This window comes from Schistocerca nitens, chromosome 3 (genome assembly GCF_023898315.1).
Source record: "Schistocerca nitens isolate TAMUIC-IGC-003100 chromosome 3, iqSchNite1.1, whole genome shotgun sequence".
NCBI lineage: Eukaryota > Metazoa > Arthropoda > Insecta > Orthoptera > Acrididae > Schistocerca > Schistocerca nitens.
The window spans coordinates 423,435,470-423,579,648 of record NC_064616.1 but is presented as its reverse complement, the minus strand read 5'-3'; the positions used below and the strand labels follow the sequence as shown (position 1 = coordinate 423,579,648).

The window sequence follows — 144,179 nt, the reverse complement described above, 5'->3', positions numbered from 1 at the left end:
CATTTTCATTTATTATCATTCATTATCATTTATTATCAATCATAATCATACATTATTATTATTATTATTATTATTATTATAGGACTACCTTCACTAGAAAATTGCACCAAATTCAAATTCCAACACGATAATGTCTCAAAAACTGTACTTCTATTTATTATTAGCATTTATTATTTATTCAAGATGTCCGATTTTCTCGGCAAGAAAGGCATTTTCCTTACATCCATAACAAAAATCTATCACAACTTCAAATCCCGACACCATAATTGATCACATGTACGAGCTTTCTCCGTCACTTATCTTTTTTCACTGGTAGCCTATCATAATCGCGTCAAATAATAAACTGCACTTATAGTAACGTAAGTCACGTCCTTTGATTTTGCAGGGGGAAGGGACTGAAAACTTTATTTCAAGCAGTACGCTCATCACTTGTTCTCCAACACAGTCAGCACACACATCTTTGATATCGCAGTGCAGTCACGACGACATCCGCGCTCCAACTGAATTAGTTCAAATCCTCGCCACCTCCTGGGCAGCGCGCGGAGACACAGTCGACACCTGTCACGTGACGCGGCCGACCACGCTGGGGGCGAGCCCAGCGATTGCTCCCACGTTGTAAATATGTTTTCGCTGGACACGCTGGAACTTGTCGAGTTTGACGTCACAGCACGTTTGGTCCACACTAGAACGCTCGCTAATTGACTCGTCCTCGCACGCGCGTAATAACTGTACAATCGCTGTACCGACGCCCCGCTTACATCACACACCCTCCATACAGGCGACAGACATAGTCTTCTGTAAACACCTGGAAAATTACTCTTTATTTCAGACATTACAGTCATGCAGGTGTGTCCCAACTGACTTCTCCATACTCACACAGCGAAACCCCAGAGCGCAGCTGACGTACGCGGGGCCGGCTGAGCCCGCTCCATCGGCAGGTCCCTGGCCGGCTTACGTCAAGAGGGCAGCGGTGCCCGCGGCCACCGCGCCGGGTAGGCGGCGAGCGGTGCCTCAGGGTCCATCCACAAATGGTCAACCGCGCTCGCCTCAGAGTCCGCTACGTAAACATCTTTCTGTGTCCGCCAGCACTTAATGCTGGACAGGATGGAAACTGTCGACCGCGTGCCGGACAAAGGATACGTTTGGCGCCAGAGTTTGACCGACAGTGGAATCCAACATGACCGTATAACAGCGCGTTTGCTCGTCGCGAGAATGCTTGCTAATTCACTCTCACCACCCCGCTATACTAAATAATTGAATTTACCATTTCATATACGTATGCAAACGTGTTCAACTCCCTAATTTCAACTACTTTTCGAGGACCACACCGCCACCTCATCCACCTAGGAACCAGCGCCAAGTTTGAAATCTGCCAGTAAACAAAGCTCACTTGCACTTCCGCCACCAACCTAAGAAAATTGTTTCAAACTAAGCCACCAGCACTCAACCTCTTCCTACACATTTCTGGTAAACGGACTCACCCTGCACTAGGTCCATGGATGGAGGCACGAATTTACTTTATTTAGGAATGGAGTATATGTATCACACCGACATGTCCCACTTCATACTGGCCTGCAAAACACTCTTACATAACTCATTTATAATGTTCTAGACACACGCTTGCTAGTTGTAAACAGTTAAAAATAACTCATAGAACAGGCTACAGGCATGCGAACTGCTCATAAATAATACAAAACATTTACCTCCAAATAGCCAAATAACTGCTAATTTTCGCAAATAATTTCAGTGCATAGGCTGATGGAAGGAGGAACGAGTGTACTTTATTTATTTGCGACATATCTTTTTGAAACTTTTACTTCTCATAGGTTTCGATATGTAAGTCTGACATAAGGCAGTTTCGGAACTCCAGTAGTGCTCTACACCTGGCAACACCAGCTGCCAAACCGACCAAAAGTCTCTGCTCGGCCTCCCCCAAACATGACCTCAACACAGTCGCATTTGCACCTATCACCGGAGAAATTGATATCGCCTATGCCCCTTAGATTACGCTCCAAGGCAGGCTGCGCACGCATGCGGTTGGCGGGGAAGGGGGTTCCAGAGTCTCCAGCCAAGTTCAGCTTCCGAGCGCTCGTGACAGCCGACACATGTGAAAGCGTCATTGTTCTTCTCATGTATACCGCCGGCGTCTCAGGTCTGGACCTGCCTCCACGTCTATTGTCAGAATAGGACATAGCTAGTTGACACACACGATTAATGCGGCCGGGAAAACATTTACTACTCGCATGCAACCGAGATGGTGATGGAAAACCAATCACTCTGACGTGCGCTGCAGGCACGTGTAATCATTGAGAACGCCCTATTAATTTTTTTCGAACAACTTATTTAACCATACAGTATATCTATCATGCTATCACAAAACACCAATCCCAGATGTGCCCTGGGCTATGTTGCACATCCCACAGACACACACCCAATCATAATTTCATTACACACTATAGCAAATTGCTACTAAAAAATACATCACACAGATGTGTAGATACGCTCAGTACTCGTAAACTATCCTAATAACGCGTAGCAGAGCCTGCAGATCCGCTCGTAAAATAACTCAGCAGACGTGCGCAGGAACCCCCACTCTGCACCCTGCCCACAGGATCGTGAAGTCTCCCATCTGTCTGATTTCAGACCTCGCACAGCCCCTGCTCGGCTTCCGCAAGCGTGAGTTGGCGCGGTCAACATGCTTGTAAGCGGTCAAAGCACACACATACATCCGCCCAGGACCGCGGTCCTAAGCTGTGACCACCGAACGTGGGTGAAAGTCAACTTTATATCAACGTAGCATAATTCGAAAGCGCAGCCTCCATATGCTAGACACATCATATCAGCACATGTCTTTACCTCCTATTACACTGTAGGTCACTGCGCATTGCTCCTCACACGACATTACACGGCCCTTTAACTAAACATAACTACATATCCCTGCTCTCGCCTTGTCGCGTGACCAGCCATCTAGAAACCTTCTCAATATTATTCTTACTTTACAACATTTTTAAAAAAAAAAAAAAGATATAATTTACACCTCCCACCACACCTAACCTCACCCCTGTCCCACCATCACCATACGCAAACGTCCTCAACCCTATCTTGACACTCATATATCACCCCACAAACCATGCCCATCAATTAATTTACGATTCTCATCCCCTATTTTCGAATTACAAACGTAGCCTCTATCTAAACACCAATCAACTCTTCTCTCTCGCACTTTCAACGGTAAAATTAATTTTACACACTCCCAGAAATACCAAACGCAATTAAAGAGTCAAACTTTTATACAGAGCATCAAGCACATACGACATTCATACCAATATTCAAAGCCTGGTCCATATTTACCATCTCCACCTTCAATTAAATATTATTACCATTGCCGCAACATTCTGCCAGCGCTCGATTTGTACCTATTTTTCCGCTCTTAGCTGTTGTTACTAGGGGTCGAATATCACTAGCTATAGACTGCATAAATTTCCACATAAAAAAAACTCGCCCCACCGTTTAGGGACTCCTATATCCGAACACATAGCATCATACAGCTATCACTTGCTTTTATCTAATAACTCATCCATCAGGTCTGCGGGCAAGGTCATCCCTTTCTTTCTTTCTTTCTTTCTTTCTTTCAGCAGCAGACAGCTATTTTTTTACAGTGGTAGCTAAACTGCACCATCAACTTAACATCACCATTCGCGAAACATATCTTCAAATACATAAACACACTTACTCAATTACACAGCGGTCCCGCTGAGGACATGACCTTCAATATTACAGTTCTTAATCCAATAACCACCGAAACAAGTACTAAATGCTCAAACTAATCCCATAGCGCCTTACAAAGCGAGTGTCCGAGCGCCGCCGGTGGCATGTAAACGCCACATAGCTGTCCATGTAAACAGCCGTCCACTCAGTCCCAGGACCAGAATGCTGAAGTGGGCTCTCCCTATATCTGCTCTCCAGCTTTTGTCTAACGAGATACAGTGCACAAATGGATTCCTGAATAGCGCAGATCTCTACCTCTCCCTTGCGTCTCCAACAGGACATGTAAACAGTGTTTCCCCCAGCCAGCGAACCCGACATCATTCACCCTTCACTGACAATTTCCACTCGCAAATATAAAACCATATTCACTCCTGCCAAAACTCACTTAATAATAAAAAAGTATTCTCCCTTTCTAAGCATAGATGAGTATGCATTTGTCTTCACCCATCTGATCTCTGCAATTTAAGTTGTAGAAAGACATATCTATTACCTTCTACAACCTGTCTATAAACAGAACGATCTCAGTTACTACAACAGGACCTTGTTTTGACCATTCGCCGGAAATGCGCGCAATGTTGTACGCCTCAAACTAGGTACAAGTACACCAATCCTCAACACCCTATCATCTATATCCTCTACCATGAAACAGTGAAAAAGTCACGAAGGCACCAATGCGATCCACCTCCAGCACGGACAAACGGAATTCACACTACTCCCCCCGAATAACTCAGAGTGCAACCATCCAAGAATTCCTAACAGCTCGCCAAATCCAACACCTCAAACTACAGATGCCTATATGAACAAGATCATATTAAATATACACACACACTGCAGAGACCCCTTTAAAGTTTGATCACCCATACTCTAAGTGAATGAGAAGCTGCCTCTGGCCCTTGTTCAAACAGTGTTTTCTAACACGCTTTTGCACACTGCCGAGCATTTCGTCTTTCTGCCGCGACTTCGAAGTCATTGTCTGATTCTAAACAGACATTAACATGGACTGATGCACGGTCTCTCACAGGAAACTGTACCTTGCACCTTATAAATCATATTCTTACAGTCGATAGCATAACATTGAATGATTTTAAATAAAGGACAGCCACAACACAAGGAAAATAAAAGAGCCTGCTGGCGTTGTAGCGACTTCCCTCGAAAGTGATTGACCTCCTCTACATTTAAACTCATACGTCGCAGTCACCGAATAGTTTATAACTCTGCATTCTATTTCTAGTGATTGGTTATTTTTGCACACAAGTACAGGATCACCGTTTTCGGTGCTAGCAACCCTGGAAGTTGCGGTCCATCAACCAAAATTTCTCCCCCCAACTCAAGCAAGCATTGTCAGTCAATCATTATGTCGTACTCAGTGCACAGATGCGATGGATAAGACACCACCGATCTACTGTAATATTATCCATCACAGCTGATATCGCGAAAAATTTTATAGGAAGTCCAACACTGGCCAATCATGTGACAGCTTGTTTTCTTAATTTCAGAATCATAGCTAAACCATACATCCTCTACTTTGCAAATATCATTGCGACCATTCATAGATGACTGCTCAGCACGTCCATTCACACTTAATTCTCGAACACATAAAGACGATCAAATTACACCAGACAACGCTATACATATTTCTAAGACCTCGCGCATAGTACTCGATCAATCTCTCTGCCTATGGCGGTCACAGAGCTATCTAGTCCTCTTACGTTAAAAGACCATCCTCACCTCGGCATTGATCTACCTACCCCGCAACATCGCTACCCAATTATTCCTCAACCGAGCAGACGAATACAGCTACACTCCACCTCTCTTGACTGAATAGAGCTTTCCTAGTCCTAATCCATCCAAGTGCACCACATTTCTAGAAATGCAACCAAGTCTTGGAGCTTAGCACACCATATCGATCTATAGTAACAGATCTCAAAGTGCCTTAATTTAATAGCACACAGTTAAGAAGAACAAGAACGGAACGATATTCATACACAACGTAGTTCGATAGATTTTTAAGCAAATCATCCAATCTATCATGTGTAAAGTTGAGAGGTGGCATGAGCCCCCTCTCATATTTCTATCTTACGATTCTCCCCTCTAGTTGCATGCGGTGGAAGGTTTGCTTTTCCTTAACACGCGGACTTCCCACGCAGCGTCTCTCGTCACCCGGGTGGTCCGGTGACAGGCGGGCTCTGTGGAACTGGAGAGAGTTAAGCCGACGTGTGTGAGGCAGTCGAGTGAATGCTTTGCAGACGCCGACATTGTCAAGAGACACGCCCGCTGGGGTGTGAAGTAGCGGCTGGGCTAGAGGTTCCGTTACTTCGGAGAAACTTTGCGAAAACACTTTCTGGCGGGCTACCAGCGAGGCGTGGGAATGACTTGTGTACCCACGCAGTTGTGGCGGGAAAATTCCCGCACTTTCTGCAAAATCAGCACAGAAATTGGCGCCAAGAATCTCCATTGGTGGAATGGTAGTGCTCCGGCAATGGAGTGGAATTTCCGCCGGTTTTCGAGTTGCTGATTGGAACGTAACCACGGCCACTGTCGTGGGGGCGGGAATGTTCGGTGTTCGGCCTGTACGGGTGCTCTGGGTGGTCGGCAGTCGCCTTTCGGTGGAGGACGTCGAAGCAACCAGCCCTCGCCTGCGGTACGCCAGATCGTGTTCTGGGAGATAAGAAGACCGTTTGGTAATGTACGTCCGCAGCACCGGCAGATAGGGATTTTCCTAGGTGATAATCAGAGCTCAGCAGAGCGCGCCTGTTCATCCTTTTCTAACTTTGTTCTGTCTTGAGTAGCAGCAATTACTGTGGGGTTAGCTGTGTGTCTCTCTCGAGATTTGAGTGGAAAGGAATTGGCTCCACATACCACTTCGTCTTAAACCTCACGATCTAAGTTAGGGACAACTTCACCTTTATAGCGTTTGTTTGTGTTTCCAATTCGAGCCAATTTAATGTATTGTAAACGTGTCATGTGTTTTGGTTTAGTATTTTGTGTTTAGTCGTAATAAATCATATTGTTATTTTGCACAGAACTTTCATTCTGTTAATCGGTGGAGTAAACCTATCATTCCTCACTAGGTTAATGAAACTTTCCTTTATTTAACTTATTTATCAAATTAAATGGGGCCAAACTCTTTTTCTACTCCACTTGCAGGGCTGCTTACAGTCAGTGCGCGTACATTTTTTTTCATCCTTGTGCAACAGCAAAAGTCGGAGTTAGAATAGGGGGGGGGGGGGGGGCTTAGAGCATCATTTACAGATGTAGATTCAAGAATTTAGTGTTAAATACACTGCTAGCCCCGGCACCTCGCATAATATGGCGACCCTTAGCCTCGGATCTTTCCTGAGAATCACTGATTAACAAACAGTATTCTTAGTACGAACATTCAAATTTTTTTCTCTAATTTTTTTTATTGATTAATACCCAAGTTTTCTTCTGGTAGTTCCGCGTTTAGTTTTAAGTAGCGGCGCATGATTACAGTTTTTGTTTTCAGTGTATATATATATTTTTTTGTTCATTGTTTTTTGTGTTTCGTTGATGTGGTGTCCGTACCACATCGCACTTTGTCGGATTTGTGTGCGGTTTTCTGTACCACATCAAATTGTGTTTGTGATTACAGCGTTGGAACAGCGTTGTTGAAATTTTATGTCTATGTGTAAAAATATATGGAGTAGATTAATTTAATTGTGCATTCTAGATAAATTTGTTTTTCATGAATGATAACGAGAAGTAAGGCACGACTATTATCGATCGAAGCTAAAACAAAAGAGGATAGAATAATGGATAAGGGGCGGTTTATTGACGGGAATAGGTTCGGAGATGAGATGGGCACATTTTTAGCAGGACAGGACGCCAGGGTCATTGATGAGGAAGGTGATTTGGACGCGATCTTAGAGCAACGTCGCCGCCGTGATTATGAGAGTGAGGTAGAGGATGAAACAGAGACAGGCACACAGGTCGAGACGGTAGTAGAGGTTTATAATCAAACGAACGAGAGCAGACAGGGGCCAGCTCGGCCACGTCAGAGCTCTAGCGCCCAGGTGTCCAGAGTTACATCACCCATGTGTGACGAGGATCAAGATGATGACATTAACCCAATACTGAGCTTCCTACGATCAATGAAAGAAGAAGCTGACGAACAACGTAAGAAGGAGAAGGAAGAAGCTGACGAACAACGTAAGAAGGAGAAGGAAGAAGCTGACGAACAGCGTAAGAAGGACACTCAGGCAATAATTTCGCATATAGGGAAAATTCGTGGGGAATTACTAACAATAAAGAAAGAATGTGGAGAAGCAAAACAGATGTCACTGGTAGCACAAAAAGTAGCAGGCCTAGCCAAAACGGCAGCAATGGGGGCAATGAAAGTTGCAAAAGTAACTTCTCAACTCGCAGGTCGCTTGCGACGTGCGACACAAGCCCACTCAAAATCCCTAGCGTTCTTAAAAACCCAAGGTAATATTGCGGTTACGAACATCACGAAACAAATGAAAGAAGTAGAGAGTCGGATAGCAAAACTAGAGCGAAACGGGCACACGAGCACTGCGCGTTCGGATACCAATGATGGAGTACACAGAATTGTGTCTCCGAGGAAAAGCCCGCCGTGCTCCAGCCCAGTGACAGAGTGCGGAACTAACAATGCACACGCAGAAACACCTAGTAATAGTTCAAATAATGGTAGTCCACTTAGGAGAGGGAATTCGGAGTGCCACTTCCACTGTGATACAGAGGTAGCACATCACAGTTATCAGAAAGATAGATCAGGACACTCAACAGACGTGCAAGTATCGGAAACGAGTGACAACACCAGTGCGAGGATCGGACAGGATTTTGATCACAATCACTTCCTGTCGATACTAAAATTCCAAAAGTTCAGAGATAATGGAGGGTCGATGCATCCGAAGAGCTGGGTGACGCAGTTTACTAATTCATTACCGTCATCATGGCCAACCCACGCAAAATTAGAATTCATGTGTGGACACATCGAAGGCCAAGCCGCGGAAAAGATGCGGGGTGTGGCAGCGACGTGTCGGACCTATCAGGAATTTGTTGGTGCATTCCTGCATACCTACTGGTCAAAGGAAATGCAAGACAGGATTAAAGAGGAAATAATATTTTGTCCTGAACTGGAAGTGTCCGGGCATAAGAGCGCAACCAAATTTTTTGATGATTTACTCAAGAAGAATCAGTTTTTAGATAGTCCATATAGCAAGGGAGAAATCATCAAATTTTGTTTTTCCAAATTGCCTGTTAGGTATCAACAGACACTTGTCGGCAAGTGTGGATCTGACATCGAAGCATTCAAGAGTCTATTGCGCGAACTCGAAGTAGTCTTCGATAAACAAGACGCAAAGGACAGGAAGAAGGCGCAAAATAACAAATACCACGGGCCAGCAAGGGCAGACGACAACAGATCGCATAATCGCGCTCGTCAGTTAGGAAACCAGGGTTACGGAAATCAAGGTTACGCAATTCAAGATTATGGAAACCAGAGACACGGAAACCAGAACGTCAGGGAACAGGGTCAATCTAGACAAGGAATCTGGGACAGGAGGAATAACGAACGGCGAAGCGACCGTAACTGGAGAGAGCGAAATCAAGGACCACAGGAGAACCAGGAGATTGAAATTAGACCTGCAAATCCTAATGCACGTCAGAGGAGGGGGAGTCTGACAAGGGATTGGCGCTAGCCCATAGGACTCCACCACATCTCTCACACAAAGAAGTTCGTGGAATAATAGTAGTTTAAGTGGTGTACATAGTAGAATAGGCAAATATATGAACCTTTCTTCGGGGAACAATAATCGTTGCATTAATAGATTAAGATTGTTAAAGTATTAACACGCTGCGTTTTCTCGCATAAGAATTTTCTGCTGTTAACTTTTTTTTGTCTATGTTCGGGATCTCCTCTGTCGTTGCGATATGAGACACTACCTTTCCATGAGCAATGTTTTTGTCCTTTCCTATCTGGTGTCCATGTTAAGGGACAAAGATGAGTGACGAGATGTCGCACAAACGGGCGCATACAAGAACGTGCTCTTAGAAGCGTTCTGAGAAGTCGTGATACGCTCCATAGCGGCCACAACCAGTTCGTGAGACGTTCATACCAATGCTTGCAGGCACGCGTCAGTGCACTGCAAGATTGTGGTATATGTGGTATATTGCGTGATTTCGAGGATGAACATGGGCAGTACAGTTTTTACAGTGATGCGCCAGCATCGTTGTCTTGCAAGTCGGGGTGAACCTGTGAGCGTTTGACGCCAATGGTGCCCTAGACGATAGAAATGCGGGCATAAAGCCTACCATGCCAATGTGCAGGTTGGCGATTTAGCGTGCTGCTCGTGACTGTCACAGATGAATAACCAAGGAATTATACTTGGAGATTCGTGACATACTCTGTAGCTGGCGTGTGTTGGGCGACTGAATCCGCAACAGGAACCAGTCCTGGCTTGGTCATATTACATTGCCTCTGGAAAGGTGTGCTTTGATCCCGAAAACCGCATCAGATAGAGAAGGAAGTTGCAACTATAAATTTATTGTCGTGTATAGCCATGGCTAACCCAGTCTCTGGAGTTTCACTGAGGCGTAATGGAAACTCGGAGGTCATGTCGTACGGCGCGCACATCACTGTCGGCAATAGCGGCGAGCAGCGAGACATCTCAACGTAACAGGAATTATGTAAGAGTATTGTATAAGGTAAAAAAAAAAAAAAAAAAAAAAAAAAAAGGGTACGATATACTAGGATAAGTTAAACTGTAGGATTTAACAATAACTAGATTAATATTGTGGGGATTTTCTACCACAAGTGTTGTGTTTGGCGCGCGCCTGTTGGGATGTTATTTTTCAGATCATGAAACCACAGACCCGAGATGGAGGGACGACCGGCGAGCGAACGTACAATAGTTGCATGTTCGAACGTACAATAGTTGCATGTTCTTTATAGCTCAGTAAAACTTCAGCCTGCATAATAATATAATTTATTTAGAAGACATAGAATGTAGATCGTTGGCATATGGTAGTTAATTCTTGAGCATGTCTACTGTCGATCTATATAATTAATAGTAATATTAGTGCGGGCCCGCACATTTAGTTGTTCATCCATTACAAAGCATCAGTTATCACACACCATGTACAATACTGAGATCGGTCTCTACACATATATCAAAATAAATTATTTCCATGTCTAGATTAGATGTTATAATGATTGCCATAGATTAATAACTATAAAAGTAAAATAAGAGTGTCTGAAATGACAGACCATCAATGTTTCATTATGTAAATTTATTATAACATAGAAGGTCATGGGAAAAAGTTAGGCATAAGATTTTTGTAAGAATTGTGCAGATGACGAGGATCGTGGCAATGCGGAGGCCGGCCGGAGCCGGAACAAGAGGTCCACGGCTACCTGCAAGAAAAGAGCGTCAGCACCCCACCTGACGTGAAGGGCGAGAACATCCGGTCCACAGGCTGACAGTCACCCGGCCGCATACCTGAGGGATTACGCGGGACCCTCGCCAGGCCACAAGCGAAAGTGAGGCTGGCCGTTGACACTGACACGCGACCCACACGCGACCCACACGCGACAGCCTGCTAGCTCTCCAGACGCGGCAGCCGTTTGGAGGGATTCCCTGCGGCAGACCGCGTTGTCGTGAGTACACGAAGAAGATCACATATCGTGTCAGAACCTGCGCCTCATGTGCCTCAGGACAGAAAGGGACGCTCTATACTCACCTGTTTGGGTTTTTACAACTCACTAGCATTGGCCGATCTGCATACACAAAGCAGTATCGTGCCACACTAACAAATGTATGGTCTCATTACTTACTTCTCCTCTCTATTAGAGAGCAGTTTTAACAATAGTCGCTCCTAGTTCGATCCTGTATGGATGACCTCACACACTTGTGGAGTCACTCCATGTGCCATCATCCCTCGTCGAACTGCAATATTGGGAAACGTAAAGTTCCGTCCAGCGAGAGAAGAGACCTAGACTAGTGATGTATCCCAACAAGTAGATCTCAGAGACAATTAATCGACGTGAGGAGAGCCTATCACTGTGTCTTCCTACCGTACTACCGTGATCATATGCGTGGGTCTTGGTGCAATCTCAACAGAGTACTGCAGAAGCTCCAGCACACCCTATTGCCATTGCAACAACGTAGCAACAACACCCGACGTTTAGCCTTATGTGATGTCAGTACTGTGGAATTTGTGAAGTGCTACGGATATTTCAAACAATGTGATTTAGTGCCTCATTCTCAGCACAGTCGTGAACTTTGTGCAATGTGCACGCACAATTTGATGCCCCATGAACCTTGTTTTTTTTCTTAAATTTCTTTCTCTTATGTTGTTTTTGTAATGTATGTTATACCTTGTATGCGTTTGTGTTTTACACTGTAATTCTTATTACAGATTACTGTATTGTTCTCCACACCATGTTTTTTTTGTATTTTGTGTTTATTGTTGTGTGTATGCAAACAGTGTGCCTGAAGTCCCCATAAACTGAAGCAGATACCACCACTGTCATTGTGAATGGACCATCAGTTCAGGGAACATTTTGTAAAGGTTATTCTTGCTGCAGGGAGACAGAATGAATCGGAGGTTGTAATTAGATTCTGAAAGCTCACAAAGAGATTGTTAACTTATATAGTATCATGTGTGAGTGAGTTCAGGTTAGTTTAATGATTAAAATTGTTGTAACATCTTGGGCATTTAATTGCGGAGCACTCCAACTCTGATTGTAAAGAATAAACTGCTCCATATTTGGCTCAGATGCCCGGGCCATATTTAGAGAGTGAATGTCTGCATGAATCGGTGTTTGGGAAGGGGCTCCCTGGGTATGGATGTGTGATGTGAGTGTTAGTGTTCCATATTAAGAAGGTGAAGTTGGCTACATCATAAATAATCCTCCCTCTATGAGTTGCAATTTTCAGTTGCAATGATCTTTTTTTATAGAGTGCGGTATGTGGAGTCACTTTGTAAGATTGTTCTTGGGCGATTGACTCACTACCTTGCTCCTAAGTGAGCCAACCGCTCACCAATTACAATCTAAAATGGCGTAGGGGCAATGAGAGGTGGCATGAGCCCCCTCTCATATTTCTATCTTACGATTCTCCCCTCTAGTTGCATGCGGTGGAAGGTTTGCTTTTCCTTAACACGCGGACTTCCCACGCAGCGTCTCTCGTCACCCGGGTGGTCTGGTGACAGGCGGGCTCTGTGGAACTGGAGAGAGTTAAGCCGACGTGTGTGAGGCAGTCGAGTGAATGCTTTGCAGACGCCGACATTGTCAAGAGACACGCCCGCTGGGGTGTGAAGTAGCGGCTGGGCTAGAGGTTCCGTTACTTCGGAGAAACTTTGCGAAAACACTTTCTGGCGGGCTACCAGCGAGGCGTGGGAATGACTTGTGTACCCACGCAGTTGTGGCGGGAAAATTCCCGCACTTTCTGCAAAATGGCTCTGAGCACTATGGGACGTAACATCTATGGTCATCAGTCCCCTAGAACTTAGAATTACTTAAACCTAACTAACCTAAGGACATCACACAACACCCAGCCATCACGAGGCAGAGAAAATCCCTGACCCCGCCGGGAATCGAACCCGGGAACCCGGGCGTGGGAAGCGAGAACGCTACCGCACGACCACGAGCTGCGGGCACTTTCTGCAAAATCAGCACAGAAATTGGCGCCAAGAATCTCCATTGGTGGAATGGTAGTGCTCCGGCAATGGAGTGGAATTTCCGCCGGTTTTCGAGTTGCTGATTGGAACGTAACCACGGCCACTGTCGTGGGGGCGGGAATGTTCGGTGTTCGGCCTGTACGGGTGCTCTGGGTGGTCGGCAGTCGCCTTTCGGTGGAGGACGTCGAAGCAACCAGCCCTCGCCTGCGGTACGCCAGATCGTGTTCTGGGAGATAAGAAGACCGTTTGGTAATGTACGTCCGCAGCACCGGCAGATAGGGATTTTCCTAGGTGATAATCAGAGCTCAGCAGAGCGCGCCTGTTCATCCTTTTCTAACTTTGTTCTGTCTTGAGTAGCAGCAATTACTGTGGGGTTAGCTGTGTGTCTCTCTCGAGATTTGAGTGGAAAGGAATTGGCTCCACATACCACTTCGTCTTAAACCTCACGATCTAAGTTAGGGACAACTTCACCTTTATAGCGTTTGTTTGTGTTTCCAATTCGAGCCAATTTAATGTATTGTAAACGTGTCATGTGTTTTGGTTTAGTATTTTGTGTTTAGTCGTAATAAATCATATTGTTATTTTGCACAGAACTTTCATTCTGTTAATCGGTGGAGTAAACCTATCATTCCTCACTAGGTTAATGAAACTTTCCTTTATTTAACTTATTTATCAAATTAAATGGGGCCAAACTCTTTTTCTACTCCACTTGCAGGGCTGCTTACAGTCAGTGCGCGTACATTTTTTTTCATCCTTGTGCAACAGCAAAAGTCGGAGTTAGAATAGGGGGGGGGGGGGCTTAGAGCATCATTTACAGATGTAGATTCAAGAATTTAGTGTTAAATACACTGCTAGCCCCGGCACCTCGCAAAGTATTGTTCTAGAGTCCATGATCGGTGCATCGAAGGTTCCAGTAGGAGAGAGAGAGAGAGAGAGAGAGAGAGAGAGAGAGAGAGAGAACATAAACACACACACACACACACACACACACTCCTAACACTAGAACGTTCAGCACTTAAATACGGGCAATAACCTTAGATCGCTTACTTTTCCGTCCTGTTAGACATACATCCTTCTGCCCGGTCACCCTTCGCTGAGCTATCTCTACCCCAATCGTAAAACTTTTCCTTTCTATGATACGAGCCCAATATAGCCCTGCGGACACGTCTAGTGCCCAATGATCACACCAGATCACGAGTCAGAAATAATACTATTACTCCATCAGGTCTATATAAAAAATGATAGTTATTAGCACCCGGTAAATCCTGCAAGCAAACAGATTCGTATAACAGCAGCGTCCAACATGTGAAAATTAAAAGTCATCCCGTCACCGACTCTGTAAACACCCGTCTGTCGGGTAAGTGTGTACACAATGATTACAGCTGCTCACAAATACCCACAGCTAACTTAGTTATGACGCTGAAGTCGCGATTTTACACCAAGCATGCGACAGGGTGGGGATCGTGCAAATCAAAGTGCGTTTAGAGGAATGTGTCAACTTTCATCACACATGAGATGGAAGTCCTCTGATGACCGACGGCTTCACCGTTAACGATCGCAAGTAGACAGCGCTTTAAACCACATACCGAACGCGTAGCCGCATACGACTAAAACGCTGGCTATATCACGTGACTAAAGCATCTAAATAGAATACTGGAAAAAATCTACCTTCAGCAACTTGTCCTTCTCTAGAATAAATGAGTCAACGTTTGAGGCCGGCCGAAGTGGCCGTGCGGTTAAAGGCGCTGCAGTCTGGAACCGCAAGACCGCTACGGTCGCAGGTTCGAATCCTGCCTCGGGCATGGATGTTTGTGATGTCCTTAGGTTAGTTAGGTTTAACTAGTTCTAAGTTCTAGGGGACTAATGACCTCAGCAGTTGAGTCCCATAGTGCTCAGAGCCATTTGAACCAACCATTTTTCAACGTTTGAATCGTACCTAGTGGCAGCTCTCTCTCAATCGATCACCCCGTACACCCTCTGTTATCATTTAACACAGATGTGAGTAAGTTTAGATGTGAATGATTATCTTTCCTCATGAAAAGCATCAAATACAGTATTCAACTCGCGTGTATCACTGATACCTCAGTAGACATACACTATAATACGAACTCAACGAGAAAAAATTAACTGACTTCCTTATTTGGCTCGCTTCGACGTCATCGTTCTCCTGCATTCCTCTTGTTGCCGCATACTTGACTCCATGTACAAATCCCCCCCTGCGAACCAGAAGATAAGCAAGTACGTTCTCATTTTCACCGCATTTCGGTATATATTAGGTTAGTTTATATCTATGCGCTAATCAGTTTTCTCATTTCTTTCGATTTTATGTCAGATCCATCCATGCGACCGCGACATAAGTTATCGTTCTGTGTTCTAAAATTGTCTCTAAATGTAACCAAGGCGTATCCAGTCACCTCCACATTCGGAGAGCGCTTGCTCTGTTTTCTGTACCTCTTTGTACATGCACGCACTGATGTGTATTTATGTTTAGTTAAAGGGCCGTGTAATGTCGTGTGAGGAGCAATGCGCAGTGACCTACAGTGTCATAGGAGGTAAAGACATGTGCTGCTATGATGTGTCTAGCGTATGGAGGCTGCGCTTTCGAATTATGCTCCATTGATATAAAGTTGACTTTCACCCGCGTTCGGTGGTCGCGGCTCGGGATCGCGGTCCTGGACGGACGTATGTGTGTGCTTTGACCGCTGACGAGCGCGTTGAACGCGCCAACTCACGCTTGCGGAAGCCGAGCAGGGGCTGTGCGAGGTCTGAAATCAGACGGATGGGAGACTTCACGATCCTGTGGGCAGGGTGCAGAGTGGGGGTACCTGCGCACGTCTGCTGAGTTATTTTACGAGCGGATCTGCAGGCTCTGCTATGCGTTATTAGGATAGTTTACGAGTACTGAGCGTATCTAAACATCTGTGTGATGTATTTTTTAGTAGCAGTTTGCTATAGTGTGTTCCCGAAATTATGATTGGGTGCGTGTCTGTGGGCTGTGCAACATGGCCCAGGGCACATCTGGGATTGGTGTTCTACATCTACATCTACATCCATACTCCGCAAGCGACCTGACGGTGTGTGGCGGAGGGTAACCTGAGTACCTCTATCAGTTCTCCCTTCTATTCCAGTATCGTATTGTTCGTGGAAAGAAGGATTGTCGGTATGCTTCTGTGTGGGCTCTAATCTCACTGGTTTTATCCTCATGGTCTCTTCGCGAGATATACGTAGGAGGGAGCAATATACTGCTTGACTCTTCGGTGAATGTATGTTCTCGAAACTTTAACAAAAGCCCGTACCGAGCTACTGAGCGTCTCTCCTGCAGAGTCTTCCACTGGAGTTTATCTATCATCTCCGTAACGCTTTCGCGATTACTAAATGATCCTGTAACGAAGCGCGCTGCTCTCCGTTGGATCTTCGCTATCTCTTCTATCAACCCTATCTGGTACGGATCCCACACTGCTGAGCAGTATTCAAGCAGTGGGCGAACAAGCGTACTGTAACCTACTTCCTTTGTTTTCGGATTGCATTTCCTTAGGATTCTTCCAATGAATCTCAGTCTGGCATCTGCTTTACCGACGATCAACTTTATATGATCATTCCATTTTAAATCACTCCTAATGCGTACTCCCAGGTAATTTATGGAATTAACTGCTTCCAGTTGCTGACCTGCTATTTTGTAGCTAAATGATAAAGGATCTATCTTTGTGTGTATTCGCAGCACATTACACTTGTCTACATTGAGATTCAATTGCCATTTCCTGCACCATGCGTCAATTCGCTGCAGATCCTCCTGCATTTCAGTACAATTTTCCATTGTTACAACATCATCCGCAAAAGCCTCGGTGAACTTCCGATGTCATCCACAAGGTCATTTATGTATATTGTGAATAGCAACGGTCCTATGACACTCCCCTGTGGCACACCTGAAATCACTCTTACTTCGGAAGACTTCTCTCCATTAAGAATGACATGCTGCGTTCTGTTGTCTAGGAACTCTTCAATCCAATCACACACTTGGTCTGATAGTCCATATGCTCTTACTTTGTTCATTAAACGACTGTGGGGAACTGTATCGAACGCCTTTCGGAAGTCAAGAAACACGGCATCTACCTGTGAACCCGTGTCTATGGCCCTCTGAGTCTCGTGGACGAATAGCGCGAGCTGGGTTTCACACGACCGTCTTTTTCGAAACCCATGCTCATTCCTACAGAGTAGATTTCTAGTCCCCAGAAAAGTCATTATACTCGAACATAATACGTGTTCCAAAATTCTACAACTGATCGACGTTAGAGATACAGGTCTATAGTTCTGCACATCTGTTCGACGTCCCTTCTTGAAAACGGGGATGACCTGTGCCCTTTTCCAATCCTTTGGAACGCTACGCTCTTCTAGAGACCTACGGTACACCTCTGCAAGAAGGGGGGCAAGTTCCTTCGCGTACTCTGTGTAAAATCGAACTGGTATCCCATCAGGTCCAGCGGCCTTTCCTCTTTTGAGCGATTTTAATTGTTTCTCTATCCCTCTGTCGTCTATTTCGATATCTACCATTTTGTCATCTGTGCGACAATCTAGAGAAGGAACTACAGTGCAGTCTTCCTCTGTGAAACAGCTTTGGAAAAAGACATTTAGTATTTCGGCCTTTAGTCTGTCATCCTCTGTTTCAGTACCATTTTGGTCACAGAGTGTCTGGAAATTTTGTTTTGATCCACCTACCACTTTGACATAAGACCAAAATTTCTTACGATTTTCTGCCAAGTCAGTACATAGAACTTTACTTTCGAATTCATTGAACGCCTCTCGCATAGCCCTCCTCGCACTACATTTCGCTTCGCGTAATTTTTGTTTGTCTGCAAGGCTTTGGCTATGTTTATGTTTGCTGTGAAGTTCCCTTTGCTTCCGCAGCAGTTTCCTAACTCGGTTGGCCGAATTGGCCGCGCGGTTCTGGCGATGCAGTCTGGAACCGCGAGACCGCTACGGTCGCAGGTTCGAATCCTGCCTCGGGCATGGATGTGTGTGATGTCCTTAGGTTAGTTAGGTTTAACTAGTTCTAAGTTATAGGGGACTAATGACCTCAGCAGTTGAGTCCCATAGTGCTCAGAGCCATTTGAACCTAACTCGGTTGTTGTACCACGGTGGATCTTTTCCATCTCTTACGATCTTGCTTGGCACATACTCATCTAACGCATATTGTACGATGGTTTTGAACTTTGTCCACCGATCCTCAACACTATCTGTACTTGAGACAAAACTTTTGTGTTGAGCCGTCAGGTACTCTGTAATCTGCTTTTTGTCACTTTTGCTAAACAGAAAAATCTTCCTACCTTTTTTAATATTTCTATTTACGGCTGAAATCATCGATGCAGTAACCGCTTTATGCGTTAACTGTTTCAAATAGTTCGGGTCTGTTTGTCACCAGACGGTCTAATATGTTATCGCCACGAGTCGGTTCTCTGTTTAACTGCTCAAGGTAGTTTTCAGATAAAGCACTTAAAAAAATTTCACTGGATTCTTTGTCCCTGCCACCCGTTATGAACGTTTGAGTTTTAGTCTATATCAGGCAAATTAAACTCTCCACCCAGAACTATAACATGGTGGGGAAATCTACTCGAAATATTTTCCAAATTACCCTTCAGGCGCTCAGCCACAACAACTGCTGAGCTATGGGTCCTATAGAGACATCCAATTACCATGTCTGAGTCTGCTTTAACCGTGACCTTCACCCAAATTATTTCACATTTCGGTTCTCCGTCAATTTCCTTCGATACTATTGCACTTCTTATCGCTATAAACACGCCTCCCCCTTCACTGTCTAGCCTGTCTCTGCTGTATACATTCCAAACTGAGTTTAGGATTTCATTACTGTTTACGTCTGGTTTCAGCCAACTTTCTGTCCCTAGTACTATAAGGGCGTTGTGACCGTTTATTAATGAGAGCAGTTCTGGGACCTTTCTATAGACGCTCCTGCAATTTACTATTAGCACATTAATATTGTTATTCCCTGTTGCATTTTGTCTACTCCTACCTTGCCGCGTCTCAGGAGGCGTCTTGTCGGGCCTAGGGAGGGAATTCTCTAACCTAAAAATCCCACATGTGCACTCCACACGTACTCCGCTACCCTTGTAGCCGCTTCCGGTGTGTAGTGCACGCCTGACCTATTCAGGGGGACCCTACATTTCTCCACCCGATAGCGGAGGTCGAGAAATTTGCACCCCAGATCTCCGCAGAATCGTCTGAGCCTCTGGTTTAAGCCTTCCACTCGGCTCCAAACCAGAGGACCGCGATCGGTTCTGGGAAAGATAGTACAAATAGTTAGCTCTGATTCCACCCCGCGAGCGAGGCTTTCCGCCTTCACTAATTCCGCCAACCGCCTGTACGAACTGAGGATGACCTCTGAACCCAGACGGTAGGAGTCATTGGTGCCGACATGAGCAACAAATTGAAGTCGGGTGCACCCAGTGCTCTCTATCGCCGCCGGCAGGGCCTCCTCCACATCTCGGATGAGACCCCCCGGCAAGCAGACAGAGTGAACACTGGCCTTCTTCCCTGACCTTTCCGCTATTTCCCTAAGGGGCTCCATCACCCGCCTAACGTTGAAGCTGCCAATCACTAATAAACCCCTCCCCCCGTGTGCCTGCTCGGACCTTGCTGAAGGAGCGGCCACACGTCCACTCACAGGCAGAGCGGGCGATGCCACACGGCCAGCCTCCACATTGACCCTCCGCCTCGTGCGCCGCGAACGCCGCTGAACCCGCCACTCCCCGTGGGGAGAGGGCTGCCCAACCGCGCCCGGTACCCGCGAAGATGTCTCGACAGCAGGGACAGTGGGTGAAGCATGTAAACCCTGGGGTGTACCATGCGACGCATCAGACTCCCCACTGCCGCTACGCTCCAAGGCAGTAGCCTGAAGACGGCTGACCGCACACATCAGCACGTTCAGCTGTTCGCTAACAGTGGCCAGCTCCTCCTGCGTCCGTACACAGCAGTCACACATCCTATCCATCCTAAGAAATCAATTTACTGTAGAGAGTTAATCAACTTTTAACTAGACTGCTAATTCACTAAAGGCGGCTGGTATTTGACTAAACTGTGGTTGCTAGCCACTTCTTGTAGAAAACAATGACAATAGCTCTACCTGTCTCTGGACTGTATTGAAAACAAACACTAGCGCTATTGGCACTATGGTTGACTAAAGGGACTCTCTCTGACTGTATTCAAAACAAACACGAAATCTATGGAATACTATTACTAGCAATCGACAATTAAAGCTTCCTAAAAGCAAAAACACACGGAAGAAGAAGTGACAAGTAAGAAAAATACAGTTAATACTTAAATTAAGGAAGCTCGCTGCACAGCAGACGTGAAGCAGACGGCAGTTACGACGATAGCGTGATAGATGTACTGTATGGTTAAATAAGTTGTTCGAAAAAAAATAAATAGGGTGTTCTCAATGATTACACGCGCCTGCAGCGCAGATCAGAGTGATTGGTTTTCCGTCACCATCTCGGTGGCATGCGAGTAGTAAATGTTTTCCCAGCCGCGTTAATCGTGTGCGTCAACGAGTTATGAGCTATTCTGACAATAGACGTGAAGGCAGGTCCAGACCTGAGACGCCGGCGGTATACATGAGAAGAACAATGCAGCTTTCACATGTGTCGGCTGTCACGAGCGCTCCGAAGCTGAACTTGGCCAGAGATTCTGGAATCCCCTTCCCCGCCGACCACACGAGCGCGCGGCCTGCCTTGGAGCGTAATCTAAGGGGCATAGGCGATATCAATTTCTCCAGTGATAGGTGCGAATGCGACTGTGTTGAGGTCATGTTTGGGGGAGGCCGAGCAGAGACTTTTGGTCGGTTTGGCAGCTGGTGGTGATTGGGCGTGTCTGTTGCACTATTTTGCGAGCATGTCTGTGCACTGTGCGGTGATTTATTTGGAGAGTTTAAGAGTACAGAGCTCGTCTGCTGATATTGTGTACTGCATTATTTAAGAGCTGATTGCTATTGTGTGGTGAAATTAGGAGTTGTTTACGTGTTTGTGGCCTGTGTCAGATGACCACAGTCAGATCAGTGCGGGTGTTTTGTGACAAATATATCCACGACTAAATAAAAGGGCTTCAAATAAATAGAGTGCAGCCCTTCCTAACTTCCCCGAGCAGCACAGCGCAGTCTGAGCTGTTTTTGCGCAATAACGGCAATCTGGTCAGAATGTGAGTGAGTAGACAAATAACTGGACAAATTTATCTGTAGAGGAGTTAGAGGTCTGGATTGGAATGAATATCTTGATGGGTGTTGTTGTGTTGCCAAGTGTAGAGCACTACTGGAGTTCCGAAACTGCCTTATGTCAGCCTTACATATTGAAACCTATGAGAAGTAAAAGTTTCAAAAAGATATGTCGCAAATAAATAAAGTACACTCGTTCCTCCTTCCATCAGCCTATGCACTGAAGTTTTTGGGAAAATTAGCAGTTGTTTGGCTATTTGGAGGTAAATGTTTTGTATTATTTATGAGCAGTTCGCATGTCTGTAGACTGTGCTATGAGTTATTTTGAACTGTTTACAACTAGCAAGCGTGTGTCTAGAACATTGTAAATGAGTTATGTAGGAGTGTTTTGCAGGTCTGTATGAAGTGGGACATGTCGGTGTGATACATATACTCCATTCCTAAATAAAGTAAATTCGTGCCTCCATCCATGGACCTAGTGCAGGGTGAGTCCGTTTACCAGAAATGTGTAGGAAGAGGTTGAGTGCTGGTGGCTTAGTTTGAAACAATGTTCTTAGGTTGGTGGCGGAAGTGCAAGTGAGCTTTGTTTACTGGCAGATTTCAAACTTGGCGCTGGTTCCTAGGTGGATGAGATGGCGGTGTGGTCCTCGAAAAGTAGTTGAAATTAGGGAGTTGAACACGTTTGCATACATATATGAAATGGTAAATTCAATTATTTAATATAGCGGGGTGGTGAGAGTGAATTAGCAAGCATTCTCGCGACGAGCAAACGCGCTGTTATACGGTCATGTTGGATTCCACTGTCGGTCAAACTCTGGCGCCAAACGTATCCTTTGTCCGGCACGCGGTCGACACATTCCATCCTGTCCAGCATTAAGTGCTGGCGGGCACAGAAAGATGTTTACGTAGTGGACTCTGAGACGAGCGCGGCTGACCATTTGTGGATGGACCCTGAGGCGCCGCTCGCCGCCTACCTGGCGCACTGGCCATGGGGGCTGTGCGGGCACCGCTGCCCGATTGACGTAAGCCGGCCAGGGAGCTGCCGATGGAGCGGGCTCAGCCGGCCGCGCGTACGTCAGCTGCACTCTGGAGTTTCGCTGTGTGAGCATGGAGAAGTCAGTTGGGACACACCTGCATGACTGTAATGTCTGAAATAAAGAGTAATTTTCCAGGTATTTACAGAAGACTATGTCTGTCGCGTGTATGGAGGGCGTGTGACGTAAGCAGGGTGGCGGTGCAGCGATTGTACAGTTGTTACGCGCGTGTGAGAGCGAGTCAATTAGCGAGCGTTCTAGTGCGGACCAAACGTGCTGTTATATAGTCATGGCGGATGCCACTGTTGAGTGAACTTTGCCACCAAAAGTGTAGCACTGCGTTCTTGATCTCACAAGGACACGTGGTGGAGGGTGAGCGTTGAATGTGCCCAGGAAAACAACTTTGGCGCCAATAGTTTAGCAGGGAACAGCCAACCATTGTGTGATTCAGCTCTGAGGTAAACAATTTTGGCGGGAAACGTGCGGAGGCGACGAATACACGTGGTGAGCGGCCAAGGGACTGCTGTTACGTCAAACTCGACAAGTTCCAGCGTGTCCAGCGAAAAAATGTTCACGAGGTGGGAGCGATCGCTGGGCTCGGCCCCAGCGCGGGCGGCCGCCTCACGTAACAGGTGTCGGCAGTGTCTCCGTGCACTGGGCAGGAGGTGGCGAGGATTTGAACTAATTCAGTTGGAGCGCGGATGTCGTCGTGACTGCACTGCGATATCAAAGATGTGTGTGCTGACTGTGTTGGAGAACAAGTGATGACCGTACTGTTTGAAATAAAGTTTTCAGTCCCTTCCCCCTGCAAAATCAAAGGACGTGACTTACGTTACTATAAGTGCAGTTTATGATTTGACGCGATTATGATAGGCTACCAGTGAAAAAATATAAGTGACGGAGAAAGCTCGTACATGTGATCAGTTATGGTGTTGGGATTTGAAGTTGTGATAGATTTTTGTTATGGATGTAAGGAAAATGGCTTTCTTGCCGAGAAAATCGGACATCTTGAATAAATAATAAATGATAATAATAATTAGAAGTACAGTTTTTGAGACATTATCGTGGTGGAATTTGAATTTGGTGCAATTTTCTAGCGAAGGTAGTCCTATAATAATAATAATAATAATATATGATAATGACTGATAATAAATTTTAATGAATGATAATAAATTTTAATGAATGATAATAAATGAAAATAAATGATAATGAATGATGATAAATGATAATGAATAATAATAAACAAAGGTAAGGTTTTGCAGCCATTATCGTGTTGGAATTTGAATTTGGAGGGAATTTTCTAGTGGAGGCAGGTCAGTAATAATAAATAATAATAAATGACAATAAATAATAATAAATGATAATAAATAATAATAAATGATAATGAATGTTAATAAATGATAATAATAATAAAGAAAAGTACGGTCTTTGCATGCATTATCCTGTTGGAATTCAAACTTCCCGCCATTTTTTCTTCTGGCGGCTTAGGTTAGTGGATGTAGCACAATTGGCCTATTTTCCCGCCAAAATTGAAACTTCTCGCCATTTTTTCTTGACGTTAGGTTAGTGGACATAGCACAATTGGACTATTCTCCCACAAAAATCCGCCATCTTGGATGACTTCATGCGATGTTGCCAAGTCTACATGCCGCCATCTTGGATGACGTCATCGCCGCCATCTTGAATAAATTTGGCAACAATGCAGTGTGTCTTGACGCGAAACTTGTCCCTCTGCTAGTATGATGATTCCACCTGCTATGCTGCCATTCATGAGCAGCATTCCATGGGGTTCTTTCCATAAAAATGAAGCTTTCCCACGTGCCGCTTGCCAGCAAGCTCTACAGGCTGTCGGTGTGTTGCCTTGGCCTGTTTGATCACCAGATCTGTCTCCAGTCGAGCATGTGTGTGACATCATTGGACGACAACTGCAGTGTCATCCACAAACAGCATTAACGGTCCGTGTATTAAGCCGTTGTTGGCACGCCACTTGCGGTTTTTACTGCTTCCTCCTGCGACTCATGGAACATTGCTGGCGAGCAAGGTGTTTAGTTAGCAAGCGCGAAGCCGGAAGTAAGTGTTCCGGCGTAACGACAAGCAACCGCACGAAGATGAAGAACGCAAGAACAGAGAAGGCTGTGAGACAAAGTCAGCCAACAGGGGACAGTAGAAGACACACACTAGTAGACCCGGACCAGAAGAGCTGTCATCCTAACTGTTAGACTGAGACATGTGCTTTATATTAATTGCTTGTGTGGACATTGTCTATAGCGAAGGACATTGATTATTTGTATGTCGCCCATCGCTTGCGATAACTCGTTGGAAACCAAAGTTAAGTATTGTCAATGTACTTTATTGTAATAAAAGCCATTAATGCTTGAACTGTTGTATAGCTATCCAAGAAAGCAGCATCGTTTAGGCACCCCATAAGAGACGAGTTAGCAGGAGCCCACAGTAAGGACTGACAGTTAGGGAGCGGAGCCAGCGCAAATGTTGTGGCTATAGCATCTGTGTGTGAGTCGCACCCGATCAAATGCATGGGTTTGGATCCCCAGCTGCCTTGTTATATGCTAAGGCGACCACAATTTCAGCAGGTTTCCTGCCGGAAGATTGTTCTATGGATATACTATGGAAGTGGCTGTAAGGCAAGATCTAATTGCATTAGTTGATTGCTGAGCTATCCATTGTTTCCTGCTTGCTATCTCTGAAGACAAATTTACGGGATCGTGCTAAAGTAAACCTCAGCTGGGGATTAGACAAAATATTTTCTTTCATTTAAGGGATCATTCTCATTTGAAATGTATGTGCTCACATGGAGAACTGAATAGAGTATGATTTACTTTGCTTTGACGATGTAATGCCATACTCGTGTGCAGTCATAGAGAATTGTAATGGCCATCTCTTATGGCTTGAAAGCCATATGAATGTTGACTATACATTCAGAGTTTACATCCAGTTATGATTCTGGAATAAGTGTATCAGTATTTCTTTTACTGGCTAAACCTGAATTTTTTATATTTATCTCTTTACAATAAATATGGTGTGTTTAAATTGGCACCAAAGCTCAATCAATCCCTCCACCCTGTCCTAAGTTCCAACTTCCTGCTATACAATGATAGCAGAGCGACCTCGATTGATTGAGTGGGGGTTGGGGTGTTAATATGTGCTACTGGCATTTCTACCTCGATTTGCATTTTTCAGAACGTCTGGCGTTGTAAAGGATACAGCATGCCTGAGGTGTGGTGAACATGTGTATGAGTTACAATGATGTGGATTAGCAGCCATGGGTATGGTACAAGAATTGATAGACCGAATATGTCAGCACAGTCACTTGCCAGTAACACACAAAATTACTGACCCTAATGAAGTAAGTTTGGCAGCAGCTGCTATTTGTGATGCATTGGTAGAGATGATTGATATTACTCAGAATGCAAGCAGTTTAACACCTAGTCAGATTTGTAGGTTACATGTGCGATTTGATCACTATCATGATAAAATGAGTGACATGGTTGATGTGGAGAACGAATAGGTTAGGGGTTATTAGGTTATGTTAATATCACATTAGAATGGCTTTGGGCCAGTGGAAGTCCGGTAGCTGATACCATGACAGAAGGGACAGTAGGGTATCTTAGTAATGAGAGAGGGCACACAGTTATCGAAACTATGTTCGCTATGTTACAAAATCCATTACAGAACATGTTAAATCAGTGTCAATATGGCAGCCGATTCAGTCGATTTGGTAGTTGTATTCTTGTATTTTATGTTAGAGTATCAACACAGGGCGTATGGTATGAACTTAGCAGGTTTCGATGCCTTGAAGTTAATAGTGGTAATGGCAAAGAATAAGCTCTGTGACGAAATGCTGCAGGCCATTCAACAACAGGAAACTTTGGAATTATTTAGAAGTCCAATATTTAGGTAATTCCAGCTTGAGCTGGAAAAGAGGTTTCACTTTAAGGTTCGTGTGTGTATGTGTGTTTGATCAGTGAATGTGTGTGTGTGTGTGTGTGTGTGTGTGTGTGTGTGTGTGTGTGCGTGTGTGTGTGTGTGCAAGAGAGAGAGAGAGAGAGAGAGAGAGAGAGAGAGAGAGACTGCATTTTAAGTACAATGATTGACTTAAAACATTCTATAGTAAAGTGCAACACATTCTTTGCGAATGTCTGTGAGTGTGAAAGAAATGTAATGGCGAGACTGAGCGACACTACTTGATAAACAAAATGCATAGTGAAGTATAAAACAATTATGTTTGAGTATCGTTTTGATTGAGTGTTACGCCTTTTCTTTTTATAAAAAGTCGAAACGGTACAGTGTGATGTTAAACTATATTAATCAAACTCTTTTGAGGACCAAGGTTTGAAGTAATTTAAAGATCACAGAACTACTGAGAGTAGTATTCTTTTAGTATCAAGAGTAAATAATAATCAACAACCCGCCAGGTTAGCCGAGAGCGCTAATGCGCTGCTTCCTGGACTCGGGTAGGCGCGCCGGCCCCTTATCGAATCCGCCTGGCGGCTTAACGACGGAGGCTGGTGTGCCGGCCAGTCTGGATGTGGTTTTTAGGCGGTTTTCCACATCCCACTAGGTGAATACCGGGCTAGTCCCCACGTCCCGCCTCAGTTACACGACTTGCAGACATCTAAACACATTCGCACTATTCCATGGATTCCACTAGACACAGACAGTTGGGCTACACTAATTCTGTCCTGGGGGGGTACGGGTTGGCGGCAGGAAGGGCATCCACCCACGCCTTAAATTAACCTTTCCAAATCCGATTAACCATGCCACCATGCGTCATTGCGGGAAAAGGCGCAAGCAAAAGAAAGAAAGTAAATAATAATCAACAAACAGTAACACCACTTGTAATTTTGTGAAACAGAAACGGCAAATACCTGAGAGTCAGTGCACACAGAGCTGGGTCACTAGAGAGCTGTGTTTCGGCCATAGTACTACAAAGCTGACATCATCAAAGCGCGTTCGGGCCCATAACCATGGAATACAGGAAGCGAGAAGCAGGAGGCGAAAACACTACACGTGCGTCATTAAAGTAAGCAAATTCACAAATCTCTACTTTGAAATAAATAGAATGCAGTTGCTTATTATTTGTTCTTCATGCTGGTCGATTTTTAATACTATGAGTAAAAGCAGAAATCATTGTGCTATTGCTGAATGCAAAAATGCTTCGTATAAAACTGTTGATGTCGTTTACCATCGATTTTCAAAAGATAAGAGAACTATACCGCAAATGGACGTCACGCTGTAACAGAATTGAACCTGTTAATGTGAATAATGCAAAGGTTTGTTGAGATCATTTCCTTTCCGAAAATTATTAACGGGCATTAAAATGAGCTTTTGGAGTTTTCTTTGAATAGATGATCAAAGGGTGACTTTTTGCCATCACAAAAAATTCCAAATTGGCGTGGAGATGCATCCAAGGTTATCAGAAGCACCAGCAAGGACAACGTACATGTAATTGCCAGATATTCATCCTCTTTAGAAACGCGTTTCTATGTATTGTCAGCTTTGGAATTATTCGCCCATTGTTTTTTAATAGAGATCTGCGATGTGTAAAGAGAAGAGTGCGCTGTCTGCTTTAGAAGGATTATCTCCGGAGAAAATTGTATTAGATCTGTCGACCAGCGCAGGGGTAGTTCTTGACCCAGATTTTACTGCTAAACACGAAACAGACAGATTAAAAACTAAGATGCAACTGCTAAGGAGAGAAAACTACTCTTTCAAAAGAAGTAACGGGGCCTGCAAGCCAAGTATTCGAAATACGTTGTGGAAGTAAATAGATGTGCTTCTTCTACAACCACACGACTATTCTGTAGTTCGCAATTAAGTGCCCGGAAGACGGTTCATCGAACCACCTTCAAACTGTTTCTCTACCTATACACTCTCAAACGCGGGAATAACGAGCATTTAAAGCTTTCCGTACGAGCTCTGATTTTTCTTATTTTATTACGATGATCATTCTCCCTATCCAGGTGGGTGCCAATAAAATATTTTCGCATTCGGAGAAAGATGGTGATTGAAATTTCATGAGAAGATCCTACCGCAACGAAAAATGCCTTTGTTTTAATCATTGTGACAGTAATTTGCATATCATATTTGTGGCACTCTCTCCCTGTTTCGCGATGGTACAAAACGAGCTGCCCTTCTTTGAACTTTTTCGATGACCCCCGCCAATCTTATCTGATGCGGATCCCACATTACACAGTAGTGCTCCAGAAGAGGACGGACAAGCAGCTTGTATGCAGTCTCTTTAGTAGATCGGTTGCATTTTGTAAGTGTTCTACCAATAAATCACAGTCTATGGTTTGTTTTCCCCACAACATTATTATGTGATCGTTGCAACTGAAGTTATTCACAACTGTAATCCCTATGTACTTAATGAATTTAAGCCGACCTGTGTGGCCGAGCGGTTCTAGGCGCTTCAGTCTGGAGCCGCGCGACCGCTACGGTCGCAGGTTCGAATCCTGCCTCGGGCATGAATGTGTGTGATGTTCTTAGGTTAGTTTGGTTTAAGTAGTTCTAAGTTCTAGGGGACTGATGACCTCAGATTTTAAGTCCCATAGTGCTCAGAGCCATTTGAACCATTTTTTAGTTGAATTTAAAGCCTTTAGATTTGTGTGATTAATCGTGTAACCGAAATTTAGCGGATTCATTTTAATATTCACGTGGATGACTTGACAATTTCATTATTTTGAGACAATTGCTAGTTTTCTTTTGCAATAAAACAAGACATTAGTCAATGTTTCACACCAAGCCACATTCGATCTTGCATCGACAGTACTGTGGGTTCAGTCTCAGAGAAGCTTCTGGACTCAGATTTCTTTACCGGTAATGACTGGATCTCCGTAGTCTCCAGAGGGGGCTCGTTTCTCTGTCAATTGACTGGTTCATCAAAATAAACGAGTTTGAAGGAACATTTTGCAGTTTTCATGAGCGACATTTTGCTAAGTGCAACAGAATGATGCAAAAGATAATTTCTACAAAAATGTCAAACTTTCCCGAAATGCGTCACAAAGTGGTTTCTTTCTACATAAGGCCAAGAACCTTCATTAGAATAAGGCATCTGAACATACAAGCTAAAACAGGAAACATACAAATAACTTTCTGCGAAGAAAAATCTCCTGTGGGTTGCTTCGTGATCTTTCTGAGCTACCGTGAGCATTTATGAACGTAGTAAGGTGCTACAGCTCTCAATATTAAGTTTTTAAAGGCGGCTATTATTATAACATACAAGTGTTTATTTAATAATTTTAGATTTAAGAGATGCTTAATAATGTGCACCCGCACTAAGGAGAGAAAACTACGCTTTGAAAAGAAGTAACGGGGCCTACAAGCCAAGTGTTCGAAATATTTTTGTGGAAGTAAAGGCTGGTGTTAAAACTGTTGCGGACCGCGGTAAAAAGAATTCCGAGGCCCACGAGCGGAAGTCCGAACAATATTCCCGCTGACGTCGTACCCGTTAGCCAATAGCAGCGAGACACCCCTGAATGGCCTACAGGATTGTTTCTAGTTGCCTTGACGTACCAATACAGTGCGCCGTAGCCATTGTGGATCTATTGTTGATACGTGTACGATGTTGTTCGTTGCAATTCACAGTGTTATTTACAACAGTTTAAAAAAATGAGCGACGAGCCTGAACCTGGACCTCCAGGTCCACATACTCCAAGTACTCAGACGTGAAAAAGGAGGACTGTTATTCAAAGTAGTGTGAGAAAAGTGATGCTATATGTCATTCAGTGCTGCGATAGAGAAACGAGACGGAAAATGCTGTTACACCCGCTTAATTAACTCTCTTAAAAGAGCAACGACGTATGCAGTAAAAGCGAGCGCAGCATGAAAATGCCGAGGAGTTTTATGAGGACTTGTCCTGGCGAATCACGTGCTATCGCTGACAAGAAATGGTAACTTCCAAGTCTTTTTATTTCTTTGCTGCGTAGTGTGTGTAAGATTGTGTGCTGTGTAATGTGTGGAAAGCACAAAAATAATTTACTGGGATAACCATTTTTCCATCTTCGGACAAACACTATAAATCGAATTACTAAGCCAATATAATCCATTAATCAAATTAATACTTCTGCTTGCCTGTTACAGTTATACCAGTTTTACCTATTACCATGCTGTTAAGCTGAGCTTCATTCCAATATCTTTTTGTTGCTGTCAGAGGTGCATAAAGGCGTAAAGCAGTTAGGACTTAACACATCTTACGTAGCAAATACAGATTTACACTAGTGGCCATTAAAATTGGTACACCAAGAAGAAATGCAGATGATAAACGGGTATTCATAGGACAAATATATAATATTAGAACTGACTTGTGATTACATTTTCACGCAATTTGGGTGCATAGATCCTGAGAAATCAGTACCCAGAACAACCACCTCTGGCCGTAATAACGGCTTTGATGCGTCTGGGCATTGAGTCAAACAGAGCTTGGATGGCGTGTACTGGTACAGCTGCCCATGCAGCTTCAACACGATACCACAGTTCATCAACAGTAGTGACTGGCGTATTGTGACGAGCCAGTTGCTCGGCCACCATTGACCAGACGTTTTCAGTTTGTGAGAGATCTGGAGAATGTGCTGGCCAGGGCAGCAGTCGAACATTTTCTATATCCAGAAAGGCCCGTAAAGGACCTGCAATATGCGGTCGTGCATTATCCTGCTGAAATGTAGAGTTTCGCAGAGATCGAATGAAGGGTAGAGCCATGGGTCGTAACACATCTGAAATGTAGCGTCCACTGTTCAAAGTGCCGTCAATGCGAACAAGAGGTGACCGAGACGTGTAACCAATGGCACCCCATACCATCACGCCGGGTAATACGCCAGTATGGCGATGACGAATACACGCTTCCAGTGTGCGTTCACCGCGATGTCCCCAAACACGGATGCGACCATCATGATGCTGTAAACAGAACCTGGATCCATCCCAAAAATGACGTTTTGCCATTCGTGCACCCAGGTTCGTCGTTGAGTACACCACCGCAGGCGCTCCCGTCTGTGATGCAGCGTCAAGGGTAACCGCAGCCATGGTCTCCGAGCTGATAGTCCATGCTGCTGCAAACGTCGTCGAACTGTTCGTGCAGATGGTTGTTGTCTTGCAAACGTCCCCATCTGTTGGCTCAGGGATCGAGACGTGGCTGCACGATCCGTTACAGCCATGCGGATAAGATGCCTGTCATCTCGACTGCTAGTGATACGAGGCCGTTGGGATCCAGCACGGCGTTCCGTATTACCCTCCTGAACCCACCGATTCCATATTGTGCTAACAGTCATTGGATCTCGACCAACGCGAACAGCAATGTCGCGATACGATTAACCGCAATCGTGATAGGCTACAATCCGACCTTTATCAAAGTCGCAAACGTGATGGTACGCATTTCTCCTCCTTACAAGAGGCATCACAACAACATTTCACCAGGCAACGTCGGTCAACTGCTGTTTGTGTATGAGAAATCGATTGGAAACTTTCTTCATGTCAGCACGTTGTATGTGTCGCCACCGGCGCCAACCTTGTGTGAATGCTCTGAAAAGCTAATCATTTGCATATCACAGCATCTTCTTCCTGTCGGTTAAATTTCGCGTCTGTAGCACGTCATCTTCGTGGTGTAGCCATTTTAATGGGCAGTAGTGTATTACGCCAGACAGTTCTTCAAAATATCTCAAGCATCTCTTAGCATTACCGTACCTGGACATTTCGTGCGTCGACCTCTGGGTGTGAATGAAGGCATTGCCGAACCTATCTCATCGCTCCCTCCACTTTCAACATTCTGCGCGATATAGCAAAACTACAGTGGGCGCATTGTAGCTGTGAAATACTCTGACAGATGTTTGTTATTAATTTCAAACCATTTTTAACAGAAGCAAAACTGTAAATTGTTTGTGACGAGAAATGTAGTTTCACTTCATTTCCATGTATCTGGTGCAGAATAGACGAAGAATTACGAAATTCAGGCTTCTGTCAATGTTTTTAGTAAATGGGTAATTAAAGAAACAACTGAAGAATTTTTTACCCGTAAGAAGATTGTACCAACCATAAGTAAATAGTTACCTAATAAAAAAAGGCTGCAACTGGAGTGCTACCTCCTTCAGGAAATTAATAAAGCCATTAATAAAGATCCAAAATAAGAGACATTTACTAATCGAACGCCCAAACATTGTTCTGGCAGTCTCCCTTCGTAGCTAAAATAAGAAATATCAGAGAAGCTGGGACCGAAATTTTCTACCTTGACGAGACATGGGTAGACAATAACACAACCTTTGGAAAATGCTGGCAGAGCCAAGGGAAGTAGTGGGACAAAGTTCATATGGCCCCACACTGCATTGTTGCCAAATTTATTCAAGATGGCGGATCCGAGATAGTGGCAATAGGTGCGGCAATGTCACAGTGACGTCATGGTGTGTAGTTAAAATTTTGTCGGAAAAATAGGTCAACTGGGCTACCTCCACTAACCTAACCCCCTCCCCTCCCACCTCCCTTCCCCCCCACCCCATCTGGAAATTGGTGGGAAAAGGACTCAGTGTATACTGGACTGCCAGATATGACAGATGTAAGCCTTTATTTTGTATGCATTGCTCCCCTCCCCTCGCCCATCAGGAAATTGGCGGGTAAAGGACTCAGTCTGTGCTGGGCTGCCAGATAGAATGGACATAATTATGCATTGTTTAGTTAAATTATTTTAGTTATCATAGGCAGTAACTCACCATGAGGTTCGGAGTCCAGCTGACCTAGTTCACAACACTATCACCAGAGAGCGCTATCGTCTCTCCCCTATCCCCTCCTGGGACGTAGTCCAAGATTGTGGTAGGGGAAAATGGCGGGAAAAGGACTCTGTCTTTGTCTGGCTGCTGGACTGGGAGGACAGATGTAATTGTTTACTGTGTTCAATGGACGTGATGTCTGTGCTGGAGTAGGAGTATATTACCATTTGAGGACTGCGTCAATAACAATGATATTTTGTGAAGATGAATAAGCTTCAAGAAATAATGAAGTTGGGACAAAGTTACGCTTCGAAACTCCCACTGATAAATGCATCTGCTGTAACCATAGATCATTTGATAAAAGTCCAGGCAGTCAGTCTTCCGAAGCGCAAGAGGCAAGACCTGCATCCGAGAGTCTCAGCGAAAAGAGAGAGAGAGAGAGAGAGAGAGAACTTTGCAGATGACACGAGAATATTTAAGCAATAACACGTTTTATTCTGAGCAATACCAACACCTTCACACTTGAACACGGACTCTAGAAGAAAAAGATTGCGACATCGTCGTGAAGCTGTCCCAGAGACACTTTGCACGCTTTTGTGTGAAGTACTCTTGGCTTCAAGCACAAGCTACTTCAGGAGTTACTAAATCCAATAGTATATGTCTGTAAATACACTTTCAAAAAGATCGCTGCACAGTAGTTTGCTTCAATTTTGCGTTGTATACCGCCACACTCGAAGACATACCCTAAAAAATGATCCCTGCACACTTGTCAAACCGCCCAGAGGCATCTCACACGCTTTTGTGGGAAACAGCTCCAATATTTATTTTACAAGAGAAAACGATGAAAGTTGGAAGTCGAAATAAATACCTCTGTAACTCTAAACAGGACGCTCACCGCTTCTTGAGTTTTAGTTTTAGCTGCCTGTTTGAAGGCACTGCAAGAGAGAGAGAGAGAGAGAGAGAGAGAGAATTCTGAGTCATACAGCTACTGTGGTGTTCATCACTTTTCTGAAACCGTGAGTGGGCTTAGTTTTATATTTGCTGCTGCTGGAAACAACGACGTTATTTTTTCCTCACTTCTCGAATCACACACTGATGAGAAAATCAGAACAATTACGCAAACAGAAATCGAAGCACTGTCCTACAGACGAGAAAAATGGCTGGAATTTTCGGTGTCCGTTAGCTACTGGTCTGGAGGTGTTCTAAAGCCAGAGTGGTGGGTGAGGGACAGAATCCCGCCAGACGTGGATGGTCTACTTGGATTCGTCTCTGAACACTCGAACAAAGAAAACATCAAGTTACTCTCAGAACTTTCCTGAGATACCTTGCGCCCCTCCCCCCCCCCCCTCCCCATCTCTTTTGAACCAGTCTGTAGAGGCTTCTATGCACCACACAAAGGATGTCTTGTGAATGGAGCACTCTGATTGGTGCTTACTAAATTTACCCATCAAACTGCTGCTGCTGCTGCTGCCGTTGTGGGAGCACTGTCTGTCATTTCCTGCAGACGAGACTCTCAGTGGCAAAACTATTTTGTGCAGATCAGGAAAAGAAACATAGAGCAGTCATGTTATGCTCTTCTCGAGTATGCTTCCGGATATGGTCGTCTTCACTACATGACATTTCGGCGATCCATCTGTCTCCAATCTTCAGGTGCGATCGCTGAGTACTCACTCACCCCGGAACATCAGAAACTTCGGCTACTTTATACCCCGTGCACAGGCCACTGCACTTGCACGAGAAGCGGAAGAGCTGCTCTTTGCGAAGCGAAGAATTGCATCGCCGCCAGCGGTAGAAACTGGCGAAAGTGTTAAATCCCAAATTAAGATGTAAAGGGTCGAAAACCAGACAGTTGTTGTTTTATATTAGATAAAATAGAATTTCATATCTTGCTTAAAGGAAAACCTTTATCTCCATTAATAATGTCACCAGATAATCGTATTTCGATGGATTTCTCAAGCACACAGTGCCAGTAACGAGAAGCCGGAGCAATAATTTGCGTCACTTTAAACGACGTGTTATGCCCTTCATTGAGACAATGTTCGGCGACGGCAGTTTTTCCAGGCTGGAGCAAATGTATGTGACGCTGATGTTCCATACATCGGTCATGAAGAGTGCGAATAGTCTGTCCTATATAGGCCTTTCCACAATGACAGGGAATTTTATAAATTCCAGTCTTTCTCAATCCCAAATCATCAGGGCTCTAGTCCTGGCCAAACGCAAAAGAACACTTTTAGTATCATTGTTCCTGAGAACAGCCTTAAGATGAGCAAGTTCCTGTGTCAAATTTTCGGAATCAGAAATGGCATAGGCTCTCCCGACTAATGTACATAGAACTCCCATGTGCTGATGTGGTGGATGACAACTCGTAGAATGAAGATAGCGGTCTGTATTTGTGGATTTATGGCATACGCCATGGCCCAAGGTACCATTTTCTTTTTTGTGTACTAGAACACCCATCTTTTTCAGTTTCAGTGGAAAATTTGATGCGTGGATGAAGACAGTTAAAATGATCTAAAAACCGATTAAGTGCTTCCGTTCCATGAGGCCAAACAATGAAAATATTACCCACGAATCTCCAGAAAGATGTAGGTTGAAGAGAAGAAGTCCTGAGCGCGGTATCTTCAAAATCTTCCATAAAAGGATTGGCGACAATAGGGGGAAAAGGACACCCCGTAGCTACACCGTCAGTTTGCTCAAGAAATACGTCATTAAATAAAAAAATATGTCGATATCAAGGATGCTTAAGGACTCCATCGAAATACGATTATCGGATGACACTATTAATAGAGATAAAGGTTTACCTTTAAGCAAGATATGGAATTCTGTTTTGTCTGATATAAAACAACAACTCTCTGGTTTTCGACCCGCTGCATCTTAATTTACAATTTATCACTTTTGCCAGTTTCTACCGCCGGCGGCGCTGCAATTCTTTGCTTCGCAGTGGGCAGCTCTTCTGCTTCTCGCGCAGGTGCAGTGGCCTGGACCCGGGGTATAAAGGAGCCCCCGTTTTTGATGTTCGTTGTGCGCCGTGTCAACGTGTTTTCAGTGTCGTTATCGTCGAGTGTGAACGGCTCCGTGTTTTTTGTGTATCTGTGACCACTCTTTTTTGCTCTTCACTTTGTTCATACTGATTCTCCATTCTGTGTTCTGTTATTGTCAACACTATGGCTGAAGAGCGGCGTAGCATGCCGCTGCCAGCCTACCTGTTGTTTAGGTATTAAAATAACAATAAAGAAAAAAAATGATGTTCGTTCAGTTCCGGCGTGATTGTGTACTCAGAGATCGAAACTGAAGATAGCGACCAGATGGATCACCGAAATATCGTGTAATAAAGACGATCATATCCGGCAGCATACCTGAGAAGAGCATAAACATGTACGACGCCGGGAAAATCTATGGAATCATATTACAGCATTCGTATTCCACTGACTGTTAAACCCTGCAAAAGTGGTCTACACATCACGAAACATAGACGTTATCGCCAAAGGCACTTCCTCAATTACACTGCCCTGCTATTGTCGAGCAAAGCTAGAATTTTTCGATACGAAACCCGCCAAGCTGCTGGTGCTGTCGGAGTGGGATCACTGTCTGCCATTTTTTTCTGCAGATGGAATAACCAATTCGTATCCTGCACCTTACTAAATCATCACTTCTGCAGCCTATATATAGCTGTAGACCACCAGACTCTCGTACATATACCGCAAAGACACATATATCTCAAAAAAATTAAAAAAAAACATAAGCACGTGCACTGTATATAGTCCTCGCAGCACTAGTTACAAGTCAACTGCCCTCGCGCACACACTGGCCCAACGCGGGACCAGAGCGCCCTCAACAGACTGCGTTCAGTCTCTGAACTGTTGCCCGCATTTCGTGGTCGTGCGGTAGCGTTCTCGCTTCCCACGCCCGGGTTCCCGGGTTCGATTCCCGGCGGGGTCAGGGATTTTCTCTGCCTCGTGATGGCTGGGTGTTGTGTGCTGTCCTTAGGTTAGTTAGGTTTAAGTAGTTCTAAGTTCTAGGGGACTGATGACCATAGATGTTAAGTCCCATAGTGCTCAGAGCCATTTGAACTGTTGTACAAAGGCTGGGCTGGTTTCAATGGGCACAAAGGCGTTACTGTTTCTGCCCCCAACCTGTTTGCTTTCTTACTTACTGTCATGCCATCACCATACTCTGGATTACAGGAACACATGAATTTCCACATGGTTTGCCAGAAAATCATACCATTTACGCAATAAATCACATAGCAATATGACTTACATATCAGTATCGCTTGCACAGTATAATTCTGAAGATAAAGAGTGGAAATTATTTCTTTAGAAACCCGGACCTTTAGCGAGTTGCAGCGAGGTGGAATGTGCTGTAAACCACTGAGTAACTATAAACTTATCCCGTTGCAAAGATCTATATTTGAGAATTCGATAAAATAAAGGAAACTGGTAGTTCCACTCGAAAATTTCGATATCAGTGATATAGCAGATTCAAAATCATCCTTCTACTTTACAAAGTCAACAAAGGTGTTTCTCATATCTAGAGAACCAGCAAACGTTTCTTCCAGCTGTCTCCCACCATTTAGATGCACACAACACACACTACAATCGATGTTCTCTCAACCAAATAATGACGGGAATTGTGAAGAAACGGACAACTGGACAATTTACATGGAAAGTAATAACTGTCCAGCGCAAACACACGCCCACATTGAATCTTCTCTTATTTCCATCGAGAACACATGCGACCACGGAGGCTGCTCAACACATACTATTATTTCACTGTTTACCCGCCTAGAGGACGAAAGGGTTAGGTCAACTACATTCCTGTGCCCAGCCGGCTTTTCCAGTCCAGACGGCTCCCACCGTAAGCCGGAAACGTCAATCGTTTCGACAGGCCACCGCTGAAACGTGCACCTCGCACGCCAGGCAGAATCGTCACAGGAAACCAGCCACATATATTTTATCGCTGTACCTACAATTAAATATTATGATTGTAGTCTCAATCTAACGACATTCAACAATAAGCGAAATATTGGAAATATCCCCTCCTGACTACTGTGGCTCTGGAAATATAAATATCTATAGCATTCTTATGACTGGGCATAATTTTTAACATAAAAAAATCTCTCCTTGCTCGTTATGGCTACTGCAGTTTTCCACATCAAATCCACACCTTCCCCACCACAGTACGTAGTCATTTTCTTTGAACATCTCGGAACACACAAGAATTGGGGCAACCTGTGATCTACCCTAAAGTACCATTATCCAATACGGTGGCAATGACATCATCCAAGATGGCGGTGATTACGTCATCCAAGATGTTGGACTTTGGCGGAAGTTTGAATTTTGGCAGGAAGATATGTCAATTGGGCTACCTTCACTAACCTAAGTCATCCGACCACCACCTCATCCTATGAACTGGCGCCAAGTTTGAATTTTGGTGGGAAAATAGGTCAATTGGGGTATCTCTACTAACCTAAGAAAATGGCGGGAAAGAAAGGGCAGTTGAGCTACCTCCACTAACCCAAGTCACCTGACCGCCACCTAATTCTAGGGCCTGGTGGAGGAGGACTAAACCTGTGCTGGTTTTACTGGACACACTTAAGTTCTTTCTTTCAGAAGTCTGCATTCGAAGAGATAATAGTATTCTATCTCTTCATCTACATCCATCGAGTAGAAATGTTTCTACACTATATAGGGGTGGCTGTACAATCTCTGGATAAATCCAGGGATAGCTAACCAAGGAATAGGCTTACAACAGGTTAACTGGCGTTGTATGATGCCAGTTTATTCCCCTGTTAGTTATATCTGGAATAGCAGTCCCATCCATTTAAGTTGGCAACAACTGAAGACCACTCTGGGTATTTTTGCGTACGTCATTGCATAATGGGATGGGCTAAACTGCGATTTTCCGATATCAGTGATTTCTGTGAATGCTACTTTTTGGTAACTACGTTTCTTAATGACAATTTGTCGCGGTTAACAATCGTAGTTAATAACAAATTCACAACTTATATCCCTCCGCTATTTCTGCAACGTTTTTCTGCGATTTTTGTTACTTCTGTGCTTTACGCGATTTATCACTGCATACACTACACTGTCATTGGTCGCAAGTAGGAAGTGAACTGTGTCGATGCAACCGAGAAATACGTTCTCGCCCGTATAGGCGATTATTTGTCAACGTTAACATTACAGTTACCCACCTAACAAAAAGTTACGTGAAATGGTATTATTAATATTTCCAATGATTCTTCCTCAGTTATTACATGAAACACGAAAGATGTGCTTACCCACAGACAAATTTCATCTCAACAAAATAGTCAGTACTAAGTATGTTTTACCTAAGTTCTGTCTTTGGCTTTAGTTTTATGTTAATGGGACAAGTGTGAAAGTATTGATAGTGCGATGTTGACAATCATAACACAAATTACCATACAATTCCATAAGAGTTCATGTTTAGATTATGAATTCTAAGCGCTGTGTTATGTTCACAAGCATCTGAACAACATTGTCAGTCACTCGATAAAGCGATAATTCAAAATATCAGTCACTCGAGAAGGCTATAATTCAAAATATCAGTGAAAGTAGAACTGGAAAATTTGCAACTGTGTCTCTACACTGTCTTCGTCCGAAGTCGATAATTCAAAATATCAGTGAAAGCATAACTGAAAAATTTGCCACTGCTTCTTTACACCATCCTCATCAGAAGTAAGATTAGTTTCTTAAGTTGTGAATGAATGCAGGGGCATCGTTTATTCAAAGTGTGAAACCTCACGCCACTCAACTGCTTCACTATCCGAAATATTTGCAGTTGTATAATGTGAATTATATTGCTAATAATTAGTAGCACTATAAAAGTTTAATAATCCTCTTGATTTTTGAGATGCAGTTCCCATTTCGATTACTGGCTGCTCTATGTACCCATCCACATCTAGAAGAGATAATCGTGAAGATTCAAAACAACTCTTGAAGAACTGACAGCATGAATTAGCCATAATTGATAACTTAAGTGTGCAAAATGAGTATTGGTACAGTGTGTCATTGAAGTCACTATTTGATATGAAAGTGATGATAAATAAATGTGAATTACACTGTGAGTGAATGATAAAAATTCTACTCTCAGCTTGTTTAAGCCATCCCATAACCCAAAATGTTCTGCCATGTATTTAGTCACAAAGTCTCGCTGGAGTGTGGTATTGATCCCTCCACCCGTTTCATCTTGAATGCTGGTTGTGATGACAGACTGAACTGTAGCATAGCCCAGGATCTAGCTTAGGTCAGAACGTCGAGTGTTTCAAGATTGATGATGTGCAAGTGAAAACAGTGGAAAGTACTGATCTTACATTTAAAATTTGACATTGGGAATACAATTAATACAGCCAAAAGCTTAACTGCGTATTGTACTGTAGGAAAAAAATATCCGTGTTGTGAATGCAGTTGTTAAACATTTGGTAAAAATTACATAGTTGATACCAGATTACAGTTTTAGTAGTTTATGTACGATATACATATGTGTAATACGCATCAAAATACTCATCGGAGCCTTATCCATTATCTGTTTTCTGAAATTACACTGCAGTTTTAGCCTCTATGATGAAAAGTGTTTAAATATGTCACGAAAATTCCAGGCTACGCTAGAGGTCCAACTATTGGGACAACCTCTACTTGGTCTTCACATTCCTCGGTTGAACCAATTCTCAACCGAGTATAAAGTTTTTCTAAGAGCAAATTAGCTCCCTGGTTCATTTCTTTGACCATAAGTAATGTGTGTAATAAATCCATATCGTGAGACACGATGTTCTTAGAACGAATCAGGACGTAGGTCAACAGATGGTATACGTCATCCAACGTTAACGGCGCTCTTTAGTTGCTATCTGCGACTTTTAGTCACGACTAGTCGCGGAAATCACAGTTAGACTAAATAGCGTGTCACAAAGAAAAAACATTAGTACCAACACGGGTCAGATGGCGCATGGCTTTGAATGTTAACGGCCGGCCGGTGTGACCGTGTGGTTCTAGGCGCTTCAGACTGGAACCACGTGACCGCTACGGTCGCAGGTTCGAATCCTGCCTCGGGCATGGATGTGTGTGATGTCCTTAGGTTAGTTAGGTTTAAGTAGTTCTAAGTTCTAGGGGACTGATGACCACAGAAGTTAAGTCCCATAGTGATCAGAGCCATTTGAACCATTTTTTTTAATGTCAACGGCCTTTTTTAGTTGCGTCTTGTCACTGAAATCGCACTAAACAAAAGATTCACGGGAGGAGGTACCAAATTCGGCTAACAGATGGAACACGTCGTTGAATGTTAAATGCTACTTGCGACTCCTAGTTGTGACTGAAATCGCAGCCAGATTGTGTAACGTTGCTATTGTGATATTTATAACTTTTCAATCACTGTGATTTACAACAAATATGCGATTTCTTTCATATTTACTTAGTCTGTAGAAATAGCGTGGCAAACATGACTGACAATGTTACAGATCGCAAAACCGTCCGCTGGAGAGTATTTTGAGGCTGGCAAATACTGTAAATGACTTCAAGAATGTATTAGAAGACACGAAAACTGCTGCAGTCTAATTCAATGAAAATATTAGTGCAAAATATTTAACTAAATTGGTAGGGTACTTATATCTCTAACTGTATAATCATCTATCTTGAAATTGGTTAAATTGTTGTTTGACCAGTAAAAGATGTTTCTAGATTTCCGAATAAAGAATGGGAAAATATGTAACAGTTGCCAATTACAAGCAACTTGACACAGATCGACAGAGCAGCTACAACAGAAGTACGAAAGAAACGCGTAAATATTATGCCCAGAAATGGCAGCAGAGGCTACAGATTGGTGACGCCCCATAGTGGAATGTAAGTTTGAAAATTGTGTACAATGAAATGCACGATTTGATACAGTTGTCAACAGAAGGACGTCTCCGTCAGTTCGATGCAGATGCAACATTTTCTACACATGATAGCATTCCATCAAGTGTAACTGTATGGTAGATGGTGAATTGTATGCAGGCACTTAATATAGAAACAACTGTGAAATGCTGTCTGCTTTGTGAAACAGTTGGTCTTCCCAACAAACTGTGATGACACAGACATCATGGAGATTGATTTGACTGAAAATTCTGAGAGGTGTTACCGGCTAGCTTGCTGTTGTATTTACATCTTAGAATGATTATTCGTTACAGGAGCAATTTGTGTTCTACAGAAAATACCTTTGATGAATTATTGAACACTATTTGTGCATCCACATTTACAGCTCTTGGGCATACGTAAATCCCGTTTCTATGACCAGGTATCATTAATTATAATGAGGGTATATATGAAGAATAAGATGCCAACATTTACAATAAACAACCATTATTTCATAATCCTGGGGTACAAATGTACCTATGGCACACAAACTGGTTGGTTGGTTGTTTTGGGGAAGGAGACCAGACAGCGAGGTCATCGGTCTCATCGGATTAGGGAAGGATGGGGAAGGAAGTCGGCTGTGCCCTTTGAAAGGAACCATCCCGGCATTTGCCTGGAGCGATTTAGGGAAATCACGGAAAACCTAAATCAGCATGACCGGACGCGGGATTGAACCGTCGTCCTCCCGAATGCGAGTCACACAAACTATACACTATTGTTATGGTATCTCACCCTAAATGTTTGAGGAACAGAAACTATTTCATATATAATTTTGGCTTGTGCAGTCATCTCTAGCAGATATATGTAATCTGGGAGGGAAGAAGAAGTAACTGGAGGTATGACACCTTCACTGTCTCCTTCTTTCTTTTCTACAGTCATCTTAGTTTAGAACTGTCATTTTTGTTTTCGGAATAAAAATACCTGTACTCAAATGTGAAACACTTAGCAGAGTTGCAAATGGGGCTGCTTAAAACATAGCTAGACAAGAACCAGAGAAGAGAGGAAAAACTGTATTCATTAAAAAAATCATAAAGCTCAAAATTAGGGTTAGAAAATAAAAATTAAAACAAATAATTTCAGAATAAAAATATATTACTCTATATATATTTATTTATTTTCATTTAATTAACTCATAGAACTGAAATAATGTTAAAAAACTAGTTTGTACATGTTATCCAGTGTCATGCACATCCTTTTAGTAATCCCGCTGGCTGTACCCTTGCCAATACCAGTGAGGTCTCCAATGAACAGAAGGAAGTCACTAGAGGCGAAATATTTGAGAGTCTGGAGTAGCTGGTTCATTGGTGGAACAGACTCATTTCTGAAACAAAAAAGAGAATGATGTGAGACAATTGAAGAAAAATTTAAAAAACATAACTTGCCGGCCACTCCATGCGCTTTTGTGATTATGTAGCATCAATAAGTAAAGATTCCTGTAAGATGAATGTCAAGTACCTGATTGCTTATAACAAAAAGCTAACAATTACTTTATAATAAATATAGATGTGGTTATGTGTATAATACTAACAACTGAGAAATACAGCAGCTATCTGCTATAATTTTCTTTTTTAAAAAAACTGATATTCCTGTTAATTTTACTGTGTTAAACTTACCTTGAGAAAGCACAAATAATTTACATGTTTATGGTAATAATGCTAGGTGGTGGAAAACTTTGTTGCTATGAAGCATTTCTCCTATGAAAGAGTCACACACCTGATTCCACCCATAGCATGGAATGTACCTTTGCTTGTCATTGTTGCAATATTGAAGTCAACATGATCGAAAACGAACTGTGAGAACGAATCATTTGAAATATTTGGTTTCCAGAACTGAACAGCAGAAGCCTCAAATAAAAGTCACAGTGCTATATGAAAAGCAGAAACCCATATTCGAGACAATTTCAACACTGTTTTTTGATCCCACTTTACGAGACAAGTACACTACAAGACCAAGTTGCAGTAGGGAGATAAGTGAACGAGGCCTGGTAGCTGACACAATCACATGGGATATTGCTGTACATTTTCTAAAGGCGACTGTTCACTACCTTTCTTTTTTGACAAAACAACGCCCTTCACAAATTCATGTGAAGTGTCAGGAACCAAGACATCAGCATTCTCTGTCAAGTCATTGATATCTGGATAATCGGCAATAATGTAAGGAGTCATTCTTATATCTTCACGGATGATAGCTGCTGCTGCTTTTACTATTATCTTTCTCTCATCTTTTTCATTAACATCTCGTTCATTCTACTATTGATTCAAAAGTTTGTGGCCACTGCCACGAAAACATACACCTGGTGGGTTTTTTGGCATTCTGGCAGACAAGACCCCCTCACTGAAGTGTTCAGTCAGTTTGTTTTTCAGAGTTTTTATAGTCATTGCCTCTCTTTCTGGGAGACATTCTTAAACTTTCTGCAACAAATCGAGAGGTGAAAATTGACATTCCTCTGAACTATGTATAAATTTGCACAATTTTTGAAAAGCAGCATCAATGTTGATATCTTGAGAGCGGCCTCTTTTTAGAACAGAGGAGGGGTTCGACACTAATTTAGCATAGCAATATTGATGATAATATTTCTGCAGCTACTAAACACAAAACGCTATTGAAGCGTTTGGCAACCTTTCTACCGAAATCATCATCTCATTTCTCTGTTTTCTCAAGCAGCGTATGTTTCACAGTTAAACAACGAACTTCAAACACTCCACAGCGTTTGTGGAGTTTTTTTTTTAATTAGTGGATAAGAGGAAGAGGCTCTCATACTTTTATCATCTGCTTGTGTAACATTCTGATTAATTAGTTTCCTTATATTACGATCCTTAATATAATCATGACAACATACCTTATGCACTTCAATCAGTCCAGCGTTCTGTAGAAGATTATGAGCCCCATCCCTCTGTTCCTTGCCGGTATGTATCAGAGTTTCCAAGCCCTTCGTCGCTACTGATGTCTCTCCTTCCGAAACAGATTTACCACAAATAGAACAGGTAGTAGGGTCCAAAATTATTGTTTTCTCAGTCCAGACAAAAGAAATGAGAGTAAGATGAAGCACTTCATAACACCACAAACTGATGAATACTGTCACAAAAACAGAACTCTCTTCACTACTTTGACAGTTCACAACATTAAGACAACTGAACTGGACACTGGGTAGGAAGAAACGGCAGCAGCAGTAGTGTAGGGGAGTACTGAGTGAATGGGAAGGGGAACTTGACGTTTTCATTGTATTCCAAATTTCAACAATACTGATCGCAAAAGAAATATCATTAAGTAGAATATATAGACACTTAATTATGCTTTTCATTTGAATACTTTGCTAAGCAACAAATCTGCAAACTATTGTGTTAACAGAATTCTGCTTCAATTCTTATACCTCAAATACAATTCGTATAAATGAAAAGATGTGCAAAATCTTTTTCATGTACAGTTTTGCGTGGAATATATTTGCAAATAAGAGCTCTGTTCGAAAAATGAGCCTTTTTGCTTATAAATTTAAGATATGGTAGAAATTGACTTTTGGAGGGGATAAAAGGGGGACGCCCCCACCCCCTATGAAGGGGGAACTTTTCTGTTTCTTATTGCTACACCCCATATGAGTATTTTCCTGAAGTTTCAAAACTTTATAATTTTTCCCCAATTTTCTGATTTTCTTACTAATTTTCCAAGGGTATTTCTTGTATTTAACTCTTGTCACAACTCTAAAAGACAATACTGCACTATAACATTCATTTCCACTCATATGATTTCAATTGGTGCCATATTGAAAGCTGTGCAACAACGTAGAATTTGTGGCTCCCTGTGTGAATGGTAGCTCATGATGCCACTACAGAAAGCCACAAGCCGTGGTGCCACATTATATGTGTGTGGGAACCCAGCTTTAGCCTGAGTAAGCATAAATAGTTCACAGGCTTCAGTGAATAATGGGAGGTGGGAGACAATGTTGTTGCTCTGAAGCATTGATGAGACTGTGATCCTAGCATTATCACTAAAAGGCGGAAGTTGTCCTGACACTGTTGCGGTGTTCACAAGAAAGGGCATTCCCAAAAGAAAACAGAATGGAACAATATTTTCTGCTTCTGACGTAATCTGGCTCAGAGAAAACAGGAGATGGCCATTTTATCAAAACGTTTTGCAACATGAGAAATAGATGTCTTATCTAAAACAGAAAAAGCCGTGAATATAAATAGTACACATAACTGGTTTGGTTTTCGATTTGGTTACGTATGTTGTGGCACTTCTGCTAAATGAGACGAAATAGTCCTTCCCACTACTGCAGCAATATTAACACACACCAGATAAACAAGACTATTTTTGCACGAATCGTCATTTTAATGTGCCTGATTTACTTAAATAACACAATGGAATTTACGAAGTACTGAAATCAAATGCATATTACTCCAAGCAAACAGTATTATTTATGATACAGGATACAGTTTCTTACGCACAAGACTGAAAAGACGAAGTACGGCTTCCTTTGATAAGCAAAATCTGGATATAAATTCGGGATCGGCGTCGTCTTAATTTATCCTCCTTCCTCATTCTTATGAACAGTTCAGCCAACATCTCGTCATCGCTGTCTGTATCTGTCAGGGGGGGGGGGGCGATTCTAGAAGTCGGTCAAAGCGGGGCTAATGGGGTGGGGGAGGGGGTTTGGAAGAATGGAATATCGGTTAACAAAAGGAGAATTGGGGTCCTCCACCGACAAATTCGTAAAATTTGGTGTTGCTTAAAGTAGTTTTTGGTAACTGTTTTTGAGTTCAGGGTGAAAAATGTGTATTAATAAATAATACGACGGCCATTTTAAGTTAAATGATATTTATTGGTTTTATCTAGTATAATATTATACTCCATTGGGAGGGGGTCCTGTGATGCTCCCATAGCACCCCCCCCCCTTGTCACCACCCCTATCTGGCACTATTCCTGCCTTCTTCAAAACTCATTCCGTGCAATCCCCCGTTAAGTTCACTGACAGACCAGTAATCGCCGATTAAGTTTTCTCAAGTTTATTCTCCGGTTAGGCGTTATTCCAGCTTCGTGCAACGTCTTTCTAGAGCTATTCCATCTAATAGAGCTTAACCAGCTGCTAAACAGAGATGTATAACCGGCCCTATGTCTACATCTAGCACCCCATTTACATGGGTTCCCAAAACCGGCGCCCGGGTTCCCGGGTTCGATTCCCGGCGGGGTCAGGGATTTTCTCTGCCTCGAGATGGCTGGGTGTTGTGTGCTGTCCTTAGGTTAGTTAGGTTTAAGTAGTTCTAAGTTCTAGGGGACTTATGACCACAGCAGTTGAGTCCCATAGTGCTCAGAGCCATTTTTTTTAACCCAAAACCGGATTTTGTAAAAATTGAAAACACTTCAAAATCGATTCTGGAAATCTGCTTCGAGTCGGCCTACCAATTCCGCAATCGATTTTAAATCCCATGTAAACGCAACCAGTTTTGAAACGTGCTTTTGCTGTCAGGTTTCGTCTTGTTTTTAAAAACTTTCGGTTAATATGGATGGAGTGGCTTTTTTTACTTCTCGTCTAACAAGAGAAATAGCGATTGAATAGTGAATAGTGATTAGTGTTTTATTCGTCTCATAACATACAATTTCTAATCATATGATTAGTGTACAGGAGACACGTCAAAAAAATGGATAACACAACTTAGGCCTAATTGGTACAAAGAATTTTAACATTAATATAAACTTTTATTTTTCTTTCCTCCCTTTTGTGAAGCACAGCTACATACACACACAAGACTATGTGTAAATTTATCCTGCTCAAATGTTCTGTTCATCCTTCATGAACTCCTCAACAGTGTAGTAGCAGCGTTTGACAAGTATATCATATAGCTTTGTTGTCAGTGTCTCTAGGTTCATACTCAGAACATTCTTTCCTTTTAGCTTGTTATGAATTTTCATTGCCATATACTGAGGAGACTGCGCATATAGGTTTAAGCGATGAGTGGGAAGCATAAAATTGTCTTTGTTCGCCGTGTTATATGTGTGACTGAAATAGTTTTTCTCGAATAACTCTAAATTGCTGTGTAGGAACATGATAATACCATAGATGTTTAAGGAGGAAACTGTTAATAGTTGTTGTTTTTCAAATAATGGGCGACTTGATGTCTTTGGATGGGCAGTACACGTGTTCCTTATTATACTTTTCTGTAACTTTAGTATGCGCAATATATTGCTTGAATTTCCCCAAAAAATAATACCGTACCTTACAACTGATTGAAAGTCTCTGTGGTATGTAATTTTCCTTGTATTCATGTTTGTTGCACCAGCTAATATTTGCATAGCAAATGCAAAGCTAAATAATCTGTTTAACAGGTAGTCAACATGTTTATTCCAATTTAAATTTTTATCTAGGTTTAACCCTAAACACTTCACAGAATCAACTTCTTCTATATCCTGATTTTATGAGTTATTTTAATTTCTTGGGGCTTTGACTGTTTTGTTCTGAACTGGACCATGTGGGTTTTGGGGATGTTCAATCTTAATACGTTCAGTTGGAACCATGTTTCTAATTTGTTCATTGTGTTTATTATGTAGAGAGGGATGTTTTCTGGCTCCTGGTTTTCAATTAATACAGATGTGTCATCTGCAAATAAAATCGATGGAGCATTTATATTGTTCAGTAGATCATTAACATAGAACAAAAACTAAATAGGTCCTAGAATCGGGCCTTGAGGGACACCTTGGGCTACTATTTTCCATTTTGAATAGTAATTTGCTGCATTTGATGAGACGATCACTCTTTGTTTCCTATTTGATAAGTATGAAGTAAGCCAACTTAGAACATTACCCTTGATCTCATACTTGTCAAGCTTATAGATGAGCAGTGCATGATTTACAGAGTCAAAGGCTTTTGTGAGATCACAAAAGATTCCTGCAACTTTATTGTGGTTGTGTAATGATGTGCTGATCTTGTCGATAAACTTGTTAATTGCATCAGTGGTACTTTTGCCACGCTGGAAGTCAAATTGATTTTCTGTAATAATATCATGTTTCGCCATAAAATTTCGAATCTGCATAGCAGCAGCATTTTCGAAGATTTTTGATACGACTGGAAGGAGGGAGATGGGACGATAATTCCCCATATCCTTTCTTGACCATTTTTTGAGCAACGGTTTTACTTCTGCACACTTCAGCACCTCTGGGAAGCTTCCTTATTCAAAGGATTGGTTTATTATTTTAGATAGTTGGTATCCTATTATTTTACACACAAATTTAAGGACTTTTGCTCTAAATCATAAACTGTAACGGCTGTTTCCCATACGCCATATGTAACTGGACTATCAAATCAAGTTCAGATCTTAACATGTAAACACGACAGCGAAAAACGGTATTCGAAATTCGGTTTTCGTCTTTCGGAAAATGCCCTGGTCGCATGTAAACGTAGTATAGGTACAGTAATAACCTCCATGAGTTTACTGATGCAAGGAGGTGATTGTTATAACTTTGTGATTTGGGGAGATGAAAGTCTTTGTGTATTGTAGGTTGGTTGTACACGCGTGGTAGTTTACGGTAGTGTGATAAGACTAAAAAATGAGGGTTCACATTTGTGTGTTTTTAGTGTGCAGTAGTGTTATTTCTGTAATATCTGCATCGGTTTGTGAGAATTTACAAATAAGGAATGCGGAGAGAGCTATTGACTTAACTTCTCAATTAGTTAAGATTGGACATACAATTACGTTTGAAAACATCGGGAAAGTTACCTGTAACAGTTTTAAGTTTGCCATTGATCCAAAGCTGGCCCCAGGCTTTGCATTTATTTCTGCTCAGGTTCGTATAGTTCATCTGTTTCAGTTTCGTGTAAATACTGTGGAAATGTGTGATGCCGGTTGACAGCGTCCATGCCACGTAATCGCTGTTGCGCTGCTGTATCTTACTTGTTTTATTAAAAGAATGTGATTTGTTTTTCTACGTGGATGTAAATCAAAACCATTCAGTAGTTGTGTTTAGTCCTCTCAGTTTTCGTTTCTTACACGTCACGTCACTGGTAGTCCCGTAAACGTAGAACCATGTGACATTAGTACTTCTGATATTGTTTACGTTGTAATGCGTGTAAATTATTTTTAAGTAGTCACAGAAAAATGCATTTCCACATATATCATTTGATACAGCATTTATTTTTCATTGTGCAGCATTGTATAAACTGTGGTTGTATATTTATGTACCGGTATGTTATGCCACAGGGCTTTGAATTTACCACATGTGTATCATGCTTGTATATTTACCTCACTGAATGTGTGTTTACAACTGCACCGTGTAATCAAAGTAAACACAAGCTTCCTTTAACTTCGCACTGCGTGTTGTATTTACCAAATTATTACATTTCCATTTCGTGTTCTCACTAAATAAATAGTGTTTCTAAATATTATTTTCTTTTCACATGTCATTACACTAATGCAAATTGTCTGTTATTGAGGCTAATGCAACCTTCGCTGGCTGAAGCGTAGGAAGAAACAAACACACAATATGATTGCTGTTAGTTTTATTAGGGTTGGCATGGCGGCTCCATTTGAATCTTTTGTAGTTCATGTGTGATAATACATACATAAAAAGCAAAATACTTATCAGAGATTTTTCTACTATAAAAGAGAGCATTTCTGAGTTTACAGTGCACTCATAGTTATTTATAAGGAAAACTGCTAAATATGAATTGCAGATGTTGGCTGTGGTGATTTTCATAGTGGAAGTAGAAATGACTAATTACTTGTCAGGGTTAATATGTCATACTGGTAATGACTTGTATCAAAATGGAGCAAATGCTGCTAGTGATGAATGTAGACCCCCAAGCTTTGTTACAAATCATTCTTTTGCCACAGCTTTCATTCCATTTTCATATTCATTGGCTTCACAAACTCTGACCATTATTTTTACCCTCCAGCCTAACTTAGACCTTGGGCTACACTAAGTAAATTTCAGTTTGGTGATGCAGTATCACAATCAATCTGTTAGTGCCAATGTGTGTTAATCCTTGATTGATACAAAACTATGGCTGGTTTGGCTTAGCCAAACCTTTAACCTAACAGTTTTGCCTGTGCCTAGATTTTTATTTGAGAGTGCAATATGGAGGATTGAGACATATAGTGATACATCCAGGTTATATTCGTGTGCAGGTGAGAATTATGTAGACGGTGACTACTTTAAATAGGACGGCATATCTTGTATTTACCTATAACAGACAGGATCTGTCAGTTGCGTCTCATCCTTCGTACATCTTGTGTTTATGCAGGAAACATTTAATGGTTCCAAATTAAATCACATTTCTCAGTTCAGCATGTACGGTAATAGAAATTTGATGCTCTGTTCCAGTGTTATGCTAGCTGTTATTTCATCATAACTGCCTTGCAGAGAAGGCAAGACATAACTTTGCAAGAAATCTCTCTTGGACAGGTGGAGTAATGCTTGATTAGTGCTCAACTGCAAGGTTCAGTGAAATGGTTATAATATCCACTTGGAGATCTCATGTCCATCTAGGAGCACACTTATGTGACATCAAGCATATTATAGGATTGCTTAATTTTACTGTATAATGTTCACATCACTATTTATGGTAATCAAATGCTGTTAGGTCTCTGTATATGTAAACACTGCAAATTACTGCAGATTTGTTATGTGCAGATAGTGTGAGATGTTGAGTGCACAGAACTCTTTGATTACTGAGCGAGACTTGGTTTTCCTAGCGGCTGTGTGTGTGTGTGTGTGTGTGTGTGTGTGTGTGTGTTCTTTTTTTCACTTCTTTAGGTATCGATATGTTGTGCGATGCTACTGGTTTGTGCTGACTCGTTACCTTTGTACAGTCCAGTGTTTCTAAACTGTAAACAGTGTTTAATTCTATCAGAAGTGAAAAACCAAGTGTGGTGGCTGGGTACTCAAGATTCTGGACTCATATTTGAGACAAGTGGGATTCAGGTCCCCACATGGCCATCTTGTCTTGAGTTTGAGTTATTTCTATGAATCCCTTTAACTGAAAGCAGATTGTGTCTACTTTCTTCCTCCACAATACTGCAACAGTACTAGTGTGTCTTCTGTCTCTAATGAACTTACTGGCAATGAGCTGAACACCTCTTAATAAGAGAAACAAAGAAACATACAGAATTAGAGATGATCACATTACTGTGCTCTCCCAATGACATAAACTACAACAACATTGCTGGGGCTTATGGTGTCATACAGTATCAAATGAGGGTAGTGTGCACCATACATTTTCAGTTGAACTAAGTATTTCTTAAGACAGTAAAAATTCAAGGCTTAATTGCATCATGTCCTGTCTTTAGTTTTTTTTTTTTTTGTATATGTTGGTTTTTTTTTCTCCATCCTCCTCTGTCAAGTCAGACAAAAATAGTAGGATATTGCTTTTGATTAAGCCTCAGCTGGTTCCAGCCTATGTTCCGGCTCAGTTGGCCCAATACTCCTCTTTTAATGGCATTCCTGTTGAAAAGAGAGGTTTTTGTCATTGTCATGGGCAAATTTTGTATTAAAATGTTGAGCAATTTTACTGTTAATACCTTTGCCAAAATACTTGAAATGAGTATTGTTAGATCAAATTGTGTTGTGATATTTACTACTGAATGTATTAATCTCTTTCACAATCATGCAAATGACAGTAAAAATCAACTTTGCAGACACACAGTCAGTCACAGTTGACATGCAGATCATGTACAAAAATAAAAGAGCCATGGGCAGGAAATATTGTTATACCTCTCACCTACAGTCTAGTTGTTTACTAAAATGGAGGAATACAGTAGGGTGATGCTAACAGATTCCCTAGGTGTACTAAAGAGCCTTAGAAAACCAAACTGGAACAAAATTGTGTTGCCTATTAATTGCCGACATTATTAAAGACGTCATTACAAATAAGCAAGCAAGAACATTGACAAATTTCTTGTGGATTACAGGGCACAGGGGCATTTTTTATAATGAAATAATAGACAATGTAGCAAAGTGAGCAATGAACTTGCATGCAATTGTAAATAAAAGAGTTCCTTATCAAGCAATAGTGAACGTAATCAATGAAAAAGTGAGAACCGACTGGCAAACACAATTGAACTCAACCAAGATCTCAAAAGGGGTAGTATATAGCCAGCTGGAGCCTAAAATAGCATTATCCCTTTGGGGTACTGATTGGAATAGGAGCATGTTATTCATAACAACAAACACACGCTTAAATCGTGGAAAATACCCAAACCACCTGTTCTGCATAGGAGTGAAGGAATCTCTGGTATGTGATTTATGCAATGGAGGGGGAGACATGAACCATCTACTGTACTCGTGTACCAGATACAATTGACGACAAAAATCCTTTACCAGCACATTGGTTAACACAGAGATTCCTCTTCCAACATCGGCTGCAGTGTTGTTGTCAACACAAGAGTCCACTAGTTTTAATTGTGATGTTTAGCCACTTAAATATTTGTGACCTATGTCAACACCCTGTGTACATAATGTGTGAGTTTTTTATGGTATGTTTTCTTTTATTATTATTATTAGTAGTAGTAGTAGTAGTAATAGTAGTGTGGTATAATCACTTGTAATTTTATAGCGGTGAATGCATCAGTCATTTATTCATACTCTAAATATTTTTTAAAATAGCAATTCTCAAAGTGTATAATAAAGTAACCATTAAGAAAGACACTTTTTTAAATGTGATGGATGGCTGTATGGCAGTGGCCACAAGCCAATATTAATTACAGAGGAGAACAAGCACATACGTGTAATTTCAAGACTACATTTTTGTTTAGGAATTTGATACACTTATTTAACATGTAGTCTACATCTACACGATTTCTCTGCAATCAACAATTAAGTGCCTGGCGGCAGAAGATTCATCAAACCACCTTCAAGCTATTTCTCTCCAGTTCCATTCTTGAACAGTGTGTGGGGTAAAACACTTTCCGTGCAAGCTCTGGTATATCTATTTTATTATGCTGTTCATTTCTCCCTATGTAGGTGGGCACCAAAAAAAAATTTCAAGATCCTGTTGCAATATATATTTAAAAAAAAAAAAAACCTTCTGTTTCAATGATTGCGACCCCAATTTGCATGTCATATCCATGGCACACACCCAATTTTGTGATAACACGAAATGAGCTGCCTTTCTTTGAGCTTTATTGATTTCCTACATCAATTCTGTGTTTGATGAAAATCCCACACCTACAGCAATACCCCAGAAGAGGATGTACAAACATAGTGTTGTCAGCCTCTTTAGTAGACCTGTTGCGTTTTCTAAGTGGTCTTCCAATAAATTGCAGTATTTGGTTCTCTTTCCCTACAACATTATATATGTGATTGTTTCAATTTAAGTCAACCATAATTGTAATCCCTAAGTAATTCGCTGAATTCACAGCTACACTATGCAGGTGGGAATTGTCTCTCCAGCAAATCCTGCGCACTCGCAATCCCCCTAGCCGAAACCTCCTCTAACCTGTTCCCATTGTCTCACCTTGCCTTCTCGCTTCTCACCTCTGTCTGTACCACACCCTTCTCTGTCGAGATCCTGTTCTGCTGTCTCCCACTACTCCCCCCTCCATGTGGGCATCCCCCCCTCCCTCCCCATTCTCTCTCTCTTTCTCTTTTTCTTTTTCAAACCCTCTTCCTTATATTTCCCCTACCTCTCTATCTTCACCTGTGTCTCCTTTTTTCACCCCTATCTCTTTTTGTTGTATTTTTTCGTCTTGTTGGGTGGCTGCAAAATCATCTGTACATAGACTTGCCTCTTTCCTGCTATCCCCTTCTTGTGTCCTTCCCTACCACATCCCCACATCCATCAAGTCAGGCGATTGCTTTCAGTAATGAAGTATCAAAATTAGTAATGTTTCCACAAGGTGAGGTTAACAGTTGAAAAGTATGTTATAAAATGCATTTTAATGCTCAGTTGTTTATTTGTCCAAAATGTTCAAATGTGTGTGAATTCCTAAGGGACCAAACTGCTGAGGTCATCGGTCCCTAGAATTCCACACTAACTAAATTATGCTAAGAACAACACACACACCCATGCCAAAGGGAGGACTCGAACCTCCAGCGGGAGGGGCTTTATTTGTCCCATTAGTCATCAGCAGTTTCAGGTATTAACATCATCCGGGATGTTGGGTACAACAGATTAGTTAAAAGCATCCCGTATTCCTTTGAAGCTAACCAATATTGAAATTATCCAATGCAGTTGTACAAACAGTTTGTCTTAGAATACTGATAGTCATATCTTATGTCAAACAGGCAGGCATCACAGGAGAAATAAGGTCATGTTTCTCCTTTGATGTCTGCCTGTTTGACATGAGATATGACTATCAGTATTATAAGACAAATTGTTTGAACGGTTGCACTGGATAATTTCGATATTGTTCAGCTTCAAAGGTATATGGGATGCTTTTTAACTAATCTGTTGTACCCTACATCCTGGATGATGGTTAATAACAAAATCAAGTAGATGACTAATGGGTCAAATAAAAAGCTGATGCTGAAAATTCATTTTAAAAAATCAACAATTAGTCTTGCCGTGGCCATGGGAGTGCGCACTTGCGTATCTGGTTGTGTGTGTGAATGTGTGTACTATTGCTGGAAAAAGAGCTAGTGTAAATGCTGTTTTCTTTTGTGTGACTGTGTTCCACACCTTGATCCTCAGTGAATAGTTGCCTTTTCCTTATTTTACATATTGCTCCAGCCTTTACAATTGGTGTGCTTCAACATGTAACCGAAATTTGGTGTATTCCTTTTAGTAGTTAAGTGGGTGACACCACACTTCACATTACTTAGAGTCTATTGCCACTTTTTGAACCGTATATACATCTTGGCTAAATCATGTTCCAATTGGTTTTGATCATCTGATGACATTACAAAACAGTAAATGACAGCATCATCTGCAGGCAATGTAATAAGGCTGCTCAGATTGTCGTCTAAATTGTTCATACACATCAGGAACAGCAGAGAGCATAAACACTACTTTAGGGATCTCCAGATATTACTTTAGTTTTACTCGATGACTTTCCATAAGTTACTACAAACTGTGATCTTCCTGATAGGAAATCACAAATGCAGTTGCAAAACTGAGATGACACTCCGTAGGTAAGCAATTTGATTAGAATAAAGGGCCAGTTATGTTTCACATGGGCCCTATCCTTTGCAGCACTACTTTCCTTTCTGTGCTGCATGTCTATCCTATTCTTTTTCCCTGCCTTGGAGACTGAGTCATATGCCTTCTTTGGCATAGCAGAGTTCTTAGTGAAACTGTGTATGGATTTGTCCTGTCCACCCATCTTTCTTCCTCTGCCCTTCCATTTCTTACCCTTCCTCTGCTTTGGCGTTTGAGGTCCAGCCTTTCCTTTTCTTCTTCTACCTCCTTGTGCATTCCTGAAGGCCAGCTCATGCCTTTGACGCGTAAAAGGTGACTGGGTAATGCATAATTCCCAGCCCTGGAAATTACACATGTGAATTTTGGGAAAATGTAGGCCAAACGCATAACCTGTGGCAGGGATGCTCCTGAGGGTGAGTGTCCACCTCTTCCCCTCACACTTATCAACTGCAAGTGTGATCATGCTGCTTCTTCTTGTGACTGTCCAATCTACCTCGGAGAGAGCCATTTGGGAGATCCAGCTGAAGGAAAAGCTTCCCACTCTCATTGCTCGGAAAATGTTGGCTAGCTGCAAACCTTGTACACCATTCTCTGGCAATTATAGTATAATTCTTGCTGCATCCCGACCTATGAAAGACATGGCTACGCAGACTTGGGAGTTCAAGTTTAGTGACATGGTTGTGAAATCATCCAGCTCCAAGATCACACCCTCATCTTCACCTGCTATGTGTGCACACCAGACCAACAAACCTTTGCCTGCCCCAGTGAAATCGCATGCTCACAAACAGAAGCACGGAAATCCAAAAAGGAGTACTCCTGCGATGGCTTTCTGTTTACATCTAGCCAGCCAATGTCTGGATCTGCACCTGATGAACACCAAGGTTCTAAGCAGTAAAACAAAGGCAAATGATCCTCCTCTTCTCCACCTTGATGTTCTTCAATGGTGCCACCACGTGATGCCTTCACCCAGCCGGCCACTGTTTAACGGGGACGCACTGCCAATAACCAGTCCACAAGCCAACTGAAGGCGAATACCGACACCTCTGTCACACTAATGAACCAGGATCCTCCAGCCTCTGAATCTGGTTGTTGAGCACATTTGAATTCGGGCACTCAGCAGCTCCTCTTGTGATTATACTGTCCAGTTGTTATTTGCCTCCAAGAAACAAAATTACGGCATCACAATCACTTTCACCTCCCACATTTCACTTCAGTCCTTTTAGACCTTCCACCTGAGGCGGGGACTGTGGCTCATGGGGGAGTCATGTTGCTCTTTTGAGACAGTGTTTGTAATCACAGCATTTCCTTGCACCCTCAGCTGCAAGCTGTTGCTGTATGTCTTTCCCTTTCAGGTTTTACCATCCCTCTTTGCAACATCTACTCACCCTCATCTTGTGCTGTCTCGAGGGCAGAAATTTATTCCACACACTACTTTTCCCACTTGGACATTTCCATCTGTATTGCTCGGCTTAGCCCTCAGGGACTCAGCATTGTTTGCTGATTACGGGCTTGGCGACCTTGGGGTTCCTGGGCTGGGGACTGCTAAGCGCCACCAGTCTCCTGCTACCGTAAGCTCTGGGCATGCTTCAATGACCACTGTATAATGCGGCACTGGAACGTTGTGTGTTGCAGGGAATGGGGATCTTTGTTTGACCATTTGGATCACGAGGATGGTAATAACCTCTATAAAAAAAACCTCAATCTCAAGGTGCGCTGCATGCTGATGAGACGCATGGCTGTTGAGATGGAACAGTCATTAGCGGGCAGCCACTGTGGAACCTACTGCACCTCAGTTGTATAAGGCTTACTCAGGCAAGCGGGGCTCTGTCTGAGTGGACCCTTGTTTCCCTAGCTGCTTGTGGGACTGAGATGGAAGCTTTGAAATCATCGTCTTCTCCTCCCAGTGGGAACGGTGTACCGCCTGGGATTATTCACACCCAAGCCTCCAAATGAGTGAGGGAGGCTAGCCCTTGTCGTAACCTGCATCAGTTGAATTATAGTAACAGGGCTCAAGGAGTCATAAATCAAAAGGTGTTTTTGGTCATTTAGAGGAAGGAGGGGATGTTTGAAAAAGTCTCCCCTTTGTGTATCAGTAAAGGCTTGGAAGGACTTGCGGCAAATCTGAAGTCCATTAAGCGGCTGCAGAATAGTTCCCTATTGGTCAAGACTAACAGGGCAAAGCAGGTGGAACTACTTACAAAGACCAAAAAATTGGGTGAATATGATGTAACTGTTTAACTGCATAACTCCCTTAACTCTGGCAAGGGTATGGCCTCATTCTGTGACATGATGGATATCAACATAGCTGAACTTAAACAGGAATGGCCATTACAGGGGATAGAGGATGTAGAGCAAAGAATGTGTAGGAATAATGGAGAAATTGAGAAGACCGCCACCTTCATTGCGACCTTTAATTCTCCAATGTTGTCTGACCACATCATGGCAGGTTTCTTCCGACTTAGGGTTAGGCCTTATGTACCTAACCCTGTGCGGTGCTACAAATGCCAGCATTTTGATCTCACAACTCACAACGCCGAGTTGCAGGGGTGAAGTGACCTGTGGGAAATGTGGAAAGGCAGCCCATGAAGCTGGGATTGACTGTCCATCTCCAGCAGTTTGTTTTAACTGCTCTGGGAGCCACCCAGTCTGGAGCCGAGACTGCCCTGTTTTTGCAGAGGAACGAAAAATTCAGGAACTAAAAGTCACATGACTGAAGCCAAAAAGGAATATAAGGCGACAAAACCTCACGTCTTTACCACTTCTTATGCTTCCGTGGTGCTGAAACCTTTTCCTAAGGTCAACGCCTTGATGCAGATGTCATCCAGTGTACAACCACCCACCACCAGCACCTGTATTTACATGTGTACATGCCCAGGCAAAACGAGTAAGGAAGGAGCAATTGAAGCAGCCACCACATAAGAGAACAGCAACAGTTTGGTAGTGAGTGTGAAGAAGGCACACAACAAGCAGAGTGCCTCTCAACACCCCCTTTCCCATTCATCCTTGAATGGACAAGGTGCAGGGAAAGGCTCACAACATTCGGGTCAAAAGCTGTCCCGAGCACCATCAGACATCATTCTGTCACGTCTGACTGGTGAGAAGGGCATCATGGAGTTAGATGCCTTGGATCCAGTCAGCCCATCCACTTTCCCTTGTTCTGCAAATGCTTCACCACTGCGGTGCACAGATAGGGTTAAATTAAAGCAACATAAATGAAATGGCTCCCATCCTGCAGTGGAACTTGTGGGGATTCAGGACACATTTGGAGGAACTCCGTGTCATATCTCAGGGTAGACCACTGTGTCTGTGTCTCCAGGAGACTCATTTCCATCAATCATACACCCCTGTGACTTGAGTGGAGAGAGAGTTAGAGGAGGTGTAGGTATTTTCATTAGTACCGACTACCACTCCTTGCCTCTCTCTCTCTAACACAACTTTACAAGCGGTTGCTGTATCAGTGCACTTGCATCGTACGATGACAATATGTTCCCTTTACTTACCCCCAGATGACGCACTTGATGAAGATTCCCCTAACCAACCTTATTACACAGCCCCCCTCCCTTCATCCTCTGTGGTGATTTTCATACACACAATGTGCTTTGGGGCTCTGCATCTACCTGCCCCAGGGGTAGAGCAATTGAGAGGCATCTCGTGTCATCGTACACAGACTTGCTAAATGCGGGACAGAGAACTCACTTCTGCACAGCAATTGGGTCATTCTGTGCCATTGATCTCTCACTTTGCTCTCCAGCTCTTGCTCACACTGCTCAATGGGAAGTGGTTGATGACTTGCACGGAAGTGATCACTTCCCGATCTGGATTCACCTGTCAGATGGGGTGGAACCCAAAAGGAAACCGCTGCGATGCATGCTTGGTAGAGCCAACTGGACACTTTATAGCCAGTTCCAACATTGTGCGAATGTCAAGGCATGGGTGGATCATATTACCAAAATGATCCACCACACTGCTGCAGTATCCATTCCACAGTCAATGGGACAACAGAAGAGGCAACCTATGTCTTGATGGAGTGCCGAATGCCATTCTGCTATCAGGACCAGGTGTGCGGCTCTGCGTAGGCTCAAGTGTTGGCCAGCTGCAGAGAATCTTGCAGCCTTTCAGGTGGCAAGGGCAAAGGGTCGCTGAATTATTCGAGAGACCAAGAAGAGGTCATGGCAAGAGTTTCTGAACACCATTAATTGTTCCACCAAAAGTTCTGTTGTGTGGGAGACCATCAGGAGAATTTCTGGGAGAGGAGGGAGGTCTCTCTGGGCTGCTGTAATGGGGAATGGCACATTCCAAACCAATCCACGAGTCATTGCCCAGACTATAGCAGCATTTTTTGCCACAGTTACTGCAACAGCCAGTCAGGATCCACATTTTCAGTGCCATAGAGCAGTTGCTGAGAGCTGTAGTTTGGATCTGATGAAGATTACAACTGCCCATTTTCCATTGGGAGCTGGATTCTGCATTGTCTGTCCCTTGTGACAATGTCCTCCGGTCACAACAGGATCCATTACAGTATGCTGTGACACCTCACAAGGCGAAACAAAGATGTTCTCTGTGCACTTTTTAATGCCCTTTGGGAGTAGTCACTTTCCCGACACATGGCGTGAGGCAATTTTAATTCCTCTTTTAAAACCTAAGAAAGAGTGTACATGCCCAAGTAGTTACCATAGTGTTGCCCTCACTAGTTGCATGGGGAAGACCGTGGAGTGGATGGTCAACCACCGTCTAGTCTCGATCTTAGAATCCAGGCAACTCCTTAGTCGCTTTCAGTGTCGGTTCAGGAGGTATCGCTCCACTTTTGATAACGTTGCCCTCCTCAAGACAGCTATACAATAGGCTTTCCTACAATAGGCTTTGCAACAACATGTCAGTTGGACGTTTGGATGAATGGGCACAGAAGAATGGTTTTAAGTTTTCCACAGAGAAGTCTGTGTGTGTTCTTTTTAACCATTCTTGTTCCATTTTCAACTTTCTTGAGTTGAGGATGAGGGACACTGTCCTTACTTTCAAAGGCACAGTGAGGTTTCTGAGCCTCATATTTGATGCTTAGCTTATATGGTTACCACATCTTGAGGACCTGAAGAAACGGTCACTTAAGGCTTTGAGTATGTTAAAATGTCTTAGCCACAGTACATGGGGAGCAGAGAGGACTTGTCTGCTCTAGTTTGACAGGGCATTTGTGTGATCTCAGCTCAATTATGAGTGCACGGTGTATGGGTCTGCGAGACCCTCGTATTTAAAGATGTTGAGCATGGTGCTCCATGAAGGGATTCGGTTGGCCTCTTGGGCATTCAGAACAAGTCCCATACCAAGCCTCTGTGCAGAGGCTGGTGAACTGCCACTTTATATCAGGCGATGGCTACTTACGGTGTGCCAGGCGTATAAAACTGTCCACACCATACCCGCCCACCTATCATACTGTTGCTCAGCCTCGACTGGAGAGGCTTTTTCATAACCGGCAACAGGCAATGAGACGCGTGGGATTTGTGCACAGCATTGCCATCTAGAGATGGGTGTGGCCGGTCTTCATGTTTTACATCATGGTGGAAGCAGATTTCCACCTTGGCTTCTCCGGAGGCTCAGACTTATTTTAGACTTGATGAATTCTAAGGAAGATCGTACATCAGATTTTACATTTCAGTCTCTGTTTTTTAATATTTTAGATATGCGTGAGGGTTTCACAATAGTGTATGCTGATGGCTCCAAGCAAGGGGGTTCCCTTGGCTGCTCTGTCGTGTTCCCTAACCATGTCACCAGGATTTGCCTTCCTGACGAGTATACCATTTTCTCAGCAGAGTTCCACCTAACCTCGAAGGCACTGGTGCAGATGCTTCGTATTCAGCACAAACAGTTTCTCATTTACTCCAATTCCTGTAGGGCCTTACAATCGTTACAGAACCTGTACCCAGTTAAGGAGTTGGTCTGAATGACCAACTGTATTTGCTCCAATGGCAGGGGAAGCAGGTGTCATTCTGCTAGGTGCTGGGTCATGTAGGCATATGGGGAAATGAACAGGCGGATCGGGCTACCAAGGAGGCCTAGAGAGGACGGGATGTGGTACACTGTCCTATTTTCTTGCAGTCTGTCATTTCTGTGCTACACAAGAAATTCATGCAGTTGTGGGATGAGGAATGGCTGATGGTGACGGTCAGCAAGCTGCGGTTGGTGAAGTCAAAAACCCAGTCATGGTTTTCCTCCTGCCAGTTGCTCAGGCAGGATGAAGTGACCCTCACGTGTCTCAGAATTGGGCACTAGCCTCTCACACATAGCTTTTTACTGTGGTGAGAGAGTCCCCCGTTTTGTGATGCTTGTGGCATGCACATCTCCATCCACCATATTTTAATGGAGTGCATTTTATATTTTGATGCCAGGGCAGAAGCAAATATTGGTGGGGATCTGCCCTCTATTTTCGCTGATGATGAGATGAGTGTGACTAAGGTTTTAAAGTTTTGTGATGTGTCTGGACTCAGGGTTAAACTTTTAGGCTGGAGGTTTTAGTGTGTGTGTGTGTGTGTGTTTTTTTTTATGTGGTCAGCCAGTCACATCCATTACTACTGATGCAATACTTTGTTCCGTGGTTCTGTGTGGGTACACACATAGTTTTCCTACTTTTGTTACCTGTGTTTTACATGTTGTTTTATCTTCTCGTTTTGTGTATTTTACTGACACTTGTCTGAATCTGTTTTCGCGCACGCGCTAAAGACCTTGCTGTCATGCACCCATACAAACATGTTTATGTCCGTGTCCAATGCTCAGCTTGCTCATCGTCTCAAGTGGTCCATTCTCTCCAACAAACACTCAAGTGACTGTTTCCCCTCTGTCATTCGTTTGCTAACGCCTATCCCATTTGTTCGTCCAACTGGCAGCTTTCCGAAACTGACTGACAGCTCTACTCCTCACTGGCCGCTTTTGATAACACAATTTCTCCTGCATTGATGACCAGGTAGAATACCTTACAAAAGCTATCCTTACTGCCACGGAATGTTCCGTATGTCACACCTTTTTCTCGCCACGATGTGCCTCCGTTCCCTGGTAGACTGAGGTATGTCATGTCACAATTCACACGTGGAGATGAGCTCTCTGCATTTTTAAACGCTGTCCCACGATGACGAACTGTATCCATTTCAAACAGCTACACGCTCAGTGTTGCTGCGTTTTTAGGGATAGCATAAAAGCTAGTTGGCTTTCTTTTCAAAGCTCTTTTAATAGTTTTACTCCATCTTCTGTTTTGTGGGGTAATCTCTGGTGGCTTTCAGGAACCACAGTTCATTCCCTGGTTCCTCATCTGACCATACCAAACAATGTCATTGTAGACCCTCTTGATATCTCCCAACACCTTGCGATGATATTTTGCAGACATATTGAGTTCCATCCACCATCATCCTGCCTTTCTCCCTCTGAAACGGGTAGCGGAGGCAGTGATGATACCTTTCTCCTCCTAGAATTGTGAATGTTACAATACTGCTTTTGCTATGAGGGAGCTTAAACGTGCACTGTCTTCATACCGATCATCTGCTCCAGGACCAGATGACACTCACATTCCAATGGTGCACCATCTATCTCTTGAGGGTCTAAGCTTTCTCCTCCATACATATAACTGCATTTGGACAGGTGGCATATTTTCCAGTCACTGGCATGAGGCCATTGTCATTCCCATACCTAAGCCTGGTCTTTCTTTTAGCTTCTGTGCAATCTCACTCACCAGTAGCATCTGCAAGGTGATGGAGTCTATGGAAGGTTGGCTGGTGTGGTGTCTTGAGTCTCGGAATCTCCTCACTAACAACCTCTGTGGATTCCGTAGGCATCGCTCTGCAGTTGGTCATCTAATCACCTTGTCAACTCACATTATGAACAATTTTTTGCAGAAGTGCCAAACTGTGGCCATGTTTTTCCATTTGGAGAAGACATATGAGACGAGCTGGAGAATTGGCATCCTCCGTAATATGTACAAGTCAGGCTTCCTGGGTCGCTTGCCCCTTTTTAGCTAGGAATTTTTAAAATACAGTGTTTTTAAAGTACATGTGGGCTTGGCTGTGCCGGAGACTTTTATTCAAGGGTCTTTATGCTGGGGCTGTTGACTGACCTTTGTCCTGGTGGCAAGATATTCTCCTCTTTTGTTATGTGAGCCATCTGTCTTCTACGCGTCGTCACTCATCCTGTGCTCCCCTTTTTGACGATTCCCTTGACTGCCAGTATGGACTGCGCCCATCTTCTCTGTTGCCTCCCGGAGTTCTCTTTCGTTTGGTGCTTCAATAGCTTTGGTTTACACTTCCTGCCACATGCCTCATGGGTGTGAGCTCCTCACTGCCCTGGCTTCATGCCAAGGTACATGTTCATTTTGGTCTCCATTCACTTCCTAAGGACAGTACTCCAGGTCTGGTGTATCGTAGCAGAGTTTCTTGCACTCTGCTTGCAGCTTGAGGACAATGTCTCCATCTACACCAATGTTTCCAAGACTGATCGTGGTGTCTGGTGTGACTTTGTACTTGATGATAAACCTTTTCAGTATTGGCTTCTTGACCAGCGCTCAATTTTTACTGTGGAGCTCTACGTATTTTATCAGGCCACTTGATACATTCAGCAACACAGGCTTCCATTTGTCGTATCTGCTCAGATTCTCTCAGTACTATTCAGAGCCTTCGTGCATTGTACTTTAGTACAACAGATCCAAGAAAGTCTCCACTCACTCACTGTGGCGGGGGGAGGGGGGGGGGGGCGGCACATGTTGGGGTGCTTGGTCACGTCTGCATGCCAGGGAATGAGGCTGCTGATGCTGCTGCTTAGGCTGCAGCTCTCCTTTCTCGGTCTGCTAGTCATTCTCTGATGATCATGTTGCCGTCTGTCGGCATGTAGTATCACTTTGGAGTGCACAGTGGTCTTCCCTCCAGGGGAACAAACACCGTGATATTAAACATCTCCCAGTAGCATGGTCAACTTCCTCTTGGCCCTCATGTTGTGAGGAGGTCATTCTAGACCAGCTGCATATAGGACACTTGTTTTAGCCACCACCATTTATTAAATGGCGAACCTGCCTCACTCTGTGCCTACTGCTCTCAGCCCTTGACAATGTGCCACTTTGTGATCCGGTACATGTTTTTTTAACTGTTTACATTTACATCTACGTTTGCCGTCTACTTTGTCAAATGTTTCAACCGGTGACACATGTTCTGTCGATCGTGTCTTAACTTTTTATTCACCGCAGCGGCATAGTGAAGCAAATTTGATCCCCCCATGGGACCCCCACTGTATCAACAATGTTTTGAGACATTTCCCCTAGGGACATCCTTGTCCTTAGAGGCTTCTCATTTAAAGTTGCTTGATTAGGTTTTTGCCTTTTTCGCCTCAGCTCTTTATTTAGTACTTGTTTTTTCTTATGTTATGATATGGGAGCTTATGCCCTTTGCAGTTTTCTGCCCTAAAGCAAAAAGAAAAAAATTATATAGTTTTCTGAGACCCTTTAACCTAAAAAACTACCCAGTCCCCACCTCACAGCTCCCACTTTCTGTCTGTAGTGGACTTCTGTCCTATTAAGTGGAACCCGAAAACCCACCTTTCTGTCGCAAGTCAAGGAATCTGCAGCGTGCACAATCACAAAACCATCTGAGCCTCTGATTCAGACCCTTTATTCAGAACCATGCACACAGGTGGACTGTTTCGAACATACAAAACATTTTATTAGCAGTGTCTCATCCTTAGCCACATAAATTTTTGTTCAATCCATTTGGGTGGCCAAAAGAAGTTGGTCAGTCACTTCTGTCAACTTACCCCAGTGATTCATGACCCTTGTCTGTAGTGTCAACGAAACAGTGTACAAAGGGCTACCACAGTTAGCTCCATGTGCACTCTAGAAGCCTCGTGGTGACAATAGAAGTTCATTTAGGTGACTTTTACATCAGCCCAGGCACCAGGAGAGAGACTACCTTCTCATCCCACCCTTGAAAAACAGAAAGGATAATGTGAATATTTATGACTGGTCTACTGAAACAATTGTATTGTAGCCTGAAGGGCTGCATTGCTCCTGTGAGCTACATTTGTCAACTTCTTTGTCTGGTGTTGCACTGTCTATGATCTTCAGATTCGACAGGAATCCTGTAGACAATGTAGGCATAATGTAACAAAGGCCAAATAACTATATTGTGAAATTTTTGCCAGAAAATATCATTCCATGCTTCATATCCTAATATTCCAGACTTCTGAGTATTCATAACTTCAGGACCCTTTTCATAAAGCCCTGCATTTGTATGCATGTGTATATACATTAGCATTTCATTTCTGGACATACAGGATATTCAGTAACCAGCATTTGTGTTACATTGCTGTTCTGAAGATTGTTTAGAATATTTCCCAAAACAGTAATAATTGTCATTATTTTTTATTGCGTGCCCAGAATTGAGGCTTTGAGACAGAGTTTTGGTAAAAGATTAGCTCAGTTGGGAAAGCACGAAGGAAGAAATCGCCCATGGCCTTGCTGTAAGAAACCATAACAGCATTTATAAAAAAGTGATTTAGGGAAATAATAATGTACAGAAAGTTCTGGTTGAGAATAACAAATTATTTAGGAATAAAGGAGACGACTCACCTAAAGACAGAAGCGCTGCCTCGTTGACAGATACCCACACAAAAGGTACAGAGCTTTACTTTGCTAGCTTTCGGGATGGAATTCCTTTCTCAAGGTGTAGGAGAAATGTGCGCGCGGATGCACACACACACATGCACACACCTGTCTCCCTACATAGTGTGCTGAAGCCATCACATAAGCATCTTTTGTGTGATGTGCAAATGTATACTATGTTTTAAATCCTTTATTTGCAACAAAATTCTTAGCAGTCCTTGCTTAGGAAATAACAGTTTTGCCATTTTGATTAGTTTTGTGTACTTTTGGACTGAAATTCACTCAACAGTACTTTTTCATTTTGAAAAGAATAGTATAGTTACAGTAGGGGTAAAATGCTACTGTGTTGACAGCTTCTACTAACTGTAGAGCATAGTCTCCAAATGACAGACACGAAACAAATGTAGAACCCATTCAAAGCAACAAATATTATAATGATCTCATATCACTAATAATCCTCAAAGCAGTTTTTATAACAAAGGTGCAACTCATGGTGCCAATACAAATTTCTTTTCCTCCCCCCTCCTCCTGTATAGAACATACATTTTCAATGTCCAGGGGGAACGATTTTTCAATAGAAAGCAGGCTGACATCACAGTCAGATGGCTAGGAGCCCAGGTAATAGTCTGCACATTTCAGCAAATTCTGTAGATGAAGAGCTGACATTCCACTTCATCAATTTACATCACTCTAATCTGGTTGCTATGCATTCATCTATTATGTTATGTACCAGTACACTTTTTATTGCTGTTTTGCAGTCACACTTACGCCCCTTCACTAATGTTGGATGTTCATTAGCTGGGACATTGAACTGACGCACACACATTATGATTGAATGGTGTGAATGAGTTTCAGCCATGCAGGACTGAATTTTTATATAGCAGTTAGTTTTTTAATAGCAAGGCTTTGTATCAGTGACCTCGAATGTGCTATGTACTTGCTATTGTAATATTTTGCTATTTTCCTGTGTAGCTGAACTAGCTACCCAAGTATCATGTAATTCTTTACAGAGTGGGGATTCATCCAAAACTAGTCTGGGAGCTGTAGAGAATGCTGCAAAAGGCACATGGAACATAGCACTGAAGGAACCATTAAGTTCTGGGAAAACAGTGACTGTAAGTATGTTGTTATATTTTTTTTAAAAATTGCAGCATTATTGTATGCATTTTCTGTATGTTAGTGCAATTAAATTATCGGATCTGTCAGAGCTAATGTGATTTTCAGTGATGGAATGTGATTTACTTATAAAACATTCTGTCATGGTAAGTTATCCTGTCTAATGGGAAGTATAAGCATTTTGGCTTTGTTATTTGGACATAAGATTGTTATTCTGCCCGTGAAATTTTGTTTGGTGTTCTTAACATAGTCTAACCAGTTACTGTACTTGATTACTGAATAAATGTTGTGACTGATTCTGTTTTAAAATATTAGGAAATCATATTGTAATTCTCCATGTGTATACCTCGAAGTGGATATGGTGAAGTGGAAAGAGAAAAAGGAAACATGGTCAGAACCGTCTTGCCAGTGGCATAATTTCTCTGCTCTCATGAAATGTTTAAAGTTGCATACTAAGTGATTTCATTTGCAAGCTGAACAATCTGCTTTTTTTTTCTCTCTCTTTCTTGGGTTTATGAAATTATTGGTATTGATAAACAGTTGGTGGTTGTAAAATTAAAGTAGTGGTTGGATTAATTAGCAGCTGATATTACTGTTGTAATTTCAAGCAGAATTCAATTCAATACTGTAATGGTTCATGTATGAATTAAATTATTGGCATACCATATGAAAATATTCTGTTATTTTTTGTTCATCAGCAGTATGTGCACAGTTGTGATTGTGTCATGATGGACTCGTCAGTTACGTCTTTTGGCAGTACTCTGTGTGCTCTTTGCGAAGAGAAGATGAATTCAGTGTCGTCTCAGCATGTAGTTGCATGCTCCAGAACTAAGCTGGGGCTTTTTTTAAAGAGCTTGTTGTTCTGTACATGCAAAATGTGTGTGCGCATGCATGTGCACGCTTGCGATCACATGCTACCCAAGGGTCTCCCAAGTACGCAACTGGAGTTTCCTACGTGTGTTTGTAAAAACACGTTCACTGATCAAGAAACCCAACACAATCCTTGCAGCTTTTTATTTGGACATTTACGATTCCTTTAGTCAATACAACCTTACACAGACACCAGGCAGATTAGCAGCACTCGAGGTAGGATTATGGGAGTGCATGGTCAACTTTTTCCTTGAGAGAGAAGCTTCGCTTTCCCTGAGCCTATGTAGTTAATCAGTCTGAGTCTGCATTTTCTTCAGTATGCATGCCTATTTATAGTTGGTACCCCACCTTTATGTTCCCGGAATTAAAATTTTCCTGGCGTTTATGGCTTTTTTTTTATCCCATCAAATTTCCTATGTTCACAATGTTAATTCGCACATGATTTTTCATAACATATTCACAATTTTCCCATGATTTTCACTTTCTGTATTGCATACGCACAGCTTTGTGATCATTGTGATCGTCATGACTCCTTCGCAAACACACATTTTTATTGTTTGGCCACTTGTAGCAGCACTGGTTGACAGCTTTGCTCTCTCTGTGATGCTCTGTTTCTGTTTTAAATAATGAAGCACTGCACCAATTACATATTTTTTTCATGCTTAGCTAGATACATTTTGAGAATTTATTCTCGTTGTCATGTGCAAATATTTGCATAAGTCTTTTTTGTGGTGTTGCACAAACAAACAGTGTGAGTGGTTGTTTGAATGTCTGTGGTTTTCTGTATAATTGAGGAGTACAATACCTTATAACCTCAAAAAGACAACTTCAGTGCAAGAGACATGGAACAAAATACCTGTGTAAATATTTGCACATGACAATGAAAATAAATTCTTGAAATTCATCATGCTAAGCATGAAAAAATATGCAATTGGTGCAGTGTTTCATTATGCAAATGGGGAATGACACAGTTCAGGCTTTCTAAAAACATTGATCTGATAAATGAAATTAAGTCAAATGTTTTTACTTCCCAGACAGCTACCAGTTCCAGTTAATTCAGTGGCTAAATGTAGTAAAAAATTCATATAACCTGTATTAGATATTAAACAAGTCCCTGACAAGTATTTTGATACCTGTTATATATCATATATCAACTATGATAATGCAAAACCTATACGTAACTTTTTACTGCTTAAAATGTTATTTCCCACGTTTCGCATTTTCGTGCATTTTACACAATTTTTTTTAAAGTCCCTTGAAAATTGTAAAAACATTGTTTCACTGTACATTGAGAAAGTGCCTGTCAGTTTCGTCTGAGTGTACAAATTTCTTTATGTTTGTTGGTGTTTAAAGAGAGCTACTAGTCACCGCAAATACACCATGGGCACTCACAAATCCTCAGGATTGTGTCACACTGGACCATGTGGTATTTAATAGGAGTGGGTTTCAAACCCCATCCATCCATCCATCCATCCATCCATCCATCCATCCAGTCTGAGATGTTGTGAGGTGTCCCTTTACCATTGTTGACGTGCTCTTCAGTCCAAAGACTGGTTGCTACAGTTTTATGTGCTGGTCTGTCCCCTGCAAGCCTCATCATCTGTGCATAACTGCTGCCAGCCTATGTCCATTTGAATCTGGTTACTGTATTCAAGCCTTGTTCTCTGTCTACATCCCCCCCCCCACTCCACCCCCCCCCCCCCGCCCCACTAACACATCTATTGCCAAATTGAAAATTCCTTTATACCTGAGTATGTGTCCTGTCAACTGATTCATTCTTTTAGTCATGTTGAATCACAAATTTCTTTTTTCCCAAATTTGGTTCACTGCCACCTCATTTGTGTTTCAATCTACTCATATCTAATGTTCAACATTATTTCCACATTTCGATAGATTTTATTCTCCTCTTGACTGAACTACTTGCTGTTCACATTCACTTCCATACAAGGCTACATTCTAGACAGATACCTTCAGAAAACACATCCTATCACCTAAATTAATATTACATGTTAAGAAACTGCTCTTCAGAAATGTTTTTCTTTCTGTTGTCAGTCTGCATTTTATAGCCTCTCTACTTTGACCATCATCAATTATTTTGTCACCTGAATAGCAAAACTCATCCAATTCTTTTAAGTGTCTCATTCCCTCAGCATTGCCTGGTTTAATTCTACTACATTCCATTACCCTTCTTTTAACTTTGTTGTGGTTCACCTTATCATCTCTTTTTGAGACACTGTCCCTTCTGTTCAACTGCACTTCAAAATCCTTACCCATCTAGCAGAATTACAAGGTCATCGGCAAACCTGAACATTTTTATTTCTTGTGCCTAAACTTCCTCCTTGGTTTTCTTCGAAGCTTACTCATTGTACATACAAATTGAATAAAATCGGGGTTAGGTTACAAACCTGTCTCACTCCCTTCTCAACTAAGGCTTCCTTTTCATATCCATCAACTATTACAACTGTAGTCTGGATTCTGTGTAAATGTAAATAACCTTTCACTCCATGTATTTCGTCCCAGCTGACCGATGACCAAGCAGTTTGCCCCCCACATCCCCTCTCTTAAACAAACTAACCAACCATCCCAGCTACCTTCCAAATTTCAAAGACTGTAGTCCAATCTACACTGTTGAAAACTTTCTCCAAATCTGCAAATACTATAGGCATAGGTTCGCTTTTTTTCAACCTATCTTCTAGGATAAGTCATAGGATCAGTAGTTCCTTGTTTGTTCCTATATTTCTTCAGAACCCAAGCTAATCTTCAGTAAGGCTGGCTTCTACCAGCTTTTCCATTCGCCTGTAAATAAGTCATGCCAGTATTTGCAACCATGATTTATTAAGATGTTTAAGGGTATTTTCCCTGTGTCATATATCTTACACACCATATGGGAAAGTTTTCTCGTAGCTGGCTCTCCCAAAGATTTCCATAATTCTGAAATAATGTTGTCTATTCCAGTAGCCTTTTTTCCAGGTCTTTCAGTGCTCTGTCAAATTATTCCCACAGCATTGTATCTCCCATCTCATCATTCTCTTTTGTCCAACAAAAACAATCAATTATTGATAAAATTATTTAATTGTATAGATAAAAAAATCTACTCACCAAGCGGCGGCAGAAGACACACACAAGACTATTGTGATTGGCAAGCTTTTGGAGCATTCTGCCTGAAGAAGGAGCCACTGGCTCCGAAAGCTTCCCAATCACAACAGTCTCTTATGTTTTTGTCCTGCCGCCACTTAGTGAGTAGATTTTTTTAACACACACACTACGCCTTTTTTTTACGTATATGAACATCTGCCGCCTTTCTTGTTTCATCTCTTAAAACTACCCATTTGTCATCTGTTGTATTCCTTTTGCCTGTTTCAGTCCGGCATTGCCTAATGATCTCTCTGAAACTTTCGGCACACTATGGTTCCTTCAGTTTACTCACCTCCCATATCTTTAATTTCCCACCTTTCTGTGATTTCTTCAGTTGTAATCTCCAGACCACAACCAATCAGTTATGGGCAGCATCAACATGTCTCTCTTGGAAATGTCTTAAAAGTTTAAAATGTGTCTTCAAAAACTCTGTCATACCATTATATGCAATGGTCATCCAGAAAGTAAAGCCGAACGATTGCACACCACTCCTGGCACTGATCCCATTTCAGCGTGAGCCGAGTTTTGTTGCTGAGCAAGAATGGAGGTGCCCATTGAAAGTCCTGCCAAATGCAAAAAATGTGGTGTCATTCATTCAATCTGTGGGGAGTGCATACCAAGATGAGAAACAATAAGTTCAGAGGCATATTGTGAAACTCTTCATTGACTTCAGCGCACCATACATAATGAAACCTGGAATGTTGTCAGCAAAGGTGCATTTGATTCATGAAATTGGGTGGCCATGTGCATCAGCATGAACATAACAACTATTTCAGCACCTTAAGTGGTAATTTTTGAACATCTTCCTTTACAGCTTTGACTTGGCAGAAAGTGATTTTGCTTATTCCTGAAACTAAAGAAATTTTTGTGTGTAAAACAGATCTCAAACAAGCAGTGACATCCTGGCTCAAATCATTGGTGGTAGAGGAGTACGACATGGGAACTGAAAAACTGGCCCAGTGGTACAATAAGTGCCTTGACAGCTATGGCGACTACATTGAAAAGTAGAGTAAGGCACTGTAACTCTAAAGTTTTGTGTTGCTATCTTTCATTTTTGTTTAGTTATGCCAAAATGTTGTTTACTTTCTGGACAACCCTTGTAAGCAGTCTGAAATCCTCTAGTGTCCCCAGGTCTCTTCCACATATACAAGCTTCTTTCACAATTTTTAACCCCAGGATTGTCAATGATTAAATTGTGGTGTGTACAAAATTCTACTGAGCAGCTTCCTCTTACTATTTTTTCTTCTTCTTTTTCCTAGTACCAAATTACAGTCACCCATCACAATTAAATGTTCATATTCTTTAACTATCTGAGTAATTTACTTTATCTCATCATACATTCTTTCAGTAGCCTCATGTGTGGAGCTAGTTGTCTTATAAACTTGTTCTATTATAGTGTGTGTTTGCTTATATCTTGGCTACGGTAATGCGTCTACCATTATGTTCATAATAGCTTACGTCATTTAGGTTATCTTATTCATTATTACTCCTACATTACCATTATTTGGTTTTGTGTTGATAAATCTATACTGACCTGACCAGAATTCTTGTTCTCACTGGCACCTCACTTAACTTGTTCTCACAGTATCTAACTTTAGCCTCTGTGTCATTCCATGTCAAATATCCTAATTTTGGAATGTTTTCCTTCTTGACTATTTCATAATTCTATAAAATTTTATGTGAAGATTCCTACATGTCCCTAATGAACGTTGGTGAAGTTTAACATTGATTGAAGCAATACTGGCTGAGATAAAGTCACTTGTTTGCCTCCATGTGGAACTTCATGAAGATTGAGCATAAATTTCTGACGACTGTGAGCTGTTATACCAGGCATTATTTTACTGAAAGATATGAAATGTGACAATCTTACACAACTTTGTTTTCTCTTAAGATAAATAAGGTCCAGAATTTTACAAGCCATATTCAACCAGAAAATTTTGCGCAAAATTGCCCGAAAATGTCGACAAAAAAAAAAAAAAAAAAAAATCAACGTTTGGCTGTTTATGTCACAGGGATTAAAGGTATGGCAGTATGAAACTTGGCATATAGTAACCTAACAATACAATTTTCTTGAATTTGTAGTCTCATTTATGTACCATTTTCCAATAGTGAATAAAATAAGTGCAGAGTTGTAGATTTTGTAAGAAGATCAAAAATGATGTATTTTCAACCATATTTTGTAAAACACTGCATCCTATAAAACTTTCGAGACTGGCCTCATTAGAGAGACCAAGGTTGTAACCACAAAAAGTGTATTTGATTATCCAATGTGAACTAACTATGCTAGAAATTTGAAACAAAGTTCAGTACAAAGTTTGTGGTATGAAAAAAATTGTAAACTTCAGATGCTTGTATCGGGTAGAGTAAACACATGGTAAACATGAAACTTTATGTGCACTAGCTCGGTAGTACAGGCTTCGAAACCACTCTCATTCGAAACAACCCCCCACCCCCACCCCGAGAACAGTGGTTTTAATTTCCAACATGGGCTAACAGTTCTACATAATTTATAATTTGAGGTAAAATAGCCAGAAAAAATCAAGCTGCGAATAAAGTGTTAACATTGGCTTTTTATATGTCATTGGTTAAGGGCATGGTAAACGTAGAACTTTGGACACAACTACTTAGCAACAAAAGGTTTTCCAAATATAAAATATCATTCAAATACTGCTTCCCAAGGTTGTACAATGACAGTTCAAACTTGATTTTTGTAAAAATTGCAAAAATAGTTCACATTGGGTGTACTTTTAGGAAATCTGTTTCCTGTAATTGATTTCAAAATAATTCCAACATGCACTAACAATACTTAAAACTGATGGACAAATTTGAGTAACTGTACGATGGCAAATTTCAAAAAATGGGAACTGCAATGTTGAGAAGTTTAAAATTAAAATTAATATAACTTTTTGCTTGCTGCCTATGGGAGATACTCGTGCAGATTTGAGAATTGGAGATAAGGTACTTAGCAAATGGCTTTGTGAGCAGACGAAGCCTTGCAACCCAATTGAAGAAATGGGATTACACACCTGGGAACATGGATGAAGAGCTGACCTGTGGCTGGTATTGCACAACCATCAAGCATGAACCCAGGGACTGGGTGTTTGTGTTGTCATCATCATCATCATCAGCAGCAGCAGCAGCAGCAGCAGCAGCATTTGTGGCAGTGGCTAGATTGTACTGTGTAAAAATTAGGACTTTGTACGGGTGCTGATGACTGAGCATTTGAGTGCCCCACAAACCAATCATCATCATCATCATCATCATCATCATAAGGCATGATGCCTATGAGCAATAGGGTTGCTGGTTAATGTTCTTGAACCAGTAGTGTCAATGTCACCCTAGACCAATGCATTATAGTGAGATATTACTTGTCATTTTAGAGATAGAAACAACATGCAATGAAACGTGGACAATCCTCCATCATTTTCAGATATTTTTAGTGCACTGCATGCACGTTGAAAAATCGAATGTGATTATCTGACTGCTTGAAAACGTTGTCTTTCCAACTGCGATTCCTTTGAAATCTATTACAGAAAAGAGATTTACTAAAAGCAGACTAAATGTGAACTATTTTGGCAATATTTATGAAAATCATGTTTGTACTGACTTTGCAGAAATTTGGAAAGCAGTAAATGAATATACAAAATTGTTAAAGCTTTTGTGGCTACTTGTTGACAAATTGCCTATTGGCTTCTTTCTCGGGTTCTTCGGCTGATGTTAGTTTGATGATTTTACTGATGTTTTGCCAGCACAAGTAGCTGGCATTGTCAAAGCTTCGTTCTCCATTACTGGTGGTAGACTGGAGTTGAGCTCATTGCTGCAGATTATGTGAACCTGGCATGTCAACGTCCAAGGGCTTTTCCGTGGTCAATTCCGGTGCAGTTCTTCCCTTGCTACCTGCAACAGTCATTCGCTGCAGCACTGGAATCCAGGATCCTCTCTTGTTGAAACTATTGTCATGTTTATGTACTTTTATAGTTTCTCTGAGCAAGCAGGTATGATTGCACTTCTTTACAGCAAGAATTTCCATGTCGGTGAATTTACTATGTTGTTGCTCTCACACAGCGCATGCGTCACCATGGATGATTTCTCCACCTACCCCAGCCTACAATGCCACTTCTGTTGGTTGATTCAAAATGGTTCAAATGGCTTTAAGCACTATGGGACTTAGCATCTGAGGTCATCAGTCCCCTAGACTTAGAACTACTTAACCGTAACCAACCTAAGGACATCACACACATCCATGCCTGAGGCAGGATTCGAACCTGCAACCATAGTAGCAGCACAGTTCTGGACTGAAGTGCCTAAAACCGCTCGGTCACAGCGACCGGCTGTGTTGGTTGGTCATCCAGACATTCCAACATAGACTGTTCTGCATGTACGTGGTATGCGGTATATTTCCCTTATTGCAAGTGGGTGCCTTTTCTTCTTTCCCAATCGGAGACACTCATTGATCATCTTTGTTAGTTAATAAATAGTCTTTATGCCTTGTTTGCTCAATATACAGGTGATTCTGTCCATCACTCTGGGAATGTATGACAGAAAGGGCGTACCTGACCTTTCTTTTCTGATATGTCACTTCAATGAGTGTTTGATTCTGTGACACACCTTATTTAACTGGTGGAGTACCCATTGCCACTCTGAATATTTTTCAGGTGTTGCATGCCATGTCCAAGGTTCTGCGGCTCACATGGGCACGTTAATCACGCGTCTCTTCTGGCTTGAGTGATGATTTGATGGTTTGTGCAGGTATTGGTCTGTGTATGTTGGTTTTTGATACATGCTATGTGCTATCCCTCATGACCAGCACATCTAGAAAGGGCAGCTGTTTGTCCTTTTCTATCTCCATGGTAAATTTTATGTTGGGATAGAGACTGTTTGAGTGTCTTAGGAAGTCATTGAGCTTTTTCCCACCACAGCTCCACACTATGAAAGTATCATCGACATATGTGTACCACATCTTAGGTTGACAAGGTGCCAATTCTATTCCTGCACTTAGAAATGTTCCGTGAAGAAGTTGGCCACCACTGGACTAAGTGGACTATCCATGGAGACTCTCTCTAGCTTAGAAGTTGCCATTCCACATGAAATAGCTCGTGGTGAGACATGCATGAAAGAGCTTGGTGATGTCTTGTGGGGAAAATGGAACCAATGTGCTCCAGAGTGGCAGTGAGTGGCATCTTGCTTAACAAGGAAACATCCTGATAACTAGAGGAGAAAGAAAGGTCAGGTACAGCCTTTCTGCCATACATTCCCAGAGTGGCTGACAGAATCAGCCATATATTGCGCAAACACGGCATAGAGACTACTTATAAACTGACAAAGAAAATCAAAGAAAGTCTCAGATTAGCAAAGGAGGAAAAGAACCCATTTGCAGGGAAATATATTGCACACCATGTATCAGTCAACACCAGGATCATCAAGCATAAGTGGCATTGTAGGTTGGGGCTGGTGGAGAAATTGGCTATGGCGGAGCATGCATTACATGAGAGCAGCCACATAGTAAAATTCATGCTGGTGAAATGTTAGTAAAATCATCAATCGTCAAGCTGAAGGACCCAAGACAGATGCCAACAGGCAGTTAAGTACATGAATGATACTTTGTATTGGGAAACCTTATGTTGCTAAGTAGTTGCCATCCAAAGTTTCATGCATACCATACCTGTAATGAACAAGATATAAGAAGCCAAAGTTATACTTTATTCGCAGCATAGTGTTTTATGTAGTGTTGTTAGCCCATGTTGGAAATTACGTTCACTATTTGGGGGGGGGGGACTGGTTTTGAAGCTTTGATCTGTGGGAAAATAGTAGGTGAATGAAATTTTGTGTTTCACATCCTTGTGCTATTGAGCTAATGCATATTAAGTTTCATGTTCAGCATGTGTTTAGTCTAAGAGTCTGCAATTTACATTTTATCGTGCCACGATCTTTGTGCCCAACTTTGTTCCAAATTATCTAGCATTGTTAGCTCCCATTTGATAATGAAATACAGTTTTTGTTGTGGAAACCTTGGTCTTTCTAATGAGCTCTGTTTGGAGACTTTTATGGGATGCAGTCTTTTATAAAATCTGGTTGAAAATACCATGTTTTTTTATCTTTTTTGCAAAATCTTCAATTTTGCACTTAATTTATTCAGTATTGGAAAGTGGTACATGAATGAGACTATATATTCAACAACTTTGTGTTGTTAGGTTAGTACATGCAAAGTTTCATGTCTGTCATACCTTTAGTCCCTGTGATATAAGAAGACAAACTTTGAAATTTTTTTGAGCGCTGATGTTTTAGAGTGATTTTGCGTAAAATTTTCTGACCGAATACGCCTTGTAAAATTCTTTTCGTTATTTTTCTTGAGAACACATTAAGTTGTGCAAGGTGGGCAAATTTCATGTCTTTCAACAAAATATTGCCCACTATATAACAGCTCACAGTCACCAGAAATTCTCTCTCTCTCTCTCTCTCTCTCTCTCTCTCTCTCTCTCTCTCTCTCTCTCTCTCTCTCTCTCTCTCTGCCCAAAATCATGCTTGGAGTCAAAGAAGTGACTATATATCTCGGTCAGTATTTTTCTGATGAATGTTAAACTTTACTAGTGTTCATCAAAAACATGTACAAATGTTCACATAAAATTTCAACAAGATCTGTGATAGTTGAGCAGAGAGGCCTTGGTCAGTTGACATGGAATGACCCCTATCCATTTCCCTATGTAAGTTCTCTAGCCTGCCTACACGACTAAACAATCTAACATTCCGTGCTCTGACTCATAAAATGTCAGATTTATTTATTTATTTATCTTTTTTTAATGACATTGTCCTGAGTAGTCCCTGCCTGGAAATCCAAATGGGAGACTATCTTACCTCCAAAATATTTTATGAAAGAGGATACTGTCACCATTTAACCATACAGTAGGCTTCACATCTTCAGGATAAAAGTAACGGTTATAGTTTACTATTGCTTTAAATCATTCACAGTACCCACACAACAAGGCCAAGATGGCAAGTGTTATAAGGCCACATTAGTAAATCATCCAGATTGTAAAGAGTTGTACAGGTTGTGTTGGCTTTTTTTGCCAGCAGGAATGTATTTAGAGACACAGCAAACTCCAAACGAATATGTGGGAGACCATTGCGCAAAATGTGAATGACTGACCTTACAGCTTCAGGACTCTCTCTTCACAGCAGCATCTAACAATGTAATAATTCTCTGGTCACACACTTTAGTGTTGCCCACCAGAAAAAGGTGGCCCTCATTTCACATTTCATGCTGTACACCTAAAACACACATGCGTAGCCAATGTGTGCTTAAATTTTTAGTTTAAACCAAGAACATAACGGATTACAAATTGAAAGCTGCATGTTTTGATATATACTGGTAGAATTTATGGGTTTTTACATCAGCACAAAATTTGAAGTAGAATTCAGTGGTGATATTGTAGTTGTTTCAGTGGAAAAACATTGTTTGAATGTGAATGTTGGCTATATTTCTGCTGATACACTATTTAGTCAGATTCTTTTGACGTAATCTGAATGAGCTCTACAGAACAAGAGGCAAAGAAAAATCATGTGGATGTTTTGTTCTCTTTGTGTGTGTGTGTGTGTGTGTGTGTGTGAGAGAGAGAGAGAGAGAGAGAGTAATGTGGTTGCTTTCCATGTGATGACAGTTTTATGTGTTATAACTCAGTGATAATGTACATTTCAGGTGGAAGTTGAGACAGTGTTCACACATCAATTGAAACCTCACCCAGCTTCAATATCGCAGAAGGAGAAGCAACTTGTACTGTATCATGGGAGCACTGTTCTTTATTCACCATATACTGCAATCAAGCAGACAACAACTGTTACCTTGGCATCGAAAAACATAGAAAGTTACACAAAGCATAAACCGGTAGCAGTTTCTGACAATGTAATAACTTATGGTCCATATGAAAAAGTCCAGCCTTTTTCACAGGTGTGTACACACAAACTGATATGAATTACTTTTTGGGAGAATGTTGGAAACTTATTATATTTTGTATAATGTTTGTTCTGAGTGAACTCAAATGAAAGTAATATTAAAGTGGGAAAAAAATGCAGTTCAACCATCACATATTGTGCAAATTGGATACAAATGTTGACTGTTAAGGGTCTGAAAGTTATTGTTGATTATAACACACCAAAATAGCAAACTCATTCTTACTTTACTAACATGAAATACAATATGTGCACATATGTGTAATATTAAGTACAGGTATAATTTTTATATAAGGTATTTATACACACATTTAACAAGCAAACAACAAGTCCTACTGAGATATAAAAAGTGCTATGAAGGTCGTATACATGGAAGAATCCTGGAGATACTAGAATGCATCAGACAAATTATATAATAGTAAGACAGAGATTTAGGAATCAGGTTTTAAATTGTAAGACATTTACAGGGACAGATGTGGACTCTGACCACAATCTATTGGTTATCAACTGTAGATTAAAACTGAAGAAACTACAAAAAGGTGGGAATTTAAGGAGATGGGACATGTATAAACTGACTAAACCAGAGGTTGTACAGAGTTTCATGGAGAGCATAAGGGAACAATTGTCACGAATGGGGGAAAGAAATACATTAGAAGAAGAATGGGTAGCTTTGAGGGATGAAGTAGTGAAGGCAGCAGATGATCAAGTAGGTAAAAAGACGAGGGCTAGTAGAAATCCTTGGGTAACAAAAGAAATATTGAATTTAATTGATGAAAGGAGAAAATATAAAAATGCAGTAAATGAAACAGGCAAAAAGGAATACAAACGTCTCAAAAATGAGAGCGACAGGAAGTGCAAAATGGCTAAGCAGGGATGGCTAGAGGACAAATGTAAGGATGTAGAGGCTTATCTCACTAGGGGTAAGATAGATACTGCCTACAGGAAAATTAAAGAGACCTTTGGAGAAAAGAACCACTTGTATGAATATCAAGAGCTCAGATGGAAACCCAGTTCTAAGCAAAGAAGGGAAAGCAGAAAGGTGGAAGGAGTATATAGAGGATCTATACAAGGGCGATGTACTTGAGGACAATATTATGAAAATGGAAGAGGATGTAGACGAAGATGAAATGGGAGATATGATACTGCATGAAGAGTTTGACAGAGCAATGAAAGACCGGAGTTGAAACAAGGTCCTGGGAGCAGACAAAATTCCATTAGAACTACTGACAGCCTTGGGAGAGCCAGTCCAGACAAAACTCTACCATCTGGTGAGCAAGATGTGTGAGACAGGCGAAATACCCTCAGACTTCAAGAAGAATATAATAATTCCAATCCCAAATAAAGCAGGTGTTGACAGATGTGAGAATTACCGAACTGTCAGTTTAATAAGTCACAGCTGCAAAATACTAACGCAAATTCTTTACAGACGAATGGAAAAACTGGTAGAAGCTGACCTTGGGGAAGATCAGTTTGGATTCCGTAGAAATATTGGAACACGTGAGGCAATACTGACGCTACGACTTATCTTAGAAGATAGATTAAGGAAGGCAAACCTATGTTTCTAGCATTTGTAGACTTAGAGAAAGCTTTTGACAATGTTGACTGGAATACTCTCTTTCAAATTCTAAAGGTGGCAGGGGTAAAACTCAGGGAGCAAAAGGCTATTTACAATTGTACAGAAACCAGATGACAGTTCTAAGAGTCGAAGGGCATGAAAGGGAAGCAGTGGTTGGGAAGGGAGTGAGACAGGGTTGTAGCCTCTCCCCGATGCTGTTCAATCTGTATATTGAGCAAGCAGTAAAGGAAACAAAAGAAAAATTCGGAGTAGGTATTAAAATCCATGGAGAAGAAATAAAAACTTTGAGGTTCGCCGATCACATTGCAATTCTGTCAGAGACAGCAAAGGACTTGGAAGAGCAGTTGAACGAAGTGGACAGTGTCTTGAAAGGAGGATATACGATGAACATCAACAAAAGCAAAACGAGGATAATGGAATGTGGTCTAATGAAATCGGGTGATGATGAGGGAATTAGATTAGGAAATGAGACACTTACAGTAGTAGATGAGTTTTGCTATTTGGGGAGCAAAATAACTGATGATGGTCGAAGTAGAGAGGATATAAAATGTAGACTGGCAATGGCAAGGAAAGCGTTTCTGAAGAAGAGAAATTTGTTAACATCGAGTATAGATTTAAGTGTCAGGAAGTCGTTTCTGAAAGTATTTGTATGGAGTGTAGCCATGTATGGAAGTGAAACATGGACGGTAAATAGTTTAGACAAGAAGAGAATAGAAGCTTTTGAAATGTGGTGCTACAGAAGAATGCTGAAGATTAGATGGGTAGATCACGTAACTAATGAGGACGTATTGAATAGAATTGGGGAGAAGAGGAGTTTGTGGCACAACTTGACAAGAAGAAGGGACCGGTTGGTAGGACATGTTCTGAGGCATCAAGGAATCACAAATTTAGTATTGGAGGGCAGCGCAGAGGGTAAAAATTGTAGTGGGAGACCAAGAGATGAGTACACTAAGCAGATTCAGAAGGATGTAAGTTGCAGTAAGCACTGTGAGATGAAGAAGCTTGCACAGGATAGAGTGGCATGGAGAGCTGCATCAAACCAGTCTCAGGACTGAAGACCACAACAACATGATTATTTTACAACTGTTGTGACTGAGACCCATGGTAAGTCCTGTAGCTGACATTGGAGCCAAGTACTGTTTAATGGTTCAGTAGTAAAATTTTTATGAGGTTAAAAAAACCGTGGGTAGCTATAAATAAAAGATAAGTATTTATATAAAAAAATATCGTATTAGTAAAAGTTACGTACACGTATGGTTATTTTTTGGCATAAATCAACAAAATAATTGAGGCATTTGATATTTCTGTGAACAAGCTTTTCAATTCCCTCTTCATAAAAATGTTACAGCCAATGAATTGAAATGAGTTGTGATGTTATCTTGATGCTCCTCATTAGTTTGAAAGTGCTACCCTCCTAGCCACATCTTCAATTCAGAGGAAAGATTGAATTCACTCAGCACTAGGTTGGGAATGTATGGTGGGTAGTCGAAAATGTTCCAATGAATTTGCTCAAGAACCCATTGGGTTGCACTAGCACTGTGAGAATGAGCGTTGTCATGGATCAGAACAATTCGAGAAGCCCGCATGCCTCTTATTTTGTTTCGAATGGCTTTCTGCTCATTCTTTGCTGAATTTCTGCTGCATTATTCCCTTCTGCTTCCAAGAAACAAACAACAGATCGTATCTCCAGTCTGAATTCATTGGTGGCAATATTTTTATGAAGGGGGTATTGGAAAGCTTGTCCACAGGTACAACAATTGTCTGAGTCATTGTGTGGTTACGTTGAAGAGTAACTATAAGTGTACATAACTTTTAGTAATAAAATATTTTTTATATACACTTGTCTTATATTTATGCCTTGCCAAAGGTTAAAACAAATGTCATAGAAAAAATAAGAGGAGTGTAGATAATACTAAATACAAATAATTGTGTGTACTGTGTCATAAGATGATGTAAATTTCATGTTTAACTTGTGTTTCCCAAATATTTGTGTATGTTGTATTTTTACTTTACAGGATAAAATGATAATTCACTTTGAGAACAATGCCCCCTTCTTGACAGTCACAAACTTGTTAAGAACGATTGAAGTTTCACATTGGGGCAACATAGCAGTTGAGGAGACAATAGACCTGCTTCATACTGGTGCTACTCTGAAGGGACCGTTCTCTCGTTATGAGTACCAGAGAGAGGCTCAGAGTGGGTTGTCGAGTGTAAAGTCATTCAAGGTATGAAGTGTTCATGGTTTTCTATGATGTAAGAGTAAATGCTTAAAAGCCACTGTATGTCTCCAACTATCACAACTCCACGAAAAGGTAACATGAAATGTCATATATCTTTAACAGTTTGTCAAGTATTTCATTTATCTAGTTTTATTCTGTGACACTGAATTATGCCCTGATGTATATTATTCATTATTACTAGAATTTATAAGGGAGAATTATATTTATTTTACTGTATAGCTATATATGCTAGCTCTCTAAACCATGCCTGGCTTACATACATTGGTTTTCCACCTGCTGATGATAGTATACAAGCTTATAGAAAGATTTTTCATTAATGTACATTGTGGTATCCCATGTTTGTAAGGCATCAGAGCAACTACCAGTTTCTCGTTATATTGTAATCTGGACAATGAGGTTTGGCACACTCATTTTAGCTATGGGTACGTGGATGTTGTCACATGGCACTGTCAGTTTTTAGGGCAGATTGTATGGTTGGATGAAACATGAATTAATGCCTATCATTCTGTCAGAAAATACAGTGAATCCAATAATCTCTGTGAACAGGTAGTGTGTGTAGGAATTTAGTACAGAACTACACACCTGTTGCTGCCACAGGTATACTGCACGTGCAGGTAACACTGAACTGACATCGTTTCCTCCCCCGCTTTCCCCACTACAATTTTTTTTTTTTGCCTCATGCTCTGCACTGTCATTTTGGTATTTGTATTTAGGTATCCAGTATTACCATCATCATCATCATCATCATCATCATCATCATCATCATCTGTCTTTGCACATGGAAACTATTAAAAATGAATGTGAGTTGCATCATTTTTATTGTTCCACTATCACTCAGCATAAGGATAGGATGGTGACAGCACTTCACCTGATGTGTTGCCTAAAAAAATGCCAAGATGTATTTAATCATTCCACTTATTTTCAAATTGGATGTCATGATTTAGCTCTCCCCCTCCCTCTCCCCCCTCCCTCTCCCCCCTCCCTCTCCCCCCTCCCTCTCCCCCCTCCCCCTCCCTCTCCCCCCCTCCCCCCTCCCCCCCTCTAGGTGGGTAACAATGCTAATGGCAATTTGCATTAATTCTCCAAACTGTCATGATGTGTTGGAATCAGTTTTGCCTTTAGTTCTGTTGCATTTTCCTGTAGTGTTGATCATTTTCATACTTGCTGATTACTTTAAACCTAAAGCTGCTACTTTATAATATTCGTTACTCACACTGTTACAGACCTATGGGAGCAATTATTCATGTTTAAGAAGTACTGTTTATTCTTCAGACAGCACCTAACATTTTTCATGTACATGTGCTCTGATGTACCCCCATCATGCTTTTGTCTCTCTGTCATAGTTACTACGGCTTTGAGACATCTGGTTAGAAATGACATTCAGTGGTAACATAAAAATGTTACACTCTCGGATTTTTAGACAGAGCAAACAACATGACAACAGCTGTGGATAAGATGGAAAAGATTCAGAAATACGCATTGTCAAGAAGAAGTTAGATACACTAAATAGGAGATCCAACAAACAGTGGCACCTTTCATCACAGGGATGCCTCACAAATTCCAATGAGAGATACTACAAGAGAAATGTCATGCATCTTGGAAAAGTTTGCTGTTTAAATTCCTGGAGCATACATTCTGGGAAGAGTTGGACAACAAATTACTTTCTCCCACATACATCTTGAAAAATGACGACAAGAAAATTGGAGAAATTGGAGGTAATACGTAGGTGTACCATCAAAAATTTGTGGCTGGAACAGGGAACACTAGAAAAAATAGTAGTATGACACAACATTGTAAGCCATCCCACGAAGAAGATGTGCGTTGTTGTGCTCTGCATGTAAACACATTTTGTGGGATACACTTATGCTACAGTGTTCATCTTTGGCATGCTAAAGTAAAAGGAAACACAAAACCAGGTACATGCAAAATTCTTGCCCTTCCTGACATCGAAAACCTGGGTCCAAAGTTTGACATAAAACTTAAATGACTTTTTCATGTTATCTGTGTCAAAACTTGTGTGTATATTGATATATATTGTGTAGTACTATATCATCAATTGTAAAATAAAATTGTGCTTTTAGAAACTTTTGACCACCGTATTCTCGTTCAAATCCAATAGTTCTCTAATTTCATTATAAATTTATTTGAAAAAAGGTAAATTTATTTGAAAAAAGGTATGTTTTTGAGAATTTTCGGATGCTAGCAAACACATATTTTCATAAGTTACTAGTGTTGTATTTAGTTTGTTTCATAGTAAATCAGCATTAGCGATTTACAGTTATTGTAAATAACTAATATGTTGTGTCATATTAGTCATCTCCTTTAACAGGAGTGTGTATTGTCTTTACTTATCACACTGCTGCAGAATTTGTTAGCGACTGCAACCTGAAAATTGTTTCGGAGAAGCAGTAGATTTTTGGACCAAATTTTTCTGTTGTAGTAATAGATATTTTGTTTTGGCTGAATATCGCTTCAGTTCCAAAAAGCAACTGTCAATATTTGCAGCATATCAACCCATAAATTAAAGGAGAATCAACAAGCTTAATTTAAAATTGTTTATTATTATTCTCAAAATATTGCACCAGGCACAATGCAACCCCATTGTGTTTGCTGTTCTCGGGCACAGGATGAGTAAGTTGCTCTTCATGAGCAGCTGGAAATTGCCTCGACTGCTGTCAAGCGATTGGATGCTGCTACGAATGGATGTGTTTGGAAGGTTACCGAGAGTCAGGTACCAGATATACAAAAGGTACCTCAGGTGCTATCCTCTCCTGTAGATACTGTCTCTTCTGCATGAAATGTACCTCAGGTACTATCCTATCCTGTAGATACTGTCTCGTCTGCAGGAAATACAGGATCTACCACTACTTAGCCACTGTATTGTGAGTGGCATTGTCAATGGTAGGTATAGGCATCCTGTACAGAGGAGACAAGAGACCAGGGAGAAGTCAAGATGTTACATCTATCCCCCTAAACAAGTTTGAGGTGCTGTCTTCCACAGAAACCGACAGTGAGCCATTGTGACACATGCTGTGTCCCTTGTCAAGGATGCGAGTGCATTAATCATCTGCAGTTCAGACATTCAGCTAGTAAAGTAACACCTTAGGGAAATAGCAGCAAGGGGCAGGAAGGTGCACCATGTGCACTCAGTCTATATGCCCAGGGACCTCATTCAAGATGTTGAAGAGGTTGTTCTAGCAGCCATTGAGGAAACAGGGTGAGACCATCTGCAGATTGTGGCAGATGTTGGGAGGAACAGTGCCTGTTGTTTAGGCTCCGGGGTCATACTTGGATCATTTCGACTGACAGAAGGTTGAGAATACCAGCCTTGATTGTAGAGTTTCAACAAAGCTCACAATCTGCAACATTATCCCCAGTACAGATTGAGGCCCACTGGCTCAGAGTTGAGTGGTTTTGTGACAAGTTAGGCTGTGATGTCCTAGACATGACTTGAGCTGTAGGGATAAAAGTTGTATGGTCCTCCTGAATGGGTCAGGTGTGAACTGCACATCACAGGATACTATCTAAGTAGCTAACTTTGCACTAAGATGGCTTTCTATCAAGTCCAGATAATGATAGCTGTAGGAGACACCCAAATGTATCAGTGTGAGATCCAAAGAATTGTCCTCTCACAGGCAAGAGTATTAAAATCATAAATTGAAGCTGCATGCAGATTGTTTGTACGAGACTCAGTATTAGGATTGTGTGTAAAATTGTAATTGGATTCTTGTAACTACCACCAGCCTCTCCTCCTGATATACCCAAAACTTTAGAGAAACCTTCAGTTTGCTTGTACCTAAGTTCCCCAATTGTTCTGTAATCATTGGATGAGACTTCAATCATCCATTTGTCAATTGGGATAATTACAGTTGAGTTAGTGTTGGGCATTAGAAAATATTTTGTCAAACATTACTAAATTCCTTCTGTGAAAACTGCCTAGAAAAGATAGTTTGGAACCTTACTCCTATTGGAAATATATTAGATCTAATGGCTCCAAATAGATATAATGTCTTTGACGATGTCCACTTTGAAACTGGCATTAGTGACCAAGAGGCAATTGTAGCAATAATGATTACCGTAATACAGAGGGCAACGAAATCAAGTAGAAAAATACGTATGTTCAGTAAAATAAGTTAAGAAGTTATAGTAAGGTATCTCAGTGAGGAATTCGAAACTTTTAGCCCAGGACAGGAGCATGTAAAGGAACTATGGTTTTTTTTTTAATGAATAGTAGATTATGCACTGGATAGATATGTGCCTAGTAGAACAGTTCATGATGGGAGGGACCCTCCATGTTATACAGTCACTATAAAGAAACTTCTAAAGGAACAGAGGCTACTGCATCATAGTTGTAAAAGAAAGCGTGGGGCATAGGCAGATGTTGAATGAAACACGTTTGGCTGTCAAGAGAGCAATGCGTGAAGTCTTGAATGACTACCATAGCAGAATATTGTTGGAAGATCCCTCCCAAAACCTAAAGAAATTCTGGTCGTATGTAAAGGCTGTTAGTGGCAGCAAAGTTAGTGTCCAGTCACTCACGGATGAGACAGGAACTGAAATTGAGGGTAGAAAAGCAAAAGCAGAAATGCTTAACTCTGTTCTCAAATATTCCTGTACACAAAGGAAAACCCAGGATCATTGCCATGCCACTGAAAAGATGAATGAAGTAGGTAGTAGTGTTGGTGGCATTGAGAAACAGCTGAAATAATTGAAACTGAACAAAGCGTCAGGACTTGATGGAATCCCTATCAGGTTCTGCAATGTATCTGCTACTGAGTTAGCCCCTCTTTTAACTATAATCTAACATATGATCAGTTGAACAAAAAACCATGCCCAGTAGTTGCAATCAAGTACAGGTTGTACATGTCTACAAAAAGGATAACAGAAGTGATCCACAAAACTAGCGCCCAGTATGCTTGGCATACATTTGTTGTAGAATCTTAGAGAACATATTCTGAGTTCAACTATAATGAGGTATCTTGATTAGAATAACCTCCATGCCAACAAGCATGGATACTGAAAACAACATTCTTGTGAAATCCAACTCTCACTTTTCTTGCATGATGTACTGACAAGGGAACCTCCCCATCGCACCCCCCTCAGATTTAGTTATAAGTTGGCACAGTGGATAGGCCTTGAAAAACTGAACGCAGATCACTCGAGAAAACAGGAAGAAGTTGTGTGGAACTATGAAAAAACAAACAAAATATACAAACCGAGTAGTCCATGGGCAACATAGGCAATATCAAGGATGATGTGAGCACAGGAGCGCCGTGGTCGCGTGGTTAGCGTGAGCAGCTGCGGAGTGAGAGGTCCTTGGTTCAAGTCTTCACACTAGTGAAGAGTTTAAACTTTTATTTTCAGACAATTATCAGAGTTCAGGCACTCACACATAATCAACTTCGCTCTCCAAAATTCCAGGACATGTTCAGATTTGCTTGGACATATGCAGGATTTGACGGTCTACACACGGAAAAATTTGAAAACATTAAAAACATGTTTTGACAGAGCACAGAGAAAACTGTGCGACTGTGAAACTGTTGCATTCATTTGTTGCAGTTTATGTGACACACTCTTATGTTTTCATCACTTTTTTGGGAGTGATTATCACATCCACAAGAAAACCTAAATCGGGCAAGGTAGGAGAATCTTTTCACCCATTCGCCAAGTGTGCAAGTTACATGGGTCGACAACATATTCCTGTCATGTGACGCACATGCCGTCACCAGTGTCGTATAGAATATATCAGACGTGTTCTCCTAGATCAAATGTTTTCGGTTCCCATTGGAGAGGCACGTCCTTTCGTCTACTAATCGCACGGTTTTGCGATGCGGTCGCAAAACGCAGACACTAAACTTATTACAGTGAACAGAGACGTCAATGAACGAACGGACAGATCATAACTTTGCGAAAATAAAAAAGTTAAAATTTTCACTCGAGGGAAGATTTGAACCAAGGACCTTTCGCTCCGCAGCTGCTCACACTAACCACGGGACCACGTCGCTCCTATGCTCATATTATCCTTGTTATTACCTATGTTGCCCATGGACTACTCAGTTTGTATATTTTGCTTATTTTTTCATAGTTTCACACAACTTCTTCCTGTTTTCTCGATTGATCTGTGTTCAGTTTTTCAAGGCCTATCTACAGTGCCAAATTATAACTAAATCTGAGGGGGGTGCGATGGGGAGGTTCCCTTGTGAGAACCATGGAACAAGACAATAAGGTAGATGCAGTATTTCTTGATTTCCAAAAAATGTTTGACTTGGTACCAAGCAAAATTTATAACTGGATTAATGGTTTTTTGATAGGGAGGACACAACTGGATGGAGAGTCATTGACTGATGATGTAGGAGTAACATCGGGAATGCCCCAGGGAAGTGTGTTAGGACCCTGGCTGTTCACGTTGCATATTAATGACCTTGCAGACAACATAAATACTAACCTCAGGTTTTTTTATGTTGTTGATGTTATCTATAATGAATTACCATTTAAAAGAAGCTGCAAAGATATTCAGTCAGGCTTGTATGAAATGCATATTATCATAATGATAGCCCGCATAGTTACTTTTTTTGTTTATTTTTTGATATTGGTTTCGAGCATAGCTCATTTTTGAGCAATGTGCTGTTCTATTGTAAATGCTATTCTTATATTTGAGACACGGGACACTGATTCTACTGCCACTAACAGCCTTTACATACAACTAGAATTTCTTTGAGTTTGTGAGAATCTTTAAACAATATTATGTTACTATGGTGGACTGTCGTGACGCTGGTATACATTTCATACAGTTTATTGAGGCTGCAGAACAACACACAAGAGAAATATTCAAAAAACTGACAGCTTGCTTTAAATATCCAGAAATATAAGTTTCTACACTTTACAAAATGAAGAGAAAAACTTTAGTATCCTACAACTGCAATACCAATAAATCACAGTTGGAATCAGCAAATCGTACAGATTCTTTTGTGTACCACTTTCTACATCTACATAGATACTCTGCAAGCCACCATACAATGCATGGCAGAGGTTACACTGTACACCACTAGTCATTTCCTTTCTTGTTCTACTCGCAAATAGAGTGAGGGAAAAATTACTATCTGTATGCCTCCGTATCAGCCCTAATTTCTTGTGTGTTACCTTCGTGTTAGGGAAAAATTACTATCTATATGCCTCCGTATCAGCCCTAATTTCTTGTGTGTTACCGTCGTGTTATCCTCTTGATCCGTACTCGTAATGTACGTTGGCGGCAGTGGAATTATGTGGCTGTCCGCTTCAAATGGCAGTTCTCTAAATTCTCTCAGTAGTGTTTCTCGAAAAGAACATTGTCTTCCCTCCAGGGATTCCCATTTGAGTTCCCGAAGCATCTCCATAACACTTACATGTTGTTCAAACATAGTGGTAACAAATCTAGCAGCCTACCTCTGAACTGCTTCAATGTCTTCCTTAAATCTGACTTAGTATGGATCCCAAACACTTGAGCAGTACTCAAGAATAGGTAGCACCAGCATCCCATATGCGGTCTACTTTACAGTTAGACCACTCTTTCCTACAATTCTCCCAATAAATCAGAGTCAACCATTTGCTTTTCTTACCACAGTTCTCACATGCTCATTCCATTTTCTATTGCTTTGCAACATTATGTCCAGCTATTTAAATGACTTGACTGTGTCAAGCAGGACACTAGTAATATTGTATCTGAACATCACAGGTTTGTTCTTCATACTCATCTTTACTAACTTACATTTTACCACATTTAGAGCTAGCTGCCATTCATCATACCAATTAGAAGTTTTGTCCAAGTCATCTTGTATTTTCCTACAGTCACTCAACTTCGACACTTTACTGTACACGACAGCATCATCAGTAAACAACCACAGATCGCTGCCCATCCTGTCTGCCAAATCATTTATCTATATAGAGAGCAACAGCGGTCCTATCACTCTTCCACGGGGCACTTCTGACAATACTCTTGCCTCTGATGAACATTCGCCGTCGAGGACTGGGTTCTATTACTTAAAAAGTCTCTGAGCCACTCACATATCTGTGAACTTATTCCATATGCTTGTACCTTTGTTAACAGCCTACAATGGGGCACTGTGTCAAATGCTTTCCAGAAATCTAGAAATATGGAATGTGCCTGTTGCCCCTCAGCCATAGTTCACAGTACATCATGTGAGAAAAGGGTAAGCTGTGTTTCGCACGAGCACTGCTTTCTAAAAGCATGCTGACTTGTGAACATGAGCTTCTCAGTCTCGAGAAAGTTTGATATATTCAAGCTGTGAATATGTTCAAGGATCCTGCAGCAAAACAAAGTTAGGGATATTGGTCTGTAATTTTGTGGGGCCGTTCTTTTACCCTTCTTACATACTGGAGTAACCTGCACTTTTTTCTTCCAGTCACTTGGAACTTTGTGCTGGGTGAGAGATTCACGATAAATGTAAGCCAGGAAAGGGTCAGTGCTGTAGAGTACTCTTTGTAAAATCGAATTGGGATTCCATCTAGACATGGTGATTTGTTTGCTTTCACATCTTTCAGTTGTTTCTCTATGCCAGGGATGCTTATTACCATGTCATCCACATGGGATTCTGTCTGACGCCCAAATGACGGTATGTTTACACGATTCTACTGTGTGAACAATTTGTTGAACATGAAATTTAAAATGTCAGCTTTTGTTTTGCAATCTTCAACTGCCACACCAGACTGCTCAACAAGGGATTGAATGGAAGCCTTAGACCCACGTAGCAATTTTACTTAGGACCAGAATTTTCTTAGGTTCTCTGTCAGATCTTTTGCTGACGTGTGACAATGGTAGTTGTTGTTTGCTTCACACATAGATCTTTTGACAGATGAACGAATCTCTACTAATCTTAGCTTGTCATCATTTGTGTGTTCTCTTTTGAAACGAGAGTGCAACAGCCTTTGCTTCCTCAGCATCTTCCAAATTTCAGTGTTAAACCATGGTTGATCTTTTCCATCCTTTATCCACTTACTAGGCACATAACTCTCCAGACCATAATTTACAATCCACTTAAACTTTGCCCATAATTCCTGTACACCCATCTTACTGTAACTAAGTGATGTCAATTTGCTGTCTAAGTGAGATGCTAACAACTGCTTTATCTGTTTTATCTGCTCTGTCTAGCAGAAACACTCTCCTGGCCTTCCTGACTGATGTATTAACTTTTGTAATCATAGTTGCTATAAAGACATTGTGATTGCTAATCCCCATTTCTATATTGATGTCGATAAGGTCCGGCCTATTTGAACCACAAGGTCTAAGATATTTCCATTGCGTCTGGGCTGCCAAGCTATCTGCTCAAGACAGATTTCAGAAAACATGTTCAAAGTATTTTGCATGACTGTCTGTCTGTAACCCCACAGTGAATCCATAGACATCCCAGTCTATACTCGATAGGATATAGTTGCCTCCAACTAGTATTGCGTGATCTGGGTATTTACGTGCTACTGACCATAAACTTTCTTTGAATTACTCTAGAACTGTCACAGCGGAATTGGGTGGCCCTTAAAAAATCCAACAATTAACGTGGTTTCGCCTACAACTGTTATACGTGACCAGATAACGTCAGTGTCGCACTCAACTTCGACTTCAATAGAGCCAGCATTTTTGTCAGTTGCAATAAACACTCCACATCCTTTGGCGTCTAATCTGTCTTTCTGATATACGTTCCATGACTCGCCATATTTCTCGGAGCTTCCCAACTCAGGTTTCAGGCAACTCTCGGTCCCAAGAATGAGTGCGGGAACTTTCCTGGAGAGCATAAAATTTATTATGAATACTTCGATAGTTCACTGATAAAATTTCGACAGTCAAATAAAATTTCAACAGTCGAAGTGTCTTAAGTATTCTGAATGCTGTCTGTCTTCCCTTGTTGCATATTGGCAGGTGAGTGTTCATTAGAGCACCTCAAACTACTGTCTAATGGTAAAAGCCGTTTCACGCACTCCACAAGTACTCTGCTACCCGAGTAGCTGCTTCCTTTGTGTAATGCACCCCTAAAGGGGAATCCTACAAATCCCCGCATAATAACGTAGGTCTAGGCATCTGCAACCTAGACTGTACAGAGTTGATGACGACCCTCCACTTGGCTCCAAACCAAAGGACCCCAATCAATTCGGGGGACTTTGTAGGGATGTGAAATGGAACTACGATACAGTCTGTCATAGGTAAAGCTGGTGGCAGACTTTTATTGGTGGAATACTAGGAAACTGCAGTCAGTCTACAAAGAAGATTGCTTACAAATCATTTGTGCGACTCATTCTAGAATATTGCTCAAGTGTGTGGAACTCGTATGAAATAGGACTAATGGGGATATTGAACATTTACAGAAAAGGGCAGCATGAATGGTCACAGGCTTGTTTGACCCCTGGGAGAGTGTCATGAATAATGGGGAAAAGTTTTATCATCAGTTAAACACATATTTGTTATAACAACAAGTTTTTATTTTATTTTTATAGTCAATAAGTAAGAATATAAAGTACTTGGAAAAAAATAGGAACTGGATTACAAAAAAATACCTTAATAGAAATATTCTCTGTAAAATTATTGAAAACATAGTAAAAATCAATTGATTCAGTCATCAACTAGGAACTTGAGTGCTTTAGAAATTCTAAAAATAGGAACTAAATGAGAAACATCTCTTACTAATTGTAGAAAATAATTATAGTGTCAGCAGTTTCGAAATATAGGGTTCTCAATAATAAATGTCTTTGTGCATATAATGTAATAGGAACAAATAATAAATGTATAATGTTATCCTGGAAACGATCACACACAGCCTGGAAATACATATTTGACACAATTTATCACATCTCAGTTTCTTTACAGCCAGGGCATATAATAACTTTATGCTTCCCACATATAGAATGATTACACTTACTACAAAAAGCATTCCCCTTCCTATCTTTTGATCTGTCACAATAATCACATCTTGTTTTCTTTAGTGGCTGTGCTTGGGTAGGCTTGTGTAATTCGATTGGTTCTTTTTCTAAAAGTTTTCCAGTGGACGAACGGAGCTCACAGGGAAGATGTGTGTTATTTAACCTCTTTTCCATAAGAGGTTTTGTCAAAGAGAGCGCAAGATTTTTGAGAAATGATATTCTCGCTCATTTGAAAAGCTGTCCATTTTGCTATTGCTTTTGTAAATGATAAAAATATTTATAGCAGCGATGTCTAAAATAGCATAAAAGTACCTCATGGGCCATCTTCTTGACTTTCTTTTTGTGGTCCTGCTGTGGCAAAGCATATCTAATACATCGACCCCTCCTTTAGTTAGATTGTAGAACTCCACAATTTCAGGCTGATTTGATTTTCCATTTATCTCTCCAGAGAAGTGCATAGACAATATCAGTAAAACTTTTTTATTTTTCTTTGGGGTAAATGACACCAAAGTTTTGTCGTTCTGATACATAAATGTTGGAGAGCCTACTGGAGCAGAAAGTGGAGCTTACTGGAGCAGAAAGCAGCATTGATGGTGGTATTTGCGGTTTGTTCCTCCTCAATGTACCTACAAATGTGAGTTTCTTTTGGTGGAGGGCATCAGTCACCTCCAGTGAGGAGAACCGATTGTCCACTGTAATGTTTGTATTAGAACCCCCTGATAGATTCCGTCAAGTGCAAATACTGGGCAGGTAAAGGCAAATCTCCAGGTCTCCTTTTTATTCTGTTGTCCTTGCTGGTGTATGGAATGCCACGCAAAAAATAGAATGTCCTCGCATTGCATAGTGACATTATTTTCAACCCATATTTGTCGGGTTTCGATGGGATATATGTTTTGAATGGACAGGCATCCCGAAAACTCAGTAGAGTCTCATCTACTGTGACATATTCAGATAGACTATAATTTTTTTCACTGTTAGATTCAAACATGTTCCACGCCTCTCTGTAAGCCGCAAATTTGTCGTTGATTTTTCTGGCCTCTCTGGTGGCTTTATCATTGAAGCGGAGGTTTTCTAGTAGAAGAAATGGAAACCTTTTCTTGCACATAGTGCAATGGAATACCGGAGGTCCATAGGTTGCTGAGAACATCTCATCTACACTAAGCCTAGAATTTTTTAGGACAACGCATGAAGAGAAGGCCCATCAGCCCTTTTATTTCAACGCTCTCTGTTTGTGAATGAAACCACTGGACCGTATTGTACTTTTGCCTAAATTTTTCGATTTCAAGATTTGTGTACAAAACAATTTTTTCTATAATTTTCTAATATATAAATAACAAAAATATTTCCAATTCACTAGTAACCCCCCTTGCTTCCCCACGTGGACCAGGGAGATGAGTGATAATATTTGACGCTGGTGTCCTAGAAAATTTTGAATGGATGGATTTGTTGGGCCATATTGTCTCTAAGTCTTTTCCTAGCTCAAAATTTCTCTCATCATCAGCATCTGACTGAGAATTATCAAACTTGACTGCTCCTGCCGCACAATGAAATACATCATCCTCGTCATCAGTATTAGATAATACATCGTCCTTGGTTTCTGAACAGGTTTGTGCATCGATATTGTCGCTATCCTCTGACTCAGCCTTCTGTCGGAGAAACTCGTTGTATATCTCCTCAGGAGTTCTAAGGAGTTGATGCGCCATTTTAGTAAGATACTAGAAGAGAAAACAAAACATAGATGTAATATAAACATCAATATGGGGTTGAATCCTCCCCACATAAGAAACTAATAAGTGTGACGTAAACAGCAAGGTGGGGTCGGATCCAACCCGAGGTTTCGGATAGAGAGGGTAGCTGCAGGTCACTCGCCAGACTGATGTGGCCTCCTCAGCGTTCTTGGGACGACTGGCTGGTAGGGTAGCTGGAACCACAGTGCTCTCAGAAAAGGGAATGGGGAGTTATAACCAAAACAGACTTGTTGAGGCTTTCGTGGCCACTTGTTGACAAACTGCCTATTGGCTTCTGTTTCGGGTTCTTCGGCCGACGTTCATGAACGTCGGCCGAAGAACCCGAAACAGAAGCCAATAGGCAGTTTGTCAAAACAGACTTGCTGGGGTCAGATCCAACCCCAACCTTATTGTTAGAGGGTTAATAGTAATTATTATAGAAAGAAATTGAAAAAGAATTCTGGTATTCAGGTACATTCCCTGGTAACCAACCAAGTGATCTTTCTGTTTAAATTTCTTTTAGAGCCAATTCAAATCTAAAGAAACACACAGAACACAAGAACAAAGCAAAATTTAGCATTTATAGTGGAGCACAGTGTGATATAAATTGAGACATGGACAGATACACAGTTCAACATTACAGTCACTGGAATCATATGCTTGGATTGATTTCCTGGTGTAACGGTAGGAAAACCCTTCATAACAATAAACTGTGAAAATAATGATAGGTTTGTGATCTGGATCATCATTAAATATTTTTTTCTCATCTTTTGCAAACTTGTGAAGGACTCTGTAAATCATTCGCTCTAGACATTTCTCTTCTTCACTGCACATTTTGAACACAAAATCAATACAAAAGCGCACAAAACACATGAAACAGAGAGAACTTAAATGTCAGCTAATACCTGCGAAACAAGAGACGATAACAAAGGTTTCAAAAACTATGAAGTCTGCAGACCTGACATACGGTTGACACAGCGCAAAATCATAAAAACTGGTGTGATGTAATATTAAGTTTGCCACACATCCCCATTTCCCACAAGTGATGTAATATTGTGTCAGCCACTCACTGAGATGATGGATCTAGGAATATACAAAAATCGCATACATATTGCTCCTGTAAGTATCATGAGAACAAGATCAGGTTAATTATAGCACTCTCAGAGGTATTTATGCTGTCATTCTTCCTTTACTCCATACATCAAAAAGCTAATAACTGGTACAGTGGGATGTACTCTCTGCCATGCACTTCAGTGGTTTGCAGAGTGGAGATGTAGATGTATCCATCACCTCACATTGTAAGGTACCTTGCAGAGTACAGATGTGGATTTAGAGGAGGATAAAAGTAGGATAGCTGAATTCAAAGAGAGATTACAGTGTTCTACTTGATGTCTGTAAACTGACAGAACATCTGTATTTCTGAATCTATTGCACCTGTAAGCATCATCATGTATGTAGAAAAATCCTCAATGTGACAATAACAACATAAATCACCACCAAAGGGTACTATGAAAGTGATAGTATTTAGCCTATTGACTGTACTATGCGAGACACGGTGACAGTGTCTCTGGTAGTGTATACTTACGGCACATTCAACATTTCAGGGCTTTATTTGCAGTATGTACATTCATACGTGATAAACATTTATTGGCCAGACATATAAATGCATTAACAACTGTTATGTATTATTTATTATTAATTTGTTGTTGGAGTACATTTTGAAGCATTAGGCAGGACCTTCAAACCTATCTTAAAAATAGTCCACCTGATAATACCTAAGCATACCAAGGCATCAAGCATTAATGTAGCCTTTGCAGATGTGGTGGCAACTAACTGAATGAGATAATACTGAAAGGAATGATAGAATCTGGAACTATTTTGATATGCATTTTTGTTCTAGTGATTTACACCTGGACAGAAGGATTGTAGAGATTATATTGTGAAACTAGGATTATTTCAAATATCTCCAGGAGTGAAATGTTATACTGGTTGTCAGTGTTGTCTGTGTTACTTACAGATATAGGCATTTTTAACAGTACTTCTGCGTTTCTATATGGTGTTGTACATATTGCTTGTTTTAAAAATTATGCAGGTTAGAGATGATAGTTCCTTTTTGGAAATAAAATGACATCTGAGTGAGGAAAAAGAATGTAATGATTTGGGGGATATAAATTTGCACTGCTCACACTTCCACTCACTATTTAAATTGTGACTGAATCTGTAGTTTCAAAATTTTTTAGCAATTCCTTCACCAGGGTAAATAGAATGATGCAAACTGTTATTTCTTTAGTTCTTTTCAGATTAGCTATCATGTCTGAGGTACTAATACTAGAATCTTATCATTAGCAATAAATCTTAAGAAATTTTTTAAAGAAATAGAATTTCATATGTGCTTTTAAATTTGTATGCTTCAACACTACTCCACAAGTAATTGTTGCCATGTGTTATAACTAGATACTTCATTTCTGTCACAAACAGAAGTATGTATGAAACAACAGTTCAGTAAAATGGTTGTAAATGTAAAATTTCTCAGATATGGTGACACACACAATAATTTTAATTTTCTTTAAAAGTAAGCTTCTTTGGGTGAATGCCAATTCTTCCTCAAAGTAAAAAATTATCATTTCAGACTATTCTTCCTGCTGCTGCAACAGATGCATACTATCGGGATGAAATTGGAAACATTTCAACATCCCACATGAAAGTATTGAGTGACTCAGTGGAACTTGATCTCAGGCCAAGGTTCCCACTATTTGGAGGATGGAAGACACATTACACGATTGGCTATAATGTGCCAAGCTATGAGTATTTATACAACTCAGGTACCTAAATATTACTCTGAATAACATGCTGTTAAAATGCCACATTATACATCTTTTACTGATTGTAAGGGCTGCTTGATATTAGCAGTCACTCTAGAAATGAATTTCATTGCAGTGGTTTTGCAGTGATACTGCAATAATGCCTATAGTCTTATATAAGGGAATTCTGTGTTGCTAATGCTGGCCTGATTATTTTTATGTAGGTGTACCATATGATAGTTCCTTATCCAAGGCCACTGTCTCGCCATTTCTTTTTCTTCCTACCTTAGTGAGCTCTGTTGATAATAATCTTACTATTGACAGTGCTTTAAAGAAAATCCATGTCACTCACACTGAATGTGAATTCCTTAATAGCTTTATACATCATCTGCATTCTGTTCAGCTTATGATACTCATAAACAACTAAAGAACCATTTTTTTTTTAATTTAGCATCTGGATTGTTTAATTCTAATGTTGAGTTCATTTTCCTTTTTAAATTTTAGGTTTAAATTTTAATGTACAATTCTGTTGAAATTACTGTAGTATTTCATAGATATGCATCACATGAAGCTAAAACAATGTTTTGTGCTGTGTTTCAAGAAATTTTGCTTATCAAGCAACAAGCAATGTTTGTGGGTTCATGTTTGCTGCCCCCCCCCTCTCCCTCTCCCTCTCCCTCTCCCTCTCCCTCTCCCTCTCCCTCTCCCTCTCCCCTTCCCCCTCCCCCCGACTCCTTTTGGGAACTCTCTCACTGTAAACTTGCAGTTCAGCAACCCAACACTAACCAGTGACTGAAGGAGACATGGACTGTGGGTCTCAGGGCTGCTCTCTCCCTTCTTCTGTTCCAACACCCACACCCCAAACTTCAACTGCCAAAATTTTTGAAAGAGAAAAAGAAGATATCTCTGGAGAAGGCTACTCAGGTGATCCCAGAGGCACCATATTCCCCAACACCATCAGACTCTAAACTGATGTTGTTAAACCACAACCAGTGAAAGACAGTGATCCTGGGGTGTGACCTGTCCTGCTGGCCCCTGCACACCTAACCAGGATACCCTCAGAGTGATGATCTAAGCTCTTGACTCGTCCTACTATATCGCTCCTGGCCCTGATTTGATTCATAATCATACGATCCAACTTGTGAATGTTATTCAAAAACTCCATCTACCCAACTGTATTTGGCTAGAATGTATTTTCGCTTCGCAGTTACAAGAAAGTATTATCATTCTAATCCTTAAACCAGCCAAAAACCCATCTGTCAACAGCTGCAGACCAGTTACCTTATCAATGTGCTCTACAATATGCCTGAAAGGTTTAGTCCACTGATTATGCAGGGTTCTCGAATTGAGGAGCATTTTGTCCCCCTATCAGCTCTACTGGGAGGATGATCCACAACTAACCATCTGGTTCGGTTGGAAATAGCAGGGTGACAGGCTTTTTCTAAACATCTTGTTGCAGTCTTTTATGACCTGCATAAGGCACCATCACCTCTTGATTCCATCACAATTTGCTTATCCTCCATAACTGGGGCTATCTACAGATTTTTATTCATCCATTTTTATCCCATTGGTTGTTTGAGGTTAGAGTTGATACATCATTCAACTCCTCACTGGCTGAATGGAATGGTGTCCTTCAGGGGTCCATGCTGAATGCTACTATCTTCCTCGTACCATCAGTGGGCTAGTGACCTCTGTCGCACCACTGGTTGCCCCCGCTCTGTAGGTCAACGACTTTTGCTTGTGATGTAGCTCCCAATCTGTCACCTTAGCTGAACACTGGCTCCAAGGCACCATCTGAAGGTCTTCCGTTAGACCCTTTCCCATAGCTTACAGTTCACTCCTGTGAAAACGCGATTCATGTTTCTATCATCATACTGCAGTCCATTCTGATCCAGAACTCTACTTGGGTACAATATGCTGTTTTGGATGTTGTTCTAGAGACCCAATTTTTGGGACTCCTCTTGGATAAAAAGCAAACATGACCGTGTAATATTCTTCAACTAAAGACTAGCTGCATGCAAAAGGTTAATACTCTCTGCTTTCTCGGCCACACTTCGTTGGAAGCAGATGACCCACCTTACCCTCCATGTTTACCAGTCCCTGGTCTTGTCCGGATTGGACTATAGGGGACATGTTTACAGCTCAGTGGTACCTTTAGCTTTGAAACTGTTGCACGCAGTCCATCATAGTGGAGTAACTCTGGCCACTGGAAATTTCTGGACTACTTTCATAGATGGTCTCTTTTTGCTGAAGCAAGGAACTTCTGTCTTCAGTTCCAACAGTACAAACTTTTGTTCCCATACACAATCATTCTACTCATCAAATTCTTTTTTAATACAAGGGACTTTGATACTGTCATACCCTCCCTCAGGTGGGATGTTGGAATGAACCCTGAGGCCCTCTGCGAGACCTCTGCCTGATCTGCTTAGAATGTGCTTTCCGTGTTTTTCTCCATATCACTCCTTGGTTAGTACTCAGAACATGAATTAGGACCACTCTATTTCAAGATTGTGAAATTTCAGTTGGCCCAATGACCTTCCACCTTCTGTTCCTCTCGGTTCTTCTTTAGTATCGTGGCACTGGTGTTATTTACACTGATGGTTCAAAAATTGTGGATAGGACAGAATATGCATGTACATCTCCCGGCAGTCGGAAACAACATTTATTTATGGGAATGTGTAGTGTTTTTATGATAGAACTGATAACTGTTAGTAGAGCCCTGTGTTTTATTAAAAAGGCATCCTTCAACTGTGATTTAAGTTGTTGTGACTCACTAAGTATTTCCGGACTTTTGATCGAGGTTACTCTTCACCCTGTGATATCTGCTACTTATGACCGTCTCTCTGATCTTTGTTGTACTGCCTTGTCTGTTGTCTTCCCCTTTTTCCCAGGTTTTGTAAATATCTCAGGGAATGAACTGGCCGATCATTTGACTAGGCGAGGGATTACTCACACATCATTTGCTTTTATGGACCCAGGTGCAAATAAGACCTCTCCTTCCATGGAGATAGAATAACAGGTGGGCTACTGCCCCATCTAATAAACTCCACTCTAACAAGGACACTACTGCTGCATTACATCTCTTTCTATCCCTACCAGAAGAAAACCACTATCCTATGTTGCCTCCATATCAGTCATACCAAGTTAACCCATAGTTTTTTATGTAATGAGCCACCTTCATGTTATGGAACCCTACATCCTGGTGGAATGCCCCCCCCCCTCCCCAACGCGCGCATGCGCGTGTCCACACACACACACACACACACACACACCTCTTGGCTCTCCATGCTAATCATGATCTTCTGGATTCTTTGCCTCTAATGGTGGCAGACAATTCATGGCAGTTGAACTGGTTCTCTCTTTTCTCAATGACAGCTGTTTTTCTTCTCAAATATAATAGAGACAACGTCCAGTGCATACAGGACCTGGTGGATCCTTAGCCCTATCTCTTTTGCCAGCTTGCTTGGTCATCCCACTTTTACTCTGTTTTAATTGCCTTTTGATGTGGTTAGCCCTTTTTCTGCTGCACCCTGTTTTCTGTTTTAAGGTTAGCACGCCAATGAATAGTGGTTGCTGTTCCCTCTTTAACACTTTAGCTATAATGGATTGGGAGTGGGGCAGTTGTGGTAGGGATTGTCCCCATTCCAATGCAGAGCCCCGGGGACACTCGCATGGCTCTACCCGCCCAGTGACCTGATTATTTCTCTCACCATATTATTTTATTGTTGGTCCAACTTACACACTCATTATCTTTTTAAGCCTTTTCATCTATACTATTACGAATCTCCTGGCTAGGAGACCTGTTGCTCATGCCACAGATGAGCCTTAAAAGGCCCCTCGCTTGCTCTGACATATGTGCCAGCCTGGCTGATACACTTTTACTTATCTTTAAATTACATCTCAGCTTTCAAGATCTCAGTTTTATTACTCTTACATACCTTCATAATTTGACCAAGTTTCTGGCAGTCATCATTAACTCCAGACAAACTACCTCATGACTTAGCGACTGATGGCCTTGCTGTTTTGTCCCTTAACACCTGACCAACAATCTTTTTACCTTTTTTAAGGAACAATTCAAATTTTTGTATAGCTTTCATATTCTCTTCCGTAGTAGTAAGCAAAAGATATTAATGTATCTTCAAAAATTGGCTTTGTCATGTTTACAAAATCAACGAACTAAATCTAATAAAGCAAATTGGTGAACAAATTTTTGTCATAACTTACATAAACAGTGGATTTGTACTATTAGAGAAACTACTGATTAGAATGTGAGCTGTGTTGATAATATTTAGCCCGCATCTCGTGGTCGTGCGGTAGCGTTCTCGCTTCACGCGCCCGGGTTCCCGGGTTCGATTCCCGGCGGGGTCAGGGATTTTCTCTGCCTCGTGATGGCTGGGTGTTGTGTGATGTCCTTAGGTTAGTTAGGTTTAAGTAGTTCTAAGTTCTAGGGGACTGATGACCATAGATGTTAAGTCCCATAGTGCTCAGAGCCATTTGAACCATTTTGATAATATTTAAATTATTAGTAAATGTGTATTTTAAATAATCGTTACATCAACATCTGACATTGTATAGGCTAAAGTTTGCCAACAATCTTTTGAGAATGAAAACATGGTCGAAGTAGGCTGTAATCTGTTTATTGGTCATGCAGTTGGCTAATTTCAACTGTGGGTCATTTTCAGGCACCTGTTAATATGTTCAGAAATGGAGACATTGGTTTGTACATAAATTGTCTACAAGCTCTCATATATACATCTACTTCTTAACCCAAATTACTTACATATTTTAAGCTTTATGCTTCATTTCACATTCTGTGTGTTGCTGATACATGTGGACAGGCATACATCATATTTTTGTGTGCATGTGGCACAAGAACAGTACAATAGTGTACATGATTACGTCCATTAGCCGAAACAGAAAGCTGCCATATCATAGTATAGGTACAGTTGTTATGGTATGACCAAAAAGGTTAAGAATCCTGTCTGTGGAGGATCAATAACATTAAGCAGGCTACTGGTGCATTACTCACTGGCATATTATGTTTGTTATTCTCACATGTGCTATTTTATTAAAAACAGAGGACTGAAACTCATACATAGTGTGCTCCACCACATTTACATACAAAATTGTGGTACAAAGTCTGAATTACAGAAGATTATGTCAGGTCTTTTAATGAGATGTGCCAGTCAGTCTATGAAATAAAACAATAGGAATTAGCACAAATATGTCATGTGGTATATTTCAACCAGTGATACATTATATTTCACTTTATTGAATACTTCTCAAATTTACACAACTATTACACAGTTCTGTCAAATCTATAATATTGATGACTATCAATTCTGGAACATCCCCCAATGTTCACCCCTTTCACTCCCTCCTACCACCCCCAATCCTACACACACACACACACACACACACACACACACACACAGTAACATCATTATCTTAATGTACTGGATCCCTTCACCTGTAACTATAATCCCGTCTTCCCCAAATATTTATTAAATTTATTAATTTTCTAATCTTTAAGAACTGTGAATTGTATAATACTTTTACATCTATAGGCCCAGACTTTTATTAAGATTATAGTATAAACTTACCTATACTGTTTTTTTCTGGGATTAAAATGTCCACTATTCCTCAATTATTCATTTGGTTCATAGACTTAAAAGAACTGTGATTTCCATATACAATACTGTAACTTAACGTCAGCTTGTAATGTTATTTTACTGCCTCAACTTAGCTGTGTTATTTTGCCTGCATTATTATTTTAGTATTTTAACTTCTGGGCGCCTTTACTTTTACATAAGTAATTCACATATATATAACAGCTACAAAATAGCTAAATTCATGAGGAGAGGCAGTGTTATAATACAGGTAAAATAACCTAGCTAAATTTAGATAGTAAGATAACATTATGAGCTTACAGAAGTTACAGTATTTTATATGGAAATCACAGATCATTAAAGTCTGTGAACCAAGTGAATAATTGTCCAGGGCTATAGACGTAAAAGTACTACACAATTCAAAGTTCTTGATGATCTGAAAAATAAATGAATTGAATAAATGTTTAGGGAAGGTGGGATTATAGTCACAGGTGAAGGAACCCTGTACATTTAAGATGATGATAATATTAAAGTACAGGTATTGTGTGTGGCTAAATTATCTATAATGAAAGAGATGTTCCAGAGCTGAAAACCATCAATATTATAGATTTGGTAGGGGGGGAAAAGAACTGTGCGCTTCATGCATTAGAAACAGGTGTTCGACCGTGCATTAGAAAGATTTGTGCATTTTCTTTCTTACAGCACTATAGCACCATATAAGTGTTACCATATTTACCTGAGTATAAGACAGCCCCCCCTCTCCCCCCATCTCCTTCTTTGAGAAAAATTTATTTTTTAACGTCTTCTGACTAATTAGATTTACAAACTTCTGTGGTGTATGGGATCTGTCTAAAAAGCTAACATTACATCTCTTCTAAATTTAAGCCATTTATTGGTTGTCTACATTTTGATAATACAAGGAGAAATAAAGTGAACAAAAGAAATTGTTAAATTAATTTTTATCTTCACTGTCTTTCTTGTGTACTTAGTCTCTTGTCTGTGGTGACACTATTTTTAATCCTCATCCTAACAGGACAGCTGTGGAACTAATTTCTCCATTCTCACAAATATTTGGCTATTTCTTCTAAATATGTTGTAATTTCTGAGGTTGCGGTTACTGTGGGACCCAAGAACACAGCCGTTTTTTACACACATAGCGAATTTCACTTCTATACTGACATGAGAACATTACGATGTGTCTTACTTTGAAACATATCGTCTGCCCACCACTCTTCCATTGGCTGTGTGGAACCAGCAGCTGACATATTCCCAGTTGTCGCTGTCATATTTCATAGTGAGTGTCAACAACGTTGCTGTGCGAAACACATAAGTAAGCCACTGGCACCATCTAGACTTTTTTGCTTCTCCTGCCAACATATATGCTATTGTTGAGATTTGCCCAAATTTGAAGTCAGTTCAATTCCGAGTGCAAATGGATTCAGGCAAAATGCAGTTTAAATGTGGTATACATTCATAAAAAGCCAAAGTAAGCAGTATATATTTTCATGGTTGGCTGCACGAAGAAATTTCTGCCTGCTCAACATTCCCATCCCCACATGGATAGTAGCTTTCGGTCAAGCTGGGTCTCCGTTATCTCTCTAACTTTCTGTGGCACTGTGCTTGAGCAACAGTGAAACATGGACAGAAATGTCTTCTAGGTTGCAGGTCATATGTGCAAACAGCAACTAATACATAAATAAAAGATTGCAGTCACTATTCAATCCAATTATCAAAGTTTAGATCGTCCTGCAATCTAGTAATGTCTGTTGGTACTATCTCCATAACAGGTCTTCCCACTGTAATCTGTTCTTGTGACAACAGTGACAGTCAGTTTAATATGATTTATTTCATTTGCTAGACATTTCATTCTGTGTTAATTTTTCCTTCTCATTTCATCTCAGTGTCATATTGTCCTAAAGCAGATACAAAGTTGTTAACAATTTTCTCCGGTTCTCTAATACATGTACAGTGACTGAAATTCTGGTTTGTCAACCCTTGTTAGTTTCTCATAACCAAATAAAATATTTTCATGGGCTCAGAATCAAGTAATGATTTTTGAATGATAAGATTTTTGTCTGTGATTGTTACCTTTACTTAAAAAACAGTATAAATTTATGTATGCAGTATCCATACATGTATGAGAACTATCGCAAACCTGTTCAAATACAATTAAAGTTTGTAAGTTGGTAAAATTTAATGTTATTTCCTCTTGTGTTTTACAAAATTGTCAATTTTTAAGCAGAGTTTTTTTATTGTAGCATTGGCTATATAGTTCATAGTTTCTCGTGTATCTCTTGCACTAGTGTAGCAAGTCAAATGTCACATGATTAATCGAGCAAGGTCGATACTGTATCAAGCACTTCGGTGTAGTGTGGAATCTAGAATCTGTTCAAACATAAGTATTGTTTGATATGCCCTACCCTTTGGGATTGTTCAAAGTAAATTTGTACAAAACCTCAATAGCCAAAGCTTTATCAGTAAATGTAAGGTGACCCCAATATTAAATTATTAAACAATGTAAAAACTTTGACCCCAGCAATCTGCGAATATAAGATGACTCGATATTTTTCGAATGACAGGTATTGGAAAAAATTTAGTCTTATAATTGGGTAAATATGGTATGTGGAATTTGGATATTTTATGTATGTATGATGTACTAGAACTTCAACTTAGTGTATAATGCATGAATGTTTATGTTGGTTTAAAGTATTCTGTTCATCCTGTTAATAATTTGCTTATGAAAATTTTAGTTTTTGGTCTGACTAATATGCCCCATGAGAAAGTCGGGCATGTTTTTAGTGCTTTTAACATGAAAATAATGTTACACCTGTATGTGTACACGAGACCTGATGTATGAGCTCTAAATGAGGCTATTTTCCTGTAACTTCTACTTCCATTTTGCATCAAGTTGTACAGTAATTTAGATGACCCATACAGGCAATCCAAAGTAGGTCCTTTTCCTTCACATAACACGTATAGGTTCCAACATCTGTACTGTAATATATTGTTGGAATAACTGTACGGACGTGGTGTAATCCAACTTTGGTTTTCCAGCTTTATTATAACACTCCATAAAAGATACCGTGACATATAATTTATCACTGGTTCTAATGTAACACATGACACAATTTTTTATGCATCTCTATTGTTTTATTTTATAGACTGATATACTCTTTTGTAATTCATACTTTGTTTTGTGGTTTCTGATATTACATGTGGCATGACATACGATGTATGAGTTTTGGTCCTCTGCTTTTAATAAGATAGAATAACAAACATAATGTCAGTGAATATTGCACTAGTAGTGCTTAATGTTATCGGTCATGCACAGATGGGATTCTAAACATCTTTGGTCATACTACAACAGCTGTACCTAGTCTGTCTGTCTCAGCTAACGGAAGTAATCATGTACACTATTGTACTGTTTTTGTGCCACATTTGCACAGAAATATGATGTATACCCTACTTGGGCCACTTTTTCATTCTCAAAACATGTTGGGTCTGTGGATCCACACAAAAAATTAATTTTAAAAATATGCCAACATTCATTTTTCATAGCATAATTATTTTTGCGAAGTGTTTACATCTTATTACTAACTGATAACTGTGCTGATGAAAAAATATATTTTAATTTCTAATTTCAGGAGATGACTATTTGCTGAAAATGCGTTTTATAGACCATGTTTTTGATGATATGATTGTGGATGAAGTGACAACCAAGGTCATACTACCTGAAGGATCACATAATATTGAAAAATACACTCCATATCCCGTAGAAACTATGCCAGATTCCCACCACTTTACCTATCTGGATACAAACGGGAGACCAGTAATTATGTGGCGGAAGAAAAATTTAGTAGAAAATCATATTCAGGATTTCAAGGTTAGCGTTAATTTTATTGGACACAAATTATATGTAGAACATTTATTCCCATATTTTTGCTGGTCTTGTAGTTCTCCAGTGATAAAATTCATTGTACTTTGTAGTGCAAGGATACTTGAGGCAGAACTGGCAAATGCTTGGATAACAGAAATAGCTCTGTGAACTGCTATAAGTCATCTATTCCAAAGATGAATGAAATTTTGCACATGAAACCATCTTTAGTGTGAAAGACATACATTTTTTTCCCAGCACAGATCAACCCAACATATTCAGTTTCTTGAATAGTATGTTTCCTGGCCCCTTTTTCCTGCCTTTCTGGCTTTCATAGGGACACTGTGATTTCATTGAGGGTTATGTGTAATCTTTGAACTATTGATTTTTGACACCTTAATTGGACCTATGGGATTTGAATCCCACTCCATCCTAATACCATGCATTTATAGTAAGTCAAGGAGTGAATTTTCCTTTTCTTTATCACATGGATGTCCCAGCCTTCCTCCCATTTTCATTTTTCCTGTTTCCCTATTGAACTAGAGTGGTGTTTTCCCCCTCTAATGTCATTTGCCAACACTGCACGATATTTGGACTGACAGGAATGCCGGAAAAAAAAATTAAGTCTACATTAATGTTAATGCAAAGCTTGCTTCATTTGTGTGGCCCTAATCGGTGTTGTTGTTTCCAGCTCCAGTACAGATTCCCACGTATATTCATGCTGCAGGAACCTCTTCTTGTAATTGTGGCATTTTACCTTCTGTTTCTGATGGTGATCATTTACGTAAGAATAGACTTCTCCATTTCAAAGGTAAGATTTTAAAATTTAGGAAGTTACACGATATGATGATGATCTGGATCTTTTTTGGCTGTGTAGTGTGGGTTAGGGCTTCAAATTTCATAGTTTAATTGTGCATTGAGTTAACTATTTGACATTTTATGTCTTAACAGTGGTATATTAACTCACACTCTGTTCTTGCATTATGGAAGTGTTGGGGTGTATTCTTACTATTCGAACATGCAGCACAGCTGAGTGTGAGCTTCAGAATTATTTACATTAGTTCATTCCTTGTTTGGTTTTTAAAGTAGTAAATCAAAGTAAAGATAAACAAAGGAACAAGATATTGCTAATATTTGGAGTATATAATTATTTTGCTAATTGTGTAACAAAGTCATCAACATGTATAAATATTCAAGTGATAAAATTTTCAGAGCAAATATTTTGGAAGTGTGTTCTTAAACAGAAAATGAAAGGGATTACATTGTGATTTGGAGATATATGTAACAGCAGCATAAGCTGTTTTGGCCTCCATTTCTACATTTATTAGTGTTCCTTATAGCTACAAAGTACAAACAGGGAAATTATTCATCAGGGTCCCTTTCTCATCACGTGTTACATGTGTACAGTCAATCTATGGTGTGCATGTTGTGACATGTGATGTCAATGGTGCAGCAAACATTCTTCACACATTTTGGCTTGTGATTTCTTTGGACAACCGTGTGATGAAAGTGGACATCTATAGTGTATTTATTAATGAAGAGAATATAATCCTTCCTGAGAAGTTGTACAAATACAAAATTCATCATTTTGAATAAACTAACACTTTTATTCCTTATGGTGTTAGGTACCACTTGAGGGTAACAAATTTTCTGTGTTAACACCTTGTTGTTTGAGCTGTCATGTTGAAAGTTAAATGTGTGAATAATAAGTAACAGATATGAGTGCATATCAAGAAGAAGTGCAAAATCATGCATATTTTGTAATTATAGAGCTTCCCTCTGGTCATACTTACACATAGGTAATCCTGTGATAACAGTACTCTGAGTAAATTGGAGGTTTAAATTTTGTCCAAATCCAGAACAGAGAAATGTTAGCTGATGGCCGTGTATAATGTGGCTGTGCCCTGATGAATAGAGATGTGGAAGATGTCAAAAAACTTGTCACAGTATAACAGTTGTTTTGGCTGCATTTTTGCGCAGCAAAATCCAAAATTTCTGTATTGTTTTCTATTATTTAATGAAGTTTTATTGGGCCTTTTGCATTGTCAGGTGCTACTAACCGTTGTCATTACTTACACACTGTGTGTGTGTGTGTGTGTGTGTGTGTGTGTGTGTGTGTGTGTGTGTCAAAGTTGTAAAGTCTTTGAAGTAATTTTTGTGAAATAGTGTTTTTAAATTTCATGTTGAGACAAGACTACTTTACAGTACTAAATGGTAAGCTTTTCAAACAAAAAATTGTGTGAAATTGTCAGTGTAATATTTGTACCTGTTAGCATACCATTTCCGCTTCATTATTTTTACAAGAGCTGCTTCCAGTCTATAAAAAATTGCTGAAACCTGTGAGCTCAGTTCATTGAGCTCTGATGCACATGGCATAAATTAATTTACATTCTTTGGTGTGTGTATGTGTGTTTTGCTTTATTTATTACTGTAACTTCTTTAGTTGTGCAATCTAAATTTGAAATTTATGTCATAGGATGAAGTGAGCGAAACTCGGATGAGAGTTGCTGGTTACTGTGAAAAAGTTTTAGCTTACCAAGACAAGCGAGCACAAACTTTTGCACGTTATGATGAACAGTTAGCCAAATTGAAAACGACAAAAGATATAAATTCCTTCCAGGTCAGTAACTGTTCTTAAAAAATTTGTAATCATATCTTCCCAATTTTTTCCTACTATACTGTAATAACTCATTGTTGTAAGATTCATTCCTGTTTCTTCATGCTTTTGGCAACATTAATGATGATAAAATAAAAGTGCGAGTGTATACCTGTCCTTTTTCCCCCCTAAGGTAAGTCTTTCCACTCTCGGGATTGGAATGACTCCTTACCCTCTCCCTTAAAACCCACATCCTTTTCATCTTTCCCTCTCCTTTCCTCTTTCCTGATGAAGCAACCGTGGGTTGCGAAAGCTTGAATTTTGTATGTGTGTGTTTGTGTTTGTTATTGTCTCTATCAACGTACCAACACTTTCGTTTGGTAAGTTACATAATCTTTGTTTTTAGATATATGATAAAATAAAAGTGTAGATTTAATGACATTTCATGCCTCCATTCCGCTATGTGATTATTAATCATGTTTAGGTGATTACTGGTCCGGTTGTGGTAGTTAAAAGTTACTAAGAATAACCAGAAAACTGAATTGATTGTAATTTCATCAGAAATTTGCACTGTCTGAAGTATGGTGAGAAATTCTGGGATGGAGCAGTATGTAAAATTAGAAGAAGGCAACACTCAGGTATAGCATATCGATGCTTGGAGCACAGAAACATGTAAGAGAAAATGACAGTCCCACTAGCTTTCGAGCACTTGCTCGTATTTCTAGCAAAAGTATGCACAACCACACAGACACCCGAATGCACACTCCTGTGGCCACTGCAAGTTCCTGTGCTCCATACATTCATCCGCTAAAGGTGAGTGGTTGCCTTTCCCTTATTTTAAACATTCTATGTGTAGTTAGACCTCACAGCTGACATTTGTAATACGCAGTGGAAAACAATTAAAGTCTTCTACATTGAGGTGACAAAAGTAATGGGAGAGCGATATGCACATATACAGATAGCAGTAGTATCGTGAACACAAGGTATAAAAGGGCAGTACATTGACGGAGCTGTCATTTGTACTCAGGGAAATAAATAGACTTTGAACATGGAATAGTAGATGGAGCTAGATGAATGGGACATTCCATTTCAGAAATCATTAGGGAATTCAATATTCAGAGATCCACAGTGTTAAGAGTGTGCTGAGAGTATCAAATTTCAGGCATTACCTCTCACCATGGCAACACAGTTGCTGACAGCCGAGAGCAGCAGCATTTGCGTAAAATTGTCAGTGCTAACAGACAGACAAAACTGCTTGAAATAACCACAGAAATCAATGTTGTACATACGGGGAACGTATCCGATAGGACAGTGTGGTGAAATTTAGTGTTAGTGGGCTGTGGCAGCAGACTACTGACGCAAGCGCCTTTGCTAACAGCACGACATCACCCGCAGTGCCTATCCTGGGCTCATGACTATATCGTTTGGACCTGGAATGACTGGAAAACTGTGGTTCGGTCAGATGAGTCTCAATTCAGTTGGTAAGAGCTGATATTAGGGTTAGTGTGTGGTGCAGGCCCTCAAAGCTGTGGACTCGAAGTTGTCAATAAGGCACTGTGCAAGCTGGTGGTGGCTCCATTATGATGTGGGTTGTGTTTACATGGAATAGATTGATCATTGACTGGAAATGGTTATATTCAACTACTTGGAAATCATATGCAGTCATTCATGGACTTCATGTTCCCAGACAGTGGTGGAATTTTTATAGATGACAGTGCACCTTGTCACTGGGCCACAGTTGTTTGCACGTGGTTTGAAGAACATTCTGGACAATCAGAGCAAATGATTTTGCCACCAATATTGTCTGAAGGGAATCCCAACGAACATTTGTTGGTCATAATTGGGAGATTGGTTCGTGCACAAAATCCTGCACCAGCAACAATTTCGCAAATATGGACAGCTATAGAGGCAGCATGGCTCAATATTCCTGGAGGGGAGTTTCAGTGGTCTGTTGAGCTCATGCCACATTGAGTTGCCTGTACTACACTGGGCAAAAGGAGGTCTGACGCCATATCAGGAGGTATCATATGACTTTTGTCACTTCAGTGTAGTATGTGGCAGAGGGCATTTTGTACGAACCATAGCAGTTTTCTGCTGTATTACATTCACATACACTGAAGAGCCAAAGAAAATGGTACACCTGCCTTATATCATGTAGGGGTCCCGCGAGCATGCAGAAGTGCTGCAACGCAACATGGCAAGGACTTGACTAATGTCTGACTTAGTGCTGGAAGGAATTGACACCACGAATCCTGCAGGACTGTCCATAAATCCGTAAGAATAAGAGGGGGTGGAGATTTCTTCTGAACAGCATGTTGTAAGGCTTCCCAGATATGCTCAATAATGTTCATGTCTGGGGAGTTTGCTGGGCAGCAGAAGTGTTTAAACTCAGAAAAGTTTTCTGAGTTTGTTGACAGTTTCATCTAGTATCGAGTGCCTCGCGTATTACTTCATTTTATTACGTTTTACGCATGACTCTTAGTATTTTCTTGTTCCTTCTCTGTTCATTTCATAGACTGCATTAACCAGATAAGTTGAGTCATGTGCTGTTACAGAATTTTATCATTCTTTTCTTGTAACACAGTGCCGCAGGTACGAGGGGCCCTCTGGCGGTCACGTTCCTCCAACCACTTCTAGCCTATGCGGAATTCTGGTGTTAGCACTAACAGAGGGTGCCGATTATGTGCAGCACTGTATTTTCTGTCATTGTGGCTTCTTTAGCAATTTCTTTTATGGTTGTTTTATATTATCCGGTGCACTATCAAAGGTGTTTATTATTTATGTCGTTTTCTAGAATATTGGCACTAGAGCATATGTCAACTACTGTTTCTTAACTCTTCCTCTTTTTAACAATCTTACTTTTGTCGTGTTCTTTTTCATTGCTTTTTATTACTGTAATGCCTTATGTGCACTATAAGCTCATTACAGACGCCAACTATTGTATCCCCCTTTACTTTTGCTGTGCAATTAATTATTGAAAACTAGTGTATGCCGACATTAGCAATATCTGGTGAACTTACAACACGAACAGCTTGTGGCTACTGTACAGCAGCTTGTTTTGTCAGTAGTGCTACTGACAACATGACCCGTGCATATGATGTCATTTATATATATTTGGCGATGCTGGTGCTGATTCTGCAGTTAACATTTGACGGGGCCACTATGGCTGCAGTACATTAGGATGTTGTTTTTATAAAACAGGTATGCCTCTTCATACTTAAAAGTGCACAAATGCGTATATTTGTCAATAGTACTTTCATTATGATCTATGTATTGTTTTTAAGCTGTAGCCAATCTGCGAGTATGTTTATGTTTTTTCTAATTTTTTGCTGCAGATCTGATGATGCTCATTGACCGAAATCGGTAACCTGTTAACAAAAAGTTTGTGACCATAGATGTAAATTAAGGGAAAAATTGTAATGCTTAAAATATGCTCTAGTGTTCTTCATCAGAAGGATGTTAGTGATATTTGCCTGTAAATTTGTGCATCCATTGTTTGAAACAGTAATGACTTGCCCCCCCCCCCCCCCCCTTTTTTTTCCCCAGTCGTGCAGGACTACTCACTGCACAAGATTTTTTTTGCAGTAGATTGGAGGTAGGAAGTGGGTTAATTTAGTGGTGTATTTTCATTTTGAATTGTCTTATTTGGTTTTCAGTAATGAGGTTGTTTATTTCTATGTCCCTCATTTGTGTGTGTCCAGCAGTAGTATCATCATGTGTGAATAAATTTTTTAACTGTGGAATTAATATTTAGACTTTTTGTGTACTGTCTTCAGTTTCAAAATGGAAGTTTTGCATCCATTCAGTGACTTCACGTTTGACCGTAATTTCTTAGGATTTTCTCATAGATTTTTCGACAGTAGCTGAAATTATTGTACGATTCATCCCTTCTTATGGATGCATGAATTGCCATTAAGTTTTCTCCTTCAGTTTTCTTACATTTTCTTTTTTAGTGAGAGTGTTATAGTTTCCGTTTTCGTTGCATTCTCAGAGTGATTTCATTGAAATGAGGTGCTTATTTGTCACCCTCCATTACATGGCGTGTGTTTGCCTTGTCCCTGGTTATGACTTCTTTGAGCTTTAACCACAGTTTCCTTGCATTTGTTTTGAAGGAAATATATGGGGTTATTTGCAGCTGAAAAGAGAAGCTTTTTTAAGTGTTAAACACTACAGTGAATGGGACTTGGAGTCTAATGATCATGTGCGTAAGATAGACTGTAACCTGACAGCGAGTGAATATTTATATACACTTTTTAATCTCATAAGTAACTGTGAGAGCATAATCTAACATGTTGGATTTGACTAATGTTGTCAGTTCACCTTGCACATAGATTAGTAACCGTCTTATCAATTTGACCAAACATGGTACCAGCTTTTTATGTGTTAGCAGATGCACCAAACACACAACCAGTTTCTTGTCTTTGGTGACCATCCAATTGGTAACACTCAGGTGATCGAGTCTGTAACCAGGAGGTCTAAAACATTTCTTTCTCATGTGAGACTGTAGACAAGTTGTTAGAAGCAGTTATCTGACAATGTGTTCAGTATTGCTTTGCAAGGCTTTGTTTTTACTGCCAATATGTATGCGTAGTTTCCCCAGTCAATAATGGAAAAATTAAAATCACTGCCGACTGTTACCATAACCTTGGCATACTTCTGTACTGCCAAGTTTCAGCTATTATTGAATGACTCAGTGACCCACGTATCCAAGTCTGATGGTTGTTGGAAACGTGTGATCGTTAATCTAAGGCCTCTGATGCTGATTACCCTTTTTGATATGAGTTTGCAGTTAGATTCATTTCAAATATAGCTAGATCTAATATTTCTGCTTGAAGACGTGAAATCTGGGACTTTGCTGAAATTACTTGACAGTTCACAACTAATATTTTTACTTTTTTACTGTTTGTAATTGCTGCCTGGTTTGTTGTATTTTGAATACTTCTGAGCCTTTAATGTTAAGATGTCTTGTAAGGACATTATATGTTTAGTAAGCCGAAACGCTGCTGTATTCAAAGACTTTTTATTACAATGTTATTTTTTTGTGCTCCATGACTATTATCAAGCTCTCTGCAAATATTGAGTTTTTTGTGCATATGTCTGTGTCTAATTGTGACTAATAGCAATTTTGTATGTATAACGTGATACTTACTTCCATAACACACCGGTCAGACACTGACAGTATTAACAATGTTTTATGGGCGTAAGTACCATGACAGATTAATACAAAATTATTATTAGTTACAAGTAGACCCAAATATGTGCATTAACAACTCCATATGTTTGCAGATGCCTTGATAATGGCCATGGAGCTGAAATAAGCCTATAGCAAAAATTTTTTATTAGTTATTGTGTTAATCTGATGGTAGTTTTCTTCTGGGGTCTTAAGAGTTTCACCTGGCATATAAGAATAAATAAATAAATGTTCATTTGACACACACTCTGCCACTCGAGCGCAATTCATTTCTGCTGTATGCTGCACACTTGATCTGTCTGGAACAACTTTAGTTGGTGGTGGCGGTGGCAGTATTTGTTGCCTTCACTGGTTCAAAGCAGGCCTCCACACTGGTCTGTCCTGTACAAGCCTTTTCATCTCTGCATAACTATTGTAGCTCATATCCATTTGAATCTGCTTACTGTAGTCCCTTTTGTCTTGCTCTACAAATACCCCCTGCCCCTCTGCGTGCGCATGCACACACACACACACACACACACACACACACACACACACACACACACACTTGATTGACTACAATTGCCAGTTCCTTTATGCCTCGGGATGTGGCCTATCAAAGGGCAATGGATTCCTTGTTTTAGTCCAATAGTACCTCCTCATTACTCATTCGATGTATCTGTCTAATGTTCAACATTATTCTTTGGCACCATACTTTGAAAGCTTCTATTTTCTTCATGTCTGCACCATCAGTGTTTCAGTTCCATACAAGGCTGCACTGAAGACAGATCCCTCCAGAATACAACTCCTAGTATTTAAATTTGTATTTGCTGTTAATAATATTTCTCCTTTTCAGAAATACTTTTGTTACTGTAATCAGCGTGCATTTTATATCATCTTTACTATGATCGTGGTCACTTACTTTTGTGCCCAAATAGCAATACTCATCCAATACTTTTAGTCTCATCTTTCGTAAGCTGATGCTCTCAGCATTACCTGGTTTAATTTGACTACGTTCCATTATCCATTTTTTAAACTTATAATCTCTTTTGAAGGCAGTATCAATTCCATTCAACATATTTTACAAGGCCTTTGCCATCTCAGACAGAATTTTTTCAAATCTCAAAATTATGATTTCTTCTCCCTGAACATTTTCTGTTTCCATGTTTTTAATTCATTTTATTCATAACTTGGATAGTGTAATGTAGGCCAAGGAATCTACAGCTGAGATCATCAGTGAACCAATGAAATGTCTGGTTTAGACCTTCCACTCGACTCCCCCCTACCACAACCCCGAAATGTAGACATCTTAATACATTATTTTAACACTTCTTTTCATCAGAGGTACCGGTAGAGTGTACCAGTGCGTACTGCCACAAATCGAGCACTGCTTACAACTATCAGCCACTTCTTTCCCTTCTGTAGCTGCCTAGATTTCAACAGTGGATGTACCACTGCTCAAGGAGGAAAAGCAGTGTCCATTGGCTGCGTCTCAGTATCAGCAGAAGGCAGTGCCTAAAACCTGTCCAACATCAGTATGGGATTTTTGTTTTGGCCATTTGCTACATACAAACTTCCCTACGAAACAACTTCAGATTTAAGGGCATCCTGCCAGCCACCATCAGGTGACTGCTTAATATTAGTTTGTAGTTCTCTGCAGATCACTTTTTCAATAGCAGAAGCTGGTAGGCTTTGTGTTTTATTGCAACAGCATTAGACCCCCCCTACAATTCCATCACTGGTGAATCTTGCAGGTATATGAAGCCTGTTAGCAGGTAGCACTGCTGCTTCCAGCTATTTGCAAACAGCTGCCAGCTCCCTGATCATGATCCTGCGAAGGCCACAATCTGTAGCTATGTCTGCCTCTTTATATAGCTGTTTTGAGACAAAAAGAAGTAAGGAAACCAAATGAAACATTAATTGCTGCTTACTTCCAAATAGGAGCACACAAAAAACTAAACAAAATGCATGCACGAGCTTCAAATTGTGGCTGCTGAAAGTGTTGTAACTAACAAGAACCGATGCTTTGGGATCTCCTGCTCTACATTTGGCACTCACTTGATACTTGACTGACAGTGTAAAGTGTAAATGAGATGTTGAGACTTCGAGTTGGTAGATGAGGCACACAAACAGAGAGTGTAATTAGTAGCAAGCTTTCTATGAAAGGCAGGAGTTCCAGGTTCGATTCCTGATCTAACATACAATTTTAACTTCTCAAAAAATGCTAACTGTAATCACTGTTCTTCATTCATAAGATGAAAAAAATGTTACATTTCTTTTTGGCACATACTAAAGTCCTTGCAGAACAACTTGATCAGCTTTGTAGAAGCTAAACTGATTGACAAGCACACAGTTAATGCCCCCTGTGCTCTGTTCCATACAGTGACAAGAACTTCATGGAAAATCCTTCAAGACATCGAATGTAATGGAAGTAATTGTTTGCATACTAGGCCTTCTGTATATTTGACGTATGATAATATTTCGCATCACTTTGCTGTGTAACAGATCAACAGACATCAGCTTTTGAAAATAAATATTATTTTAAGGGATGCAGTAAGACCTAAACAAGAAATCTGCACAACACAGTTTGGATTGTGTCAGACACTACAGGTTACCTTGATATTGCTAGATAAATGCTTGGTAACAGCAAATATTTACAGTGCACTTCAGGCATTTAATATGAAACTGATAAAATGGGAGAGTCAGGTGGCAACTCCTGAAGAACAAACCTAAATTGATATGTAGTTGTTTGTCTAGTTCTGCAACTGAAACTTATGATTAATTCAAAGATTTGAAAAAAGAAATTTGTGTCATTTAAAAATTTCCTGACATTTTGAGTGTTGCATAATAATTTCAGCAAAACTGCTGGATGCCCATAATTTTTTGCCACAGTGTTTTGATCCATTGTCTTCTGACTAGTGTTTGATGCAAACAACCTGGGCCCCTGACACTCAATATTTATTGCACAATAATGTTGCCAATCAAATCTGGAAAAGTGCAAGGCCAAGAACAGCACAATAATATTGGCACAATATTTATGCCTTCATAGTGAACATGTTCACACTTGATAATGTGACAGTCGTATGTATTGCAATTGAGTTTCTTGTCTTCTCGCAGAACAAAAGCAGAAATTATGCAGAATGGATTAAACAAGTCAGGAAAGCTTCCAGTAAACATTTCAATGGACCAGGGATCTTTCATTGGAGTATAGATTCATAAAGTACCGCAACAACTAATTACAAATTAAACAAGTGAGCTGTGTAATTTGCCATGTGCATGTGCTGTTTTCTATGTACTCGTAGTTCTATACTATAAAAACTGTTGCAAACAATATATAACGGTTATTTACTGATTACTAGTTGAAAATGTGTGTGATCATATGTCCATGATGTGACAACAGTTGCAAGGAAATTAAGTGTGTGCTTACTGGACAGCTGAACAGACCTTATTTGACAATTCTGAAAACTGCTACAAGCAAAATAAATGTTATTTACTTTTTCTCTTCTTTATGGAAATTCCTTTGGGGTAAATTGAATGCTTCTTGGTCTCTGCAGTAAGTGCTATTGATTGCGTAGTACTATCCTCACTCGGTACAATACATTACACAATATATTCAGTGAGTGTCAGTATTTTTAAGACCCCCTTAAGTAAATTGTGTAAACTTTTAGTCCCGCTGTCAGATGCTCAATATTATTGTGCAGTACTGAATATTGAATGTATGAGGGTCCCTTAATTCTTTGACTACTGCAGACGAGTGAACTCCTCATGCTCTGCTGCTCCCCAGGTACTGAGGACATGTTTAAACACGATCTCGCAGTTGTCCTTAAGGGCTATTGATGTATTCTACATGTCCTGGTCTGCCAACCCTTCCACTGCTGTGGAGGAGTTACTTCCATATCTCAGTGAATAAAAGGAAGTTGAGTGTTTATCGTACAACACAAGTGCCTCTTTGCGTTCTATCCTTTGCAAAAATCTTGTTTTGATATCGTGAACCGTAAATGAAATATGACGATTGTTATGACCACGATTCCCGACGTGCAGGGGCAGAATTGGGCGCACTGTGTGCAACCATCCTTTGGACATAAAAATGAATATCTTGAGAATGAAATGTGATATCATTGTGCTCTCAATTTTAAATAAAATTTCAATGTGTTATCTACATTTCAAACACAGCAATGTACGAGCTCAAATGAACCATACACAAAGTCTAGGAAATGCCTTTCTACCTTTGCAAATTCTTTAAAATTTCATGGAGTGCTTTACTTAATTTGATGCTGCACTGTAACTATGACTAATAATGAAAAGAAATTACATCCTTTATTGAGTGAAGATAGCAGATGGCAAGTCATGCAAAAATCAAATTTTTTCACTGAGTAGTTTTTCTTAACATCAGGTAACAAGTATTTCATAGTGGTTGGAATGCTGCCTCACAACATAGGTAGTACATTAGGGGAGCAGTGACAGTGATGAGAAAGCCTCACTAAGCATGGATTAATCCAGAGAGCACGTCTGTAGCTGTGATAGGGTTCAGGAAAATATTGCCCTAAAACATAGCAATATTTCAGTTGGTGTGTGTGTGTGTGTGTGTGTGTGTGTGTGTGTGTGTGTGTGTGTGTGTGTGTGTGTCAGCACAACTATGAACTTCACTCCTTCCATTATTTGTATTCCACCCACCCGGAACTTTGTAGTCTCATATTAAGACTTGTCCCATTCACATGTAATCCTGTAGTTGTAGGTCATCATTGACACAGCCCAAAAGCACTGAAGTGGTTTCTGCCAGAAGCCAAAAATCACTTTAACTTGAAGTTTACTCACTACTCTACTCATAACAGTGTGTGCCATCATCCTCTTTTTTGGTATTCCTTTTATGCAACTGTATTTCATGCTGTATCTGACAAGACATATTTCCATTTTCCATGAGCATATCTCCATCTGAGATGACGTAGGCTTGATTAATTGTCATTTTGAGAAGGCCCATTGTCTTTGCTGGGCGGTGGCAACTAGTGTTCAAGAGTGTCTTAAAGAATTTCCGTTTTCTTTTGCTATTTATTTTTTCATCATTTGTTGTCCCCATACAAATTATCTGTTTTATTGTCGAGGTTACTTTGGCATCCTCCACATTTTGTAAGCTCTCACGTGTTAAACAAAATGCTTTCGTTTCCAGATAACTTGTTTCCTTACTCCAAATATAGCAAATTACTGTCAAATCGTTATATTTTCCCGGATTAATAGGTGAACAAAGAATAAACTCTCAAGTGTAAATTACTGTTAACTGCAGCTCCCTCACATCTTTTATCGCTTCCTTTATCTGCACTTCTTTTTTTCCCTACATATGTAGCATGTGTTTCTCCTGCACTCCATTGCCCCGTCTATTATGGAACAGCAACTTCTGAGTGCTTTCAGTCTCCAGACCAAGATTTCCAGTCTAACCTAGTCAGTTATCCACATAAGAGAAGCTCCTGATTTTGTAATAAACATTTTTCTTTTTCAGAGTGCAATGAAAAGTATAAATCAAGAATATAAGGCACAAACATCAGCCATTGCTGAGCTGTTATTGAAACTGAAAGATGCACCAGATATTGTTGAAAAGGTTTCTGAGCTGCAGAAAGCAGACAGGTAATATATTTTTTACTTAACTGCTAAATAGCTTGCATGTAATGACTGGAGGAAATATAATGAAACTTGAATTCAAGCCAGACTGCTGAATTTCAGCTTGGCCATTTCTCTGTCAAAAATGTTTCTCCCAAATGCAGAATAAAAAGAAAGTATTCATGCTTGCATGTACACTGTGCTTTAGAAGAGACAAACATACTCATCTCTGTTTAATTCAAACAGGTTACTTCAAGCCAAACAAAAGTTATGTGGCTAGTGCAGCAACATGAAATGTGGAAAAAATATTTCTCTCTAAAGGCAATTCAATCCTATAGATATTTTTTATGGTTCATGTAATTCTTCAGTGTAAACTGCAAGCTCACTTCCTTTGTTTTGAGTGGAATGGCAAATCAGTTTGTTAATTAATGCTGTCAGTCAACAAGGAACCTTATTCCATAATTTTTCAGGTGTGCATCTGGGATATTTTTAATTCATGTTTTGATATTTCGGCTGATAACCGTTAAAACTTTCTCAAGATGAGTTCTCGCAACAACAGTGTTACCTCTGATGCTTGCAAGTTTAATCTAAAGTGTGTAAAGTGATTTAAAAACTTGCAAGCAGCTATCTTGAGAATGGCTGAAAGGTTGTCAGCCAAAATATGGGAACATGAATTAAAAATATCCCAGACACACACCCAAAAAAATGATGGAATAATTGCTTTGCTGGGAAAACGTCAAGAAACATGTAACAAAAAACCTTTCCACTGAATCCACAGGGCCATACATTGTTAAAGCTTACTATCGGAGCAACTTCAGAAGCCTCTGGTAAACTTTTCATAAAACTATGACTTCTGCTGGATGAAGTAATTTTGTTTTAGCGTGTAGCAGATAAAGTAATGTAGGGGGAGAATTAGGAAACCAGGAGAAATACTGTCTCACCAACAGGAAGCAGAAAGTAATTTTGGAAGCTGTGAATTACAAACTGGACATAGCTCTCGCACCAGACTAGGATGTTATTCATCATGGAGTCTCACAAGGTTCTGTTCTAGATACTTTATTGTTTCCAGTTTATGCTAATGATTTATCTGTAGCTGGGATGACGAGTGCAAATTTACTATGTTCGTAGACAACACCAGCATTTAACTGACTTTCTGTTAGCTCCATTTCTGCCAACCTAAGCAAGACAGATTTTATGCAGTTTCAGTCAAGTCACAATGATAGTGGAATTTGATGACCAGCAATTGCAGGGAGTTGATCACATCATATTCCTGGGCCTTCGCTTAAGACTGCAAACTGAACTGGGAACATCACATACTTCAAACTGTGAAGAGATTGAGCTTAGCTGCTTTTGGATTAAGAGTTCCTTCTCATATTACAGTGCTCTCTGCAATACCAAATCGTCTGAAAGACAGCGTATTTTGCATCTGTGCACTCCATCATGTCATATGAAATTATCTTCTGGGCGAACTCTTGTCTTGTGCAAAAAATCTTCATTGATCAGAGAAGTGTGATTACAGTCATTCGTAGAGTAAGTCTAAAAACCTCCTGTTGCAAATTGTTTAATTAGCTGGGAACACTTACCATTTCTTCTCAGTACATTTTTCTCTCTATTTGTGTCCTTATAAAGAACCCCACTCTGAAAGCATCTAGCAGTCCAAGTGCATGACATAAAATATAAGAATGACTTAGACTACCAACCAAAAAAATCTGCCTCTCGTGTTGTGAGGTGCTAAGTATGCTGGTGCAAAAAATTCCAACTTTCTTACCACTGTGCTTAAAATCTTAAGGACGGGTAAATCCTTTGTCGAAACTAAATGAAGCAAATTTCTCTTGAACCACTCATTCTACTATGTTGAGGAATCGGTGAATGAAAGATATAGCTATAATTTTCATGACTGTCAAATGTTAATAAAATTATTTTACATCTAGTGTATTCAAAGTTTATTTAGGATTGAGAACTACAGAGAAAGTAATTGAGTGAGGTTCACGAGAAAGGTACGGCACAAATTCAGCAAATACTGTGAGACCTTCAGCCACAGAAACCATCTGCTGTTGTTAGACATTCATGGCCCACTGTATAACACTGCCTGCTTGCTCTGTGCTGAAGTTCGAGGGGTCTTGCTGTCCTGTGGGATCATTTGTTGCACACTGTTATTTTGTATGTTTTCATTTCTTGCAATTGTATGGTTAATATTGTATCTGTCATTACTATTTTGTGTTGTGTGGTACTGAACAATGTCAGAAGCAGGTTCGTCAAATGTTATTCAGTGTAAATATTCAGCATCTCTCTCTTCATTAGGAGTTGTCATATGAGTTCACTCAAGAAATAGCTCACATTTACATGCCTATGCTATCAGCAATTGGTTTTGATAATTCTTCCAACTGTTTTGTTGTTGTTGACGTCGACAAGATGCCTCATAATATGTCAGACCAAGAGGAGGAAATGATAGGCTTGATAAATACATGGGTTGGACAGAAATGTGGAAACACGAAAAACACAACACAACATGACATTAAGTCACTCTCAAGTAAACATTTAGTGATGTTCGTAGGTATAACAGCAACAGGTCATACATTATGTCTTACAAGAAACAAAATATAAGAGAATACTGCAAGAACATCAGAATTTCGTCAAGCCCACTAAAAAGCATATACCAGTAACCTAGGTTACTGTGCACATAATGTACGTCCAGATTCACCATAAAGTAGGCTACCTGGTATTATTCCTTCAATTGTGGTTTTTGGTATGCCAGTTTTGTTGGAGTATTTTCTCATGGTTTATTATACTACAGCATCATATATGATCTGTTAGTGCAATACACATGAGAAAATGAAAATTAGCACTTGAAATTAGGCAAGCAGTCGAAACTAGATAATTATGTAGAATGAAACACTTTGTTTTAAATGAATTGATAGTCTCAGAGGAAAAGAATAAGTCCATATTATTATTATTATTATTATTATTCACTTCCTCCATTAGCTGGGAGAGCTGTTGCACTGTATACAGACACCTTTGTGGCCTTTGCTCTTTGGAGATTCTGGATGAACTGCCACTGACTAGTTATATATGTTGGAAACCGCTATTGGCCTCTGGTCACATACCTTTTGGCTTCTCAGGAACAACTGAAACTGGGAGAATCCACTGCCTGAAAACAACTACCGCTCTGCACTGATGATGACTGGTTCCAATTGTTGCTCAAATGGACCTAGTGCAGCTCTTCCACAACTCACTAATGCTATTTCCATCTTTTTACACTGAATAGTCTGTAAGTTTGTGCACGTTGAGTGAAGTGTTCACACGTCTTCTGTGTGAGGTGTGGCAGCTCTGCTTCATGACTCCACACATTCCTGCAAAGATGTCAACCCTAAAGTAATTTTGAACTGGCTATAGAAAAGGTTACTTTCATCCAGTCACTGTATAGTATGATATTTGTATTGTGTATATGTTGCTGAACTGATTGGCCAATAGTATGATAACTGTTCCTGTCAAACTTTTCTGAAAGGGTCATAATTAAAGTGTGAATATGATAATCATTTGTTTTATTTGTGGTATCTATTTGTAAAAGTGTTGAGTAGTAAACTATAATAAAATTTATATGTAATCATAATATTGGCACATTCTACAAAGGGCGTTCAAAAACTTTTGCACAGTCGTCTCTTATTTATTTTTTGCAGGAGGAGAGTGAAGTTTTTTGTGAACATACTTGGAACATTTAGCTATACATAGAGCCTACTCAATGTAGCCTCCATCAGCTGCAACGCATCTGGCCCATCATTCCTTCCATGATGTAAATGCACTTTGGTAAAATTCTGGGGATTGACTTTTACACCATCGCTTGACACAGGAAATGAGGTCTTTCTCACTAACAAATGTTTTACCGTGCAGGTGGACCTTCAGACGGCCAAAGAGGTAAAAATCAGATGGAGCCAAGTCCAGACTGTAGGGAGGATGAGGAACAATTTTCAACCCATTTTGCTGATTTTCTCCTGTGTCATAAGGGCTGTATGGGGTTTGGCATTGTCATGGTGTAGTCTGGTGAGCTGACCCTGAAGCTGTGGTCTGCGGGTCTTCATGGCACGTCGCAGCTTGTCCAATGACAAACAGTAATGGTCCTGGTTAATTGTGGAGCCAGGTTCCAAAAAGTAAATGAAAATGACGCCACACTGATCCCAGAAGAAGGATGCCATCACCTTTCGGTCTGCTGTCCGTGAAAGTCTTGGTTTCTTCTTCTGAGGGGAACTTGGATGACGCCACTCCTTGGGTCGGGTTTTGCTCTCAGGTTCAGACAAAAACAACCATGTTTCATCCTGGGTAATAATGCCGTCAAAACACTGTTTCCACTCTTCAGTAAGTGTCTTATTGAGACCCTCGCACACATACTTCCTCAGTGTTTTCATTTCCCTTGTCAATAATCTAGGCACCCAGTGTGCACAGATTTTTCTGTACCCTGGTGACTGTACTAGTGATACCACACTACCCAATGACAAACGAGTCATTTTGGCAAGCTGTCGTTTCGTCACTCATCTGTCATTTTGGATGACTTGTTCAATGGTCTCCTTATTCACATCACTCACTGCTGTCGATGGTTTACTGCATCGTGGATTGTTCAGTAGAGAGAAATCACCTTCTTTAAACCTCTGCACCCACCGCTGGACAATGCTGCGATCCACTGTGTCCTCCCCATAAACAGGGAGCAACTACCTGTGAATCGATGTGGCAGAGTCATCGCCGGTCTTGAAGAGGAACTCCATCACCGACTGTTGTTGCAACCTGGCATCTATTTCACGGTCCATTATGGCTCACCTGTAAATAAAAGAAAATACTTTTATACACCAACTTATAGCTAAATGTTCCAAGTATTTTCACAAAATATTTCATTCTCCTCCTGCAAAATATAAAAAAAAAATTAGAGATGATTGTGCAAAACTTTTTGAACGTCCTTTGTACATTTGGGGCTGGCTCACCACTGTAAGAATCTGATTTCCAGCACTGGATATATATCAGAAATATTAGTTTTCACATCAGTCTTAGTTCTTGTTTGTAAATATTAAAGGTCAGGAAAATAAATAAAAGGGTACATTTGCTCTTGTTCAGTCAGGTGACTCCAGAAACATTGGTTTTAAGTCTTGATCTGCAAAAGATTTATAGGTGGTTGGTGTAGCAATCATTTAGTTGCAAGGGTACAGGTAGAGGAAGACAGTTGTTTCATTCAGACCTTATTTGAATATGATAAAATTCATGATATTAGTCTTACTTCCCTGTCTTTCTGTACACAGTTCCTAAATTTTGGTCCGGAGTGGTTTCCATGTGATAAAATTACTGTCAGTGAGAGATGCTGTTACAAAATAGTGTTGAATAGTAACTGGGGTAACTTAGATTGTAAATGGGATGTATTAGCATCTTTATTATGACTGTATTTGATGTTACAGAAGTTGAGATGCGTGCATAGGGATTGACTGTGTACTGAAGTATCTTAGAGGTGGTCATACAGTTGTGTTTGGAATTTACACGACAAGATTGGTGTGTTTTACTGGAGAATTAGCCAACTTATTTAACAGTATTTGCACTTATTTGCAAATCTTACATGCAAATATTTGAACTAGTGCTTTCTAGAAGAGTAGAATGTGCTCAATGCTTAGATGTCTTCCACACAAAACCATCTACATACACGTTTGTGCTCCACAAGCCACCTTGTGGGGTGTGGTGGATGGTACATCTGGTACTACAATCATTTTCCCCTGTTCTCTCATCCATTTGTGAATGCTTTGCGGAGAGAATGACTCGCTAGACTTCCACATGAGCTTTGGTTTCTGATTTTTTTCGTCATCCATTTCACTATCCATATGTGGGCAAAAGTAATATGTGTCCCAGTTCTTCTCGGAACAGATATGCAGAATTTCAGCAATAACTTCCTTCGTGACACGCAATGCTGTTCTTGTAGAGACTGCTACTGGAATGTGTTGATCGTCTATGTAACACTCTCAGGCCAACTAAACAATCCTGTGGTGAAATGCGCCACGCTTTGTTGGATCTTCTCTCTTCTCTCTCTCTCTCTCTCTCTCTCTCTCTCTCTCTCTCTCTCTCTCCTGTTTTACTAAATCTGGTAAGAATCCTGGACTGATAATCAGTTCTCGAGAAACAGTCGAACAAGTGTCTTACAAGACACTTCTTTCATGAATGAATTACATTTACTTAACAATGTGGGAAAAGATAGATTGCTACTTAACTGTAAAGATACCATGCTAACCCTCAGATTTAGCGGTAAGAGAGTGCAGTGGACAGCCCATCAAAAATTGAACACAGATCTAGTATGTAAACAGGAAGAAGGTGTACTGAACTGTGAAAAACAGGCAAAATAGAAACAGTAAACGGTTGAAGAATAAGAAGCGCAATGTAAAGCAGGTGTGAAGAGAGATGGCGTCGTGGTTAAGTGGTTATGGTGTTGGACTGCTAAGCAGGTGTGATGTGTTCAAACCTCACTCATGCGGTGTTTTTATATTTTGCTGTTTGCTTTATTCAAATTTGTGTCTGTGTCATGGTGTAAGATCCATTTGCAACAGTGAGGCGTAAGATAGGAACCAATAATGGCAGCTGATTCAGCACAACTACTACATTAGCAGTTGAAAGGAAGTGGCTTTCGAATGGGGACCACAAACATTTGATGACAAGGCGACAAGTCAACCGAATCCTCCACTGGAAAATACAGCTGGTGTGTCATACATGACATTAGTGACAGGGGGTGTGTCGTATGATAGGAATCTCTTAGTATGCACTAAATTTGTACATCTGGTAAGTGAGTGAGATACACCTCCTTGCCTGATATAAGTGTTCGTATGAATGTGAATGTGATCACTCCCAAGGAAATAATGAAAACTTATAATTTTTCACATAATCTGCAACAAATGGACGCAACAGTTTCACATCTGTGCTCTGTCAAAACACATGTTTTTAACGTTTTTGAAGTTGTGTTCCATTTTGGGAGTCTTGACTCTTGAATTCCTTTTTTGTAACATATTCACACTTGTTTATTTGTTGTTTTCATTTCTGTGGGACATCCATGTGGTATCTCGCCTGCTCTCACCATTCATCACATTTGTTTACGACACTAACGTATTCGTACCACATGACTCGTATTCTATCACCAAAGTGTAGTATGACGACTGCCAAGAGCAGTTCTACCCAATAGCGGAGGTTGAGAAAGTCACATCTGAGATCAACGCAGAATCATAATAGCCATGGTTTAGATCTTCCACTTGCCTCCAAACCAAAGTACTGCAATTTTTTCTGTGAATGATGCTGCAAATAAAGAGCCATGCTTCTACCCTGTGTATGACTCTCCACCAATTCAACCAATTGTCTAAAGCAACCAAGGATGGCCACAGAAGCCAGATGGCACACATCTTTCCTACTGACACAAGATACTACTTGCAGCAGGTGCACCCAGTGCATTCAATAGTCACTGGCAGAGCCTCCTCCATGTCCCAGACAAGATCTCCCGGCAAGCATACCGAGTGCACACTAGCGTTCTTTCTTGACCTGCCTGCTGTTTCTCTGAGGGGCTGTAGTACCCACCCAATGACCAACAAACACACCCTCTGTGATTTTTGAGATTTAGCAGGAAAGTTGGCCACTGGCCCAACAGATGAGGTATTCTATTCTGCCTCTGAAGTACTTGTATTATCAACAATGGGTAGCCTCTCATATTTGCTACGATGAGGCAGCTGTGAGGGCTGTACCCACTCTTGCCCTCAATCTAGAGATGACCAAACCCAACTGGCATCCACTTTTGAGTGAAGACAGACCGATCAAATGTTGTGCATTTGGAGTTGCAGTGACAATGGCATTATTAGGGGATTACAATAGCACCATAAGTGTTGCAGCCTTCACCAGTGGTGTTGTAATGTTACTGCAGCTTAATAACAGCAGCTTATAGTTGTTTGCAGACAGAGGCCACACAGGTGCAGTCCCTATCCATTTGTTTTAAAGAAGAAAACAAAAAGGGGCTCTAGCATCTTCAGATGACAGTGAAGGTGATACTACTAAACATTTATTAGTTTATTTATTTATTTTGCTGTTAAGTGAGGGAGTGCAGTGGTTTGCACATGGACTCATATTCAGAACAGCAGTTCACATTTGCATCCTACCATCTAGTTCTAGGTTTTCTGTGTTTTTCCTAGGCAACTAATGTTGGCTGAGATGGTTCCTGGAAGGGTGACAAATCCAGTTTCCTACCCCATCCTTCCCACTAATGCGAACATGTGCTTGATCTCAAATGATGTTGGTGGAATTGTAACTTTTGATTTTCCTTCTTCTTTGAACTGACAGTAATAATATGCAGTGTTCAAAATTATTTTTGAACAGGTAATAACAGTGCAGATGCTTCACAAAAAGAAACTGCATAACTGTGTTGAAGCTATCGTAATCACCACAGTTTTGTGTGTGTGTGTGTGTGTGTGTGTGTGTGTGTGTGTGTGTGGCAGGGGGAGGGGGGTGGGGCAAAAGGTTGTTGTACGGGTGAGTGTGTTATGTTACCAATGTAATGATTTGATTTCTCTTTGAGAGTAAAATATATTATTGCAGTCATATTTATTTGCGAATATCACTTTTTGCTCTTGTTCCTGTCACCAATGACCACAAGATACCTCCCCCTCTTCAATGAAAGGAGACTTTGGACCAGGACTAGGCACGAAAGCTGCAGGCCTTATGGATCACAGGCACATGTTCAGGCCAGGTGCCATGAGAGCACTTGCAGCTTGTTTACAGGAAAAATTCCAGAGCAACTTTAGCTCCTCTGCTCATCATGGGCAAAAAACACGCACATATTTAACATTATTGCATTTAGAGTGAATCTGATGGTTATCAGATAGAAAACTCCATTCTATGAACATTAGTGAGAGTATTCCTGGGTTTTGATTCCATTAATTTCATCACTGAAAAACTTTCACACAAATGTATGACTCCAAACATTCTGCAGGATCAAACAACTATTTTAAATAAATGCAGGAACTGTTCATAAGGATAGTCCTTGCAGATGATTTTCAAATTTTATCCCTCACTATGTAACTACACTGAAAGTTGATGAGCTCCATTTGAATTTCAGGAAGTGCTTTTTCAGTGCCCTTTTCAAAAAAATGTTAAAATCAAATTCAAACATATTTAAGTCCCTAAATCTACTGTCATTGATTTCTCACAGAGCTTATAGCCCTGGAACAAATCCATCGAAATGTTCATTCAGTGTCTCCTTTTTCAGTTTATATTTGCCCTGCAAAGTTGTGCCCAGGACATTCAAGTGCTCTCTCAAGATCTAATATCCATCAATAAATGTCCACCTCTCTTACTTTCTTCCATGTTCTATCCATGAATAGTGCTGTGTCTTTACATAAGTTAAAAAAAATTGCGTGAAGACCACATCTCTGCACATAAATAAGGCATATCACCACATTCACAGTTGAGTTGTGTCTGTGAAGATGTGAACTACTGATGATTCAAATTGTTCAGTCTTGAGTATGTTAATTTTCTTTACAACTACGCCCATAACACCATTTACTTTTTGTGCATTTTGCCAGCACATTAATGTGCTGTAGAACAGTGTATTGGTGATTTAGTCCAGTGATGCCAGATTAGTGGCCAAAGATCCAATGCAGTCAACAAAAGGTTTTTCCATGGAAAGACCATCTTTGTCAGTTATGTTTTCTAAGCGAAACGTTACATTGTGAGCCATAGCTGTCACTCGTTGAGATCAGTAAGAGGAGCTCTTGCGTCAAGTTGAAGCTGGTGTCAACAGCTCTCACTAAAGTAGTAAGTTGAGCAGCATCAGGTACATAACTGCTTTTGTCCAAAGCAAGGATGGAAATACCAAATCATTATCCTTGTCTTTCAACTGTGCTTCCACATTTTTCAACTCAATACAGGCCGTGTTGCTGCATTAGCATCAGTTTGAAACTAGAAATTGGTAGATGTTTTATCTATTTCTGTATGTTTTGTTTTATTTTTTCATTTGGTCTGTATTTTGTCACTGTGAATGTGACTTTATTGAGTACACAGGATGTTTGAATAACACTACCTGCAGTCACATTCTTTTATGTTTTGTTAGATTATGCAATGCATTTTGCACTCTGTGGGTGCATCTTCAGGTGCAAATAGTCTAATACATAATTTGCATTTGCTCTTCAGTGACATGAAATGCATGTTCCTGTTACAAGAAAGTTGGATGTTATGTTTTGTATTTCATGAGTGAAGTGCGGAAAATATGTGAGAAATAGTGGAACTTACTGAACAAATAAGGAAGATCATTTTTAACATTTTGAGGTCAGCATACATTGGTTTATTCATTCTGTCATCACACGTCATGTCACTCAATGCATAAATTTGTTTACACATTGTAAAAACACTTCGCAGATTTAGTTTAACCTTATTGAGCAAGGATGAAGTTTATGCTGTATCAGGTTAAACTACACTGCTGGAAAAGGAAAATGGTACACCTGGAAAGACAACGTCGATTTTGCTCCAGTGGCATCAGATGCTACCTGGAGGATAATAAATGTACTAAAAATGGTTTTATCATTATCTGCCAACATATAGTGTAGTGTCGTAACTACCAGAGTGCCATCTGTATCTACCATTGAATAGGGAATGCTCACAGCCAGATGACTCAGTGTAGTGCAAACGTGTGAAGCAAACAGCCAATCATACCACAGAGATGCACTCGCACTTCCTACAGCCAACAGCATGAGTTTGAAGTAGGTCAAATTGTGGCCTTCCGAGTGATGGAATACTCATTTTGGAGGATTGTCACACAAGATAGACGTGCTGCGTCAGTTGTGCAACAATGCTGATACGAGTGGTCAGGGGAACATTCTCACAATTGTAGACTAGGTTCTGGACATCCACGCAGTGCAGACACTCACCAGGATTGTCGTATTGGAAGGGCAGCAGTGGCAGATTGTGCAGCTACCAGAGCACAGATGAAAGGATTTGTGAGCCAGGTGTGTCAACACAACCGGTTGTTAGCAATGGCACTGTGGACATGCACACCTTTAGCCCATCTTCCACTCCACCACAGCATTGACATGCATGGCTTGCTTGATTGATACCATCAGAGAATCACTTTGAAAATGAAATGGTGCGCCATGGTTTTCAGTGATGAAAGCAGACTCTGCCTGCACGCACATGATGGCTGTTTGCATTTACGACGTACATCTCATGAGCACTATTGTTGAGTACATTTGCCCAAGACACACTGGTCCCACCCCAAGTCTTACAGTCTGGGATGTTAAAAGCTACAACTCTTGTTTTTCTGCAGGGAATGCTGACCAGCAATTCGTACTTGCAAACTGTTATTAGACTCATTCTTTTGCCGTTCTTGCAACAGGAAAATGATGTGTTTTTCCAACAGGATAATGCTCACCCAAGACTACCCGCGAAACTCGACGTGCAACAACTTCCCTGGCCAACACAATCTCCAGACTTGTCTCCAGTTGAGCATGTGTGGGATGTGATGGGGCAGAAGTGACTCCTGTGACTCATCAATCAACAATTCTTACAGAACTAAGGTTATCCAGTCGTATAGTGATCAGGTTTCGCAGGCATGGAATAATGCATCCCAGGACATTATTCACTGTCTGTATGATTGACTGGATGCCAGAGTCAGTGCCTGCATTCCTGCTGCTGTAGGCTGCATCACTTGCTTGTATGGGTATTTCAGTATAGGTTGATACCTGGTACCTCAGAACTGCTTGTGCTGTTGATCTGTCAATGTAATCATTTCATATACTCCATATGCACTGTTGCAACAATAAATCTTTACTGATTTGGAAACCTCTAAGAAGGTGTACCAATTTTTCTTGTGGCAGTGTACTTCTGTGAAGTGAAGTGTTTTTAAAATGTGTAAACAAATGTGTGGCTTGAGTGACGTGACGTGTCATGACAAAATGAACTAACCTCAAAAGGTTAAAAATGTTCTTCCTTGTTTGTTCAGTAAGTTTATCACTGTTTGTTCCACCATTTTTCATATATTTTCTGAGCTATACAAAACATAACATCTAACTTTCTCATAAAAGAAACATGGGTATCATCTCTCTCGAGCTTGTGTAAATTAGGTATTAGACAATGTGCACCCGAAGATGACTCACAGGTTCCAAAGTGGATCACATAATTCAATAAAACATAAAAAATATTGTGACTGAAGGCATTGTTGTTCAAACTTCTCATGTATTTCTGTATGAATAAGACTGAAGGATGGTAAATAAACCTTCAGTTATCATCAAAACTTCTGGTAACTTGTAACACTTCGTTTTAGTGTTTTGATCATGATACTGTAGATTTCTACCTTTGAAGAACCTGTGTCTTATATAAGGTACTTTCTTCTGTTAAAATGCACGTGATTGGACACACTGATTTTTTTTTTTTTTTGACAACTCCTTTATTTTGCCCATAACTCCTGTGATGGCTTAGGGAAAAGACAGGCAGGGACCCATGTTTTGTTATTTTTTTACTTTCCCTTAGACTGCCTTTGATAGCATTCATCATCTTCAATGATCGGACTGTGTCATTCACATCAGCAACCACAGCATGTCATTTGCCAGTTGTTGAGTTTCATATATCAATCAGACATTTGAAAAGAAAATGCACAATATAATGTCCTGTGACAGAGCACAGCAATGCTGGAAACTATATTCAACAGTAAAATCTCTTGCAGTGGGTCAAACCGTCGACAGGAGAAAGTGAAGATCATGGGTTGTAGAATGTGAATATTTATAGTCATTATTTTAGGAATATTTGCACTGAGTTTTGAATCTCTGTTTGTTATAATTTGTGATGTCAAGCTTGTATAAGAAATTGTTCATTAGCAATGGAAGGAAAAAAATTAGTAACAACTCGTGTTTATATTTTACAGGCAATTGAAGGAGCTTTATTCACAGCATCAGAGTCTCTATGTAGATAAAGTGATTCCTGGAAAATCAACCAGAGCTCAGATTGATACAGAAAATCAGATTAATAAGAAGAAAGAAGAATGCATTGAAAAAATAAATGCTATTGTTAAATCTCTTCAGTGAGAACTTACATATACCTGTGAGACATGAAAAAGACTGTTTATCATTCAAATGAGAAAGGGTTTTCTTTGTTTCAAGAGAGGTTTCTGTTGAATGGGAACCACTCTAAAGAAAAATATAGGTAATTGAGAAAGACTTTGTGTAATTTTTTTGTCATAATGTTGTATTTTGCTCAGGTATTTGCCTTCATTGTGCAATGTGGACTTTTTTACATTAATTTTCATGTATAGTGGTTTAAATTTCTGTTTTGGGCAGTTGTAGCCCGGCAAAGTTTGTGCTTGGAAGGAAAATGATGTATTTTGGAAATACCTGAGTTGTACGAGGTGCATTCAAGTTCTAAGGCCTCCGATTTTTTTTCTAATTAACTACTCACCCGAAATCGATGAAACTGGCGTTACTTCTCGACGTAATCGCCCTGCAGACGTACACATTTTTCACAATGCTGACGCCATGATTCCATGGCAGCGGCGAAGGCTTCTTTCGGAGTCTGTTTTGACCACTGGAAAGTCGCTGAGGCAAAAGCAGCACGGCTGGTGGATGTGCGGCCACGGAGAGTGTCTTTCATTGTTGGAAAAAGCCAAAAGTCACTAGGAGCCAAGTCAGGTGAGTAGGGAGCATGAGGAATCACTTCAAAGTTGTTATCACGAAGAAACTGTTGCGTAACGTTAGCTCGATGTGCGGGTGCGCAGCCCTTCCCGGACGTTTTTGTTGCAGTGCAGGAAGGAATTTGTTCTTCAAAACATTTTCGTAGGATGCACCTGTTACCGTAGTGCCCTTTGGAACGCAATGGGTAAGGATTACGTCCTCGCTGTCCCAGAACATGGACACCATCATTTTTTCAGCACTGGCGGTTACCCGAAATTTTTTTGGTGGCGGTGAATCTGTGTGCTTCCATTGAGCTGACTGGCGCTTTGTTTCTGGATTGAAAAATGGCATCCACGTCTCATCCATTGTCACAACGGATGAAAAGAAAGTCCCATTCATGCTGTCGTTGCGCGTCAACATTGCTGGGCAACATGCGACAGGGCAGCCATGTGGTCGTCCGTCAGCATTCGTGGCACCCACCTGGATGACACTTTTCGCATTTTCAGGTCGTCATGCAGGATTGCGTGCACAGAAATGTCAAATCTGGAGGCGATCTGTTCAACAGTCATTCGGCGATCCCCCAAAACAATTCTCTCCACTTTCTCGATCATGTCGCCAGACCGGCTTGTGCGAGCCCGAGATTGTTTCGGTTTGTTGTCACACGATGTTCTGCCTTCATTAAACTGTTGCACCCACGAACGCACTTTCGACACATCCGTAACTCCATCACCACATGTCTCCTTCAACTGTCGATGAATTTCAATTTGTTTCACACCACGCAAATTCAGAAAACGAATGATTGCACGCTGTTGAAATAAGGAAAACGTCGCCATTTTAAGTATTGAAAACAGTTCTCATTCTCGCCGCTGGCGGTAAAATTCCATCTGCCGTACAGTGCTGCCATCTCTGGGACGTATTGACAGTGAACGCGGCCTCATTTTAAAACAATGCGCATGTTTCTATCTCTTTCCAGTCCGGAGAAAAAAAAATCGGAGGCCTTAGAACTTGAATGCACCTTGTAGTTTGCACCAGGTATATTTGTTCCAAATTCTTTGGTATTCCTTCTCTGGTAAAGGCAATAATACAGAATGAAATAGGTTGTACATGGTGTTTAATTTTTTCCTGAATACAGGAATAACTCCATCTGATTAATTCCAAAGCTCAGTGTTAGCCCCCTTCACCAGGCTTACACTTTCATCGGTTAGGCTCTATCTGGGATGTTTCACTGTTTTGTATATGTTTGTATAACTGCAAAAAGAGAGTATAGATATGTAAGGGGACTGGAGTGTGATAATATATAAGTGATAAGATTATGTTTTTCCTTTTTTAAAATGGTATTTAATGTGGAAGATTTGCTTTCGTGTTCAGTCACATTGGCATTGCACTCCTCCAACATGAACTATTCACAGTACAGCCATTCTGCTTCACATCTCTGACTCCTTAGTTGTACCATATTAAATTAATCTGTAAGAATCTGATCACTAAATTTATTTGTAATGGCACTGAGTGAACAGTATATATTTACACTAGTAGTTATGTATAATTACACACAAATTTGATGTGCTCTAGACTTTTACTCAATGGTACACAAATTTGGGGAGGAGGGATAAGAAACAAACAGAATACACTCAGAGAAATGAAAGTATCATTTATTCAATCTCTAAAATACACTGAGATAGCTTTTGTGGCATCTGACCATCCTATCTGTGGCCCTCTACACTTACTTTTGGTGACTGGTTTAACAACTGTAGCCTTACCCTAGTAATTACTTTTGGCAGTGAAGTGCAGAACAAGTGGAGCATAGTAATATAGCCAGCCCACAAGAAGTGATATGCAACTGTTATGCAACACAACCTGTTACTATATTTACTCATGGCATGGTAACAGGGGGCACTACATAAACCTAATTGTTGTTGATGCAGGAGGGGAAGCTGGCTCACCATTAACGTTGATGGAAAGATGTCATCCCTATTGTAAGCTAAATGTCAAAAGATACTTTAATACTACTATAGCTCATGAAGGATCAAAAGATGAGTTTAAAGTGTGATTTGAAGGCCACAGAATTTTCTTGAAAGTCCCGAGATGTAAAATATATCAAGTTTGTGCTTCTGGCAAAGAGCTGTTCAAGAGTCAGAAAACATGTGAGGAAAGATAAGCACACTCATGTCACATACCTGCAATAACCATAGATATTGGTAAGTATTTCACTTATCTGAAAGATATGTCTGCCAGATGATATGTTCCGAGCACCTTACTGTGTGCATACTGGTTGAGAATATTGGAGACATGTCTGGATTCTATGGGCAATCACAGTTCCTCCTCCCCCTGTACTTATTAACAAAATTGTACTTCCAACTTTCGTGAGAATGGTCATTCAATAAGAAGAGGTGCGTGTGTGTGTGTGTGTGTGTTTGTGTGTGTGTGAAGAGTTATCTGTTATGCACAGAAGAATGTGAATAGCCCACTGTGTGCATGCCCTCAGAAATGGACAGTCTGACGTGTGGGCCACAGACAATTTTCGGGTAGTGTAATGTGACACTATGCTTATCCTGAGCCCAGCTGTGATACCAGTGGCCACTAAAAGTTCTGACATCATCTCATTCATATGACTTGTCACTTTCTTCCTTGCACCAGGAAGTGCTCTCAGCATCACAACAGCTATGCCTGCTTCAGTTGCTCATAAAACTGGTAACAAACTGTACTACTCTGGGTTAGTCTCTTATAATCATTCTTTTTTTTTTCATTTTCATTTTTCTGTGAATATATCTGTCACAGTCTCCTTGTATTTGTGCTCTTTGGTAGAGTATGCAAGCAACACAAAACCATTGAAACACAAACATATGTGGTGGGTAAAAACACCAAATTTTGTACGCTTTTTATGTTGTGTTCACACAGTGAAAAAGGTGGTGGTTTGATTACGTTACACAATACACGTAAGGTGTAAGATAAGCGCACTTACGTCACATACCTGCAATAACCATAGATTTTGGTAAGTACTTCACTTACCTGAAAGCTATGGTCTGCCAGATGATTTGTTAGTTCTGAACACCCTATTGTGGGGAAACTGATTGAGAATACTGGAAATATGCCCGGGTTTTACTTATAACCACAGTTTCTCCTCCTTCTGGACTTTTAACAAAATCTTACTTCCAACCTGTGCAAAAATGCTCATTCAGTAAGAAGAGAAGACAAAATTATGTGTGGGAAATTTGATCTGCCATTTCTTAACAACTCTGTTGAAAATATGACAGATTGAGAACTTCCAAAATCTGAACACAGTTTCACAAATGTTCTTCCAGATATTGAGGGTCCATCAAAACATTTTGTTTTTTCAATCCCATAATCACTGGAAATGAGCCATCTTCCGCCACTATAAGCTGAATTGAGCGATGGCATGCAGTGTGATGGTGAAGTGTAAAGTCCCTACCAAGTGAAATTTGTCTCAGGGGTTGGTTTTAGTGATGTCAGAATAGGAGTTAAACATGAGAAGATGCAAATTAGCCATTTCATGTCTTTTCTGCCCCCCCCCCCCCCACCCCGCACTTTTTTAAGCTTAGTGGGTGCTATAGTGACTGATTTCATCCATGTTCATAACCAACAATCAAATTAGTAGGCAGTGGAAATATAATTCTGCTCATACTTAAAAAAGGCACAATTGCAAGTTACTGTTTAAAGTAATGCTGACAGATTCCGTGGACTGAGGGAACACCAAAGACACCTCTTGTCCATTCACTTTCCCCCATCCTGATCATTCACACCTCCCTCTCTCCTTTTCTTGTGGTGCTGTCTTATTGGTGATGTACACAACTTCATACACAAAATGGAAATTAGTTTGATGCTCAATTTACATGTGGCATTGTGAACTACAAATGCCATGTACATGGTGCTAAATTGCTCATCACAATCAGTGATGGCTGAGTTTGTGTTTAATGAATTGTGGACTAGCCAGCACCCAATAGGGTGGACGACTATTGACACAAAACAATAGGTAATGTATTACACATTCTTTGCTCTGTGTGAGTGAATATTTCATTCCGTATTTGTTAGCATGACTAGCTGAGTAATCGATGTCACCTGGGTATTGTGTGTGTGTGTGTGTGTGTGTGTGTGTGTGTGTGTGTGTGTGTTCCAAGCTTCTATTAGTCCATCTCCTCCTCCGCACACTCTCTGTCCATCTCCTCCTCCTCCCTCTCTGTCCATCCCCTCCTCCCCCCTTCTGTCTCTCCACATTACCTCTTGTACCCAATAGGAGGTTGCTGGTTCTTACACCACAATATTATTATTATTATTATTATTATTATTGCCTGATAGTAGTATGTGTACCAAATTCAGTTGAAATTGATCAAGGTGTTTAAGAGGAGCTTTTTGCCCATGGCTTTGCCCACATATGCCCATCTCACATATATTTAAATATATCTACACGTAGCTCACTTGTAACTCTAGTGATTTTTGTCCTTTAGTTTGTTTCATGCGACTCAATATTTATGACGTCACATATCCTGAACTATGTGTTGTATAGTGTTATTATTTCGTTGGTACATTTAGCGGTATATGTGGGTACAATCTGTAAAATATGTTCCGAATAGATTTAGTAGCAAAGAAGTAACAAATTTAAACATCATGCATGATGCGACAGTTTTACTGCATGAACAGCAAAAATGTAGTAAGCGATAAAAAAATTTCCGTTCACCTTTTTGTGTGATTTTCAGTGAGTAAAAGGTTTCGCGTTTAAGATTATGTATAACGTGTGTTGCAAGTTACTAAGTGATCTCATTCTCAAATAATGGGTGAGTAAAATCTGCTTATTTGCAAGTCTTGGGTTACACTTCTTTTTTCACTCCCATCCCTGCCCGTTTCAGAGGTAGGAGGTTCTTGCTCCTACAGTGATTCATTCTGGACATTTAGTGACGTGTACAAAGTTTGGTTGAAATCCATCCAGTGGTTTAGGAGGTGAGTTATATTTGAAGGAATGTACAAGTAAATAAAAAGTCAAACTTGGCAACTTGTATGTGCTAACATGGAACTTTAGGTGCACTCTACTAACAAAGTAGGGTAGTTTAACCTTGAAAAGAAATCTGAAATAATCTCATTAGACAGTGGTACCTGCTCCGGCAATTTGTTCACACAACCCTGGTGTGCAACTTCCAGTGAATATTGGCTCTGCAGCAAAAGTGCTCATTATCCTGGAACAGTGTGTTTTTGTTCCCAGTTCTGTATGAACTCTTAAGATAGCCATCCCCATCTGAAGCAACGATTGACTCAAGACAAGTCTAGGAGACCTTTGGTGATACAATCCTATATTTTCAAGACTGCATTGCTCCAGCTTTACAAGTACTTGGTGTCAAAATAATTGCTTGAGCACACCCAGTGTCAGTGTTTGCCTGTCCACCTGCACCTGTAACAAAGTAAGATGGCACCTGTTGTGGAGTAGTGATAATTAATAATAAGAGTCCCATCCAATGCACTAAAGTACTTCAATAGGAAGATAGATTTTTAAAAAATGTTTATACAAGACAGTACATTCTTCTACAGAGAAGGGAAAGATTTCTACAAGAGGGGGAACTGGACATCATAGTTTACAGGTTGTCTTGGTGGCAGTGAGTAGTCTGTTGTGGACCTTATAATCAGCAATATGCAGCCAGGTACTTCAGTAACTCCTCTACTAGTTATTGAGAGATCCTCTGCTCAGTGTGAAAAATTCCTTTCCTTGTCCTTTGTGATATGGCATGATGCTAAATCCTAACCATGGTCATGACTGCTTTCCTTGTGCTTTCCTCGTTGTGTGATGCATAATCCAAATTATAAAACACACAATAAACAAGGACAGAATAGTACTGGTAACATCACAGCACATTGATATGGAGGTTATTAGCCAGCTGGAGTAATTTTTGACACAAGAAATAGACTTAGCATTTGTTTCCATGGAAACTTTCGGAGTTTTGATTTTTGGACAGTTGTTGACCTACATTACTCTGAACTCTTACACTAATTTATCGTTGTGAGGATTTCTAGAGAATTTGCAAGGAATCATTTGGAAGTGGTGCAGTGTATGTTAGTAGTGTTCCTTTTCCAGTCTAGAGATCAGACCTTGGAATCTTTCTAAATGCAATAAAATTGTACATGGCTTATATGTGAGGAATTGTACAACTGATTAGTTAAGGAAATCTTTATTGATGGACCTGAACTAAGTCTTGATATGTAAGTGCTGTAACAATCTTATTGCATTCATAAAAAGTCCAAGATCTGATCGCTAGCCAGGAAAAGAAACACTGCTAACATACACTGCACTGCCTCCAACTGATTCCATGTCAATTCTGCAGAAGTTCTTCTATGTCTGTTCATGCACTCAACAAGTTTAGTGGTGGTAATTCCTAAATATAAATGTTGTACAGTGAATACATGTAAGTTAGTAACTGTAATACTTGGTTCCACAGCCACTTATGTTAGATTTATCTGTGTCAGGAGGGAAGGGGGTAGTGGTGGCAAGTGGGCAGGTTTTACGGTGGGAAAGATTGCAGGTTAGAAATGTTGGGGTAGGGCTAATGTTACTATTGTTTTCTCAAGTTTATCTTCCTTTTAATGCAATTAATGCAATGGTCACATATAAAAGAAATATCTAAAACAAAAAAGGAGAATAAAAGTACAGCATCCTTTAAGAAAGCAGTCTCTAGTCATCCTAAACTAGATACCATTTACATAAATACCATGATTATTACTAAGTAAACTGACAAATATTCTTGATCAAATCTTGTGAATGAAAATAATAAGTTATAAAACTCAAAAATAAAAGTAATACATATTGTATCTTTAAATTCTGAGAAACTAATGATCCTAACCAAAAAGTCATTACTAAATGAAATGTGGAAACATCTGGAAGCAAGAAACGTAAGCCTCAAAGTACAACTGTAACAAAAGGTAAAAACGACAGATTAAGAGAGTAAAATTCAAAAATATGTCCAATTTAGCTAAAATGATAACCACACCTGCCTATTCTACATCTGTACTCTGCAAGCAACTTTACAGTGTTTCGTGAATATGCAGTTATATAGATAGATACTGTTAATGTAACACTCGTTATCCACACAAGATTATCAGCTTGAGAAAAGAAACTACCCTTTAATGAAATCATTAACGAACCACCTCTTCACCACTAACACATAGGCAACAGTGTGCAGTCAAAATCATGTACTCTGGTACTCCCAATTCACAGATGTAGAAGTGACATAGACTTTCACGGAAAACTGATATAACACATGTCACCATCTTAAACTATCTGTTTGGTTTCACTTGATTTTTAAGGACTTAGCCTTCTTTCTCTTTAATTCCTCTCCATTTTCCTATCACCATCACATATTTGTTGCACATTTAAATCACTTAATGGATCAGTGAGCAAAGTTGTAAAAGCATGGGACCTAGTGCAGTGGTCATTTGAAAGCCCATCAGAGAGGATTTGAATCTTTATTTACAAAGCACCTGATGATAGAAATTTGCAGAAATGGGCTCATTGTGATAAAATGTAAACAATTTACATAGCAATGTAGCTGGCTATTATTAAAAAATAATCATGTCATTAAAAGACATATTTTGCACTGTGGGCCCCAAAGAACAAAAGTTCATCATATGTTTTTTTTTTTTTCATTTATATATATAATGTATTTTTATTTGGACCACCTCCAACTCCCTCTTTGCTGTGCAACAGATTCCAGCTCTGATTTCCGACTCATATATTGTCTACAACATTACCATGATACTTTCAAAAACTGAGCAAGTCTCACTAGTGCCTGAAACTATCCGTGGTCTCAGTATCATTCCACAACTAGAACTAAATCAACTTGTAAAGCTTAGCTCCCTTTTCATTCCATTCAGTTTCTGCTTTTCTTAAATTGTGCAACACCTTCTGCACTTGACAGATACTAACAGTTTATTCAGCAAAACTCTCAATGTTTATGCAAAAAAAATTTCTCAACATCACTATGTTTAGTTCTGAATCAGGTGAATATATGTGTGTGTGGGGCGGGGGGGGGGGGGGGGGGGGGGGGCTTGAGGGTTATGCGAGCACGCCCTAAAATGAATCTTAAAAGTGAGAGGTAGGAATTAATCCATTTCATATTTGGCTAAAATAAATTTCATTACTCTAATCATGTTATGGAGGTTCACAGTGTAAAACCCTTTCATCAAATGACACTGAATTCACATCTTACAGCTAAAGCATGAATGACTGTTTATTTCTGATTTGAAGTAAATAACTGATAGTGCCTTAGTTTAAAATTCTGCTGTCACCTCTTTGGCGTCTTCTATTTTACCTTTTGTGTCATTATGCATTAAAACTTGTGTGACGTGGCACCTCAATATTTCAAACTCATGTTTCAATGCTAGACTTTCCCACAGATTTTGTCAGATTATTGTTTCATGTAATCA

At 40.5% G+C, this 144,179-nt stretch overlaps 1 protein-coding gene across 1 annotated transcript; it reads left to right on the top strand.

Annotated features, from left to right (window-relative positions):
- The first annotated feature begins 49,755 nt into the window (after nucleotides 1-49,755).
- LOC126248366 (dolichyl-diphosphooligosaccharide--protein glycosyltransferase subunit 1) lies at nucleotides 49,756-136,864 on the top strand. The gene is made up of 10 exons (XM_049949293.1): nucleotides 49,756-50,065; nucleotides 67,983-68,087; nucleotides 79,787-80,035; nucleotides 83,629-83,838; nucleotides 99,112-99,304; nucleotides 108,537-108,775; nucleotides 109,458-109,577; nucleotides 111,243-111,386; nucleotides 122,024-122,148; nucleotides 135,020-136,864. Exons 1-10 carry the CDS (start codon nucleotides 49,829-49,831, stop codon nucleotides 135,177-135,179), a joined length of 1,782 nt encoding a protein of 593 aa, XP_049805250.1. The 5' UTR covers nucleotides 49,756-49,828; the 3' UTR covers nucleotides 135,180-136,864.
- Nucleotides 136,865-144,179: the final 7,315 nt, after the last annotated feature.

Excerpts from the sequence above, each read along its gene's own strand:
- LOC126248366 (XM_049949293.1), top strand. The coding sequence starts at position 49,829 with ATGAGGGTTCACATTTGTGTGTTTTTAGTGTGCAGTAGTGTTATTTCT. Across the intron at positions 99,305-108,536 it reads TGAGTATTTATACAACTCAG|GAGATGACTATTTGCTGAAA; the intron begins GTACCTAAATAT and ends TTCTAATTTCAG. Across the intron at positions 122,149-135,019 it reads GAGCTGCAGAAAGCAGACAG|GCAATTGAAGGAGCTTTATT; the intron begins GTAATATATTTT and ends TATATTTTACAG.